A 141,097-nucleotide genomic window follows, 5' to 3' on the forward strand; every position below is an offset into this window, starting at 1 on the left:
CAATATGGGGTGGCTGGCCAGGGTAGGGAGTACCACTACTGTGGGACACGCAATCACCATCATGATCGTCATCATCATTGCTCATATTATTTCTCTTCCTTTTCTGTCCTATTAAACTGTCTTTATCTCAATCCAAGATGCATTTATTTATTTATTTATGTATTTTATCTTTTTTCCCCTCCTCATTCTCTTTTGCATCTGCTCGGGGTGTAGCAGGGTGTGTGTGTGAGGGAATGGCTGTGTGGTGCTGTGCTGCCTCCCGGGTCAAACCACACTCTTTTGGTGCCCAACATGGAGCACGAATTTTGAGCAAATGGCAGATCTGACCACAGCATGTTAAAAGAAAGCTATTATAAGCATTAGTTGATTTTAATAGTTGGTGATCACGAAGTTGATTTCCTTCCTTCCTTCCTTCCTTCCTTCCTTCCTTCCTTCCTTCCTTCCTTCCTTCCTTCCTTCCTTCCTTCCTTCCTTCCTTCCTTCCTTCCTTCCTTCCTCTCTCTTTCTCTCTTTCTTTCTCTCTTTCTTTCTCTCTTTCTCTCTTTCTCTCTTTTTCTTTTAAGCTCAGATCTGTTGTGCTCGATTTCAGAATTGTGTTGCATAGCACATTACTTACTGTATGTCTCCCCTGTCATGCTGTTTATCTTTTCTGATGGCTGCATCAAGTTTATTCTTTTGATGTGTTGTGTAACACTGGCTGATGATATGATAAAATTCCTGGTCTTGAGACTAATCTGGTACTTGTACACAGCACTGCCATTACCATGATACCTTGGAAGCCATCTCTCAGAAACTATTAAGAACTACACTCTGGACCATTTCTCCTCAGGAAACCAAGCCATGGGGAGACAAGGGGAGGACACTTTTCCCCACTTGTTCACTCTCCCTTTCTCTTTCACCTCACCCTTCTCCTCAAGAATATTTACACTGGCTCTTCAAAGTTTTGAATATCCTTGGGATGGTCAAACCAGCACGCTCCTATTGTTTTGTCTCCTGAATGTGTTTCAGGACTACTTAAGAATACCATTCAGATTTCTGTCTGGTGGCAGGAGAGTTTGGAGTGGCAGGGAGTGAGGGAGGATCTGGGCAGGCACATACAGCAGTCAGCACCTCCAGAACTTTAGAACTTCACCCTGAGCAAATGCAGAATCCTAAAAAAAAAAATGGTTAAATGCTTGAAAAGGAGGTGTAATCACCCTGGCATTTCCAAAGAGACACATGCCACTGCAGTCTGCTGGGTCTTGGCCTGTGCTTACAGAGCCACAATCAATGCCACTCCAGCCTCTGTGAAAAGCTCTGCAGTCACTCCAACCTCTCTGACATACCCTGCAGCTACTACAGCATCTGCAAAATGCCCTGCAGCAACTCCAGCTCTTTTTCTGGGCCCTGTGTCTGAGCCAGAAAACCAAGCTCTGTCTGTATCACTTGCTCCTCTATGCAAGAAAAAACAATGGATGTGAAAGTCAGTTAGTCAGAAGATGCAGGCTTCAGAAAAGCTGGGCCATCATATGAGTAGGAGGACGAAGAGGAAGAAGTCATAAGAGCATCAGTAATCACACAATCCCTATCCCTATGCTGCTCTGGTGCTGGGAGAAACAGCACCCCTCCCTGGAATTAGAGGGCAGGAAGGCAGATATGGTGGGTACACACTATGTGCCACCCTGTGGTTTTACCGGTGTGACCATGGAGAGCACATGAGAAAGTTGGATGGAAAATCTAGAGGCACGGGTATGTGAGTGGCAAGGAAAAACAGTCACTAAAAGTGGTTCTTAGAGAACTGCTGCTCCAATTTCCAACAGGCAGTCCTACAGACACAGTACTGAATACTATGAGCAGGACTAGAGGGGCTGTGCCTCCAGCCAGGGGGAGGAAGGGGACAGTCGGGTTTATTGGACTGTGTGGATTCCATGGCCTTGCACATCAGACCCACAGAAGTATCAGGAGCTAGTGGGCACCACTGCACAGTGAACCCTAATGCCATCAAGCTACAGAGGGTCGAACCCATTTGTATGTCTGCAGTGACAGGGGGATCCCAACACTGAACTGTACTGGAGGCTGAAGTGTGTCTAAGTGGGAAAGAGTGGCAAAAGCACCCCATTGGCACTAGCCCAGAGACTCTGTGCATCCTTGGAAGAGACTGCTTCAGGAGAGGATAGATATTTCAGGGACCCAAAAGGGTATCGGTGGGCTTTTGGCATAGCTGCCTTGGAGACAGAGGACATTATACTGTTGTCTGCCTTGCCTTGGTCTCTCACAGGACCCTTCTGTTGTGGGGTTGATGAGGGCTGAAGGACAGCTGGTGCCAATCCCTACTACAGCCATGCACCTGTGTCAGTATAGCAGCAACCGAGTGCACTAACAGAGGCCTATCGTGGCCTGAATGAAGTCCCGCAATGCTGAGTGCTGCCATGCCAGCAGCATGATTCAGACTGCCCTGGAAGAGGAGGAAGCTCCTGAGCACCTGCACTACATCGATGGCATTACTGGGTGGGGTGACAGATCAGAGGGAGTATTAGAGAAAGGGAAGAAAATACTCCAAATTCCTCCGAGAGCTGATTTTGCACGAAAAGAAATTAAGGTCAAGGGACATGCACAAGAGATCCTGATGCCGGCTGGCCAGGGTCAGTGGGACCAATGCTCAGAGACAGGTTGAACATCGGTGAGGGGTTTCTCAACAATTGCATGGTGCATCACTTGCCTTGTACATATTATTATTAATATTATTATAGTTATTGTTATTATTACTATTTTATCTTCATTTTCTGTCTTTTAAAATTTTAAATCATTCATTATTGTCTGCGCCCTTGTGCTTGGTGACACAAATCCAGTTTTCCTACACATCAGTGTCACCTTCACATTGCCTTTGTCTCCTTGTCCTCACTGCCTCCAGGGTTCTGCTTTAAGGAGCTCCAAGGGAGGCTGTGTCAGTGCTGGCCCTCAGGGGGACACTGCAGGAAACTTGCCTCTGACTTGGACTTCTGGAGAGCTGTCTTCAATTGTCTCTGAGTGCCTGAGGTTCGTGGGCTCATCAGCAAAGCCCCCAGAGGGGTGATTGCAGTGCCTTGGGCTGGTGCTGTGCTGCTGAGCTGGGCCGGGCTCATGGGACAGAGAGAGCTCATGGCAAGAGGGCCGTGGTGCAGAGAGACAGCTGTGGCCAGGAGCAGCTCCTCTGCACAGCGCAGCAGGGCTGGGGGCACTGCCTGCAGAGACAGAGTGCTTAAAGGCAGGCAGAAGTGGCAGGATGCACAGAGCTCACTGGGGGAGAACACTTCCCAGCCCTGAACACAGTAAGTCTCTGGCTGGAGGGCAATGCAGCTGCAGGTCCTGGAGGAAGGAGAAGCCGGGGGTGCAGACAGGGGTGTGCAGGTCTGTGGTGCAGAGCAGGGTCCCTGCACTCAGCCTGCCCGGGGAGCCCAGGGGCTTGGGCACGGGAAGGGCAGGGCAGGAGCTGCCTGCAAAGAGAAGGCACTTTCTGCACTCTCTGCCTGCCTCTTCCTTCTCTGATTGTGGGGTAGGCTCTATATTAACAGGGTAGTGGGGCAGCCTCTATGTTATCGGCGTAGTTGGATTTGCACTGGTGACTGAGCTTCCTATTGCATTGAACTGAGACATAAACAGTTTAGTGACAAACCTGCGAATATCCCTTCTCTCTGCTTACAGACTGCACTAGGGCTTTTCTGAGCTGTTCTTTAGGACCTGCAGACAAGGGGATGTGGTTTTTCAGCACAACCTCTGTCTGCATCCATCCCCCAGCTGAGTGCTGTAAGCAGCCAGCAGCTGGGCAGCGGGGTATGAACAGAGCAGCTCTCCTGGAAGTGACTTCTGGCTGAGGTTTTTGCCCATATCAACGACATTTACCACTGCTGTGGAGCTGTGTGGCTGTGTGCTGTGTACAGGACATTCAGGAAGCACAAAGCAGGGCTACAACCAGGGAGACACACAAAGGTCACGTTGAAAGAAAGATAATATGAAGGCTCTAATGAGAAAGGAAATGAATATTGTTCGGGGAAATTTCCCCTAACAGTCTGTATATTTCCTTTTTTTCAGTGTCCTTGATGAAGGGCAGGAAATGCCCAATGTCAGCTCTGTCAGCGAGTTCCTCCTGCTGGCATTCGCAGACACACGCGAGCTGCAGCTCCTGCACTTCGCGCTCTTCCTGGGCATCTACCTGGCTGCGCTCCTGGGCAACGGCCTCATCCTCAGCGCCGTAGCCTGCCACCACCGCCTCCACACCCCCATGTACTTCTTCCTCTTCAACCTCGCCCTCCTCGACGTGGGCTGCATCTCCACCACTCTGCCCAAAGCCATGGCCAATGCCCTCTGGGACACCAGGGCCATCTCCTATCAAGGCTGTGCTGCACAGGTCTTCTTTTTAGTCTTCCTTATTGGTGCAGAGTTTTTTCTTCTCACTGTCATGGCCTATGACCGCTACGTTGCCATCTGCAAGCCCCTGCACTACGGGAGCCTCGTGGGCAGCAGAGCTTGTGCCCAGATGGCAGCAGCTGCCTGGGGCAGTGGCTTTCTCACTGCTGTCCTGCACACGGCCAACACATTTTCCCTGCCCCTCTGCCAAGGCAATGCTGTGGACCAGTTCTTCTGTGAAATCCCCCACATCCTCAAGCTCTCCTGCTCAGGTACCTACCTCACAGAAGTCAAGTTTCTTCTGGTTAGTGCCTGTTTAGGTGTTGGTTGTTTTGTTTTTATTGTTTTTTCCTACATGCAGATCTTCAGGGCAGTGCTGAGGATGCCCTCTGAGCAGGGCCAGCACAAAGCCTTTTCCACGTGCCTCCCTCACCTGGCCGTGGTCTCCCTGTATCTCAGTACTGCCGTGTTTGCCTACCTGAAGCCCCCCTCCATCTCCTTTCCATTCCTGGATCTGGTGGTGGCCGTTTTGTATTCAGCGTTGCCTCCCGTAGTGAACCCCCTCATCTACAGCATGAGGAATAAAGAGCTCAAGGAGGCACTGAGGATGTTGTTGCTATATTCAGTATTTCGACAAAGAAGCCATCTTCTGCATGTGATTCCCTGAAGTATAGCTGGACAAGGCAGAAACGTCTTTGTTCCTATATTTCAAAATTAGTTCATCCTTTTCAATATTATTCCAATATGCTAAATATTATTTTTATCATTTTATTTTATAAATTTAAGTTATTTTTGTTCTTCTATCTCCTTCTACCTTTTCTTCTAACCCAAAGACCTCATGTAGAGGTGCTGCTAAGCTCTTTGTGACTAACTAAATAAAGGAACCAACAGGTAGGCAGTTTCTCTGGATCTCATTTCTCATGCACTCTTCTCAGGCACAGCAGTGGTTGTGGGATGAAGATCCCTGCTGCAACGTGCTGGAAAGCCCTGGTGTCCTCCTTTGGGGCTGCCCTTTACTGCCCTGGCAGGCACTCCCTCCCTGCAGCCTTTGAGGCAGGGTCACCGCTTTCTTGGACCCACGAATACTAACAGCAGCAGGACATGGTCGTTTTGGTGCTGGTCACCCTTCTCTTCCACACTGCTGTCTTGTAGCACCACTGAATCAGAACTGGCCTTCCAGCCAGTGCCCCTATGAGTATGGCTTTCAAAAGTGAGGTGGAGGAAGCACTGAGGAAGCAGCCTGATCTGATGTGAAAGTTCTCCCTGCTCAGAGCAGATCTTAGCACTGGAAACCTCCAGAGGTCCCTTCTGACTCTAATCCTGAAGAAAAGAAGTAGCAAGAGAGTGGAGGTAGGGGGAGGGAACACTGCTGTGGGCAGAGGTATTACTGGCATTTGTAATCCCTGCCAGGCATTGCAAAGTGACAGATTCACTGAGACTGGAGGGGACCTCCACAGCCCATCTAGCTACCCACACTAGCCATGCATGGACACCTCCACCAGGCAGCCCAGGCCCATTTCCAGTTGGGCTTTGGTATCTCCAGTGATGGGGATTCGCCCACTTTTGGAGAAACATGATCCAGTGCTTGGTATTGTTCAGAGTAAAAGTGTTTTCCTGTGGGGAATGTCATGTATTCCCATGTCTTGTCCTGTCACTGGGCACTGCTGAGATTGTCAGAGGAAAATACCTGAGAGCAAGTCCATGTCTCATAGGCACTTCATAGCAGCAGGCAGAGACGGGGTTGAAGGACTCAACGCTTTTTCTGTCTTAGTCTGTACCAAAAAGCTCCCCTAGGCCTCTATATTCAGTAAAAGAGATCAAGGATGAGAAGAGCATGTATTGATAGGAAGGCCATGAAAAGTCACCTGGACAAGGGCCATTTTCTGCCCCTGCATTGGACTGACCCTGGGCAAGGCCCAGCTTAGGAAGCAGCCGTGCTGAACGTTCATGGTGGGCAGGGAGCTGGGCAGGAGGCAGCCATGTGCCCTGGGAGCACAGGAGGGAAGGCTGAGGGGCACCTCACCACAACATGCCAAGAGCTGCAGGGATGTCAGGAAGAGCCCAGGGCCAGGCTGTGCCCCGGGGCCATGAGCCCTGCCTGCCCTCCTCCTGCCACGCTGAGTGCACTGGCTGCAGCAGAGGGGACCCTCAGCCAGCCTCTGCCATCCGCCTGGCCCCAGCCCTCTCCAGCGCCCTTCTTGCTGCTCTCTGATGCACGCCAGCACCTCCCCGTGCATGCCAGCCAGCACATCTGCTGAGGGCCAGGGCGGCTGCTGCAGGGGCAGGGAGCTCAGCATGGCCTTTGCAGCCCCCTGCCCTGGGCCTGCCTCTGCCCTTGGGCTCGGCCCCGGCCTTGGCTCTGTTGGCAGGAGCGCTCTTGGCATGCACTTCCTGGCCTCCCCTCGCCTGTGCACAGCTGCTGCCCACTCAGGCTGCTGCCACAAACGTGTCTTCACAAGAAGCACCACCCCTTGGGCTGGTTCTCCTGGCCTCCCCCACCCCACTGCCTTGACTCCTTGTCTCTGCTGGGCCCCACCTTCCACACCCAAATGCCTTCCTTCACTGTCATCTCCCTTCCCCTGCCCCGTGGGTTGACAGAGTCATGGGATATATGACCTTTAGGTGTTGTCATGCTTGTGCAACCAGATTGGTGATGGCAGAAAAAGACCGTTCCTTCACTAGTGATCAAAATCCTTCTTCATGTTAGGCCACAACTTAACATCCCTCACACTTCTTAGAGTGTTTGCTTTATCTCAGGGATGAACTGCATTAGGTCTCCTTGAATAGTCTGAGGCAAAACGCAATGCTTATTGCCTTCTGACACTCCAGCACAATACCTGTGAGTTTACCTTACTGTGTGCATTGACCTGACGGGGCATTTCACATTTTTTGCTTTCATATCCCAGACGGAAGGAGATGATTCCCAAACTGGGACATGCCGATGGGTTCTGCTTCAGCCATTTGAGGTGTCCTGTTCTTGAGTATTTCAGGATGACTTTTGCCACAAGTCCTGCACCGAAATGCATCCCTTGGCTGTCATCGCCCTGTCCCCTGTCCTGTGGGATGACTGTGCTGCGGTGGGACGTGTTTCCAGTGTTTCATCTACCAGACACTGTGATGAATACTATGAGCAGGACTAGAGGGGTCCTCCTTCCAGCCAGGGGGAGGCGGGAAGAAGGAACAATTGGGTTTACTGGACTGTATATTTAATGGCCGGGCACTTCAGATCCACAAATATATCAGGCTCTACTAGACACCGGTGCACAGAGTACCCTGATGCCATTAAGCTAGAAAGAGGTAGAACCCACCTGTATTTCTGGAGTGACAGGGGCATCCCAACAGTTAACTGTACTGGAGGCTGAAGTGAGTCTAACTGGGAAGGAATGGCAAAAGCACCCCATTGGGACTGGCCCAGAGGCTATGTGCATCCTCAGCATAGACTGCTTCAGGAGAGGGAACTTCAGAGTTCCAAGAGGACACCACCAGTGGGGCTTTGGCATACCTGCCTTGGAGACAAAGGACATGAAAGTGTTGTCTACTTTGCTTGGCCTTCCACAGAATCCTTCTGTTGGGGGTTTGCTGAGGGTTGAAGAACAGCAGGTGCCAATGGCTACCATGGTGGCGCACCTGAGGCAGCACCGCGCTAACCGAGACTCTCTGATTGCCATCCATGAGCTGGGTCATCGACTGGAGAGCCAAGGTGTAGATGTAGAGCTTGGGAGTGTGGTTTAGTGATGGCCTTTTCAGCACTAAGGTAAAGTTGCCTGACATGGGTGACACGTCCCAGAGTAGTGTCAGGCACAATGCAATTCTTTTTACCTTCTGCATCTATAGCACAGCAAGTAGGACTTTGCCCTACTCTATTGACTGGGCAGGTCTTTTCACTCTCCTCAATTTAGGTTTCTGTGTCTGGAAGGGGACAATCTCCACAAAGAGGCCATGCTCATGGGTACAGCTACAGCCAATAAAGATATATTTTCTTTATTTTTCACCTTGAGTTTTCCACAGAAGACCCAAGATAGTCCATGGATGTCCAGGTGTGTACTGAGGTTCAGGCTGAATTTCTCAGGATCCAATGGTCATTTCAATTTTATTTTATTTTTATTTTATATTATTTTATTTTATTTTATTTTATTTTATTTTATTTTATTTTACTTTATTTTATTTATTTTATTTTATCTGTAGGCACCCATGACCTATCTTAGAAAGGGTTTCATGCGTGGGCTGGGCTGCAGTTACAGGGACAATGACCACTGTTTGCAGTGGAGGTGTCAGACCAGCACACTCTGCTCTTCCTCTTGATGAAAGTCTCCAAAGAAGTCAATCTGGATGAATAGCAATAGGAGAATTATGCTGAAAACTGAAATGCAGCAAAATTCAGCCTTTGAAACTATAAAATGGTTTTATTAGTTGCTCTTTGAAATCTTCTTCCTTAATTGCATCTTGCAAGCTCTGCAATTAGATATAAAAGGCATGAAGGCTTGAAGAAACTATCAAAGAGATGTTAGGAGTTTCTGCATTTTAATGAGTTCCATGGTTTATTTTGGTGGTAAGTCTATGACGTTCAGGTACTGAGAGGAGAATGATGCAACTGTTAGAGAAATTAAAGTCAGGAGGAAAAGCTGAAGTGACTTGGAGTATTAATGGGCCCCACTGAGGGCTGTTACTAACAAAGCCTCCCCAGGGCCTTGTTAGGGCAGATAATTGCAAGGGTTGCAAGCAATCAGTGAGGCCTCATTGCAACGAGTATAACATCTCTCCTCATAAGCTCTAGCCAAGGAGACAAATATCTCAGGGTTGTTAGCAACTTCCCTTTTTACCAGCACCCTCTGCCTTCTCCTCTGCAGGTTTTCTAATGCTGTCCCACACATTGCCCTATTTCCTTGAAGTCTGCAGACACCCATCTCTGTTCAACACTTTGCTCTCATCCCTTGCTTTCTCCCATGTCTCGTCAACCCTCACCAGCTGTTCCTAGAAACACAAAGCCAGGGTCTGATGAGAGGGTGACCTCTGGCACTACAGCAAAACCCCTTGAGAGACATTTCTTCCTCCTTGTGGCCAGTTCCAACCTTCCAGGGCACACTTTGTGGCAAGTTTTTCCCTCCTGCTCTTTCCTACTACCACAGATAGCTCCATCAGGTTGGAAAACCTTCCTGAAGTAGGCATCCCAACCCAGCAGGCTCCTTGTGGTCAGTAAGCCAGCCAGACACAAGTCAGCTCAGCAGCAGCTTCCAAGCCAGGGGCCTGCTGCTGGCCTTGCAGCTTCTTGGCTACACACAGCCAAGCCTTGTGCCCGCTGCTTTCCAGTCCTGGACTCAAGCAGAAGGGACAGGACAACCCATCTGGGGGCCTTCTTTCTGTCTGGGTCCTCCTGGCTCTGGAGGCAGAGGGGATCCCCCAGTCAGCATGCCAAGCAGGTGCCTTGTGCTGGCCTAGCAGGGCCACTGCCAGATGTCAGCCCAAAAGTGCAGCTCCCAGGGAGAAGGCAAGGCTGACCTGCCACCTCCAGACACAAGTTACCTCCCAGTCCCTTTCTGTGACACGTTCCTGCTGCTGCCCTATCAAGTGCAGAGACAGAAGTGACCTCACAGTCCCTGCCACAGTCACATTCCTCCTGCTGGGGCAGGAGATCCTGAGGCAGAGCTGAGCTCCTCAGAGCATTCCCACCCATCTCCTCCTTTTGGCCCACAAGCTGATGTTCTTGTACCACCCCAAAAATTTTGTTTCCTGCCTCCAACTTTTAGATACGGAATGGCTTCTGTGCACCCAGGCTATCTTTTTCCAAACCCTCATGCAGTTTGTCCCAAGCGTCTTGGAGGCAGTGGCCCCCTCTGTGTCGAAAACTGAAAGCAGTCCTAAAGGATGACTTCAGGCAAAAGCTGACACCTCTGACATGACAACCCCTATCCAAGACCTCTTCCTCTATGGGGCCTACCAGGTACTTAGAAGGAGCCGATCTCAGAAACGACATGCACAGCAAGTGCCTTCTGCTGCCCTACCATGGACACTGGCAGATGTGAGCCTAAATGCACACGTCCCAGCCAGGAGTCAAGGGTGACCTGTCAGCTACTTCAGAAAGCAGTCACCTCACAGGCCATTTAACTGCCATTCGCTTCCTGCTGGACTTGGTGTTTCTGACGCACCACTGAGCTTATAATACCACACCTACAAAACACCCCCTTTTTGGGCCAGGACCTGCCCAGGTAGAAGTGATCTGGTGGTGATCCTCCAAGCTCATGACACACCTGCTGGGCTCCCAGCCTCTCTGACACACAGGAGCCAGTTCCATGCCAGTCCTGGGAGGTGCTAGGGCAGGAGGGACCTTGCAGGCAATGTTCCAGCCCCATGCCTGTTGGCGGTCTCTCAGCTCCTTGTGCACAGTGAAGATCACACTCAAGTCCAGAAGTCTGAAGCTGGGTTAGAAGACACTCATGTGAAGCATCCTTGAAGCCCCAGCCCCAGCTGGTGGTGTTGCTCTGCAGTGCGAGGGGGCTGTGGTGTCTGGGGCATGGGGGCACTCTGTAGGGCCATGCTGGGCAGGCTGGGAGGCAGACCCAGCTCATGGGGTCACTGCCATTGCCCCAGGGCTGCAAGGAATCACTCACCAGGCTCCTTTGGTGGGGCTTTTTTGAGCCGTGGGGCTGCAGAGCTCTCCTCTGCCTGCTCACACCAGATTGAGCACTTGAGCTCTGGTCAGTCCACCTTGGAGGAGATCCCCCCTTAGGAGGGAAGTGCTGCAGTGGAGGCCAGCTGTGCCACTGCCGTGCCCACTGCCTGTCCCTGCCTGCAGTCCCAGCACAGCCCCACAGCAGCACTGGCACCAAGCTGCAGGAGCAGCCGGGCCTGACCCCACCAGCAGGGCTCAGCAGGACAGGGCGGCAGTGGCAAGAGAGCAGCTCTGCATGCCCCAAGCGCTGGTGCTCCCTGGCCGTGCTGCTGGGATGGGACTCTTTTCCTCTGCACCCCTGCACACGGGCACTGCCCCTGCAGAGCCAGACCAGGTCTCAGAGGACAGATGTCAGACAAAATGGCAGTTGAATTTTAACTCCATTAAGGTTAAATTCACAGAGAGAATGGCTTCACATGCATAGAGTCTATAAGCTATATTCAACAGGTACATCCATATCATTTTAATGGGTGCTCATTAGCTGAATTAATGTAATAAGAATATGCACAAACACAACCACAACAAAAATAAATAGAAAGAAAGAAAGAAAGAAAGAAAGAAAGAAAGAAAGAAAGAAAGAAAGAAAGAAAGAAAGAAAGAAAGAAAGAAAGAAAGAAAGAAAGAAAGAAAGAAAGAAAGAAAAAGAAAGAAACACTAACAGGTATACTGGCTCTTCCTCCAATTATTGACATTGCAAGTCACGTGCAGAAGCAGATCAGAAATTTCTTGCATCCAAGAAACATCTAGTCATTAATTTCCACAAGGCATCCTTGAGCTCCTGGCTCCTCATTCTACAGATGAGGACGTGCTCTGCTGGAGGCACTACTGAGTACAGAACTGCCACCACCAGGTCCAGGGATGGGGAGGAGATGGAGGGAGCTTCAGGCAGGCAACCATGACAGGTCTGAGGGAGACGGACACCATGGCCAGGTGCGGGGGACATGTGGAAAAGGCTTTGTGCCAGCCCTGCTATAGAGACAACAGGACTGTCACCTAGATACACAAGGTCGAATCCAAATACAATAAGTGGCAGCTGGGCTCTTGGCCCCGAGCCACTCCTGGTTGCTGAGGCAGCTGCCCCAGCTCCAGAGGAGATGGGAAGAGAGGGATACTGAGAGCAATGAATTTCTGATGGTATCTTTATTGTCTTTATCTACCAAGGAAGCCTGGTTCTCTATGCGTGTTAGATGATATGGTCAAAGCAAACACAAAATATAACATTCAGAATGCTAAGAATTACATTATTAAAAACAAAATAAAATATTTTTAAAATACTAACAGAAAAAAAATATTTTTTAAAATATTGTATCATTTTCCCAAATAACATTTTATTTCTTTTATGATTATTATTAATGATAATGTTTTGATAGCACTAGTAATGATAAAAATGATATGATCTAATATGAATCAAAATTGCATATAATAAGAAATACATCTTCTGAACACATCACTGATGATTAAGAAACATGTATTGAAGAAGTTTCCTCACTGCATCCTTCACCTCTTGGTTCCTCATGCTGTAGATGAGGGGGTTCAATGCTGGAGGCACCACCGAGTACAGAAGTGCGACCACCAGGTCCAAGAATGGCGAGGAAATGGAGGGGGGCTTCAGGTAGGCAAATATGGCAGCGCTGACAAACAGAGAGACAACGGCCAGGTGAGGGAGGCACGTGGAAAAGGCTTTGTGCCGGCCCTGCTCAGAGGGCATCCTCAGCACTGTCCTGAAGATCTGCATGTAGGAGAAAACAATGAAAACAAAACAACCAAATGTTAAAGAAACACTAAACACAAGTGTCCCAACTTCCCTGAGGTAGGCATCTGAGCAGAAGAGCTTGAGGATGTGGGGGATTTCACAGAAGAACTGGTCCACAGCATTGCCTTGGCAGAGGGGCAGGGAAAATGTGTTGGCCGTGTGCAGGACAGCATTGAGAAAGCCACTGCCCCAGGCAGCTGCTGCCATGGTGGCACAAGCTCTGCTGCCCAGGAGGCTCCCGTAGTGCAGGGGCTTGCAGATGGCAACGTAGCGGTCATAGGCCATGACGGTGAGGAGATAATACTCTGAGCCAAACAAGAAGAATAAAAAGAAGACCTGAGCAACACATCCTTGATAGGAGATGGCCCTGTTGTCCCAGAGGGCATTGGCCATGGCTTTGGGCAGAGTGGTGGAGATGCAGCCCATGTCGAGGAGGGCGAGGTTGAGGAGGAAGAAGTACATGGGGGTGTGGAGGCGGTGGTCACAGGCTACGGCGCTGAGGATGAGGCCGTTGCCCAGGAGGGCAGCCAGGTAGATGCCCAGGAAGAGCGTGAAGTGCAGGAGCTGCAGCTCATGCGTGTCTGCGAATGCCAGCAGGAGGAACTCGCTCACAGAGCTGACGTTGGGCATTCTCTGACATTGAACACAGTTTTCTGTTAAAGAGGAAAATGCAGAAAAATGTTAAAACACTTTTCTCTGAGGAAAACCTATTGTTTGTCATAGAGGACCCCCAAACAGAGCCTCTTTTTTTCAGGAGAACCTTTCTGCATCTCTCTTGCTTGAGCTGCAGTTGGTGTTGGCTGAGAGGGGCACGGGGAGCAGGGGCTGCTGTAGCTCCATAGGAGTCCTTCCTGATGTGCAGCTGGAGAGAAACATGGGAGAAAATTACATTCCGTCTACTGGTCAGATCCGTGAGATCTGCAGTGTTGTTGCCAAAAACTCATCTTAATACAGAGGCAGAGCTGCAGGGATTTTGTTTCCTTTGTTTTGTTCCTATTATCCCAGTAACACTTAGGAGAGGTATTGGATGGTTGAGCTCCCTGACATTTCCTGTGCACTCCCAGAGAAACCCTGTGGGTGCCAGGAGGAAAACAGACTGTCCCTTGGTGAAGACTGAGCAGAGCAGCTCTGTTGATCAGACCAGTTCTCAACAGTCAATTTTCACCCCTCTGAGCTGCAGGACAATCGCTTTCAGGTGTTTCCCTGAGAAAAAATGTAGATGACTGCTAATCAAGGAGGGCCAAATCAAGCCAGAGTTTGAGAGCTTCTCCTCGTATGGGCTCTGCCTGTACTGCTGGCCATGCCTGCCCCACAGCCCATGGGCCGCAGGGGGAGAGGAGGCCAGGGAGGGGCTGCTCCAGGGGAAGGCGTCTGCACCGCAGGGCATGGCCACGAAGTGCCCAAATCCCCCCTGCCACTGCGTTTCTACCAACAGCTCCTTCTGGCCGCCTGCTCCTCTCTACACTGCCTGCAGCTGTCCCTGCTGGGAGCTGCTGCTCTGCGCCCACCTCTTCTTTCCCCCTGCCCGTGCTCACAGACCCCATCCCACGCGGCTGTGCTCAGCGCTCCCCTGCAGCACCCTGCCACCAACAGGGCCCTGCCAAGGGGCACCTCCATGGCTGCAGGAGCTACGGGGCAGCTGTCAGAGAGCCCGGCATGGCCAGCCAGAGCACGGTGTTCTGGGCTGACCGGGGACACCTGCCTTAGGGCACTCCAAGGTGCTTCTGCCAGAATTCCTCCCCTCACACTGCAACTCAACAGGACTCTCAAAGCCTACTGCATTGCCCACTGCCCTCCCAGAAACAACACCCAGCAGGAGGAGACCCTTCCAGGAGCTGCAGCTGCATGGCCCTGCAGCCAGACACTTACCTTGTCAAGGGCTGTGCATGTTTCTCCTGCATGCAGCTCCCAGCATCCTCCCACTGCCAACTGCATCCAAGCCCTCTCTCCTTCTCTCCTCTGTGTGTGCCAGCTGCGGTCAGAGCCCCCAGCCCTGCTGCGCTGTGCAGAGGAGCTGCTCCTGGCCACAGCTGTCTCTCTGCACCACGGCCCTCTTGCCACGACCTCTCTCTGTCCCATGAGCCTGGCCCAGCTCAGCAGTACAGCACCAGCCCAAGACACTGGAATCACCCCTCTGGGGGCTTTGCTGATGAGCCCATGAACCTCAGGCACTCAGAGACAATTGAAGACATCTCTCCAGAAGTCCAAGTCAGAGGCAAGTTTCCTGCAGTGTCCCCCTGAGGGCCAGCACTGACATAGCCTCCCGTGGAGCTCATTAGAGCAGAACCCTGGAGGCAGTGAGGACAAGGAGACAAAGGCAATGTGAAGGTGACACTGATGTGTAGGAAAACTGGATATGTGTCAGCAAGCACAAGGGCCAGGCCTTGACCCCCATCTCCTGGGAAGGGAGATCCTTTCCATTCACACCTTGCTCAGGGCTCTTTCTGGGGCAGTAGGAGATGTGGAGAAGTCTATGTCAAGGTTTCATAGATCAACATTCTTCTCCCTCCTTTCTTTTCTGGGCAGTAGTTCTTTTGCATTCGAATGAACCTGATTTTCACACCCATTGTTTTCTCCTGCAATTAGAGGCAACAGTTCCTGGCACAGGTTGGTTCTCTGGCCTAGCAAGAGCAGACCTGGGGGGTCTGGTCTAGTCCCCAGACTAGACCTGGGCCTGTCACAGGGTCTGGAGTGGCTGCAGGACATGTCAGAGGTGTTGGAGTAGCTGCAGGGCCTATGACAGCGGTTGGAGTGGAACTCACTGAGGCTCAGTAAGCACAGACCAAGTCCCAGCACATCCCAGTGACTTGTGTCCCTTTTTGAATTGCCAAGGTGATAACACATGCTGTTGAGGTTGTGATGAGGCAGGGGTCAGCCTCTTCTCTCAGATAACTAATGGTAGGACTCGAGGAAATGGCCACAAGTTGTACCTGGGAAGATTTAGATTAGATATTACGAAAAATTAGATTATATATCATGAAAAACTTTTTCTCTCAAAGAGTAGTCAGGTACTCTGGCACAGGTACTCTGATATAATGAAAGCCATCAGAAAGCTGATCCCGATTAGATGACTGTTATGGGGAGGTCAGGAGTAGCCTGGCCAGGAGAGATGTCAGATTAGGGGGAGGGAAGAAGAAGTGAAGAAGAGGTTGAAAGCTTATCTTTGTAGATGTAAGAGGGTAAGAGGTAATGTTGATGCTGCTGTAACACTGACTTCAGTCTTGTATGGCCCTTACACAATTTTCAAGAATAATATTAATCCCTCAACCAAAACATTAGTCGACCACCTTGACAGGAATCCACTATTGTAATGCAGAACTCAAAGTATCACCTGAAGAAAAACTCAGTGCAGATCACCATTCCCTTACCTTTCTCTTGCTGACCCTAATCTCTGCCCTTAACACTAACATTAAAATGCTCTATTTAACCCCAGAATTCTTGCCATACCTAAAAAAAACCACCCTAAACCATAATGCTTGCCCATACCCTAACCAGAGACCTGACACCACAAGCAGAACACCAAATCCTCCAACTAAAACTTTGCTTAATCTCTAATGCAGAAAAGTAAAATCTAGTCCCTAGGGGACTAGCTATGCCTCATCATCTCCTGCCCCAGCAGCAGGAATTTGACTGTGGCAGGGACTGTGAGGTCACTTCTGTCTCTGCACTTGATAGGGCAGCAGCAGGAACGTGTCACGCAAAGGAACTGTGAGGTCACTTGTGTCTGGAGGTGGCAGGTCACCCTTGACATAGACCTGGCATCTGCACTTTTGGGCTGACATCTGGCAGTGGCCCTGCTAGGCCAGCACAAGGCACCTGCTTGGCATGCTGACTGGGGGATCCCCTCTGCCTCCAGAGCCAGGAGGACCCAGGCAGAAAGAAGGCCCCAACATGGGTTGTCCTGTCCCTTCTGCTTGAGTCCATGACTGGGCAGCAGGAGGCACAAGGCTTGGCTATGTCTAGCGAAGAAGCTGCAAGGCCAGCGGCAAGCCCATGGCTTGGAAGCTGCTGCTGAGTTGACTTGTGTCTGCTTGGCCGACTGGATGCAAGAAGGCTGACGGGTTGGGATGCCTACTTCAGGAGTGGTTTCCTACCAGATAGAGCTTTCTGTGCTAGTAGAAAAGAACAGGAGAGAAAAAACTGCCACAAAGTGTTCCATGGAAGGTTGGCACTGGACACAAGGAGGGAGAAATGTCCCTCAGAGGGTGACTCTGTGGTCACCCTCTGATCAGACCCTGGCTTTGTGTTTCAAGGAACCACTGGTGAGGGCTGACGAGACATCGGTGAAAGCAAGGCATGAAAGCAAGATGGTGAACAGAGATGGATGTCTCAAGACTTCAAGAAAATAGGGCAATGTGTGGGACAGCAATGAAAAGCTTGCAAAGAAGAAGGCAAAGGGTGCTGGTAAAAAGCGAAGGCCCTAACAGCCGTGAAGGTTTTGTCCCCTTGGCTAGAGCTTAGGAGGAGAGATGTTATATTCATTGTAATGGGGCCTCATAGATTCCTTTCAACTGTGTGCAGCAGCTCAGAGGTTTCACACCACTGTTGTTCTCACAGCATCACACTGCCCACCACATCCTACAGACCCGAGCAAGAGCCTTGAGACAGATGTAGGGGTGCAGGATCTCCCCTCCCACTTCCAGGGGTCAGGCCTTGGCTCTTCTGCATCACCAAAACCAACCAAGACTTCCCTCAGCACAGTGCTTTGCCTGTCTGTAACCATGGCCTCCAATTATCTGCCCTAACAAGGCCTTGGGGAGGCTTTGTTAGTAACAGCCCTCAGTGGGGCCCATTAATACTGCAAGTCACTCCAGCTTTTCCTTCTGACTTTACTTTCTCTAGCAGTTGCATCGTTCTCCTCTCAGTACCTGAGCTTCATAGACTCAGCACCACAATACACCATGGAACTCTTTAAAATGCAGAAATTCCTAACATCTCCTCCATAGTTTTCTTCAAGCTTTCACGCCTTGTGCAGCTAATTGCAGAGTTTGCATGACGTAGTTAAGGGAAAAGATTTTACAAAGCACATAATAAATATATTTTCTTGTTTCAAAGGCTGAATGTTGTTGCATTTCAGTTTGGAGCATCATTCTCCTATTGCTATTCATCCAGGGGGACTTCTTTGGAGAACTCCATAGGGAGGAAGAGGAGAGTCTGGAGGTCTGACACCTCCACTGCCAGCAGTGGTCTTTGTCCCTGTAACTGCAGCCCAGCGTAGCACATGAAAACCTTTCTAAGACAAGTCAGGGTTTTTTTGGGAAACAATTAAATTAATAAATAAAAAAAAATAAAGTAAAATAAAATAAATAAAATTTGAAATGACCATTGGGATCTGAGAAATTGTAAATGAATCTTAGTAGACAACTGGACATCCATAGTCTCTATTGGGTCTTCAGTGGAATACTCAGGAAGAAAATTAAAGCAAATATATGTCCATTGGCTGTAGCTGTACCCATGAGCTTGGCCGCTTTTGGGAAATTGTCCCCTTCCAGCCACACAAACCTAAACTGAGTAATGTGAAAAGACCTGCCAGTCAATAGAGTAGGGCAAAATCCTACTTCTATGTCGATGTGCTATAGATGCAGAAGGCAAAAAGAATTGTACTGTGCCTGACACTACTCTGGGATGTGTAACCCAGGTCAGGCAACTTTACCTTAGTGCTGACAAGGCCATCACTAAACCACGCTCCCAAGCTCTACATCTACACTTGGGCTCTAAGGTAATAACATAGATATTATAATATAATAACATATAACATAACATAGAGGTAATAACATTCATGCAATGCCGGTAGTGCAGTAACACTGACTTAAAACAGTCATGTATATCCCTTCCCTTACTTGAAACAGTAATTTTAATGCTAAATAAACCTAAATGCTACTACAACAAACTGAAAGACATCAATTTTCTCTCTTGATAACCGCAATCCTTTCACTTAACACATACTTAAAATGCCTTATTTAACCCTAGACTACTTGACAGACGTAAAACACCCGTTAACCACAGAGCTTGTCCATACCTTAACCACAGACCTGACAGCACAAGCAGAACACCAAACAATCCCACTAAAACTTTGCTTAATCTCTAACCCAGAAAGTGAAAAAGAGATACCGAGGGGGCAAGAGAAAGCTCAGCTCTACCTCAGGATCTCACGGCCCAGCAGGAGGAATGTGACTGTGGCAGTGACTGTGAGGTCACTTCTGTCTCTGCACTTGATAGGGCAGCAGCAGGAATGTGTCACAGAAAGAGACTGTGAGGTCACTCCTCTCTGATGAGGATGACAGGTCAGCCTTGCCTTCTCCCTGGGATCTGCACTTTTGGGCTGACATCTGGCAGTGGCCCTGCTAGGCCAGCACAAGGCACCTGCTTGGCATGCTGACTGGGGGATCCCCTCTGCCTCCAGACCCAGGACGACCCAGACAGAAAGAAGGCCCCCAGATGGGTTGACCTGTCGCTTCTGCTTGAGTCCATGAGTGGGCAGCAGGAGGCCCAAGGCTTGGCTGTGTGTAGCCAAGAAGCTGCAAGGCCAGCAGCAGGCCCCTGGCTTGGAAGCTGCTGCTGAGGTAACCTGTGTCTGGTTTGCTGACAGGCTGCAAGGAGTCTGCTGGGTTGGGATGCCTACTTCAGGAGTGGTTTCCACCCTGATGGAACTTTCCTTTGCTAGTAGGAAAGAGCAGGGGAGAAGAAACTCAACAAAGTGCACCATGGAAGTTGCGCACTGTCCACAAGGAGGAAGAAATGTCCCTCAAAGGGTCATGCTGTGGTGCCAGAGGTAACCCTCTTATCAGACCATGGCTTCATGTTTCAAGGAACAGCTGGTGAGGGTTGACGAGACATCGGTGAAAGCAAGCGATGAGAGCAAGGTGGTGAACAGAGATTGGTGTCTGAAGACTTCAAGGAAATAGGACAAATTGTGGGACAGCGTAGGAAAAGCTACATAGGAGAAGGCAGAGGGTGCTAGCAAGAATGGAGGGCCCAACAGCCCTGAGGTTTTTGTCCTCTTGACTAGAGCTTAGGAGGAGAGATGTTATATTCATTGTGATGGGGTCTCATGGATTCCTTACAACCCTGTGCAGCAGCTCAGAGGTGTAGTACCACTGTTCTTCTCATGGCATCACACTGCCCACCATATCCCACAGACCCCAGCAAGAGCCCTGAGACGGACATAGGGGTGCAGGATCTCCTTTCCCAGTTCCAGGGGTCAGGCCTTGGCTCTTCTGCTTCACTAAAACCAACAAAGACATTTCTCAACACAGTGCTTTCCCTGTCTGCAATCATGGACTCCAATTATCTACCCTAACAAGGCCCTGGGGAGGCTTTGTTAGTAACAGCCCTCAGTGGGGCCCATTAATACTCCAAGTCACTTCAGCTTTTCCTTCTGACTTTACTTTCTCTAGCAGTTGCATCATTGTCCTCTCAGTACCTGAACTTCACAGACTCAGCACCAAAATGCACCATGGAACTCATTAAAATGCAGAAACTCCTAACATCTCTTTGATAGTTTTCTTCAAGCCTTCATTCCTTTTGCAGCTAATTGCAGAGCTGCAAGATGTAATTAAGGAAGATTTCAAAGAGCAACCAATAAAAAATTTTTCTTGTTTCAAAGGCTGAATTTTGCTGCATTTCAGTTTTGAACATCATTCTCCTATTGCTATTCATCCAGGGTGACTTCTTTGGAGACCTTCATTGGGAGGAAGAGCAGAGTGTGCTGGTCTGACAGCTCCACTGCCAGCAGTGGTCTTTGTCCCTGTCAGTGCAGCCCAGCCCAGCACATGAAACCCTTTCTAAGAGAAGTCAGGGGTGTGTTCAGAAAATAATAAAAGAAAATAAAAATATAAAATAAAATAAAATAAAATAAAATAAAATAAAATAAAATAAAATAAAATAAAATAAAATAAAATAAAATAAAATAAGATAAGATTCAAATGACCATTGGATCCTGAGAAATTCAGCCTGAATCTCAGTAGACACCTAGACATCCATGGACTATATTGGGTCATCTGTGGAAAACTCAGGGTGAAAAATAAAGAAAATACATCTTTATTGGCTGTAGCTGTACCCATGAGCCTGGCCTCATTGCGGAAATTGTTCCCTTCCAGACACAGAATCCTAAATAGAGTAAAGTGAAAAGAGCTGCCCAGTCAATAAAGTAGGGCAAAGTCCTTCTTCCTGTGCTATAGATGCAGAAGGCAAAAAGAATTGCATTGTGCCTGACACTACTCTGGGACGTGTCACCCAGGTCAGGCAACTTTACCTTAGTGCTGACAAGTCCATCACTAAAGCACACTCCCAAGCTCTACATCTACACCTTGGCTCTCCAGTCGATGACCCAGCTCATGGATGGCAATCAGGGAGTCTCAGTTAGCGTGACGCTGCCTCAGGTGTGTCACCATGGTAGCCATTGGCACCTGCTGTTTTTCAACCCTCAGCAAACCCACAACAGAAGGGTTCTGTGGGAGGCCAAGCAAGGTAGACAACAGTTTCATGTCCTTTATCTCCAAGGCAGCTCTGCCAAAGCCCCACCAGTGGTGCCCTCTTGGAATTCTGAATTCCCTCTCCTGAAGCAGTCTATGCCGAGGATGCACATAGCATCTGGGCCAGTCTCAATGGGGTGCTTTTGCCATTCCTTCCCAGTTAGACTCACTTCAGCCTCCAGTACAGTTAACTGTTGGGCTGCCCCTGTCACTCCAGAAGTACAGATGTGTTCTACCTCTTTCTAGCTTGATGGCATTAGGGTACACTGTGCACCGGTCTCCAGTAGAGCCTGATACATTTGTGGGTCTGATGTGCCAAACCATCAAATATACCGAGTCCAGTAAACCCGATTGTCCCTTTCTTCCCTGCCTCCCCCTGGCTGGAAGCAGGACACCACAAGTCCTGCTCATAGTGTTCATTTATGTTGCCGGTAGAGAGACCAAAGGAAACACGTCCCACCGTGGCACTGTCATCTAACAGGGCAGGGGATAGGGTGCTGACAGTCAAGGAAGGCATTTGGGTGTGGAAGGTGGGTCCCAGCAGAGAAAAGGAGTCAAGGCAGTGGGCTGGGGGAGGCCAGCAGAAGCAGCCCAAGGGGTGGTGCTGCTGGTGAGGACACGTTTGTGGCAGCAGCCGGAGTGGGCAGCTGTGAGCAGGCGAGGGGAGGCCAGGAAGTGCATGCCAAGAGCGCTCCTGCCAGCAGAGCCAAGGCCGGGGCCGAGCCCAAGGGCAGAGGCAGGCCCAGGGCAGGGGGCTGCAAGGGCCATGCTGAGCTCCCTGCCCCTGCAGCAGCTGCCCTGGCCCTCGGCCTCCTCTCCCCTGCCCCTGCAGCTCTGGGCTCCCTTCACACAGCCTTGGCTCTGCAGCACCAAGCCCTGCTGGAAGCCCTCCCCTGCATGCTGCCACCGCTCCCTGACGCTGCTGTTGCCCTCTGCCAGGCACTGCCCAGCCCAGCCCAGCCCCTGCCCACCTCTCCCCAGCTCCCTACCCTTACCTGCTCACCCTTTTGGCCCTTTCAACTGAAGGCCTCTGAGACCTTCGCACTGTGACCCAGCTGTGTGCCCTGACATTGCAGAGCTCCCATCAGTAAATCCATCCTTTGACTTAGCTTTACTGTGAAGATCCACTCACTGCCCACCCAACACAAGGCACACAGTGTCCCAGGATAACCCTTAGGATATTCTGGTGGCTCCCAATACATCCTTGATGCCACCAGTCCTGTCAAGTTTCAAACCCAGGAAGCTGCTTCTTGACTGGTCATGTTCTCCAGGGGCACTGGGCATCCACCAGTGATGACTCAGTCCAGCCCTGACTCCCTCACCCAAAACCTGGTTCCCCCATGCCCCTGTGTCCAGGTGGAACCCCAGTACAAGACCACGCCCTTCAGTCTGGTACTCCCTGATTATCTTCTGCAATCCAGTTTGGGAGCCCTGAGCACTGGGCAACTTCCTTTTACTATCAAGATACTACAACAAAGGCCAGGTGTCATTTAGGGATAAACACATTCAGAGATAGCCTCTGGCTCATGCAGAGAACTGGTTATCTGGAAAAGAGGAATGAAAGCACACATGTAACAGCAAGCAGAATTTTAAAGAATGCTCTACCCAAAGGTCAGAAATTGTCTGAGATTAACTTGAATAAAACTAGAAAAGTGAGATACCAATTTATTGCTAAATAAATATAATCAGTTTCTTCAGTGTGGCTTTCAGCTCCTGGTTCCTCATGTTGTAGATGAGGGGGTTCAGTGCTGGAGGCAGCACCGAGTACAGAAATGACACCACCAGGTCCAGGGATGGAGAGGAAATGGAGGGCGGCTTTAGGTAGGCAAACATGACAGTGCTGATAAACAGGGAGACCACAGCCAGGTGAGGGAGGCACGTGGAAAAGGCTTTGTGCCGGCCCTGCTCAGAGGGCATCCTCAGCACTGCCCTGAAGATCTGCACATAGGACACCACAATGAAAACAAAACAACCAAAGACTAAAGAAACAGTAAACACAAGTGTCCCAACTTCCCTGCGGTAGGCATCTGAGCAGGAGAGCTTGAGGATGTGGGGGATTTCACAGAAGAACTGGTCCACAGCATTGTCATGGCAGAGGGGCAGGGAAAATGTGTTGGATGTGTGCAGGACAGCATTGAGAAAGCCACTGCCCCAGGCAGCTGCTGCCATCTGGGCACAAGCTGTGCTGCCCACGAGGCTCCCGTAGTGCAGGGGCTTGCAGATGGCAACGTAGCGGTCGTAGGCCATGATGGTGAGAAGGGAATACTCTGATGACATCAAAAATACAAAGAGAAAGACCTGTGCAGCACATCCTTGATAGGAGATGGCCCTGGTGTCCCAGAGGGCATTGGCCATGGCTTTGGGCAGAGTGGTGGAGATGCAGCCCAGGTCGAGGAGGGCGAGGTTGAGGAGGAAGAAGTACATGGGGGTGTGGAGGCGGTGGTGGCAGGCTACGGCAGTGAGGATGAGGCCGTTGCCCAGGAGGGCAGCCAGGTAGATGCCCAGGAAGAGCGCAAAGTGCAGGAGCTGCAGCTCGCGCGTGTCTGTGAATGCCAGCAGCAGGAACTCACTCACTGAGCTATGTTGGGCATTTGCTTTGGACATAGAGACTGCAAAATGAGAAACAAATATACATATATAGAGTCTTATGATTAAAGTCTTTGACTAAAATTCAATAAATTCCCAGTTAAAGCCTTACATTCCCTGTTTCCAAGAGCACCTTTGTCTATCTCCCTGTCTGGAGCCCTGCTTTGTGTTTGCTGAGTGTCCTGTACACAGCAGCCACCTCTGCCCATCAGCCCCCAGTGGGACACATGCTCCACTGCACTGACAAATGTCATTGCTCTGGGGGCAAAGCTCAGCCAGAGGGCACATCCAGGAGGGCTGCTCTGTCCATCCCCTGGTGCCCAGCTGTTGGCTGCTTGCAGCACTCACCTGGGGGATGGATGAACACAGAGGCTGTGTTGAAAAAACACATCCCCTTGTCTGCAGGTCCTAAAGAGCAGCTCAGAAAAGCCCTAGTGCAGTCTGTAAGCAGAGAGAAAAGAAGGGATATTCTCATGTTCATCACTAAACTGTTTGTGTCTCAGTTCAATGCAATAGGAAGCTCAGTCACCAGTGCAAATCCAGCTACCCCATTAACATAGAACCTGCCCCACAATCAGAGCAGGAAGAGGCAGGCAGAGAGTGCAGAAAGTGCCTTCTCTTTTCAGGCAGCCCCTGCACTGCCCTTCCTTTGCCCAAGCCCCTGGGCTCCCAGTCCGGCTGAGTGCAGGGACCCTGCTCTGCACCACAGCCGTGAGAAGCCCTTCCTGCACCCCCAGCTTCTCCTTCCTCCAGGACCTGCAGCTGCATTGCCCTCCAGCCAGAGACTTACGGGGTTCAGGGCTGGGAAGTGTTCTCCCCCAGTGAGCTCTGTGCATCCTGCCACTTCTGCCTGCCTTTAAGCACTCTGTCTCTGCAGGCAGTGCCCCCAGCCCTGCTGCGCTGTGCAGAGGAGCTGCTCCTGGGCACAGCTGTCTCTCTGCACCACAGCCCTCTTGCCAGCAGCTCTCTCTGTCCCACGAGCCCGGCCCAGCTCAGCAGCACAACACCAGCCCAAGGCACTGCAATCACCCCTCTGGGGGCTTTGCTGATGAGCCCATGAACCTCAGGCACTCAGACACAATTGAAGACATCTCTCCAGAAGTCCAAGTCAGAGGCAAGTTTCCTGCAGTGTCCCCCTGAGGGTCAGCACTGACACAGCCTCCCTTGGAGCTCGTTAGAGCAGAACACTGGAGGCAGTGAGGACAAAGAGACAAAGGCTATGTGAAGGTGACACTGATGTGTAGGAAACATGGATGTGTTTCACCAAGCACAAGGGTCAGGCCTTGTCCCTTGGCCCATAGGAAATGAGATCCTTTCCCTTGACAGGTTGCTCAGGGCTCTTTGTTGGGCAGTAGGACATGGGGATGTGCATGGCCAAGTGAGGAGAATGGTACAACCCCTGCCTGCTACATGGGTTGGCGAGGAGTTAATTAGGCTCCGTTGCTTTGATTGTTAGCAGTCTCCTTATAAGGCTCAGTGGCAGAGACAACAGCCATAGCCATGAACACAAATATCTCATAAGGCAGCTCTGTAGGAAGCTGGCCTGGTTCCTGGTGAGCAGGCACCACTGCTCGTATGGCATCCCTCGTGGTGCCTAAGACCCTCCTCAACCTGCGCACTGCTCACTCAGCAGGGTCCCAGTCTGCCCCCTCGTGTGGGGTTCCTCTTCCTCTGCTGCATGACTGGGCTCTTCTTCTTGTAAATGTCAAGAGGTTTCTCAAGGCAAAATCCTTCAGTTTCTAAAGATTCCCCCACACTGATGCTCCATTCTGTCAGCCATTCATGGCTGCAAGCAGACAGTTCAACCTTTGTGTCATTGTGCTATCTCTGAGAAGACAGCAGCATCAGGAGCTGCAGGAAAGTTTGGATAACACAGGAGTAACCAGTTGAATGGAATTGCAGCACAGAGTCACAGAAGGGTAGGGGATGGAAGGCTGCCAGGTTCCACCTCTTCTGTGCTTCCTTGTCATGCAAGCTGTCAGTTTGTCTGGAGCTGTGTCCTGAATGTTATGGGACTGTGCAGGTGAAAATTAGAAGGGCCAAAGCCCAGCTGGAGCTCCATCTGTATATTTATGTCAAAGAAACAAAAACCATTTATATATAAACGCCAAATAAAGGAGGATTAAGGAGAATCATCATCCTTTATTGGATGTGGGGGGAAAGCTGGTGACAAGAAAGGAGGTAAAGGCTGAGGTACTTAATGCCTTCTTTGCCTCAGTCTCCAGCAGCAAGACCAGCTTTTTCCCCTGGATATTTCTTCCTCCTCATGGCCAGTGCCAAAGTTCCAGGGCATGCTTCAGGGCAGTTTTTTTCTCCTGCTCTTTCCTACTACCAAAGAAAGCTCCGTCAGGGTGGAAACCACTCCTGAAGTAGGCATCCCAACCCAGCAGGCTCCTTGCGGCCTCTCAGCCAAGCACACACAAGTCACCTCAGCAGCATCTTCCAAGCCAGGGGCCTGCTGCTGGCCTTGCAGCTTCTTGGCTACACACAGCCAAGCCTTGTGCCTGCTGCTGCCCACTCATGGACTCAAGCAGAAGGGACAGGACAACCCATGTTGGGGCCTTCTTTCTGTCTGGGTCCTCCTGGCTCTGGAGGCAGAGGGGATCCCCCAGTCAACATGCCAAACAGGTGCCTTGTGCTGGCCTAGCAGGGCCACTGCCAGATGTCAGCCCAAAAGTGCAGCTCCCAGGGAGAAGTCAAGGCTGACCTGCCACCTCCAGACACAAGTGACCTCACAGTCCCTTTGTGTGACACGTTCCTGGTGCTGCCCTATCAAGTGCAGAGACAGAAGTGACCTCACAGTCACTGCCACGGTCACATTGCTACTGCTGGGTCAGGAGTTCCTGAGGCAGAGCTGACCTCTCTCTAGTCCTTTAGGGACTAGGGCTCACCATTCTAGGTTAGAGGATAAAATCAGGTTTAATGGGAATCTTTGGTGTTCTTCTGTGGCTATCAGGTCTATCTCAAGGGTATGGGCAAGCCCTGTGGTTTAGTTTTTGTTTTTTTTTAGGCCTGCCAACAACTTCTCTAGGGCTAAATAGTGCATTTTAATGCTAGTGTTGAGGGAAGGGAATAGGGTAAGCAGGAGAGTAAAGGTAAGGGAAAGTGGCTGAGTTTTGCTTCAGTGGATACTTTGAGTTCAGGCATTGGAGTAGTGCATTCCTCTCAGAGTGGTGGAGTAACATTTAGGTTTAAAGATTGAAATTACCGGTTCAAATAAGGAAAGGGCAATACATGACTGTTTTAAGTCAGTGTTACTGTAGCATCTGCTTTAAATGACCCCTCTTACCTCTACAGAATCATTAATTTCTGCTGGCCATGCTCCTCTTCCCACCCCAAAATCTCACATCTCTCTTGTCCAGGCTGCTCCTGACCTCCCCATATCTTATTAGGATCAGCTTTCTGATGGCATTTAACATCTCAGTGTACCTGTCTCACCTCTGTTGGCTCCTCCATTCCTGAGAATGTAGTGGCGTTGTAGTCAGGAGGGAAAAGGGCACAAAGATCTTTAGGCACATCCTGTTCAATGTGCCCATCAGCTCTGCACCTCCACAAAATCATGCTTCCTACCTACAAGTTTTGTTTCCCAAGTGGCTTCTATGCATCCAGCGTTACTTTTCCCAAGCCCTCAAGCATGTTTCAGGTTTGGATGTGGATGGATGGGAAAAGGAAAGCAATGCATGGATGGAACTGATCTTGGCAAGGGATGAAAAGAATAACAGGAAGAGATTCTGTAGGTACCTTGCTCAGAAAAGGAAGGCCAAGGACATTGTACCCCCTGTGAAGATAGAAGGGTGAACTGGTAGTAACAGACATGGAAAAGACAGAGGGACTCAACAATTTCTTTTCTTCAGTCTTCCCTGACAGTCAGCCTTCCCAAGTCTTTTGTTTCCCTGAACCCATAGTTGATGGCTGTGGGTGCAAATTCCCACCTGCTGTAAGTGAAGAGCATGTTTGAGACCACCTGCAGAAACCCAACAAGTACAAGTCTATGGGGCTTGATGACATGCAACCCAGGGTCCTGAGGGAACTATTTGATGTAGTTGTCAAGCCTCTCTCCATCATATTTGAAGAGTCCTGGCAGTCAGGTGAACTCCCTGGTGACCTGAAAAGGAAAATATCACTCCCATTTTTAAAAAGGATAGAAATGAGAACCCATGGAACTATTGAATGCTGAGCCTCACCTCTGTGTCTGGCAAGATCATGGAAAAGATCCTCCTGGAATCAATGTCAAGGCACATGCAAGACAAAGAGGTGATCTCAGACAGCCAGCATGGCTTCACCAAAGAGTAAATCGTGCCTGACCAATGTGCTGGCTTTCTACAGTGGAGTGACCGCATCAGGCAACAAGAGAAGACAGACCTAAGTCATCTACTTGGACTTCTGTAAGACCATTGACACTGTCCCACATGACATCCTGATCTCAAATTAGAGAGGTACGCATTTGATGGGTGCACCATTCAGTGGATAAGGAGTTGGCCTAAAGATCACACCCAGAGTGTGGTGGTCAACGACTCTATGTCCAAGTGGAGGCTGGTGACAAGTGTTGTACCTCAGGGGTCTGTCCTCGGACCCATATTGTTTAATATTTTTATTAATGACATAGACAGTGGGGTCGAGTGCACCCTCAGCAAGCGTGCAGATGACACCAAGCTGAGAGGTGTAGTTGATGCAACAGAGGAAGGGATTCCTGTGCAAAGGGCCCTGGGCAACCTGATCTCCTGGGGGGCATCCCGGCTTATGGCCAGGGAGTTGGCAATAGGTGATTTTTAAAGTCCCTTCCAACAGGAGCCATTCTCTGATTCTATGGTCTCACGAGCTATACCTCAAGCATGACTCCCATCCCATCAGCCTTCCTGTGGTGTATTGCCTGACCAGAACAGAAGGTGACTCACCAACATCTTCAATGCTATGTGCATGCTTCTGGCTTTTATGATCCCTATCTGTGCCACATTCCTGCTTCAGGTCCATCAGCTCCAAAGACAGAAGTGACCTCTCAGCCTCTGTCACAGCTACATGCTTCCTGCAGGCCCAACAGATCCTGAGGCACACCTGATCCCATCACAGCATTCCCAGCCAGCTCCTCCTTGTGGCCTCGGATCTGATCACATACCTGTCACCTCACATGCCTCTTCCAATGCCATGGGACTGCTGCAGGACCTCACAGTCCCTGCCCTGCCCCAAGGAGACAAACAGCTGAAGTTAGGGATAGGAGTGGGGTTGAAGCTGAGATGTGCTGTGTGCATGGTGGAGGGCTTTGGGAGTTAGATGATCAGGTTAATGTTTAGGGATTAGAGGTCACCCTCCAGGGTTAAGGGAATGGCAAGGACATCGAGGGATGGATTGGTGTTCTGCTCAAGGTGCCTGCTCAAGGTTTAGGATAACGACAAGCTTTGAGGCTTTTAATTTAGATTTGATTTGAAGGCTAGATTTAAGGATGGCATTTTAATCCTTAGTTAGGCTTAATCAGCTTTCTGTTTAGCCTTCTTGTAGAAGATGCCTTTTACCTCTGCCTTTTCCAAATCCTGAGCAACGTCTCTCCTATATCTGGCTTTTCCAAGGTCTTTGAGATAGGTCTTATAACAATGTCTGCAGCTCCACCAGCACCTCTCTAACCCTTTCCACATCACCTCTAAGCAACCTGAAGAGTGACCAGGAGGATGATGTTTTCTTGGCAAAGGGTTTAGTTAAAATCTCTGAGGAGGGCTGTTATGGGCTTCACACAGACAGTGATGGTAGTATCACAGAAAACAGTGACACTTGTGTGGACAGAAGAGCAGGTGGATAAGGCTTTGGGCCTGCCAGCACAGGACGTACACACATGAGAATTGCATGAGAGGGAAGAGGAAGATTGGATCCAAAATGTAGATTATGAAAGGAAAGACCAAGAGTATCACCGTGGCACTGCAGGACAGCTCCAGCAATGGGGCAGAATCATAGAAGGTGTCTATGACACTGGGGCCACAGAACTGTAGCTGGGCGGAGGAGAAAGAATTCCTGCACATGAGAGAAATTCCCCTGGTTCAGGTACAGCTGCCTTCTGGAGTCAGAAATTCCACTTCCTAAATCTTGCAGAGAACAGGGGTGGCACAGAGCCCAGGGCTGACCGTAGGACATGGCCCCCAGCAGGAAGCACTGCGGTCATGCAGAAGGTGCAGCTGAGAGTGCTGCCACCTCTGTGAGCAAAGGGGGTGCTGTCCCCAGCCAGGAAGCTGGCCAGCATCTGGTGCACGGTGGTGGAGCTGTGCAAGGAGAACAACTCTCCCCAAGGAAGAAGGCCACGGGCATCTGCAGGTGTTTGTTGGCAGGCACCAGCACAGTGATGAGGGTGTTCCACATCCCAGTCACTGTGCTGGATATATGAAAGAGGAAGAGATTTGTGTATGAGTAGAGGTTCCTGCAGATGGACAGCTGGGAAAACTCAATGAACGGTGTCTTAGTGTCTCATTCCCTACATGGAAATATTTTTAGAGCATTCTGGTCCCCCCTCTCTTGTTAGGACACCAATGAGCAAGATGTTAGGACACCAATGAGCAAGTGGGTACATACCACGTGCAACCCTGTAGTTTTGATCGTTTGACCATGGAAAGACCATGAGAAAATGGGATGGAAAAATCTACTTCCACCCTAGAGGCATGGATACATGAAGCACAAGGAAAACCTTTCGCTAAAAGTGGTTCTTCTGAGAAAATTGCTGCTCCAGCAGGCAGTCCTCCAAACAGTGTAATGAATACTATGAGCAAGACGAGAGAGGCCCTGTCTCAATCCAGGGCGAGGGAGAGGAGAATCGAGTGTATTGGACTTTGAGGATTATTAGCCTGACAAATCAAACTCAAGAGTTAACTGTATTGGAGGCTGAAGTGAGTCTAGCTGGGAAGGAGTGGCAAATGCAACCCATTGGGACTTGCCTGGAGGCTCTGTGCAACCTTGGCATAGACTACTTCAGGAAAAGATACTTCAAAGATCCACAAGGGTATTGGTGGGCTTTGGCATAGCTGCCTTGGAGATGGAGGACATCAAACAGTTGTCTACCTTGCCCACTCTCTCACAGAACCCTTCTGCTGTGGAGGTGTTGATGGCCAATGAGCAGCAGGTGCCAATCGCTACCACAACAGTGCACCTGAGGCAGTATTGCACTGACAGAGACTCCCTGACTCCCCTGCATGAGCTGGTTCATTGACTGCAGAGCCAAGGAGTGAGAGCCAAGGCTCTCTCACCTTTTAATAGTCCCATATAGACAGTGCAAAATTCTAATGGTAAATGGAAGATAATGGTGGACTTCTGTGGCTTGAATGAAGTCCCACCACCACTGAGTGCTGCTGTGCTGTGCATGCTAGAACTTCATTCAGTATGAACTGGAGTCAAAGGCAGCCAAGCGCTATGCCACTATTAATATTGCTAATGCGTTTTTCTCCATGCCTTTGGCAGCAGTGTGAAGGCCACACTTTGCTTTCACAAGGAGGGTCGTCCTGTCCACCTAGAATCTGGTGCCCCAGGGCTGGAAACAGACCTAATATTTTCAATGGGCAGATCCAGACTGCCCTGGAACAGGTGGAGGCATCTGAACATCTCCAAAGCATTGATGTCGACATTACATGGGGCAACACAGATCAAGAGGTGTTTGAGAAAGGGAAGAAAATAGTTCTAATCCTTCTGAAAACTTGTATTGCCCTAAACCACAGTAAGGTCAAGGGACCTGAACAGGAGAACCTAGTCCAGGTTGGTCAGGTTCAGGGGGACATCTGGCTGGGGGAAAGTTGGGAATCAGTCAGAGGCTGATGAGCAATTGCATTGCGCATCACTTGCTTTATACATTTCATCATCGTAGTAATAAATTGCATTATATTGTATTGTTATTGTTACTGTTATTCTTATATCTTCATTTTCTGTCCTTTTACACTGTCTATATTTCAACAAATAAGCTTTTGAATGGTAGGTGTAAGCTAACAACTCTGTGATGTTTAGGTGCCCAACAGGTTAAAACATGATTGACAAACAAATTTTAATAGCACAAAGAACACTTCTAAAATGTGTCTCTCCCGTGTTCAGAGAGGAGCAGTCAGTGATGACATCAGTCTGCCTCAATCAGCACACCCCAGCAGAGACCCTGCTGCCTTCGGGAGCTGTCAGACTTGAGGCCTTGGGGACACCTCGAGGGAGCCCTAGGGCACAGAGTAAGCGATGCCATGGTCGGGTGCTGTGCTGCTGAGCTGGGCCGGGCTCATGGGCCCAAGGGCAGCTCCTGACAAGCGCTGCAGAGAGACAGCTGTGCCCAGGAGCAGCTCCTCTGCACAGCACAGCAGGACTGGGGGCTCTGACCGCAGCTGGCATGCGGAGAGGAGAGAAGGAGAGAGGGCTTGGAGGCACTGAGGAGCGCAACAACAGAGGGCAGCGTGTGGGAGGAAACATCTGCAGGCTCTTGACACCGTGAGGCTCTGGCAGCAGGGCCATGCAGGTGGGGTTGCCAGAGGGGTCTTCTACAGCTGGCACATCCAATGGCTGATAGCATCTATCAGGATGGGTCTCTCTGTTTCTCCAGTGAGGAGTGGAAGATGTTTTAGAGAATGGCATTTATACGGGGTCATTTCCAGAAGAAGATTGAGGCTTGGTTTATCTGAAGAACAAGGCTTTTTTTTGGTTCTGTGCTTTCCAATTCCTGCATTGTAGAGGAGGGAAGTTTGAGGGAAATGTATTCTCAGGATTATACAAGAGACTGAGACTCCCAGAGCATTGCACAGAGAGATGAGAATGGAAACAATGAGATTCTGACAGGTTCTCCTGTAAAGAGAGAAGATCGCCTGGGGTGTGTGCTAAGACAGGGAATAAGTTTTCCTCATTTAAGTCTGTTCTAACTTTGATCTGCATTCTCATCTTCAACAGGCAGCTGTGTTTAAAATCAGCAAATGCCCAACAGCAGCTCTGTGAGCGAATTCCTCCTGCTGGCATTCGCAGACACGCGTGAGCTGCAGCTCCTGCACTTCGCGCTCTTCCTGGGCATCTACCTGGCTGCCCTCCTGGGCAACAGCCTCATCCTCAGCGCCGTAGCCTGCAACCACCGCCTCCACACCCCCATGTACTTCTTCCTGCTCAACCTCGCCCTCCTCGACATGGGCTGCATCTCCACCACTCTGCCCAAAGCCATGGCCAATGCCCTCTGGGACACCAGGGCCATCTCCTATCAAGGCTGTGCTGCACAGGTCTTCTTTTTAGTCTTCTTCATTGGAGCAGAATATTCCCTTCTCACTGTCATGGCCTACGATCGCTACGTTGCCATCTGCAAGCCCCTGCACTACGGGAGCCTCGTGGGCAGCAGAGCTTGTGCCCAGATGGCAGCAGCTGCCTGGGGCAGTGGCTTTCTCAATGCTGTCCTGCACACGGCCAACACATTTTCCCTTCCCCTCTGCCAAGGCAATGCTGTAGACCAGTTCTTCTGTGAAATCCCCCAGATCCTCAAGCTCTCCTGCTCAGATGTCTACCTTAGGGGAGCTGGAGTAGTTATATTTAGTATTTCTGTGTTATTTGGTTGTTCTATTTTCATTGTTATTTCCTATATTCACATCCTCAGGGCAGTGCTGAGGATGCCCTCTGAGCAGGGCCGGCACAAAGCATTCTCCACGTGCCTTCCACACCTGGCTGTTGTCTCCCTGATGGTCAGCACTGGCATGTTTTCCTATCTGAAGCCTGCATCCATCTCCTTCCCAACCCTGGACCTGGTGATAGCAGTTCTCTACTCAGTTGTACCTCCAGCAGTGAACCCTCTCATCTACAGCATAAAGAACAAGGAACTAAGGAATTCAGTGAGGACAGTGCTAGAATGCACAATTCTTCAATATATTCACAGATAATATTATGCATAAAATCAAAATTCCCATATTTCCTCAAAAAAAGGAAGACTTATTTTCTTAATATATGTCTGTATTATTATATTCAGAAGATATTTTTTCTTATATAACTAATATATTTCTTATCCTCCTAGTTGTTAATAATTTAGTTGTTACTCATTTACAGGAAACATGGCAGTTTCCTGTATGGATACACCCAATAAGGAAGTCATACGTTTATTTCACTCAGGTCCCTTCTCTTCCCATCTCCTGTGCAGTTAGTCTCAGCAGCCCCACCATTCAGGAGGGACTCAGGGCCAAGAGCCCAGCTGACACATGCAGGAGAAGCCCTGGTGGCCCTCGGGGCTGCCCCTCACTGCCTGCTGGGCTCTGCCTCTCTGCTGCCTTTGGGTCGGGGCTGCTACTTCCCTGGAGCCATGGCCATGGCCAGCAGCAGGATGTGGCCCTTTCAGTGTTTCTTTCTTTTTGGTTCCTCATTTCTTTCTTGTGCCCTTGTATCTGTGTTAGTCTTGAGGTCTCATATGCCTCATTGACAGTCCTGTTGTTTCTACAGTGGCATCCCTGTGGCTGCAGGCAGCAGCAGGCAGTGTGCAGCCCTGGGTCACAGCTGCCTCCCTGCTAGCACCACAGTAACAAATGGGGCTGTTCAGGGCAAACCCAGAAGTCTGGACACCTTTTCCAAATGTGCTATCAGGAACATAGCCAAGGGGTTGCTCCCTGCTGTTTTGTTTTCTGGGGGTTCATCATGAAGTGAGGGACATAGGCTGAATATCCCAGGGTGGTCCCTGAGGAACCAAGGGCAGCACTAAAAGCTTCCATTATGGCAGAACTTGCCTAAGGAGATGATAAATGATTTTTAACTCATCTGCATGGAAGTGCACCCCCTGCAGTGGGATAGATGGCAGATTCCAGCCTGTAGAGGAATCTGGAGCTGCCAGGAGATGTCAGGGGATCTGCAGGGACAATGCTCAGTGGGCAGTAATTAGAACCTCATAAAATGTATGAGTATCTAAAGAAGGGTCTGGTAAAGGAAAAGGGGAATCTGATGAGTCCATGGGCTAAAGGGGGGCTCTGCAATGCCACAAGAGGTGGTGAAGAGCCAGCAGGCAAAGGCCCATAAGACTGCAGAGTAATTGAGGATAGGCATTTTGAAGTGCTGTGGGCGAGGTCTGGTGCAGCACTCGCCTGCCCTTTGTGCCCTCAGAGACACCCCATGGCCCTTCCCAGCACTGCCCTGTGCTGCTGAGCCATCAGGGCAGATGGAAAGGGGCTCAGCAGCAGAGATCCCCATGGAGATGGGTCTGCTGCCCACCCTGAGCAGCACGGGCAGGGCGAAGATGCCTGGGGTCCTGGGTCACCACAGCCCCTGGCTCTCACAGCAGCACCGCCAGCTTGGATCCCTGCAGGGAGCACAGGGAGGGAAGCAGCAACAGCCAGCCAGGCCAGCATGGACACATTGACCTGGGCCCTCTCTGGGAGCAGGGATGGCCCTGGGGAAGAGCAGGGCAGCATTGCTGGGCCTGCACTGATGGGGAAAGGGCAAAGGGAAAGCTCTTTGTGCAGGCCCCTGCTCAGGGCAGGCTGCTCTGTGGCTGGGCCAGGCCTCTTGTGCTGGCCTGGGGAGCGGGGCTGGTCCTGCGGGGCATAGGCACTGTGTGCTGGGGATCTCCCAGGCAGGAGATCAGGGCTCCTGCAGCTTCACAGACCTCCATTTCCTGGCACCATAGCCAGACTCCTCCTTGCTCACCCCAAGCAGACACTACACATGTATGAGCTGCCTGCTTCCTCCTCCTCTAGAGGGAGAAGGGGAAAACAAAACAAAACAAAACAAAACAAAACAAAACCATAAAAACTCAGAGAGATAGACACATAAGTAAGGGAAAGGAAAAGAAAAACGAAAGAAAAAGATATTCCAACCCCAAACATGAGGAATATTTAGTAACTTTTCAATTCCCACAAGCAGACCACTGTACTGCCAGTCTCTGAGAAACTGTAACCTTAACTTGGAAAGATGACGCCAATATTTACTGCTGAGCACCATGTTGTGCCTGAGGTGGACTGACCAGAGCTCAAGTGCTCAGTCTGGTGTGAGCAGGCAGAGGAGAGCTCAGCAGCCCCAGGGCACACAGCAGCCCCAGCAAAGGAGCCTGGCGAGTGATTCCTTGCAGCCGTCCGGGGATGGTGACTCCACCACTTCCCCGGGCAGCCCATTCCAATGCCTAACAACCCTTTCGGAAGAGAAGTTCTTCCTAACATCCAAACTAAACCTCGCCTGGCACAACTTTAGCCCATTCCCACCTCATCCAGTCATTGGGCACGTGGGAGGAGACCAACCCCCACCTCGCTACAGCCTCCTTTAAGGTATCTGTAGAGAGCGATAAGGTCGCCCCTGAGCCTCCTTTTCTCCAGGCTGAACAAGCCCAGCTCCCTCAGCCGCTCCTCGTAGGACTTGTTCTCCAGGCCCCTCGCCAGCTTCGTCGCCCTTCTCTGGACTCGCTCAAGCACCTCCATGTCCTTCTTGTAGAGATGTCGTTCGATGTCTTTCCTGTATTGAGGGGCCCAAAACTGAACACAGTACTCGAGGTGCGGCCTCACCAGAGCTGAGTACAGGAGGACAATCACCTCCCTAGCCCTGCTGGCCACACTGCTTCTGATACAAGCCAGGATGCCAGTGGCCTTCTTGGCCACCTGGGCACACTGCTGGATCATATTCAGCTGACCATCAACCAATACTCCCAGGTCCTCCTCTGCCTGGCAGCTTTCCAACCACTTATCTCCCAGCCTATAGCACTGCTTGTATATCACAAGTTCCTCACCTATTTTTACAGGCACATACTCTAGCACTAGATTATCTTATCCGTCTCCTCCATCCTGGGTTACAATTCTGTACGGCCTTACAGATAAGGTGTTAGTGACTAAGGTAGCATCAGACATAAAAGGTTTCTAGTCTTCCATCTAATTAAACATAGCAACGTATTTCAAATTTGGTTTTATTATTCTAATAGGGAGAGAACCAAATGTCCTTCTGAACTGATATCACCAGGGCCTGCAGGGATGTCAGGAAGGGCCCAGGGCCTGCCTCTGCTCTGTGGTGCACAGGGAGATGGTAAAGACACAAATCGTGGGGCAAAGCCGGAGCTCCTTGTCCTTCCGAGCAGGAAAACATTGTCCTCCAGATCAGGGCTCTTCCCCAGCAAGGTGGCCATGAACCCTGCCTGCCCTCCTCCTGCCATGCTGCATGTGCAGGCTGCAGCAGAGGGGACCACCAGCCAGCCCCTGCATGGGGCTCTGCCACCCGCCCGGCCCCGGCCCTCTCCAGCGCCCTCCTTGCTGCTCTCTGATGCACACCAGCACCTCCCTGTGCAGCCGGCCAGCACATCTGCTGAGGGCCAGGGTGACTGCTGCAGGGGCAGGGAGCTCAGCATGGCCTTTGCAGCCCCCTGCCCCGGGCCTGCCTCTGCCCTTGGGCTCGGCCCCAGCCTTGGCTCTGTTGGCAGGAGCGCTCTTGGCATGCGCTTCCTGGCCTCCCCTGGCCTGCGCACAGCTGCTGCCCACTCCGGCTGCTGCCACAAACGTGTCCTCACAAGCAGCACCACCCCTTGGGCTGCTTCTGCTGGCCTCCCCCACCACACTGCCTTGACTCCTTGTCTATCCTGCACCGAAACGCATCTCTTGGCTGTCAGTGCCCTCTCCCCTGCCATGGTGGGATGTGTTTCCAGTGGGCCATCGACTATACACGGTAATGAACACTATGAGAAGGACTAGAGGGATCCTCCTTCCAGCCAGGGGGAGGCAGGGAGGAAAGGGACAATCAGGTTTACTGGACTGGGTATATTTAATGGCCTGACACATCAGATCCACAAATGTATCAGGCTCTACTATGCACCGGTGCACAGAGTACCCTAATGCCATCAAGCCAGAAAGAGTTAGAACCCACCTGTATTGCTGGAGTGACAGGGGGATCCCAACTGTACTGGAGGCTGAAGTGAGTCTAACAGGGAAGGAATGGCAAAAGCACCCCATTGGGACTGGCCCAGAGGCTATGTGCATCCTCAGCATAGACTGCTTCAGGAGAAGGTACTTCAAAGTTCCAAGACGGCACCACTGGTGGGGCTTTGGCAGAGCTGCCTTGTGAAAAGAGCTGCCCAGTCAATAGCAACTCTATTGACTGGGCAGGCCTTTTCACATTACTCAATTTAGTTTTCCGTGGCTGGAAGGGGACAATTTCCCCAAAGAGGCCAAGCTCATGGGTACAGCTACAGCCACTTGGAGAAATATTTTCTTTAGTTTTCATTCTGAGTTTTCCACAGCAGAACCAAGAGAGACCGTGGATGTCGAGTTTTCTAGTAAGATTCAGGTTGTACTTCTCAGGTTCCAGTGGTCATTTTGAATTTATTTTATTTCAAATTTTTTTTATATTATATTTTATTTTCTATTATTTATTGATTTGATTTGATTTGATTTGATTTTAATTTTATTTATTTTATTTTATCTGAAGGCACCCCTGACCTATCTTAGAAAGGGTTTCATGTGCTGGGCTGGGCTGCATTTACAGGGACAAAGACCACTGCTGGCAGTGGAGGTGTCAGACCTCCAGACTCTGCTTTTCCTCCCTATGGAGGTCTCCAAAGAAGTCACCCTGGATCAATAGCAAGAGAAGAATGATGTTCAAAATTGAAATGCAGCAAAAATCAACCTTTAAAACTAGAAAAGGTTTCTTACTAGGTGCTTTTTGAAAACTTCTTCCTTAACTACAGCATGCAAGTTCTGCAATTAGGTGCAAAAGCTGTGAAGACTTGAAGAAAACTATGGAGGAGATGTTAGGAGTTTCTGCATTTTAATGAGTTCCATGGTGTATTTTGGTGCTCAGTCTATGAAGCTCAGGTACTGAGAGGAGAATGATGCAACCGCTTTAGCAAGTAAAGTCAGGAGGAAAAGCTGAAGTGACTTGGAGTATTAATGGGCCCCACTGAGGGCTGTTCCTAACAAAGCCTCCCCAGGGCCTTGTTAGGGCAGATAATTGGAGGCCATGGTTACAGACAGGCAAAGCACTGTGCTGAGAAAAGTCTTGGTTGGTTTTAGTGAAGCAGAAGAGCCAAGGCCTGACCCCTGGAACTGTGAGGGGAGATCCTGCACCCCTATGTCCATCTCAGGGCTCTTCCTGGGGTCTGTGGGATGTGGTGGGCAGTGTGATGCCATGAGAACAACACTGGTGTCACACCTCCGTGGTGCTGCACAGGGTTGCAAGGAATCGATGAGGCCTCATCACAATGAATATAACAATAACATATTTCCTCCTAAGCTCTAGCCAAGAGGACAGAAATTTCAGGGCTGTTGGACCTGCCATTTCTACCAGCACCCTCTGCCTTCCCCTCTACAGGCTTTCCTATCATGTGCCACAGTCTGAACTATTTCCTTGCAGTCTGCAGACACCCATCTCTGTTCACCACGTTGCTTTCATCCCTTGCTTTCACCCATGTCTAGTCAGACCTCACCAGATGTTCCTTGAAAGACAAAGCCAGGGTCTGATCAGAGGGTGACCTCTGGCACCACAGCACAACCCTTTGAGGGACATTTCTTCCTCCTTGTGGCCAATGTTTAACTTCCAAGGTGCACTGTGTAGAAGTTTTTTCTTCTGCTCTTTCCTACTGCCAAAGAAAGCTCCATGAGGGTGGAAAGCACTCCTGAAGTAGGCATCCCAACCCAGCAGGCTCCTTGCGGCCTCTCAGCCAACCACACACAAGTCACCTCAGCAGCAGCTTCCAAGCCAGGGGCCTGCTGCTGGCCTTGCAGCTTCTTCTGGAGACACAGCCAAGCCTTGTGCCTCCTGATGCCCACTCATGGACTCAAGCAGAAGGGACAGGACAACCCATGTTGGGGCCTTCTTTCTGCCTGGGTCCTCCTAGGTGTGTAGGCAGAGGGGATCCCCCAGTCAGCATGCCAAGCAGATGCCTTGTGCTGGCCATGCAGGGCCACTGCCAGATGTCAGCCCAAAAGTGCAGCTCCCAGGGAGAAGTCAAGGCTGACCTGCCACCTACAGACGGAAGTGACCTCCCAGTCCCTTTCCGTGACACGTTCCTGCTGCTGCCCTATCAAGTGCAGAGACAGAAGTGACCTCACTGTCACTGCCACAGTCACAATCCTCCTGCTGGGGCAGGAGATGCTGAGGCAGAGCTCACCTCTCTCTAGTCCCTTAGGGACTAGATTTTAATTTTCTGTGTTAGAGATTAAGCAAAGTTTTAGTTGGAGTGTTTTGTGTTCTGCTTGTGGTGTCAGGTCTCTGGTTAGGGTATGGGCAAGCATTATGGTTTAGGGTGTTTTTTTTTAGGTATGGCAAGAAGTCTGGGGTTAAATAGAGCATTTTAATGTTAGTGTTAAGGGCAGAGATTAGGGTGAGCAAGAGAGTAAAGGTAAGGGAATGGAGCTCTGTGCTGAGTTTTTCTTCAGGTGCTACCTTGAGTTCTGCATTACAATAGTGGATTCCTGTCAAGGTGGTTGACTAATGTCTTGGTTGAGGGATTAATGTTACTCTTGAAAATAGTGTAAGGGCCATACAAGACTGTTCGAAGTCAGTGTTACAGCAGCATCAACTTTACCTCTTACCTCTTACCCTCTTACAACTACAAAGGTAAGCTTTCGAGCTCTTCTTCACTTCTTCCCTCACCCCAATCTGACATCTCTCCTGGCCAGGCTACTCCTGACCTCCCCATAACAGTCATCTAACTGGGATCAGCTTTCTGATGGCTTTCATTATATCAGAGTACCTGTCTTAGAGTACCTGACTATTCTTTGGGAGAAAAAGTTTGTCATGATATATAATCTAATTTTTCGTAATATCTAATCTAAATCTCCCCTTGTGGCCATTTTCTTGAGTCCTATCATTAGTTATCTGAGAGAAGAGGCTGACCCCTTGTAATGGGTTTACGTGGCAAGGTTTTGGTAGCATGGAGCCATAGGGGTGGTTTCTGTGAGAAAGATCTAGAAGCTGCCCCATGTTTGGGAAGGGCCCCATTGTTTTCCAGATCTGAGCCAATAAGCGATGTTGTTTTGCGCCTCTGTGAGAGCATATTTAAGACAGGGAAAAAACGCTGCGCCACGCAGCAGCCGGGAGAGTCAAGGGAATGAGAGAACAGCCTTGCACCAAGGTCAGTGTAGAAGGAGGGGGAGAGGTGCTCCAGGCGCCGGAGCAGAAGTCCCCTGCGGCCTGTGGTGAGGACCATGGTGAAGCAGGATGTCCCCCTGCAGCCCATGGAGTACCGCGGTGGAGCAGGGTTCCACGCTGCAGCCCGTGGAGGAGACCACGGTGGAGCAGGTGGCCCTGCACTGATGGAGGCTGCCGCCTGTGGAAGACCCCTGCCGGAGCAGATTCCGGGCCGGACCTGTAGCCCGTGGAGAGGAGCCCACGCAGGAGCAGGTGATCTGGCAGGAGCTGCTGCCCGTAGGGGAGCCAGGTTGGAGCAGTTTTCTCCTGAGGGATGGACCCCGTGGTACGGACCCATATCTGGAGCAGTTCTGGAAGAGCTGCTGCCTGTGGGAAGCCCACGCCGGATCAGTTCATCAAGGACTGCATCCCGTGGGTGGGACCCCACAGCACAGGGGACGAGAGTGACCGAGAAGGAGCGGCAGAGAAGAAGTGCTGTAGACTGACCATAACCCCCATTCCCCGTTCCCCTGCGCCGCTCGGGGGGAGGAGGTGGAAGAGGGTGGATGGGGGGGGAAGGTGCTTTTGGTTTTTTTTTTTTCCTTTGTTTTCTCACTTCTCTCGCTTGTTAGTTGTAGGCAATAAATCTTACTATCTCCTTATGCCGAGTCTGTTTTGCCCGTTACAATAATTATTGCGTGATTTTCTCGTCCTTATCTCAATCCTTGAGCCCTTTTCACATATTTTCTCCCCATTCCTCTTTGAGGAGGGGGAGTGAGAGAGCGGCTGTGGTGGAGCTCGGCTGCCCACTCAAGCGGAACCACGACACCCCTGCCTCATCACAACCTCAACAGCATGTGTTCTCACCTCGGCAATTCCAAAGGGACATAAGTGACTGGAATGTGCTGGGACTTGGTCTGTGCTTACTGAGCCTCAGTGAGTGCCACTGACTGAGCAGGTGCAGATGGTTACCAGAATGTTCTACCAGCTGGGGACAGGCTGGACAACAGTCAGTAATGAGCAATTGCACTGTGTTTAACTTGCTTTGTACATAACAATAACAATAACAGCAACTCTTATTATTTCTCTTCCCTTTCAGTCCTTTAAACTGCCCTTATCTCAACACATAAGCATTTTGGGGGGGGAGAGGGCTGATGTGAGCCAACTGCTGTGTGGTGCTGAGCTGCCCACCAGGTTAAAGCACAACATGTTTGACAACCACAGTCCAACAGCACAAATCACCCTTGTAAAAGTCATCTCCCCTGTGTTCAGAGAAGTGCAGATGGTGACAAATTCAGTCTGATTCAAACAGCACACCCCAATAGAGACCCTGCTGCCTTCGGGAGCTGTCAGACCTGAGGGCTTGGGGACATCTCGAGGGAGCCCAAGGGCACAGAGCAAGCGATGCCATGGTCGGGTGCTGTGCTGCTGAGCTGGGCCGGGCTCCTGGGCACAAGGGGAGCTCCTGGCAAGCGCTGCAGAGAGACAGCTGTGGCCAGGAGCAGCTCCTCTGCACAGCGCAGCAGGACTGGGGGCTCTGACCGCAGCTGGCAGGCAGACAGGAGAGAAGGAGAGAGGGCTTGGAGGCACTGAGGAGCGCAACAACAGAGGGCAGCGTGTGGCAGGACACATCTGCAGGCTCTTGACACCGTGAGGCTCTGGCAGCAGGGCCATGCAGGTGGGGTTGCCAGAGGGGTCTCCTACATCTGGGACATCCAATAGCTGATAGCATCTGTCAGGGTCATTGTCTCTATTTCTACAAAAAGGAGTAGAAAATGCTGTATAGAATAACATTTATGATTGCATATTTCAAGAGGAAAAACAAGAGAGGGGCTACCTGAAAGGCAAGACTTTTTCTGTAGCCTATGTTTGCAGATTCCTGCAGTGGAGGGGAGGCAGATTTCATGGTAATGGATTGTCAGTATTGTAGTGGAGACTGAGACTCCAAGAGAATTGCAGTGAGAGATCAGTTTGTCAGCAATGAAGTTTATAAAGTCCCTTCACACACCTCAGCCCAGAAACTGCATCAACATCATTTTGTGGTCCTCTCAGGTTTTATCCTAGCTGATCTTTATGAGCTGCAAGCCCCCCGATGCCCAGTGCTGGGAGACATCCCTGTCTTTGGGAGGTCTCTGCCAGCTTGAAGTGAGCACAGATCATTTGCAAAGAGCAGGAGCTGTGTCCTCTGCAGGCAGAGCTGCAGCACAGGAGGGTCTGCTGAGTGTCCGTCTGTCCCTCCCTGGCCTTGCCTCCCCTGGCAGCAGCACGCTGGCATTCCTCCTGGCTTCTCCAGCTGGCCGTGCTGCTGCTGGTCTTGTTTGCAGGCTGGCTGGGGATGGGGGTTTCACATGCCCATGGGGTGAGCCCTCGGTGTGCTTGGGGGAAGGGGAGTACGGGGACAGGGTGAGGGGTGTGGAGATGGGCACTTTGTGCCTGGATTCCTCTACACTCAGCAGTGTTCAGGTTCTTCAGAGATCAGTCTCTGAGTACAACTTGCCTGCAACACTCACAGGGTGGGTGAGACCAGTATTGATAGACAGATTATCTGTCCTCACTAAAGGACACTGCACTATAGGGCCAGTCCCTTTTTCCCTTAGGATGCACAACATTTCCACTTATGTGCTGGAGAAATGCCTGGGATTTCTGTTTTAGAAAAACTCAGCAGGTGTGGTAGGTCAGTAACAACAAAAAGTCTAACCCTATAAAATAAAAATTTATATATATATATATATATATATATATATATATATATATATATATGTATCTGCTCTGAAGTTGGGTAACCTGAGAGCAACACTGGGGCAAGGTTCGTTGATATCAGCAGTGAAGAGAGTCTGAGATTACCTCATGTTCCTCCTTACCTCTGGCTTTTGGACATAACTGACTCTTCCGTTGCCCACAGAGGAGTCCCCTGCTCCCAGGGATACCCTCAGGCGTCAGGAAGAACTCATGAAAGGGACCTGCCAAATGTCTTCCTGGAAATGGACAATTTTCTGGAGATTCTAAATGAGAAATGGGATGAGTTTTTCTCTGGTAAGTCTGTTGTACATTATTACTGTTCTTTCTCTTCTTTGTTCAGGATCACATCCCCAAAAAAGCAGATGTCCAACAGCAGCTCCATCACTGAGTTCCTCCTGCTGGCATTCGCAGACACACGCGAGCTGCAGCTCCTGCACTTCGCGCTCTTCCTGGGCATCTACCTGGCTGCCCTCCTGGGCAACGGCCTCATCCTCAGCGCTGTAGCCTGCCACCACCGCCTGCACACCCCCATGTACTTCTTCCTCCTCAACCTCGCCCTCCTCGACATGGGCTGCATCTCCACCACTCTGCCCAAAGCCATGGCCAATGCCCTCTGGGACAACAGGGCCATCTCCTATCAAGGATGTGCTGCACAGGTCTTTTTCGTTGCTTTCTTGTTTGGAGCAGAGTTTTCCCTTCTCACTGTCATGTCGTATGACCGCTACATTGCCATCTGCAAGCCCTTGCACTACGGGAGCCTCGTGGGCAGCAGAGCTTGTGCCCAGATGGCAGCAGCTGCCTGGGGCAGTGGCTTTCTCACTGCTGTCCTGCACACGGCCAGCACATTTTCCCTGCCCCTCTGCCACGGCAATGCCCTGGACCAGTTCTTCTGTGAAATCCCCCACATCCTCAAGCTCTCCTGCTCAGATGCCTACCTCAGAGAAGTCGGGGCATTTGTGTTTACTGTTTCTTTAGTCTTTGGTTGTTTTGTTTTCATTGTAGTGTCCTATGTGCAGATCTTCAGGGCTGTGCTGAGGATGCCCTCTGAGCAGGGCAAGCACAAAGCCTTTTCCACGTGCCTCCCTCACCTGGCAGTGGTTTCCCTGTTTGTCAGCACTGCCATATTTGCCTACCTGAAGCCCGCTTCCATCTCTTCCCCATCTCTGGACTTGGTGGTGTCACTTATGTACTCAGTGGTACCTCCAGCAGTGAACCCCCTCATCTACAGCATGAGGAACCAGGAGCTCAAGGTTGCAGTGAAGAAGATGATTCTATATGTGCTTCTTAAGCATCAATGTTGTTAATATTATCGTGATTTGTATCATATCATTTTCATATTTTGTAGTATTATCATATTGTAATCATTAATAATAATCCTCTGAAGACTACCATTGTATTTGAGAAATTGACATGACAGATTTTTATATTATTTTTCTTTTTTATTTTTAAAATAATTTTTAATATTGATTTAATTTATTTAGTAATTTATTTACTTTGAATACATCTTCTAATCAACCAATTGAACTAGGCTTCCTCTGTAGGTATAGTCAATTAAGAAAAGAGCATAACTTCACTGGTCTCAGCTGCCATCTCTTCCCATCTCCTCTGGAGCTGGGGGAGCAGCTGCAGCACTCAGGAGGGGCTTGGGGCCAAGATCCAAGCTGACACATGCAGGAGCAGCCCTGGTGGCCCTCGGGGCTGCCCCTCACTGCCTGCTGGGCTCTGCCTCTCTGCTGCCTTTGGGTCGGGGCTGCTGCTTCCCTGGAGCCATGGCCATGACCAGCAGCAGGACGTGGCCTTTTCCCTGCTACTCTCTTTTGGTCTCCACATTGTTCTCTTGTGCTCTTGTACGTGGGTTAGCCATCAGATCTCATGCACCTTGGTGAGTTTCCTGATGCCCCTAGAGTGGCATCTCCTCCACATCTCTGTACACCTCTTCTAAAGCTGGTGTCAGAAATACACCCAAGGAGCTCCTCCCTGAACAGCCCTCTTGTTTTTCTGGGCTTCAGGATGGATCAGATTCCCATAGTGATCGCTGAAGGACAAAGGGCTGGACTGGAATCTGACTTCTTGGTAGCATATGGCCCAGCAAACAGTAATAATTGGCCTTGACTGGCCTGGGAGTGTCCACTGGTGCTGGGTTTGATGGCAAATGGCAACCTGGAGAGGAATGTGGAGCTGCTCTGTGGCTGGGCCAGGCCTCTTGTGCTGGCCTGGGGAGCGCGGCTGGCCCTGCAGGGCACAGGCACTGTGTGCTGGGGATCTCCCAGGAAGAGAGCAGGGCTCCTGCAGGTTCACGGACCTCCACCTCCTGAGCTGGGGCTGGCCCCAGCGCAGGGGCTGCTGGGGAGGCCCAAAGCCACCTTTGTGCCAGAAGCTGCAGTGCCTTTGAGGGGCTGGGGCTGTGGTGGCCATGCCCAGAGCCCTTCAGCAGCCTGCACTGGGCACTGCCCTGGGGCCAGCCCAGCCTGGGCTGCTGGGCTGGGCTGGGGAGAGGGCAGGGAGGTGGGGAGAGGTGGGCAGGGGCTGGGCTGGGCAGTGCCCGGCAGAGGGCAACAGTAGCGTCAGGGAGCGGTGGCAGCATGCAGGGGAGGGCTCCCAGCAGGGCTTGGTGCTGCAGAGCCAGGGCTGTGCAAAGGGAGCCCAGAGCTGCAGGGGCAGGGGAGAGGAGGCCGAGGGCCAGGGAGGATGCTGCAGGGGCAGGGAGCTCAGCATGGCCCTTGCAGCCCCCTGCCTCTGCCCTTGGGCTCGGCCCCGGCCTTGGCTCTGCTGGCAGGAGCGCTCTTGGCATGCACTTCCTGGCCTCCCCTGGCCTGCACACAGCTGCTGCCCAGTCCGGCTGCTGCCACAAACGTGTCCTCACCAGCAGCACCACCCCTTGGGCTGCTTCTGCTGGCCTCCCCCACCCCACTGCCTTGATTCCTTGTCTGCTGGGCCCCACCTTCCACACCCAAATGCATCCCTTTGCTATCAACACTCTCTCCACTGCACCATGGAATGACAGTGCCATGGTGGGACGTGTTTCCAGTGTGCTGTCTACCAGACACAGTAATAAATATGACGAGCAGGACTAGAGGGGTCCTCCTTCCAGCCAGGGGGAGGCAGGGAGGAAAGGGACAATGGGATTTACTGGAATGGATGTATTTAATGGCTGGGTACATCAGACCCACAAAATGTATCACGCTCTACTAGACACCGGTGCACAGAGTACCCTGATGTCATCAAGCTAAAAAGAGGTAGAACACACCTGTATTTCTGGAGTGATAGGGGAATCCCAAGAGATAACTGTACTGGAGGCTGAAGGGAGTCTAACTGGGAAGGAATGGCAAAAGCACCCCATTGGGACTCGTCCAGAGGCTATGTGCATCCTTGGCATAGACTGCTTCAGCAGTGGGAACTTCAAAGTTCCAAGAGGGCACCACGGGTGGGGCTTTGGCAGAGCTGCCTTGGAGACAAAGGACATGAAACTGTTGTCTACCTTGCTTGGCCTTCCGCAGAATCCTTCTGTTGGGGGTTTGCTGAGGGTTGAAGAACAGCAGGTGCCAATGGCTACCATGGTGGCGCACCTGAGGCAGCGTCACGCTAACCGAGACTCCCTGATTGCCATCCATGAGCTTCGTTCATCGACTGGAGAGCCAAGGTGTAGATGCAGAGCTTGGGAGCGTGCTTTAGTGATGGTCTTGTCAGCACTAAGGTAAAGTTGCCTGACTTGGGTTACACGTCCCAGAGTAGTGTCAGGCACAATGCAATTCTTTTTGCCTTCTGCATCTATAGCACAGGAAGAAGGACTTTGCCCTACTCTATTGACTGGGCAGGTCTTTTCACATTACTCAATTTAGGTTTCCGTGGCTGAAAGAGAACAATTTCCCAAAAGAGGCAAAGGTCATGGGTACATCTAAAGCCACTTGAAGATATATTTTTTTACTTCTCATCCTGAGTTTTTGACAGAAGACACAAGAGAACCATGTCCAGTTGTCTAATAAGATTTAACCAGAATTTCTCAAGTTCTGATGGTCATTTCAACTTTTTTATTATTTTATTTTATTTATTATTTTATTTTATTTTATTTTATTTTATTTTATTTTATTTTATTTTATTTTATTTTATTTTATTTTATTTTATTTTATTTTATTTTATTTTATTTTATTTTATTTTATTTATTATTTGCTTCATTATTTTACCCAAGGAATGCCTGACTTGTCTTTGAAAAGGTTTCATGCGCTGAGCTTGGCTGCAGTTACAGGGACAAAGACCACTGCTGGCAGTAGAGGTTTCAGACCTCCAGACTCTGCTTTTCTCTGCTCCCTACTGAAGTCTCCAAAGAAGTTTCCGTGGATCAATAGCAATAGAAGAATGATGCTGAAAACTCAAATGCAGCAAAATTTAGCCTTTAAAACAAGAAAAGATATGTACTAGGTGCTTTTTGAAATCTTCTTCCTTAAGAATATCACACAAGCTCTGTAATTAGCTGTACAAGTTTTGAAGTCATGAAGAAAAGTATTGAAGAGATCTTAGGAGTTTCTTCAATTTAATGAGTTCCATGGTGTATTTACATGCACAGTCAATGAAGCTCAGGTACTGAGCTTCATGGACTGTGCACCAAAATATACCATGGAACTCCTCAGAGAGGAGAGCGATGCAATTGCTTAAGAATGTAAAGTCAGAAGGAAAAGTCAAAGTGACTTGGAGTATTAATGGGCCCCACTGAGGGCTGTTAGTAAGACAACTTCCCCAGGGACTTGTTAGGGCACATAACTGGAAGCCATGATTGCTGACAGGCAAAGGCAGTGTGCTGAGAAAAGTCTTGGTTTCCTTTGACGAAGCAGAAGGGCCAAGGCCTGACCCCAGCTACTGGAGGCGAGATCCTGTACCCCATGTCTGGCTCAGGGCTTTTCCAGGGGATCTGTGGGATGTGGTGGGCAGTGTGATGCCTTGGGAAGAACAATGGTATAACACCTCCATTTGCACAGGTTTAAGGGAGGCAATGAGGCTCCAGTGCAATGACTACTCATGTCCTCATCAAAGGAACAAAAACCTCAGGGCTGTTGGGGCCTTCCCTTTTTACCAGCACCCTCTGCCTTATCCTCTGCAGGCATTCCTGTGCTATCCTACTTTTGCCCTATTTCCTTGAAGTCTGCAGACGCCCATCTCTGTTCACCACCTTGTTCTCATCCCAGCATTTCCATCATTTCACCCATGTCTCACAAACCCTCATTAGCTGTTCCTTGAAACAGAAAGCTAGGATCTGATCACACTCTTTAGTTGACTTCTGGCACCACAGCAATATACTTTGAGGGACATTTCTTCCTCCTTGTGGCCAGTGCATAACTTCCAAGGTGCACGTTGTGGCAGTTTTTTCTCTCCTGCTCTTTTCTACTACCACAGAAAGCTCCACCAGGGTGGAAACCACTCCTGAAGTAGGCATCCCAACCCAGCAGGCTCCTTGCAGCCTCTCAGCCAAGCACACACAAGTCACCTCAGCAGCAGCTTCCAAGCCATGGGCCTGCAGCTGGCCTTGCAGCTTCTTGGCTACACACAGCCAAGCCTTGTGCCTGCTGCTGCCCAGTCATGGACTCAAGCAGAAGGGACAGGACAACCCATATGGGGGCCTTCTTTCTGTCCATGTCCTCCTGGGTGTGTAGGCAGAGGGGATCCCACAGTCAGCAGAATTTCTGTTTCTTCTTTCTTTTCTGTTTCTTTTGTCCAGTCATGGACTCAACAGAATTTCTATTTCTTTATTGTCTGTATCTAAACAGGAAGCCTGGTTCTATATGTACATGAGAAAATAACATAATATATATATAAAAATAAATAAAATTAAATTAAAAGGTAGGAGGCTGGGAAAAAAAATTAATCAGAAGCACTATTATTAAGAAATAGAAATACAAAAAATATATGAGATTGTCATAAACACATTTTAAACTAAAAGTACAGTTAGGTCTATTGGAATATTACTGTAACAGTGTATCCAAAGATTTTCTTCACTGTATCCTTGAGCTCCTGGTTCCTCATGCTGTAGATGAGGGGGTTCAGTGCTGGAGGCACCACCGAGTACAGAACTGCCATTATCAGGTCCAGGGATGTGGAAGAGATGGAGGGGGGCTTCAGGTAGGCAAACATGGCAGTGCTGACAAAGAGGGAAACCACGGCCAGGTGAGGGAGGCACGTGGAAAAGGCTTTGTGCCGGCCCTGCTCAGAGGGCATCCTCAGCACTGCCCTGAGGATCTGCACATAGGACAGCACAATGAAAATGAAACAACCGAAGACTGAACAAAGAGTAAAGAAAAGTACCCTAGCTTCCCTGAGGTAGGCATCTGAGCAGGAGAGCTTGAGGATCTGGGGGATTTCACAGAAGAACTGGTCCACAGCATTGCCTCGAGAGAGGGGCAGGGAAAATGTGTTGGATGTGTGTAGAACAGCATTGAGAAAGCCACTGCCCCAGGCAGCTGCTGCCATCTGGGCACAAGCTCTGCTGCCCACGAGGCTCCCATAGTGCAGGGGCTTGCAGATGGCAACGTAGCGGTCATAGGCCATGACTGTGAGAAGAAAAAACTCTGAACCAAAGAAGAAGACAAAAAAGAAGAGTTGAGCAGCACATCCTTGATAGGAGATGGCCCTGGTGTCCCAGAGGGCATTGGCCATGGCTCTGGGCAGAGTGGTAGAGATGCAGCTCACGTCGAGGAGGGCGAGGTTGAGGAGGAAGAAGTACATGGGGGTGTGGAGGCGGTGGTGGCAGGCTACAGCGCTGAGGATGAGGCCGTTGCCCAGGAGGGCAGCCAGGTAGATGCCCAGGAAGAGCACGAAGTGCAGGAGCTGCAGCTCACGCGTGTCTGCGAATGCCAGCAGGAGGCTGGCATTCATCCTGCCTCACTGAGCTGATGTTGGACATTTTCTGACATTGGACACAGTTTTCTGTTGCAGAGGATAAGTCAGAACTTAGTTAGTACACATTTCTCTGGCGGATACTTCTTGCAAACCTTAGAGTACCCCCCAGCCTAGCCTCTTGCTTTGCAGGAGACCAGTTCTGAATCTCTCTTGTTTGAGCTGTGGCTGGTGCTGCCTTAGAGTGGCACTTGGAGCAGGAGCTGCTATGGGCTGCAGAGGAGTCCTTCCTTCTGTGCAGCAGGAGGGAGGCAGAAACATGGGGGACATGGAGTCCACCTGTCAGGATAATGAGATTTGCAGTACTGTTGCAAACAGCTCATCTGAATGCAGAGCAGATCTGCAGATGCCACTGCTGAACACCAGTGTTCTCAGCTGCCCTGTCACCTCTCTGAGAGCTGTAGGACCATCCCACTGTGGTGTTTCCCTGAGAAGAAACCGGAGACAGCTGAGAGCAGAGAAGTCCCAGTCCCAGTGCAGCTGGACAGAATCCTCACCTTGTCACCACGGGACTGAACAGGATCTCAGTTCTTCCCTCCTAACAAGGGGTGCAGAGGCCTCACTCCAGCTATGCACAGACTGCCCTCCAGCAGCACAGACATGGTCTTACCAAGGAGGTGTCCTTTTCTTCGTGGTCTTGGATAATACAAGGATGCCACAAGAGAACTGCATCCTGCTGGAGAGTAGCCTGCAATGCAGGAGAATGCCCCATAAACAGAGCTGGATATCCACAAGCTGGGGTGTCCCAGTATCCCAGCTGTACTCCCTACAGTGTCTGGTGGAGGCTTAGCCGATTGGCTCTTTTCTGACCAGGGGCAGCTGGGTTATGACACTCCAAGGGGCTTCTGCCAGACTTCCTCACCTCGCACTGCAACCCAGCAGGACTCTCAAAGCCTACTGCATTGCCCACTGCCCTCCCAGAAACAAGACCCAGCAGGAGACCCTTCCAGGACCTGCAGCTGCATGGCCCTGCAGCCAGACACTTACCTTGTCAAGGGCTGTGCAGGTTTCTCCTGCAGGCAGCTCTCAGAATCCCCCACTCCCAACTGCCTTCAGCCACTCTCTCCTTTTCTTCTCTCTGTGTCTGTGCCTCTGTGTCTCTTTCCTGCTGCGCTGTTTCCTGGCCACAGCTGTCTCTCTGCACCACGGCCCTCTTGCCACGAGCTCTCTCTGTCCCACGAGCCTGGCCCAGCTCAGCAGCACAGCACCAGCCCAAGGCACTGTAATCACCCCTCTGGGGGCTTTGCTGATGAGCCCACGAACCTCAGGCACTCAGAGACAATTGAAGACAGCTCTCCAGAAGTGCAAGTCAGAGGCAAGTTTCCTGCAGTGTCCCCCTGAGGGCCAGCACTCACACAGCCTCCCTTGGAGCTCATTAGAGCAGAACCCTGGAGGCAGTGAGGACAAGGAGACAAAGGCAATGTGAAGGTGACACTGATGTGTAGGAAAACTGGATGTGTGTCACCAAGCACAAGGGCCAGGCCTTGACCCCTGTCCTCTGGGAAGGGAGATCCTTTCCCTTGACAGGTTGCTCAGGGCTCTTTGTGGGGCAGTAGGAGATGGGGATGTGCATTGCCAAGTGCAGGAGAATGGCACGTGTCCTGCCTGCTTCATGGTTGGGGGTGAGGAGGCAATTGAGGCGCTGGTGCTTTAGCAATAAGCTTTCTCCTCGTGGGCCTCAGTGGCAGAGACAACAGCCATAGCCGTTGACACAAAGACCTGGGTCCTGTTGGGACTTTCAGCTTTGCCACAACCATTAGTCTTCTCCTCAACAGGCTGTCTGAGGGACTCCTGGACTTCCAAATCTTCCACTGCTTGATTCAGACACTTCTGTTGGTAGTTTCACATAGGATCTGAGCTGAGTCTGATAACTAGGATCTTCGTGGTGTTCCTGCTCCTCGTAAGGCAGCTCTGTAAGAAGCTGGCCTGGCTCCTGGTGAGCAGGCACCACTGCTCGTATGGCATCCCTCATGGTGCCCAGGCCCTCCTCCTCCTGGGCACTGCTCACTCAGCAGGGTCCCAGTCTGCCCTCATGTGTGGGGTTCCTCTTCCTCTGGTGCAGGATTGGGCTCTTCTCCTTGTAAATGTCAGGAGGTTTGTGTAGGCAAAATCCCACAGTTTCTCAAGGTTGCCCCACACTGATGCTCCATTCTGTCAGCTGTTAATGTCTGCAGGCAGGTGGCTCACCCTGACTATGCTGTTTCTTACAAGATAACAGTAGCAGGAGTTTGCAGGACAGTTTGGATAATACAGCAGGAACTAGTTGAATGGAATTTGAATCCGTGAAGGGTGGGGGATAGAAGGCTGCCAGATTCCACTTTTTCTGTTCTTCCTTCTCATGCATGCTGTTACTTTGTCTGGAACTGCATCCTATACACAAAACACAGCACTGTATCATCTAATAGGAAACAAATTAAGTGCATCCCAGACAACACATGGACAATATCCACCCTATATTCCATACCATTGTAGTGGGTTTACGTGGCAAGGTTTTGGTAGCAGGGAGCCATAGGGGTGGTTTCTGTGAGAAAGATCTAGAAGCTGCCCCATGTTTGGGAAGGGCCCCATTGTTTTCCAGATCCGAGCCAATAAGCGATGTTGTTTTGCGTCTCTGTGAGAGCATATTTAAGACAGGGAAAAAACGCTGCACCACACAGCAGCCGGGAGAGTCAAGGGAGTGAGAAAACAGCCTTGCAGGTGCCAAGGTCAGTGTAGAGGGAGGGGGAGAGGTGCTCCAGGCGCCGGAGCAGAAGTCCCCTGCAGCCTGTGGTGAGGACCATGGTGAAGCAGGATGTCCCCATGCAGCCCATGGAGTACCACGGTGGAGCAGGGTTCCACACTGCAGCCCGTGGAGGAGACCACGGTGGAGCAGATGGCCCTGCACCGACGGAGGCTGCCGCCTGTAGAAGACCCCTGCTGGAGCAGATTCCGGGCCGGACCTGTAGCCCGTGGAGAGGAGTCCACGCAGGAGCAGGTGACCCGGCAGGAGCTGCTGCCCGTGGGGGAGCCAGGTTGGAGCAGTTTTCTCTTGAGGGATGGACCCCGTGGTACGGACCCATATCTGGAGCAGTTCTGGAAGAGCTGCTGCCTGTGGGAAGCCCACGCCGGATCAGTTCATCAAGGACTGCATCCCGTGGGTGGGACCCCACAGCACAGGGGACGAGAGTGACAGAGAAGGAGCGGCAGAGAAGAAGTGCTGTAGACTGACCATAACCCCCATTCCCCCGTTCCCCTGCGCCGCTCGGGGGAAGGAGGTGGAAGAGGGTGGATGGGGGGGAAGGTGCTTTTGGCTTGCTTTTTCCTTTGTTTTCTCACTTCTCTCGCTTGTTAGTAATAGGCAATAAATCTTACTATCTCCTTATGCCGAGTCTGTTTCGCCCGTTACAATAATTATTGCGTGATTTTCTCGTCCTTATCTCAATCCTTGAGCCCTTTTCACATATTTTCTCCCCATTCCTCTTTGAGGAGGGGGAGTGAGAGAGCGGCTGTGGTGGAGCTCGGCTGCCCACTCGAGCGGAACCACGACAACCATCTGCACCTTGCTCCGCTTCAGTACTCTCCAATTAATCACCACCACCTTTTCACAGTTGATATATACACAGAGATATCATGCCCTTAGTCTGTGGGTGTCCTGGAGTTGGCTAGGATTGAGTTAATTTTCCTCCCAGTAGCTGGTATGAAGCTGTGTTTTGGCTTTAGCACTAGTATTCAGTACTAGGGCCAGTCCTCTTTAATATCTTTATTGATGATCTGGATGAGGGGATCAAGTGCACCCTCAGTAAGTTCACAGATGACACCAAGTTAGGTGCATTTGTTGATCTGCTCGAGGGTAGGAAAGGCTCTGCAGGAGCATCTGGATTGGCTGGACCGATGGGCTGAGGTCAACTGAAGTTCAACAAGGCCAAGTGCCGGGTCCTGCACCTGGGATGCAACAACAAACAGAGCTACAGGCTGGGAGAGGAGTGGTTGGAGAGCTGCCGGGCAAAGAAGGACCTGGGAGTGATGATGGATAATCGGCTGAATATGAGGCAGCAGTGTGCTCAGGTGGCCAAGAAGGCCAACAGCATCCTGGCTTGTATCAGAAGCAGTGTGACCAGCAGTGCTAGGGAAGTGATTGTCCCCCTGCACTTGGCTCTGGTGAGGCCACACCTCGAGTACTGTGTTCAGTTTTGGGGCCCTCACTACAAGAAGGACATCAAGGTGCTCCAGCAAGTCCAGAGAAAACACAAAGCTGGTGAGGGATCTGGAGTCCTACGAGGAGCGGCTGAGGGAGCTGGGCTTGTTCAGCCTGGAGAAAAGGAGGCTCAGGGGCGACCTTATTGCTCTCTACAGCTACCTCAAAGGAGGCTGTAGAGGGGTGGGGGTTGGTCTGTTCTTCCACATGCCCAGTGTCAGGATGAGGGGGAACAGGCTAAAGTTACACCAGGGGTATTTTTGGTTGGATCTTAGGAAGAACTTCTTTACCGAGAGGGTTGTGAGGCATTGGAATGGGCTGCCCAGGGAATTGGTGGAGTCACCATCCCTGGAGGTCTTTAAATATGTTTAGATGTTGAACTTAGCGATATGGTTTAGTGGAGGACTGGTTAGTGTTAGGTCAGAGGTTGGACTCAATGATCTTGAGGTCTCTTCCAACCTAGACAATTCTGTGATTCTGTGAATCTGTGGGAAGAAGAGCTTGGCCAGCAGCAACTTACGATTTCATAGAAGGAAGAGGGTTTATGTAAAGTGGATGCTGGAGTAACACTGACTTAAAACAGTCACATATGGCCCTTTCCTTACTTGAAACAGGAATTTCAATCCCTAAACCTAAATGCTACTATGGTACTCTGAAAGGAATCTTTTTTTTTTTTTTTTTTTTTTTTTTTTTCTCTTACTAACCCCAATGCCTTCCCTTAGCACTAACATGAAAATGCTCTATTTAACCCCAGACTCCTTGGCAGACCTAAAACCGCAGACCTTGTCTATGTCTTAACCAAAGACCTGACACCACTAGCAGGATAATACATGCTGCCATTAAAACTTTGCTTATTCTCTACCCCAGAAAGAGAAAAACAGGTACCTAGGGGGTGAGAGAGAAGTCATCTCTGCCTCAGGATCTCCTGCCCCAGCAGCAGGAATGTGACTGTGGCAGGGACTGTGAGGTCACTTCTGTCTCTGCACTTGATAGGGCAGCAGCAGGAACATGTCACGGAAAGGGACTGTGAGGTCACTTGTGTCTGGAGGTGGAAGGTCACCCTTGACATAGACCTGGGAGCTGCACTTTTGGGCTGACATCTGGCAGTGGCCCTGCTAGGCCAGCACAAGGCACCTGCTTGGCATGCTGACTGGGGGATCCCCTCTGCCTCCAGACCCAGGAGGACCCAGGCAGAAAGAAGGCCCCCAAATGGGTTGTCCTGTCCCTTCTGCTTGAGTCCAGGACTGGGCAGCAGCAGGCACAAGGCTTGGCTGTGTGTAGCCAAGAAGCTGCAAGGCCAGCAGCAGGTCCATGGCTTGGAAGCTGCTGCTGAGGTGACTTGTGTCTGGTTGGCTGAGAGGCTGCAAGGAGCCTGCTGGGTTGGGCTGCCTACTTCAGGAGAGGTTTCCACCCTGATGGAGCTTTCTTTGGTAGTAGGAAAGAGCAGGAGAGAAAAAACAGCCACAAAGTGAAACTTGAAGTGTAGCTCTGACCATGAGCTGGAAGAAATATCCAGGGGAACAACTGGTCTTGCTGGTAGAGACAGGAAAAGAAGGCATTATGTTCCTCAGGTTTTGTCATCAGGTTTTCCCACACACCCATTAAAGATGATCATTCTTCTAAATCCTCTGTTATAAAAGTATTTATATACACTTTTTTTTTTTTTTTTTTTTTTTTGTCTTTGACAGTAGTAGATGGATTGAGCTCCAGCTGGGCTTTGGACCTTCTATTTTTCACCTGCACAGCCCCATAACATTCAGGACAAAGCTCCAGACAAACTGACAGCATGCATGAGAAGGAAGTACAGAAGAGGTGGAACCTGGCAGCCTTCCATCCCCTACTCTCCTGTGATTCTATGCTGCACTTTTATTCAGCTTCTTACTCCTGTATTATCCAAACGATCCATGCAGCTCCTGATGCTGCTATCTTGTCAGAGACAGCACAGACACAGGACGGTTGAACTATCTGCCTGCAGACATGAACACCTGACAGAATGGAGCATCTGTCCAGTGCAATCTTGAGAAACTGCAGTAGTTTGCCTAAAGGAACAACTTGAACAATAAGTGCCTAGTCCTGTGCCAGAGGAAGAGGAACTACACATCAGGGCAGACTCTACTGAGGGAGCAGTGACCAGGAGGAGGAGGGCCTGGGCACCACAAGGGATGCCTTATGAGCTGTGGTGCCTGCTCACCAGGAAACAAGCCAGTTTCCTACAGAGCTGCCTTACGAGGAGCAGGACCTCCAAGAAAATCTGAGTTGTCATACTCAAGCTCAGATCCAGTGTGGCACCACACAGAAGAGGGTCTGCAGCCCTCAGAAGGTACAGGTCTGGGAGTCCCTAGGACAGCTTGGCGTGGAAAGGATCAAGGGCTCTATGAGGGCTCAAAGTCACAACACAGGTCTTTGTGTCCATGGCTATGCCTGTTGTCTTTGCCACTGAGGCCTATGAGGAGACAGCTTATTTCTAAAGCACCTGGGCCTCATTGCCTCCTCGCCCCCACCCATGAACCAGGCAGGGGTCGTACCATTCTCCTGCACTTGGCCATGCACATCCCCATTTCCTACTGCCCCACAAAGAGCCCTGAGAAAACTGTCAAGGGGAAGGATCTCGCCTGGTGCTTGGGGTCCCTTCCCTGGCCCTTGTGCTTCGTGACACACATCCAGTTTTCCTACACATCAGTGTCACCTTCACATTGCCTTTGTCTCCTTGTCCTCACTGCCTCCAGGGTTCTGCTCTAACGAGCTCCAAGGGAGGCTGTGTCAGTGCTGACCCTCAGGAGAACACTGCAGGAAACTTGCCTCTGACTTGCACTTCTGGAGAGATGTCTTCAATTGTCTCTGAGTGCCTGAGGTTTGTGGGCTCATCAGCAAAGCCCCCAGAGGGGTGATTGCAGTGCCTTGGGCTGGTGCTGCGCTGCTGAGCTGGGCCGGGCTCGTGGGACAGAGAGAGCTCGTGGCAAGAGGGCCGTGGTGCAGAGAGACAGCTGTGGCCAGGAGCAGCTCCTCTGCACAGCACAGCAGGAAAGAGACACAGAGGCACAGACAGAGAGAAGAAAAGGAGAGAGGGGCTGAAGGCAGTTGGCAGTGGAAGGATACTGAGAGCTGCCTGCAGGAGAAACCTGCACAGCCCTTGACAATGTAAGGGTCTGGCTGCAGGGCCATGCAGCTGCAGGTCCTGGAAGGGTTTCCTCCTGCTAGGTCTTGTTTCTGGGAGGGCAGTGGGCAATGCAGTAGGCTTTGAGAGTCCTGCTGGGTTGCCCTGCGAGGAGAGGAAGTCTGGCAGAAGCCTCTTGGAATGTCATAACCTAGCTACCCCTGGTCAGCCAGGAGTGTGGTGGCCAAGCCTCCTCCAGACACTGCAGGGGATGCAGTTTGAATATTGGGTTACCCCAGCTTTTGAATATCCAGAGCAGTCTGAGGGGTGTCCTCCTGGTCTGCATGATGCTCTCCAGCAGGATGCAGCTCTCTCGTGGCATCCTTGTGCCCTTGCAGCATCCAGGTACACGAAGGAGGAGACACCTCCGTGTTAAGGCCATGCCTGGATGTGCTGCTGGATGGCTGTCTCTGGGAAGCTGGAGTGAGGCTTCTGCAGCCCTGGTTAGGAGGGAAGAGCTGAGATCCTGCTAAGACCCCATGAGACAAGGTGAGAATTCTGTCCAGATGCACTTGGACTCAGGCTTTTCTGCTCTCAGTTTTCTTTTGTTTCTTCTCAGGGAAACATCTGAGTGGGATGGTCCTGCAGCTCAGAGAGGTGACACAGAGCAACTGAGAACAGGACCACTGGGCAGAGCTGCTCTGCTCAGTCTTCACCTAGGGACAGCCCTTTTGCCTCCTGGCAAACACAGGATTTCACCGTGAGTGTACAAGTAATGTCAGGGAGTGTCAAAATCCAATACCTCAACTAGGATAGGGCAACTAGAATAAAATAAAGTGAGGGAAATAGTTGCAGCTCTGCTTTGCATTCAGCTCAGTTTTTTGCAGCAATACTTCAAAGCTCATTGATCTGACACTTGTCTGAATATGAGTTAGCCAGCCTTTTGTTTTATTTCCAGTTTTCTTCATAGAAGTCTGTTCTAACTTTTTTCTGCCTTCTCCCCTTCAACAGACAAGCAAGTACAAAGTCAGAGAATGCCCAACAGCAGCTCTGTGAACGAGTTCCTCCTGCTGGCATTCGCAGACACGCGCGAGCTGCAGCTCCTGTACTTCGCGCTCTTCCTGGGCATCTACCTGGCTGCCCTCCTGGGCAACGGCCTCATCCTCACAGCCATAGCCTGCGACCACCGCCTCCACACCCCCATGTACTTCTTCCTCCTCAACCTCGCCCTCCTCGACGTGGGCTGCATCTCCACCACTCTGCCCAAAGCCATGGCCAATGCCCTCTGGGACACCAGGGCCATCTCCTATCAAGGATGTGCTGCTCAAGTTCTCTTTTTTGTCTTCTTCTTTGCTTCAGAGTATTCAATTCTAACTGTCATGGCCTACGATCGCTACGTTGCCATCTGCAAGCCCCTGCACTACGGGAGCCTCGTGGGCAGCAGAGCTTGTGCCCAGATGGCAGCAGCTGCCTGGGGCAGTGGCTTTCTCAATGCTGTCCTGCACACGGCCACTACATTTTCCCTGCCCCTCTGCCACGGCAATGCTGTGGACCAGTTCTTCTGTGAAATCCCCCACATCCTCAAGCTCTCCTGCTCAGATGCCTCTCTCAGGGAAGTTTGGGCACTTGTGTTTAGTATTTTTTTGGCCTTTGGTTGTTTTGTCTTCATAGTGGTGTCTTATGTGCAGATCTTCAGGGCAGTGCTGAGGATGCCCTCTGTGCAGGGCCAGCACAAAGCCTTTTCCACATGCCTCCCGCACCTAGCTGTCGTCTCCCTGATGGTCAGCACTGCCATGTTTGCCTACCTGAAGCCTCCCTCCATCTCGTCGCCATCCCTGGACTTGGTGGTGTCACTTCTGTACTCAATAGTACCTCCAGCAGCGAACCCTCTCATCTACAGTATGAGGAACTGGGAACTAAAGGATTCCATCAGGACTCTACTTGAATACACACATCTTCAGCAAATTCACCTATAATACTACGCCTAATATTAGAAATCCTAGTTTTTCTCAGAAATAAAATAATATCATGTCTTCTGTTATTTAATGTCTGTATTATTATTTTCTCTCAGTATTTCACTCGTGAATTAAATAATATTATTTTTAACCCCTCCTAGAATCAATTATTTTCCTATTGAAGACGGCTCCCTGTGTAGATAAACCCAATAATAAAGCCATTAGAACTTCACTGGTCTCAGCTGCCATCTCTTCCCATCTCTTCTGGAGCTGGGGGAGCAGCCCCAGCACGCAGGAGGGGCTCAGGGCCAAGAGCCCAGCTGCCACATGCAGGAGCAGCCCTGGTGGCCTCGGGGCTGCCCCTCACTGCCCGCTGGGCTCTGCCTCTCTGCTGCCTTCGGGTCGGGGCTGCTGCTTCCCCGGAGCCCTGGCCATGGCCAGCAGCAGGACGTGGCATTTTCATTATTGTTCTTTAGGCTTCCACATTGTTCTGGGTAAGCCCTCAGATCTCATGTACCTTGGTGACAGTCCTGTTCTCTCTGCAGTGGCATCCCTGTGGCTGCAGGCAGCAGCAGGCACTGTGCAACCCTGGGTCAAAGCTGCCTCCCTGCTAGCACCACAGTAACAAGAGGGGCTGCTGAGGGCAAACCCAGGACCCTGGACACCTCTTCCAAATGTGCTATCAGGAACACAGCCAAGGGGTTGCTCCCTTCTCTTCTCTATTCTGGGTGTTCATCATAGAGTGAAGGACACAGGCTGAAAGTGGTTCCTGAGGAACCAAGGGCAGGACCGAGAGCTCCCGTTATGGCAGAACTTGCCTAAGGCAAAGAACTTGCCTAAGACAACTGATCTTAAATTTATCTGCATGGGACTGCACCCCCTGCAGTGGGGCAGATGGCAAATTAAAGCCTGTAGAGGAATCTGAAGCTGCCAGGAGATGTAAGGAGATCTGCAGGGACAATGTGCTCAGTGGGTAGTGTTTAGAACGTCATAAAATGTGTGACCATCCAAAGAAGGGTCTGTTAAAGGAAAAGGTGAATCTGAGGAGTCCATGGGCTAAAGCAGGGCTCTGAAAGGCCACAAGAGGTGGTGAAGAGCCAGCAGGCAAAGGCCCATAAGACTGCAGAGTAATTGAGGATATACATTTTGAAGTGCTGTGGCGAGGTCTGGTACAGCACTTGCCTGTCCTTTGTGTCCTCAGAGACACCCCATGGCCCTGCCCAGCACTGCCCTGTGCTGCTGAGCCATCAGGGCAGATGGAAAGGGGCTCAGCAGCTGAGATCCCCATGGACGTATGTCTGCTGCCCACCCTGAGCAGCACGGGTACGGGGGAGATCCCCGGGGATCCCAGGGCACCACAGCCCCTGGCTCTCACAGCAGCACTGCAAGCTTGCGGCCCTGTGGGGAGCACAGGGATGGAAGAAGCAACGGCTGGCCAGGCCAGCACGGACACAGTGCCCTGGGTAAGGCTCTCTGGGAGAAGGGATGGCCCTGGGGAAGAGCAGGGCAGCATTGCTGGACCTGTATAAAAGCAGAAATGAGAAGGAGAAAGCTCTTTGTGCAGGCCCCTGCTCGGGGCAGGCTGCTCTGTGGCTGGGCCAGGCCTCTTGTGCTGGCCTGGGGAGCGGGGCTGGCCCTGCGGGGCACAGGCACCCTGTGCTGGGGATCTGCCAGGCAAGAGAGCAGGGCTCCTGCAGCTTCACGGACTTCCATTTCCTGGCACCGTGGACACCTCCTTGCTCAACGCATCCAGCAGATAAACACCTATTGGCCACCTGCTTTCTCTTCTTCTAGAGGAACTGGGGACAGAATAGCAAAACCAAATAAAACTCACAAATTGTGAGCCACAGAAGGCCCTGATGCTGTGCAAGAACTGCTCAAAAACAGCAACCACAACTGTGAGTGACCATCACTGGTCACACAACAAAAACACAGTACCACAAGGGGCTGCTTTGCAGAGAGTAACTCCGTCCCAGCCACAGCCAGTACAGGGCCCCTGATGGACAAGAAGACTCCCTCTGAGCTCTGGAAGGATCCAGGAAAGTGCTAATAAGCACCAGGACAATTGAGGAAGCCCAAAGGCCCTTCTGAAGGGTCACTGAGTGCCACCTGAGAGGCAGTTCTGGGCGGTGAGGAGGGCCAGGAGAAAGACTTGTGAGAAGGCTGTGAGAAACAAGGAAATCCATGGCTTTAGCAGATCCTTAAAGTCCTGCCTGAGTCCTCAGATGGAAAGCAGGGTATGTCTGTGGGTGGAGAAGTAGCCAAATCTTGGGACTGGGACAGGGTTGAAGGGTCCTGAGTGAATCTGGTCTGATGGAGAAGTGTCCACCTTGCATGTGTGCCTCAGCCTGGGAGCAGGGGCCTGCCCACGGTGTGGGATGGCTGGGCTGTGCTCAGCCATGCCCCAGGAGATGACCTTGCTCTCTTCCTCCCCACCACTCCCCACACGGGGCAGGCCCTCAGGAAACACCCCTGAGCCTGGAGATGCACCAACCTGCTGCGCTGAGGTGCCACTACTGCAGGGGAAGAGGGGAGGGTTGGAGAGACACATGGGGCCTGAGGGCAAGAGTGGTGTGGCCTGGGGAATGTAGTGCCTGGGAAAAGTTACCCTGGAGCCATAGGAGCCATTCTGGAAAGGAAACTTGTAGGCAGGAACCACATTTTTGTGATGGTGCCGAGCTGCTGGGCACATTGTGCAGGGTGCTCTGATGGACTTTTATGTCCTTTTCCATCATGAATCAAGTGCCACTTTTCTCAGGAATAGAGTAGCCAACAGAGGTGTGATGGATACTCTGAGAGCATGAAAGCCACTAGAAAGATGCCCCTAAGAATACGACTGATATAGGGAGGTCAGGAGAAGCCCTGGTCAGGAGAAATGTGAGATTTGGAGGAGGAAATAGGGATTATCCAGCAGAAACTAAAGATTTTGTAAAAGGTAAGAGGGTTCAGGCTATGTGGAAGCTGATGTAACCGTGACTTAAAACACTTATATGAGGCTATTCCCCAGCTTCAAAGAGCAAACTTAATTCCTACATTTAAATGTTACTCCACACCCAAACAGGAATCAACTACTCCTATGCCTGACATCTAAGTGTGCACTGAAGCCAAAACTCAGTCCATCGCCTCTTTCCCTTACCCTTACTCTCTTGCTTACCTTGATCCCTACCCTTAATGCTAGATTTAAATGCTCTATTTAGGCCTAGAATTATTGGAAAAAATAAACAAACCCTAAATCACTAAGCTTGTCCACACTTTAACCACAGACCTGATACGCAAAGCAGAACACCAGTCCCTCCCAAAAAATCTTTCTTTAAATTCAAACCCAGAAAGGTGAGCCCTAGTCCCCTGATGCATGAGCACCTAACAGCTGATTCCCCTGTTCCTGTGCATTGACTTCCTCACCTTCAGCCCCTCTCCTAACCCTTACCTTTAGGTACCATACTGGGTCTGGCCCTTAGTGCAGGCCAAGAACTGTGAGGTTATTCTGCAGTCACATGGCATGCAAAGATGGATGTGAGGGGTCATGGGTCTGATCAGCTTGTGGGTCACAAAGAGGAGATTGATGGGAGTGCTCTGAAGGGCTCAGCTCTGCCTCAGCATTTCCTGCCCCAGCACGAGGAAAGTGACTGTGGCAGGGACTGTGAGGTCACTTCTGTCTCTGCACTTGATAGGGCAGCAGCAGGAACGTGTCCCAGAAAGGGACTGGGAGGTCACTTGTGTCTGGAGGTGGCAGGTCACCCTTGACTTCTCCCTGGGAGCTGCACTTTTGGGCTGACATCTGGCAGTGGCCCTGCTAGGCCAGCAGAAGGCACCTGCTTGGCATGCTGACTGGGGGATCCCCTCTGCCTCCAGAGCCAGGAGGATCCAGGCAGAAAGAAGGCCCCATATGGGTTGTCCTGTCCCTTCTGCTTGAGTCCATGAGTGGGCAGCAGGAGGCACAAGGCTTGACTATGTGTAGCCAAGAAGCTGCAAGGCCAGCAGCAGGCCCCTGGCTTGGAAGGTGCTGCTGAGGTGGCTTGTGTCTGATCAGACCTGGGCTTTGTCTTTCAAGGAGTACCTGGTGAGAGTTGGCGAGACGTGGGTGAAACAAAGGATGAGAGCAAGGTTGTGGACAGAGATGGGTGTCTGTAGACTTGAAGGAAATAGGGCAAAGTGTGGGACAGCGTAGGAAAGCCTGCAGAGGAGAAGGCAGAGGGTGCTGGTAAAAAGGGAAGGCCCCAACAGCCCTGAGGTTTTTGTCCCCTTGGCTAGAGCTTGTTGGGAGATATGTTATATTAATTCTGATGAGGCTTCATTGATTTCTTTCAACTCTGAGCAGCAGCTCAGATGTGTCATACCACTGTTCTTCTCATGGCATCCCACTGCCCACCACATCCCACAGATCCCAGGAAGAGCCTTGAGCCAGACATGGGGATGCAGGATCTCCTCTCCCAGTGGCTGGGGTCAGGCCTTGGCTCTTCTGCTTCACTAAAATCAACCAAGAGTTTTCTCAGCACAGGACTTTGCCAGTCTGCAATCATGGCCTCTAATTATCTACCCTAACATATCCCTGAGGAGGCTTTCTTAGTAACAGCCCTCAGTCGGGCCCATTCATACTCCAAGTCGCTTCAACTTTTCCTCCTGACTTTACTTGCTCAAGCGGTTACATCACTCTCTTCTATAGTACCTGAGCGTCATAGCATCAGTGCCAAAATACACTATGGACCTCATTAAAATGCAGAAACTCCTGACTTCTCTTCCATAGTTTTATTAAGTTTTCACGGCTTGTGCAGCTAATTGCAGAGCTTGCATGATGTAGTTAAGGAAGGAGATTTCAAAAAGCAACTAATGAAAATATTTTCTGTTTATAAATCCTGAATTTTGCTACATTTCAGTTTTGAACATCTTTCTTCTTCTGCTATTTTTCTATGGTGTCTTCTTTGGAAACCTTCATTGGGAGGAAAATTAGAGTCTAGAGGTCTGATACATCTGCTGCCAGCAGTAGTCTTTGTCCCTGTAACTGCAGCCCAGCCCAGTACATGAAACCCTTTCTAAGAGAAGTCAGGAGTTCCTAGGGAAAAAAATGAAATAAAATAAAATAAAATAAAATAAAATAAAATAAAATAAAATAAAATAAAATAAAATAAAATAAAATAAAATAAAATAAAATAAAATAACAAAAAATTGAAATGACCATTGGAACCTGAGAAATTCTGCTAGATTCTTTGCAGACAACTGGACATCTATGCTCTCTCTTGGGTCTTCTGTCGAAAACTCAAGACGAAAACTAAAGAAAATATATCTTCGTTGGCTGTAGCTGTACCCATGAGATTGGCCTCTTTGGGGAAATTGTCCCCTTCCAGACACAGAATCCTAATTTGAGTAATGTGAAAATACCTGCCAGTCAATAGAGTAGGGCAAAGTCATACTTTCTGTGCTGTAGATGCAGAAGGCGAAAAGAATTCTGTTATGCCTGACACTACTCTGGGACGTGTCACCCAGATCAGGCAACTTTACCTTAGTGCTGACAAGTCCACCACTACGCCACACTCCCAAGCTCTGCATCTACACCTTGGCTCTCCAGTCAATGAACGAAGCTCATGGATGGCAATCAGGGAGTCTCGGTTAGCACAATGCTGTCTCAGGTGCGCCACCATGGTAGCCATTGGCACCTGCTGTTCTTCACCCCTCAGCAAACCCACAACAGAAGGATTCTGTGGAAGGCCAAGCAAGGTAGACAACTGTTTCATGTCCTTTGTTTCCAAGGCAGCTCTGCCAAAGCCCCACCAGTGGTGCCCTCTTGGAACTCTGAATTCCCTCTCCTGAAGCAGTTTATGCCGAGGATGCACATAGCCTCTGGGCCAGTCCCAGTGGGGTGCTTGTGCCATTCCTTCCCAGTTAGACTCACTTCAGCCTCCAGTACAGTTATGTATTGGGTTCCCCCTGTCACTCCAGAAATACAGGTGGGTTCTACCTCTTTCTAGCTTGATGGCATTAGGGCACCCAGTGTACCGGTGAGTACTGATGTGTCAGTAGAGCCTGATACATTTGTGGGTGTGATGTACCAGGCCATTAACTATACCCAGTCCAGTAAACCCGATTGTTCCTTTCTTTCCCGCCTCCCCATGGCTGGAAGCAGAACCCCTCTAGTCCTGCTCATAGTATTCTTTACGGTGTCTGGTAGACGAACCACTGGAAACACGTCCCACCACAGCACAGTCATCCCACAGTACAGGGGACAGGGCGATGCCAGACAAGGGATGCATTACAGAGCAGGAGTTGTGGCAAAACTCAGGCTGAAATACTCAAGAACAGGACACCTCAAATGGCTGAAGCAGAACCCATCTGCGTATCCTAGTTTGGGAATCATCCCCTTCCATCAGGGATATGAAAGTAAAAAATGTGAAATGCCCCATCAGGTCAATGTGGAAAAAATATTCAGAGGTTTTGTGCTGGAGTGGCAGAAGGGAAAAAGTATTGCATTGTGCCTCAGACTAATCAAGGAGACCTAATGCAGTTCATCGCTGAGATAAAGCAAACACTCTAAGAATTGTGAGGGATGTTCAGTTGTGGCCTAACATGAAGAAGAAAGTTGATCACTGGTGAAGGAACAGTCTTTTCCTGCCATCACCAATCTGGTTACACAAGCATCAGAAGAACGTCTCTGCAGTATTTCCAAACCAGCTGGACACCGGGTGCTCATGGTGCAGAGGATCTTTTGGGGATGAACTCATTCATGATGTAACCCTGAGGACAATGTGGAGCAAGGACTACATATGTCAGCAATACCTCAACCCACCACAGTATTTCCTCCCCCTATCTCCCTGTCCTGCCCTTCTTTCCTTCAGGATTAGAGCCAGAAGGGAGCTCTGGAGGTTTCCAGTGCTAAGATCTGCTCTGAGCAGGGAGAACTTTCACATCAGATCAGGCTGCTTCCTCAGTGCTTCTTCCACCTCACTTTTGAAAGCCATACTTCTAGGGGTGTTAGCTGGAAGGCCAGTTCTGATTCAGTGGTGCTACAAAACAGCAGTGTGGAAGAGAAGTGAGACCAGCACCAAAACGCCCATGTCCTGCTGCTGTCAGTGTTTGTGGGTCCAAGAAAGTGGCAACCCTGACTCAAAGGCTGCAGGCAAGGAGTGCCTGCCAGGGCAGAAAAGGGCAGCCCCAAACAACACCAGGGTTTTCCAACATGTTGCAGCAGGGATCTTCATCCCACAACCACTGCTGTACCTGAGAAGAGTGTATGAGAAATGAGATACACAGAAACTGATTACCTGCTGGTTCCTTTATTTAGTTTGTTACAAAGAGCTTAGCAGCACCTCTACATGAAGTCTTTGGCTTAGAAGAAAAGGTAGAAGGACACAGAAGAAGAAAAATCTATTAAATTTATAAAATAAAAGTATAAAGACATATTTAGCATATGGGAATAATATTGAAAAGAATGAACAGTTTTTGAAATATGTGAACAAAGGTGTTTCTGCCTTGTCCAGGTATACTTCAGGGAGTCACATGCAGAAGATCAGTTCCTCGTTGAAATACTGAATATTGCAATAACATCCTCAGTGCCTCCTTGAGCTCCTTATTCCTCATGCTGTAGATGAGGGGGTTCAGTGCTGGAGGTACCATGGAGTACAGAACAGCCACCACCAGATTTAGATGTGGGGAGGAGATGTAAGGGGGCTTCAGGTAGGCAAACATGCCAGTGCTGACCATCAGGGAGACAACAGCCAGGTGAGGGAGGCACGTGGAAAAGGCTTTGTGCCGGCCCTGAGAAGAGGGCATCCTCAGCACAGCCCTGAAGATCTGCACATAGGACAGCACAATGAAAGCAAAACAACCAAATGCTAAAGAAAAACTAAACACAAGTGCCCCAGCTTCCCTGAAGTAGGCATCTGAGCAGGAGAGCTTGAGGATCTGTGAGATTTCACAGAAGAACTGGTCCAAAACATTGCCGTGGCAGAGGGGCAGGGAAAATGTGTTGGCCGTGTGCAGGACAGCATTGAGAAAGCCACTGCCCCAGGCAGCTGCTGCCATCTGGGCACAAGCTCTGCTGCCCACGAGGCCCCCGTAGTGCAGGGGCTTGCAGATGGCAACATAGCGGTCGTAGGCCATGACAGTGAGAAGATAAAATTCTGATACAATCAAGAAGACAAAGAGAAAGACCTGAGCAGCACATCCTTGATAGGAGATGGCCCTGGTGTCCCAGAGGGCATTGGCCATGGCTTTGGGCAGAGTGGTGGAGATGCAGCCCACGTCGAGGAGGGCGAGGTTGAGGAGGAAGAAGTACATGGGGGTGTGGAGGCGGTGGTGGCAGGCTACGGCGCTGAGGATGAGGCCGTTGCCCAGGAGGGCAGCCAGGTAGATGCCCAGGAAGAGCGCAAAGTGCAGGAGCTGCAGCTCGCGCGTGTCTGCGAATGCCAGCAGGAGGAACTCGCTCACAGAGCTGATGTTGGGCATTTCCTGGTTCTGGCCATGGGATTCTCCCAAGGAGGTAAAAGGCAGTAAGAAAATACAACACAACTATCTGTTGATATCTGATTCAATATTGGCCTTTTAAGCAGACATTCGGCATGTCCATTTCATGAGCCCTGACGGATGCTGCCTAAAGTAGTCCGTGGGAACAGGGGACTCTTCTGTAGGCAGTGTAGTTAACAGTCCCTACCTATAAAAAAAAAAAAAAAAAAAGTAAAGAGGAGCATGGGGTATTGTCAGATCAGTTTAACTCTTCATATGAAGAAATTTTTACTCCCAAATCACCTAATGGCAGAGAAGGGCTGTGGCAATTTCTTTTTTCTATGCTGTCGTTCCTGCTGCACTACAAAAAAAGCCTTGTGGATCCTCAGAGTCATAGATACTATTCCTCTAGTGCAGTGTGTACTTCAGAGAGCACAGCCAGTCTGTCCATCCGTTCTGGTCTCAGCTGCCCTGTGCTGGTGGGAGAGAAGAGCAGCGATTGTCCCAGGGAGGTGCCTGAGCCCTCTCCCAAACAGCATTTCTGTCAGCAGCTCCCTCTCACTGCCTGCCTATAGCCCTGCTGGGAACTGGTTCTCTGTCCCCACATCTCTTCCCTGTCCATGCTAAGAGACCGCAGACCACAAGCTGCAGCCATGGAGGTGCCCCTTGGCAGGGCCCTGTTGGTGGCAGGGTGCTGCAGGGCAGCGCTGAGCACAGCCGCGTGGGATGGGGTCTGTGAGCACGGGCAGGGGGAAAGAAGAGGAGGGCGCAGAGCAGCAGCTCCCAGCAGGGACAGCTGCAGGCAGCAGAGAGAGGGGCAGGCGGCCAGAAGGAGTTGTTGCCAGAAACGCCGTGGCAGGGGGGATTCGGGCACCTTGCAGCCATGCCCTGCGGTGCAGACGCCTTCCCCTGGAGCAGCCCCTCCCTGGCCTCCTCTCCCACTGCAGCCCATAGGCTGTGGGGCAGGCAGGGGTAGAAGAGAAGGTAGAGCTCAAAGAGATGCTCCCAAGCTCTGTCTGTGTGAGAACTTCACCTCAGGTGAGGTTTCTGTCCAGCTGCACTTGGACTGGGCCTTCTCTGCTCTCAGTTCTCTACAGTTTCTTCTCAGGGAAACTCATGAGCTGGATGGTTCTGCGGCTCAGAGACAGGAAACACAGGGTATATTAGAACACGACATGTGGGCAGTGGCCTGCGTGACTCTGCATTCAGATGAGTTGTTTGAAATAACACTGAAAAGATCATTAATCTGACCAGAGAACTGAACTTGAGCTTCCCCCATGTTCCTGATTCCTTCCTGCTGTATAGCAGAGAGGACTCCTCTGCAGCCTACAGCAGCCCCTGCTCCCAGTGCCACTCTCAGCCAGCACCAGCTTTACCTCAAGTAAGAGAGCTGCAGAAAGGTTCTCCTGCAAAGAGAGATGCTCAGGCTGGAGGGCGCTCTAAGACTTGTAATAAGTCTCCCTCAAAGACGTGAACTAACATTGTTCTGTCTTCTCTTCAACAGACAACTGTGTTCAATGTCAGCAAATGCCCAACATCAGCTCTGTGAGCGAGTTCCTCCTGCTGGCATTCGCAGACACGCGCGAGCTGCAGCTCCTGCACTTCGCGCTCTTCCTGGGCATCTACCTGGCTGCCCTCCTGGGCAACGGCCTCATCCTCAGCGCCATAGCCTGCCACCACTGCCTCCACACCCCCATGTACTTCTTCCTCCTCAACCTCGCCCTCCTGGACCTGGGCTGCATCTCCACCACTCTGCCCAAAGCAATGGCCAATGCCCTCTGGGACACCAGGACCATTTCCTATCAAGGATGTGCTGCTCAGGTCTTATTTTTATTCTTCTTGTTTGGTTCAGAGTACTATCTCCTCACTGTCATGGCCTATGATCGCTATGTTGCCATCTGCAAGCCCCTGCACTACGAGAGCCTCCTGGACAGCAGAGCTTGTGCCCAGATGGCAGCAGCTGCCTGGGGCAGTGGCTTTCTTATTGCTGTCCTGCACACGGCCAACACATTTTCCCTGCCCTTCTGCCAAGGCATTGTTGTGGACCAGTTCTTCTGTGAAATCCCCCACATCCTCAAGCTCTCCTGCTCAGATGCCTACCTCAGGGAAGTTTGGGCACTTGTGTTTAGTTTTTCTTTAGCATTTGGTTGTTTTGTTTTCATTGTTTTCTCCTACATGCAGATCTTCAGGGCTGTGCTGAGGATGCCCTCTGAGCAGGCCCGGCACAAAGCCTTTTCCACGTGCCTCCCTCACCTGGTCGTGGTCTCCCTGTTTCTTAGCACTGCCATGTTTGCCTACCTGAGGCCCCCCTCCATCTCTTCCCCATCCCTGGACCTGGTGGTGGCTGTTTTGTACTCAGTGTTGCCTCCAGCAGTTAATCCCCTCATTTACAGCATGAGGAACCAGGAGCTCAAACATACAGTGAGGAAACTATTTTATACCTCTTTCTTCAGCATTAATAATGTGCATAAAATACTAATAGGATTTCTGCAAACAAACACTCTTAGTGCAAATTCTTGAAAGTAATTTTCTTTATTATTATTTCCTTTAACTTGTGGCATTGATTTAATGTTATTCTAAGCCTCCTAATTATTATTTTATTATTATTATTATGACGTTGATAATTTCAAATACCTTTACAATCAATATTCTTGTTTAAATAAAGAAACTGGGACAATTTCATTAGTCTCTACTGCAATCTCTTCCCATCACCAGTGCCTCCAGCAGTGAACACACATGAGGAACTTGGAACTAAGGGATGCAGTGAGGACACTGCTTGAATACATATGCTTCTGGTTCTTTGACTATAACAATAAGCTTATAATCAGAAACACCTATTTTTTCAGAAATCTTTAAGATACATTTTTTTTTTCTTTTTATTTGTCTGTGTTGTTATTTTCACTAGCTATTGTTTAAGATATAAATAATATTAATCTTAGCCTCCTACTTGTTAAAGATTTACCTACAGAACCAGGCTTCCTGTGTAGATAAACAATAAAGAATCCAGAAGAAATTCATTGGTCTGAGCTGCCATCTCTTCCGATCCCCTCAGGAGCTGGGGGAGCACTTGTTGGGGCACTTGTGTTTTAGTATTTCTTTAGCCTTTGGTTCTTTTGTTTTCATTGTGCTGTCCTATGTGCAAATCTTCAGGGCAATGCTGAGGATACCCTCTGAACAAGGCCGGCACAAAGCCTTTTCCACGTGCCTCCCTCACCTGGCCATGGTCTTCCTCTTTCTCAGCACTTCCACGTTTGCCTACCTGAAGCCCGCTTCCATCTCTTCCCCATCTCTGGACTTGGTGGTGTCACTTTTGTACTCAGTAGTACCTCCAGCAGTGAACCCCCTCATCTACAGCATGAGGAACCAGGAGCTCAAGGTTCCAGTGAGGAAACTGTTTCTATATGTGCTTCTTAAGCATCAGTGTTGTTAACATTATTGTGATTTGTATCATATCGTTTTTTGTACTTAGTATTATTATCATATTGTACTACTAATAATAATCCTCTAAATGCTACCATTCTATTTGAGAAGCTGACATGAGAGATTTTCATTTCATTTTTCATTTTGATTATTTTCATAACTTTTGATATTGGCTTAATTTTTTAAGTAATTTATTTACTTTAACTACGTCTTCTAATCAACCTATTGAACTAGATTTCCTCTGTAAGTATAGACAATAAAGAAGACAGCATAAATTCATTGGACTCAGTATCCCTCTCTTCCCATCCCCTCTGATTCTGAGGGAGCAGCCCCAGCACGCAGGAGAGGCTCAGGGCCAAGAGACTCACTGCCCACTGGGCTCTGCCTCTCTGCTGCCTTCGGGTTGGGGCTGCTGCTTCCCTGGAGCCATGGCCATGGCCAGCAGCAGGACATGGTCTTGTCACTGCTGCTCCCTTTGGCTTCCTCATTGTTCTCTTGTGCTTTCACATTCAACTAAGTCTTGAGATCTCATGTATCTTGCTGACAATCTTGTTGTCTGTACAGTGGCATCTCTTTCATTGCACAGCTCTTCCAAAGCTGGTGCTAGGAATATACCCAAGGAACTGCTGCATGAACGGGCTTCTTGCTTTTCGGGGCTTCACTGTGGATCAGAATCTCAGAGTGCTCAGTGTAGTGCTGGACTGGGAGCTCCGTTCTTGGCTGGCCATGGTTCAGCAAACAATAACTGGCCTTGACTGGCCTGGGACTGTCCCCGTGGTGCTTAGTCTGATGGCAAATGGCATCCTGGATCAGTATCTGGAGCTGCTCTGTGGCTGGGCCAGGCCTCTTGTGCTGGCCTGGAGAGCGGGGCTGGCCCTGCGGGGCACAGGCACTGTGTGCTGGGGATCTCCCAGGCAAGAGAGCAGGGCTCCTGCAGCTTCACGGACCTCCATCTCCTGAGCCGTGCCTGGCCCCAGTGCGGGGGCTGCTGGGGAGGCCCAGAGCCGCCTTTGTGCCAGCAGCTGCGGTGCCTTTGAGGGGCTGCGGCTGTGGTGGCCATGCCCTGAGCCCTGCAGCAGCCAGTGGTGGGCACTGCCCTGGGGCCAGACCAGCCTGGGCTGCTGGGCTGGGAAGAGGGCAGGGAGGAGGAGAGAGTTGGGCAGGGGCTGGGCTGGGCAGTGCCCGGCAGAGGGCAACAGCAGCGTCAGGGAGCAGTGGCAGCATGCAGGGGAGGGCTCCCAGCAGGGCTTGGTGCTGCAGAGCCAGGGCTGCGCCAAGGGAGCCCAGAGCTGCAGGGGCAGGGGAGAGGAGGCCGCTCTGGGCCCTTGCTGGCCTGGGCAGAGCAGGAAGGGGGCCCAGGGCATTCGTCCCTTCCCCGCAGCCTGCCAGGACCTGCAAGGCGCTCATGGAGTGTCCAGGGCCAGGCTGTACCCCATGGCCACGAGCCCTGCCTGCCCTCCTCCTGTTACACTGTGTGCACTGGCCGCAGCAGAGGGGACCACCAGCCAGCCCCTGCATGGAGCTCTGCCACCCGCCTGGCCCCGGCCCTCTCCAGCGCCCTCCTTACTGCTCTCTGATGCACGCCAGCCCCTCCCCGTGCGTGCCCGCCAGCACATGTGCTGAAGGCCAGGGTGACTGCTGCAGGGGCAGGGAGCTCAGCATGGCCCTTGCAGCCCCCTGCCCTGGGCCTGCCTCTGCCCTTGGCCTTGGCCTCGGCCCCGGCCTTGGCTCTGCTGGCAGGAGCGCTCTTGCCATGCACTTCCTGGCCTCCCCTCGCCTGCGCACAGCTGCTGCCCACTCCGGCTGCTGCCACAAATGTGTCCTCACCAGCAGCACCACCCCTTGGGCTGCTTCTGCTGGCCTCCCCCACCCCACTGCCTTGACTCCTTGTCTCTGCTGGGCCCCAGCTCCTCCACCGAAATGCATCCCTTGGCTGTCAATGCCCTCTCCCCTACCATGGTGGGATGTGTTTCCAGTGGGTCATTTACCATGCACCATAATGAACACTATGAGCAGTACTAGAGGGGTCCTGCTTCCAGCCAGGGGGAGGCAGGGAGGAAAGGGACAATCAGGTTTACTGGACTGGGTATATTTAATGGCCTGACACATCACACCCACAAATGTATCAGGCTCTACTGGACACCGGTGCACAGAGTACCCTAATGCCATCAAGCTAGAAAGAGGTAGAACCCACCTGTATTTCTGGAGTGACAGGGGGATCCCAACAGTTAACTGTACTTGAGGCTGAAGTGAGTCTAACTGGGAAAGAATGGCAAAAGCACCCCATTGGGACTCGCTCGGAGGCTATGTGCATGCTCGGCATAGACTGCTTCAGGAGAGGGAACTTCAAAGTTCCAAGAGGGCATCCCGGTGGGGATTTGGCAGAGCTGCCTTGTGAAAAGAGCTGCCCAGTCAATAGCAACTCTATTTGAGTAATGTGACTTTTCACATTACTCAATTTAGTTTTCCGTGGCTGGAAGGGAACAATGTCCCCAAAGAGGCCAAGCTCATGGGTACAGCTACAGCCACTTGAAGAAATATTTTCTTTAGTTTTCATTCTGAGTTTTCCACAGCAGAACCAAGAGAGACTGTGGATGTCCAGTTTTCTAGTAAGATTCAGGCTGTATTTCTCAGGTTCCAATGGTCATTTCAAATTTATTTTATTTCAAATTAATTTTATATTATATTTAATTTTATATTTTATTTTATATTATTTATTTTATTTTATTTTATTTTATTTTATTTTATTTTATTTTATTTATTTTAATTTTATTTTTTTTCCCAAGGAACCCCTGACTTGTCTTAGAAAGGGTTTCCCGTGCTGAACTGGGCTGCATTTACAGGGACAAAGACCACTGCTGGCAGTGGAGGTGTCAGACCTCCAGTCTCTGCTTTTCCTCCCTATGGAGGTCTCCAAAGAAGTCAACCTGGATCAATAGCAATAGGAGAATGATGCACAAAATTGAATTGCAGAAAAATCAACCTTTAAAACCAGAAAAGATTTTTATTAGGTGCTTTTTGAAAACTTCTTCCTTAACTACAGCATGCAGGTTCTGCAATTAGGTGCAAAAGCTGTGAAGACTTGAAGAAAACTATGGAGGAGATGTTAGGAGTTTCTTAATTTTAATGAGTTCCATGGTGTATTGTGGTGCTCAGTCTATGAAGCTCAGGTACTGAGAGGAGAATGATGCAACTGCTTTAGCAAGTAAAGTCAGGAGGAAAAGCTGAAGTGACTTGGAGTATTAATGGGCCCCACTGAGGGCTGTTACTAACAAAGCCTCCCCAGGGCCTTGTTAGGGCAGATAATTGGAGGCCATGGTTACAGACAGGCAAAGCACTGTGTTGAAAAATGTCTTTGTTGGTTTTACTGAAGCAGAAGAGCCAAGGCCTGACCCCTGGAACTGTGAGGGGAGATCCTGCACCCCTATGTCCATCTCAGGGCTCTTCCTGGGGTCTGTGGGATGTGGTGGGCAGTGTGATGCCATGAGAAGAACAGTGGTACTACACCTCTGAGCTGCTGCACAGGGTTGTAAGGAATCCATGAGACCCCATCACAATGAATATAACATCTCTCCTCCTAAGCTCTAGTCAAGAGGACAAAAACCTCAGGGCTGTTGGGCCCTCCATTCTTGCTAGCACCCTCTGCCTTCTCCTATGTAGCTTTTCCTACGCTGTCCCACAATTCGTCCTATTTCCTTGAAGTCTTCAGACACCCATCTCTGTTCATCATCTTGCTCTCATCCCTTGCTTTCACCGATGTCTCGTCAACCCTCACCAGCTGTTCCTTGAAACATGAAGCCATGGTCTGATAAGAGGGTTTCCTCTGGCACCACAGCATGACCCTTTGAGGGACATTTCTTCCTCCTTGTAGACAGTGCGTAACTTCCATGGTGCACTTTGTTGAGTTTCTTCTCCCCTGCTCTTTCCTACTAGCAAAGGAAAGTTCCATGAGGGTGGAAAGCACTCCTGAAGTAGGCATCCCAACCCAGCAGGCTCCTTGCAGCCTGTCAGCAAACCAGACACAGGTTACCTCAGCAGCAGCTTCCAAGCCAGGGGCCTGCTGCTGGCCTTGCAGCTTCTTGGCTAGACACAGCCAAGCCTTGTGCCTGCTGCTGCCCACTCATGGACTCCAGCAGAAGGGACAGGACAACCCATGTTGGGGCCTTCCTTCTGCCTGGGTCCTTCTGGGTCTGGAGGCAGAGGAGATCCCCCAGTCAGCATGCCAAGCAGGTGCCTTCTGCTGGCCTAGCAGGGCCACTGCCAGATGTCAGCCCAAAAGTGAAGATCCCAAGGAGAAGGCAAGGGTGACTTGCCTCCTCCAGACACAAGTGACCTCACAGTCCCTTTCCGTGACACGTTCTTGCTGCTGCCCTATCAAGTGCAGAGACAGAAGTGACCTCACAGTCACTGCCACAGTCACATTCCTGCTGCTGGGTCAGGAGATGCTGAGGCAGAGCTGAGCTCCTCAGAGCATTCCCACCCATCTCCTCTTTGTGACCCACAAGCTGATCAGATCCATGGCCCAACACATTCATTTGGAGTTAGGGTTTTGTTTAGATCTCTTAAGCAGTTTTCCAGTGTTAAATAGACCATTTTGATGCTAGTATTAAGGGCAGAGATCAGAGTGATTAAGAGAGTAAGAGCTAGGATGAGTCAGCTATGGGCTGAGTTTTGTCTTCTAGGGGTACGCTGAGGTCACTCATTAGAGTAGTGGATTCCTGTCAGGGTGCTGAGTAGCATTTAGTTTTAAGAATTAACTTTACAGGTTGAAGCCAGGGAATAGCCTTGTATGACTATTTTAAGTCACGGTTACAGCTGCATCAGCATAACCTGGACCCTCTTACCTCTACAAAATCCTTAATTTTAGCTGGCCAAGCCCCTATTCTCTCCTCTCAGTCTCACATTTCTCCTGGCCAGTCTTCTCCTGATTTCCCCATATCAATTATCTTTTTAGGGGCATGTTTATGATGCCTTTCATGATCTTAGACTATCTGTCAGTGCTCTGTTGGCTACTCTATTCCTGAGAAAAGTGGCACTTAAGACATGATGGAAAAGGACACAAATGTCCATCAGAGCACCCTGCACAATGTGCCCAGCAGCTCTGCAGTGCCACAAAAGTGTGGTTCCTCCCTACAAGTTTCCTTTCCAGAATGGCTCCTATGGCTCCAGGGTAACTTTTCCCAGGCACTCACTTCCCCAGGCCACACCACTCTTGCCCGCAGGCCCCACGTGTCTCTCCAACACTCCCCTCTTCCCCTGCAGTAGTGGCACCTCAGCGCAGCAGGTTGGTGCATCTCCAGGCTCAGGGGTGTTTCCTGAGGGCCTGCCCCGTGTGGGGAGTGGTGGGGAGGAAGAGAGCAAGGTCATCTCCTGGGGCATGGCTGAGCACAGCCCAGCCATCCCACACCATGGGCAGGCCCCTGCTCCCAGGCTGAGGCACACATACAAGGTGGACACTTCTCCATCAGCCCAGCTTCACGCAGGGACCTTCAGCCCTGTCCCAGTCCCAAGATTTGGCTACTTCTCCACCCACAGACATAGATTGCTTTCCATCTGGGGACTCAAGAAGGGCTTTAAGGACCTGCTAAAGCCCTGAGTGTCCTTGTTTCTCACAGCCTTCTCACAATTCTTTCTCCTGGCCCTCCCCACTGCCCAGCACTGCCTCTCAGGTGGCACTCAGTGACCCTTCAGAAGGGCCTTTGGGCTTCCTCAGTTGTCCTGGTGCTTATTAACACCTTCCTGGCTCCTTCCAGAGATCAGAGGGAGTCTTCTTTTTCCATCAGGGGCCCTGTACTTGCTGTGGCTGGGGTGGAGTTACTCTCTGCAAAGCAGCCCCTTGTGGTACTGTGTTTTGGTTGTGTGACCAGTGATGGTCACCCACAGTTGAGGTTGCTGTTTTTGAGCATTTCTTGCACAGCATCAGGGCCTTCTGTGGCTCACAATTTGTGAGTTTTACTTGGTTTTGCTATTCTGTCCCCAGTTCCTCTAGAAGAAGAGAAAGCAGGTGGCTGAGAGGTGTTTATCTGCTGGATGCATGAAGCATGAAGGTGTCCATGGTGCCAGGAAATGGAGGTCCGTGAAGCTGCAGGAGCCCTGCTCTCTTGACTGGCAGATCCCCTGCACACAGTGCCTGTGCTCCGCAGGGCCAGCCCCGCTCCCCTGGCCAGCACAAGAGGCCTGGCCCAGCCACAGAGCAGCCTGCCCCGAGCAGGGGCCTGCACAAAGAGCTTTCTCTTTGCCCTTTCCCCATCAGTGCAGGCCCAGCAATGCTGCCCTGCTCTTCCCCAGGGCCATCCCTGCTCCCAGAGAGCCTTACCCAGGGCACTGTGTCCATGCTGGCCTGGCCAGCCGTTGCTTCTTCCATCCCTGTGCTCCCCACAGGGCCGCAAGCTTGCAGTGCTGCTGTGAGAGCCAGGGGTTGTGGTGCCCTGGGACCCCCGGGGATCTCCCCCGTACCCGTGCTGCTCAGGGTGGGCAGCAGACCTACGTCCATGGGGATCTCACCTGCTGAGCCCCTTTCCATCTGCCCTGATTGCTCAGCAGCACAGGGCAGTGCTGGGCAGGGCCATGGGGTGTCTCTGAGGACACAAAGGACAGGCAAGTGCTGTACCAGACCTCGCCACAGCACTTCAAAATGTATATCCTCAATTACTCTGCAGTCTTATGGGCCTTTGCCTGCTGGGTCTTCAACACCTTTGCTGGCATTGCAGAGCCCTCCTTTAGCCCATGGACTCCTCAGATTCCCCTTTTCCTTTACCAGACCCTTCTTTGGATGGTCACACATTTTATGACGTTCTAAACACTACCCACTGAGCACATTGTCCCTGCAGATCTCCTGACATCTCCTGGCAGCTTCAGATTCCTCTACAGGCTTTAATTTGCCATCTGCCCCACTGCAGGGGGTGCAGTCCCATGCAGATAAATTTAAGATCAGTTGTCTTAGGCAAGTTCTTTGCCTTAGGCAAGTTCTGCCATAACGGGAGCTCTCGGTCCTGCCCTTGGTTCCTCAGGAACCACTTTCAGCCTGTGTCCTTCACTCTATGATGAACACCCAGAATAGAGAAGAGAAGGGAGCAACCCCTTGGCTGTGTTCCTGATAGCACATTTGGAAGAGGTGTCCAGGGTCCTGGGTTTGCCCTCAGCAGCCCCTCTTGTTACTGTGGTGCTAGCAGGGAGGCAGCTTTGACCCAGGTTTGCACAGTGCCTGCTGCTGCCTGCAGCCACAGGGATGCCACTGCAGAGAGAACAGGACTGTCACCAAGGTACATGAGATCTGAGGGCTTATCCAGAACAATGTGGAAGCCTAAAGAGCAATAGTGAAAATGCCACGTCCTGCTGCTGGCCATGGCCATGGCTCCAGGGAAGCAGCAGCAGAGAGGCAGAGCCCAGCGGGCAGTGAGGGGCAGCCCCGAGGCCACCAGGGCTGCTCCTGCATGTGGCAGCTGGGCTCTTGGCCCTGAGCCCCTCCTGCGTGCTGGGGCTGCTCCCCCAGCTCCAGAAGAGATGGGAAGAGATGGCAGCTGAGACCAGTGAAGTTCTAATGGCTTTATTATTGGGTTTATCTACACAGGGAGCCGTCTTCAATAGGAAAATAATTGATTCTAGGAGGGGTTAAAAATAATATTATTTAATTCAAAAGTGAAATACTTTGAAATATGAAATAATATGAAATAATAATACAGATATTTAATAATAGAAGACATGATATTATTTTATTTCTGAGAAAAACTAGGATTTCTAATATTAGGCATATTATTATAGGTGAATTTGCTGAAGATGTGTGTATTCAAGTACAGTCCTGATGGAATCCCTTAGTTCCCAGTTCCTCATACTGTAGATGAGTGGGTTCGCTGCTGGAGGTACTACTGAGTACAGAAGTGACACCACCAAGTCCAGGGATGGCAACGAGATGGAGGGAGGCTTCAGGTAGGCAAACATGGCAGTGCTGACCATCAGGGAGACGACAGCTAGGTGCGGGAGGCATGTGGAAAAGGCTTTGTGCTGGCCCTGCACAGAGGGCATCCTCAGCACTGCCCTGAATACCAGCACATAAGACACCACTATGAAGACAAAACAACCAAAGGCCAAAAAAATACTAAACACAAGTGCCCAAACTTCCCTGAGAGAGGCATCTGAGCAGGAGAGTTTGAGGATGTGGGGGATTTCACAGAAGAACTGGTCCACAGCATTGCTGTGGCAGAGGGGCAGGGAAACTGTAGTGGCCGTGTGCAGGACAGCATTGAGAAAGCCACTGCCCCAGGCAGCTGCTGCCATCTGGGCACAGGCTCTGCTGCCCAGGAGGCTCCCGTAGTGCAGAGGCTTGCAGATGGCAACGTAGTGATCGTAGGCCATGACAGTTAGAATTGAATACTCTGAACCAAAGAAGAAGACAAAAAAAGAGAACTTGAGCAGCACAGCCTTGATAGGAGATGGTCCTGGTGTCCCAGAGGGCATTGGCCATGGCTTTGGGCAGAGTGGTGGAGATGCAGCCCACGTCGAGGAGGGCGAGGTTGAGGAGGAAGAAGTACATAGGGGTGTGGAGGCGGTGGTGGCAGGCTACGGCGCTGAGGATGAGGCCGTTGCCCAGGAGGGCAGCCAGGTAGATGCCCAGGAAGAGCGCAAAGTGCAGGAGTTGCCGCTCACGCATGTCTGCAAATGCCAGCAGCAGGAACTCGCTCACAGAGCTGTTGTTGGGCATTTTCTGACATTGAACACGGCTGCCTATTTGAGAGAAAATGGTAGAAAAAGAAAAGATTTCTTTGAGGAAGAACTATTGCAAGCCTTAGAGTACACCCCAGACCAAGCTTCAGTATGTGAAGACATTTTCTGCAGCTCTCATGCTTGAGCTGTAGCTGGTGCTAGCTGGGAGTGGCACTGGAAGAATGGGTAATTGGGCATTCTCTGACTTTGTACTTGCTTGTCTGTTGAAGGGGAGAAGGCAGAAAAAAGTTAGAACAGACTTCTATGAAGAAAACTGGAAATAAAACAAAAGGCTGGCTAACTCATATTCAGACAAATGTCAGATCAATGAGCTTTGAAGCATTGCTTCAAAAGACTGAGCTGAATGCAAAGCAGAGCTGCAACTATTTCCCTCACTTTATTTTATTCTAGTTGCCCTATCCTAGTTGAGGTATTGGATTTTGAAACTCCCTGACATTACTTGCACACTCACGGTGAAATCCTGTGTTTGCCAGGAGGCAAAAGGGCTGTCCCTAGGTGAAGACTGAGCAGAGCAGCTGTTCCTGTTCTCAGTTGCTCTGTGTCACCTCTCTGAGCTGCAGGACCATCCCACTCAGATTTTTTCCTGAGAAGAAACAAAAGAAAACTGAGAGCAGAAAAGCCTGAGTCCAAGTGCATCAGGACAGAATCCTCACCTTGTCTCATGGGGTCTTAGCAGAATCTCAGCTCTTCCATCCTAACCAGGGCTGCAGAAGCCTCACTCCAGCTTCCCAGAGACAGCCATCCAGCAGCACATCCAGGCATGGCCTTAACACAGACGTGTCTCCTCCTTCGGGTACCTGGATGCTGCAAGGGCACAAGGATGCCACGAGAGAGCTGCATCCTGCTGGAGAGCATCGTGCAGACCAGGAGGACACCCCTCAGACTGAGCTGGATATTCACAAGCTGGGGTATCCCAATATTCAAACTGCATCCCCTGCAGTGTCTGGAGGAGGCTCGGCCACCACACTCCTGGCTGACCAGGGGTAGCTAGGTTATGATACTCCAAGGGGCTTCTGCCAGACTTCCTCACCTCGCACTGCAACCCAACAGGACTCTCAAAGCCTACTGCATTGCCCACTGCCCTCCCAGAAACAAGACCTAGCAGGAGGAAACCCTTCCAGGACCTGCAGCTGCATGGCCCTGCAGCCCGACCCTTACCTTGTCAAGGGCTGTGCAGGTTTCTCCTGCAGGCAGCTCTCAGCATCCTCCCACTGCCAACTGCCTTCAGCCCCTCTCTCCTTTTCTTCTCTCTGTCTGTGCCTCTGTGTCTCTTTCCTGCTGCGCTGTGCAGAGGAGCTGCTCCTGGCCACAGCTGTCTCTCTGCACCATGGCCCTCTTGCCACGAGCTCTCTCTGTCCCACGAGCCCGGCCCAGCTCAGCAGCACAGCACCAGCCCAAGGCACTGCAATCACCCCTCTGGGGGCTTTGCTGATGAGCCCACGAACCTCAGGCACTCAGAGACAATTGAAGACAGCTCTCCAGAAGTGCAAGTCAGAGGCAAGTTTCCTGCAGTGTCCCCCTGAGGGCCAGCACTCACACAGCCTCCCTTGGAGCTCGTTAGAGCAGAACCCTGGAGGCAGTGAGGACAAGGAGACAAAGGCAATGTGAAGGTGACACTGATGTGTAGGAAAACTGGATGTGTTTCACCAAGCACAAGGGCCAGGCCTTGACCCCAAGTGCTTCGGAAGGGAGATCCTTTCCTTTACAGGTTGCTCAGGGCTCTTTGTGGGGCAGTGGGAGATGGGGATGTGCATGGCCAAGTGCAGGAGAATGGTACAACCCCTGCCTGGTTCATGAGTGGGGGCGAGGAGGCAATGAGGCCCTGGTGTTTTAACGATAATCTGTCTCCTCATGGGCGTCAGTGGCAGAGACAACAGCCATACCCTTGGACACAAAGACCTGGGTCCTGTTGGGACTTTCAGCCTTTCCACAGCCCTCTACACTGTCTAAACCTGGGTCTTAAAAGGACTCCCATACCTGCACATCATTCACTGCTGGCTGCAGACCCTTGTCCGTGTGGTGTCACACCAAGTCTGAGCTGAGTCTGGGAACTCAGATCTTCTTGGTGGCCATGCCCCTCATAAGGCAGCTCTGTAAGAAGCTGGCCTGGTTCCTCGTGAGCAGGCACCACTGCTCGTATGGCATCCCTCATGGTTCCCAGGCCCTCCTCCTGCTGGACATTACTCACTCAGCAGGGTCCCAGTCTGCCCTGATGTGTGGGGTTTCTCTTCCTCTGGTACAGGACTGGGCTCTTCTCCATGTAAAAGTCAAAAATTTTCTGAAGTCAAAATCCTGCAGATTCTCAAGGTTCACCCACAGTGATGCTCCATTCTATCAGCTGTTAATGTCAGCAGGCAGACAGTTCAACCTTCATGTAATTGTGCTATCTCTGACCAGAGATACCTTGCAGCAGCAAGGGTTGCAGGGAAATTTGGATAATTCAGGAGTAACCATCTGAATGGAATTACAGCACAGTCACAGAAGGTAGGGGATGGAAGGCTGTCAGGTTCCACATTTGCTGTGCTTTCTTCTCATGAATGCTGTCAGTTTGTCTGAAGCTGTGTCCTGAATGTTATGGGGCTGTGCAGGTCAAAATTAGAAGGGCCAAAGCCCAGCTGGAGCTCAATCCATCTATTACTGTCAAAGACAATTAAAAAAATAAAATACGATAAGATAAAAATGATATAAATAGTTTAAATGAGGGAGGATTAGGGAGAATCATAATCCTTTATTGGATTCTGGGGGGAAAACCCAGTGACAAGGGATGAGGTAAAGTCTGAGGCACTTAATGCCTTCTTTGCCTCTGTTACTAGCAGCAAGACCAGTTTTTCCCCTGGACATTTCTTCCTCCTCATGGCCAGTGCCATCCTTCCATTGAAAACTTTGTGGCAGTTTTTTTTTCTCCTGCTCTTTCCTACTACCAAAGAAAGCTCCGTCAGGGTGGAAACCACTCCTGAAGTAGGCATCCCAACCCAGCAGCCTCCTTGTGGCCTCTCATCCAACCAGACACAAGTCACCTCAGCAGCACCTTCCAAGCCAGGGGCCTGCTGCTGGCCTTGCAGCTTCTTGGCTACACACAGCCAAGCCTTGTGCCTGCTGCTGTGCAGTCATGGACTCAAGCAGAAGGGACAGGACAACCCATGTTGGGGCCTTCTTTCTGCCTGGGTCCTCCTGGCTCTGGAGGCAGAGGGGATCCCCCGGTCAGCATGCCAAGCAGGTGCCTTCTGCTGGCCTAGCAGGGCCACTGCCACATGTCAGCCCAAAAGTGCAGCTCCCAGGGAGAAGTCAAGGCTGACCTGCCACCTCCAGACACAAGTGACCTCCCAGTCCCTTTCTGTGACATGTTCCTGCTGCTGCCCTATCAAGTGCAGAGACAGAAGTGACCTCACAGTCCCTGCCACAGTCACATTGCTCCTGCTGGGGCAGGAGATGCTGAGGCAGAGCTGAGCCCTTCAGAGCACTCCCATCCATCTCTTCTTTGTGGCCCACAAGCCGATCAGACCCATGACCCCTCACATCCATCTTTGCATGCCATGTGACTGCAGAGTAACCTCACAGTTCTTGGCCTGCACTAAGGGCCAGACCCAGTATGGTGCCTAAAGGTAAGGGTTAGGAGAGGGGTTAAAGGTGAGGAAGTCAATGCACAGGAACAGGGGAATCAGCTGTTAGGTGCTCATGCATCAGGGAACTAGGGCTCACCTTTCTGGGTTTGAATTTAAAGAAAGATTTATTGGGAGGGACTGGTGTTCTGCTTTGCGTATCAGGTCTGTGGTTAAGGTGTGGACAAGCTTAGTGATTTAGGGTTTGTTTAGTTTTTCCAATAATTCTAGGCCTAAATAGAGCATTTAAATCTAGCGTTAAGCGTAGGGATCAAGGTAAGCAAGAGAGTAAGGGTAAGGGAAAGAGGCTGTGGGCTGAGTTTTGGCTTCAGTGCACACTTAGAGGTCAGGCATAGGAGTAGTTGATTCCTGTCTGGGTGTGGAGTAACATTTAAATTTAGGAATTATGTTTGCTCTTTGAAGCTGGGGAATAGCCTCATATAAACGTTTTAAGTCACAGTTACAGCAGCTTCCGCATAGCCTGAACCAACTTACCTTTTACAAAATCTTTAGTTTCTGCTAGATAATCCCTATTCCCTCTTCCAATTCTCACATTTCTCCTGACCAGGGCTTCTCCTGACCTCACTATATCCGTCATATTCTTAGGGGCATCTTTCTAGTGGCTTTCATGATCTCAGAGTATCCATCACACCTCTGTTGGCTACTCTATTCCTGAGAAAAGTGGCACTTGATTCATGATGGAAAAGGACATAAAAGTCCATCAGAGCACCATGAACATGTGCCCAGCAGCTCTGCACCATCACAAAAGTGCAGATCCGGCCTACAAGTTTTCTTTCCAGAATGGCTCCTATGGCTCCAGGGTAACTTTTCCCAGGCACTCACTTCTCCTGGTCACACCACTCTTGCCCGCAGGCCCCACGTGTCTCTCCAAGCCTCCCCTCTGCCCCTGCAGTAGTGGCACCTCAGCGCAGCAGGTTGGTGCATCTCCAGGCTCAGGGGTGTTTCCTGAGGGCCTGCCCCGTGTGGGGAGTGGTGGGGAGGAAGAGAGCAAGGTCATCTCCTGGGGCATGGCTGAGCACAGCCCAGCCATCCCACACTGTGGGCAGGCCCCTGCTCCCAGGCTGAGGCACACATGCAAGGTACACATTTCTCCATCATCCCAGCTTCACGCAGGGACCTTCAGCCCTGTCCCAGTCCCAAGATTTGGCTACTTCTCCACCCACAGACATACCCTGCTTTCCATTTGGGGACTCAGGCAGGACTTTAAGGATCTGCTAAAGCCATGGATTTCCTTGTTTCTCACAGCCTTCACCCAAGTCTTTCTCCTGGCCCTCCCCACTGCCCAGCACTGCCTCTCAGGTGGTACTCAGTGACCCTTCAGAAGGGCCTTTGGGCTTCCTCAATTGTCCTAGTGCTTATTAGCAATTTCCTGGCTCTTTCCAGAGCTCGGAGGGAACCTTCTTGTTCATCAGGGGACCTGTACTGGCTCTGGCTGGGACAGAGTTACTCTCTGCAGAGCAGCCCATGAGGTGCTGTGTTTCGGATATGTGACCAGAGCAGTGCTGGTGACCCACAGTTCTGGTCGCTGTTTTTGAGCAGTGTTTGCAGAGCATCACGTCCTTCTGTGGCTCACAATTTCTGAGTTTTACTTGGTTTTTCTATTCTGTTCCCAGTTCCTCTAGAAGAAGAGAAAGCAGGTGGCCGATAGGCGTTTATCTGCTGGATGCAAGGAGCAAGGAGGTGTCCGTGGTGCCAGGAGATGGAGGTCCGTGAAGCTGCAGGAGCCCTGGTGTCTTGCCTGACAGATCCCCAGCACACAGTGCCTGTGCCCCGCAGGGCCAGCCCCACTCCCCAGGCCAGCACAAGAGGCCTGGCCCAGCCACAGAGCAGCCTGCCCCGAGCAGGGGCCTGCACAAAGAGCTTTCTACTTCTCATTTCTGCTTTTATATAGGCCCAGCAATGCTGCCCTGCTCTCCCCCAGGGCCATCCCTGCTCCCAGAGAGCCTTACCCAGGGCAATGTGTCTGTGCTGGCCTCGCCAGCCGTTGCTTCTTCCATCCCCGTGCTCCCCAAAGGGCCCCGAGCTGTCGGTGCTGCTGTGAGAGCCAGGGGCTGTGGTGCCCTGGGACCCCCCCGGGTCTCCCCCCTGCCCGTGCTGCTCAGGGTGGGCAGCACACCTACGTCCATGGGGATCTCTGCTGCTGAACCCCTTTCCATCTGCCCTGATGGCTCAGCAGCACAGGGCAGTGCTGGGAAGGGCCATGATGTGTCTCTAAGGGCACAAAAGGCAGGCGAGACCTGCACCAGACCTCGCCCATAGCACTTCAAAATGGTTATCCTCAATTACTCTTCAGTCTTATGGGCCTTCACCTGCTGGCTCTTCACCACCTCTTGTGGCATTGCAGAGCCCTCCTTTAGACCATGGACTCCTCAGATTCCCCTTTTCCTTTAACAGACCTTTTTTTGGATGGTCACTCATTTTATGAGGTTCTAATCACTTCATCTGAGGACCTTGTCCCTGCAGATTACCTGACATCTCCTGGAAGCTCCAGATTCCTCTCCAGGCTGGAATCTGCCGCCTGCCCCGCTGCAGGGGGTGCAGTCCCATGCAGATAAGTTTAAGATCAGTTGTCATCTCCTTAGGCAAGTTCTGTCATAATGGAAGCTCTTGGTGCTGCCCTTGGTTCCTCAGGGGCCACCCTGGAACTTTCATCCTGTGTCTTTCACTCCATGAAGAACCCCCAGAATACAGAAGAGCAGGGAACAGCCCCTTGGTTTCCAGGCTCCTGGGTTTGCCTTCAGCAGCCCCTTTTGTTACTGTGGTGCTAGCAGGGAAGCAGCTATGACCCAGGGCTGCACAGTGCCTGCTGCTGTCTGCAGGGATCGGGATGCCCTGCAGAGAAAACAGGACTGTCATCGAGGCATATGAGAGCTCAAGACTAACACAGATACAAGAGCACAAGAGAACAAGGTGGAAGCCAAAGCGAGCAGGAAGGAAAAGGCCATGTCCTGCTGCTGGCCATGGCCATGGCTCCAGGGAAGCAGCAGCCCTGACCCGAGGGCAGCAGAGAGGCAGAGCCCAGCGGGCAGTGAGGGGCAGCCCCGAGGGCCAGCAGGGCTGCTCCTGCATGTGGCAGCTGGGCTCTTGGTCCTGAGCCCCTCCTGCATGCTGGGGCTGCTCCCCCAGCTCCAGAGAAGATGGGAAGAGAGGGATACTGAGACCATTGAATTTATGCTCTCTTCTTTATTGTCTATACCTACAGAGGAAGCCTAGTTCAATAGTTTGAACGGAAGATGTAGTCAAAGTAAAAAAATTACTAAATAAATTAAAGCAATATCAAAAATTATGAAAATAACAAAAACAAAAAATGATATGAAAATCTCTCATGTCAGTTTCTCAAATAGAATGGTAGCGTTTAGAGGATTATTATTATTATTATAATATGATAATAATACTAAGTATAAAAATGGTATGATACAAATCACAATAATGTTAACAACACTGATGCTTAAGAAGCACATATAGAAACAATTTCCTCACTGCAACCTTGAGTTCCTGGTTCCTCATGCTGTAAATGAGGGGGTTCACTGCTGGAGGTACCACTGAGTACAAAAGTGACACCACCAAGTCCAGAGATGGGGAAGAGATGGAAGCGGGCTTCAGGTAGGCAAACATGGAAGTGCTGAGAAAGAGGAAGGCCATGGCCAGGTGAGGGAGGCACGTGGAAAAGGCTTTGTGCTGGCCCTGTTCAGAGGGTATCCTCAGCACTACCCTGAAGGTCTGAAAATAGGACAGCACAATGAAAACAAAACAAATAAATGCTAAAGAAACACTAAACACAAGGATGCCAATTTCCCTGAGATAGGAATCTGAACAGAAGAGCTTGAGGATGTGGGGGATTTCACAGAAGAACTGGTCCAGAACATTGCCTTGGCAGAGGGGCAGGGAAAACGTAGTGGCCGTGTGCAGGACAGCATTGAGAAAACCACTGCCCCAGGCAGCTGCTGCCATCTGGGCACAAGCTCTGCTGCCCACGAGGCTCCCGTAGTGCAGGGGCTTGCAGATGGCAATGTAGCGGTCATAGGCCATGACAGTGAGAAGGGAAAACTCTGCTTCAGCCAAGAAGACAAAAAAGAAGACCTGTGCAGCACATCCTTGATAGGAGATGGCCCTGGTGTTCCAGAGGGCATTGGCCATGGCTTTGGGCAGAGTGGTGGAGATGCAGCCCAGGTCAAGGAGGGCGAGGTTGAGGTGGAAGAAGTACATGGGGGTGTGGAGGCGGTGGTCGCAGGAGATGGGGATGTGCATGGCTAAGTGCAGGAGAATGGTACGACCCCTGCCTGCTTCATGGGTGGGGGCGAGGAGGCAATGAGGCCCTGGAGCTTTAACGATCAGCTGTCTCCTAATCAGTGGCAGTGGCAGAGACAACAGCCATAGCCATGGGCACAAAGACCTGGGTCCTGCTGGGACTTGGAACCTTGCCATAGCCCTTGCTTCTCTCCTAACCAGGATGGCCTAGAGAATCCCAGACCTGTACCTCTTTACTGGTTAGTTGTAGACACTTGTCCTTGTGGTGTCATACCGGATCTGAGCTGAGTCTGATAACTCAGATCTTTTTGGTGGCCATGCTCCTCGTAAGGCAGCTCTGTGTGAAGTTGGCCTGGTTCCTGCTGAGCAGGCACCACTGCTTGTATGGCATCCCTCATGGTGCCCAGGCCCTCCTTGTCCTGTGTACTCAGCAGTGTCCCAGTCTGCTCTGATGTGGCGTTACTCTCCCTCTCGTTCAGGACTGGGCTCCTCTCCTTGTAAATGTCTAGAGGTTTCTTTAGACAAAATCCTGTAGTTTCTCAAGCTCCCACCACACTGATGCTCCGTTCTGTCAGCTGTTCATGTCTGCAGGCAGACAAGACAGTTCAGCCTTCATGTGATTGTGCTGTCTCTGACAAGACAGCAGCATTGGGAGGTACAGGGGACACAGAATCACACACAGAATCACACAGAATTGTCTAGTTTGGAAGAGACCTCAAGATGATCGAGTCCAACCTCTGACCTAACACTAACAAGTCCTCCACTAAACCAACATTTGGATAATACAGGAGTAACCAGTTGAATGGAACTGCAACACAGTCACAGAAAGGTAATGGGTGGAAGGCTGCCAGATTCTACTTTTTCTGTTCTTCATTCTCATGCATGCTGTCAGTTTCTCGGGAGCTGTGTCCTAAATATTATGGGGTTGAGCAGGACAAAGTTAGAAAGGCCAAAGCCCAGCTGGAGCTTAATCAATCCATTCCTGTCAAAGACAATAAACACTGCTTATATAAATACTTTAAATTAAAGAGGATTAAGAATCATCATAAATTATTGGATGTGGGGGGAAACCTGGTGCCAAGAGATGAGGTAAAGGCTGAGGTACTTAATGCCTTCTTTGCCTCTGTTACTAGCAGCAGGACCAGTTGTTTCCCTGGGTTTTTCTTCCTCCTCATGGCCAGTGCCCAACTTTTAGGGTTGTTTGTGTTTTTTTTTTTTTTTTTTTTTTTCTCTCCTGCTCTTTCCTACTGCCAAAGCAGGCTCCATCAGGGTAGAAACCACTCCTGAAGTAGGCATCCCAACCCAGCAGGCTCCTTGCGGCCTCTCAGCCAAGCAGACACAAGTCACCTCAGCAGCAGCTCCCAAGCCATTGACCTGCTGCTGGCCTTGCAGCTTCTTGGCTACACACAGCCAAGCCTTGTGCCTGCTGCTGCCCACTCATGGACTCAAGCAGAAGGGACAGGACAACCCATATAGGGGCCTTCTTTCTGCCTGGGTCCTCCTGGCTCTGGAGGCAGAGGGGATCCCCCAGTCAGCATGCCAAGCAGGTGCCTTCTGCTGGCCTAGCAGGGCCACTGGCAGGTGTCAGCCCAAAAGTGCAGCTCCCAGGGAGAAGTCAAGGCTGACCTGCCACCTCCAGACAGAAGTGACCTCCCAGTCCCTTTCTGTGACACGTTGCTGCTGCTGCCCTATCAAGTGCAGAGACAGAAGTGACCTCACAGTCCCTGCCACCATCACATTCCTCCTGCTGAGCCATGAAATACTGAGGCAGAGCTGACCTCTCTCTCACTATCTAGGTACCTGATTTTCTCTTTTTGGGTTAGAGACTAAGCAAAGTTTTAGTGGGAGTGTGTGTTGTTCTGCTTGTGGTGTTGTGTCTGTGGTTAAGGTATGGACAAGCTCTACGGTTTAGGGTATTTTTAAGTCTGCCAAGGAGTCTAGGGTTAAACAGAGAGTTTTCATGTTACTGTTAAGGGAAGGCATTAGGTTTAGCAAGAGAAAAAAAAAAAAGAAAAAAAAAAATTCCTTTCTGAGTATTGTAGTAGCATTTAGGTTTAGGCATTAAAATTACTGGCTCATGTAAGGTAAGGGCTATATGTGACTAGTTTAAGTCAGTGCTACCACAGCATCCACATTACATAAACACTATTACTTCTATGAAATCATAAGTTTCTGCTGGCCAAGCTCTTCTTCCCACCCCAACATATCACATCTCTCTTGTCCAGGCTGCTCTTGACATCTCCATATCTTATTGGGATCAGCCTTCTGATGACATTCATGATCGCAGAGTATCTGTCTCACCTCTGTTGGCTCCTCCATTCCTGAGACACTATTGGCATGGTAGTTAGAAGAGAAAAGGACACAAAGATCTTTAGGCGCATCCTGCACAATGTGCCCATCAGTTCTGCACTGCCACAAAACTGCGCTTCCTACCTACAAATTTTGTTTCCAGAATGGCTTTTATTTTTTATTTTTTTTTTTTCTCATGCATGGTTCTGTTTTGGATATGCAGAGATGGAATAAGGAAAGTTAAGGAACAGATGGAACTGATCTTCTCAAGGCATGCAAGGAATAATAGGAAGGGATTCTACAGATACACTGCTCAGAAAAGGATGGCCAAGGAGAGTGTACGCCCTCTGATGGATGAGAAGGGTGCACTGGTAATGACAGACATGGAGAAGGCTGAGGGACTCAACAACGTCTTTTCTTCAATCTTCCCTGCTAGTGAGGCTTCCCAAGTCTTTCATTTCCCTGAACCTGTAGATGGAGGCTGGGGGTGCAAAGTCCAACCTGGTGGGAGTTAAGAGCAGGTCCAAGACCACCTGATGACACTAAACAGGTACATGTCTATGGGGCCTGATAGCATGCATCCCAGGGTCCTGAGGGAACTGGCTGATGTAGTTGCCAAACCTCTCTCCATCATACTTGGTGGCTGATCATTCTGCAGAAGAGAAGGCTCCAGGGTGACCTCTTTGTGGCCTTTCAGCACTCAAAGGAGACTTCTAGAAAAGATGGAGAGTGACTCTTTGCTCAGTCGTATGACAGGACAAGAGGGAAATGTTTTTAAAGTAAAAGACTAGAGATTTAGACTAGAGATTAGGAGGAAACTCTTCACCCAGAGGCTGTTGAAGCACTGGAACAGGTTGCTGAGAGACCTTAGGGATGCCCCATCCTTGGAACTGATCAAGAGCATGTGAGATGAGGCCCTGGGCTACCTGATCTCAAGGGGGGCATCCCTGCTTATGGCGTCCATGGACCGGGGCTTGGAACTAGATGCCTCTAAGGTCCCTTCCAACAGGAGCCATTCTCTCATTCTATGGTCTCACTAGCTATACCTCAAGCATGACTCCCATGCCATCAGCCTTCCTGTGGTCTCTCACCTGACCAGAACAGAAGGTGCCTCACCATCATCTTCAATGCCTTGTGCATGCTTCTGCCATTTACGGTCCCTATCTGTACCCCATTCCTCCTGCAGGTCCGTCAGCTCCACGGACAGAAGTGACCTCCCAGCCTCCTTCACAGCCATGGGCCTCCTGCAGGCCCAGCAGATCCTGAGGCACACCTGACCGCATCCCAGCATTCCCAGCCAGCTCCTCCTTGTGACTTCTGATCTGATCACATACCTGTCACCTCACATGCCTCTTTCAATGCCATGGGACTGCTGCAGGACCTCACAGTCCCTACCCTATCCCAAGGGGACAAGCAGCTGAAGTTAGGGATAGCAGTGGGGTTGAGGATGAGACGTGCTGTGTGCATGGTGGAGGGCTTTGGGGATTAGATGATCAGGTTAATGTTTAGAAAGTAGAGGTCACCCTCCAGGGTTAAGGGAATGGCAAAGGCTTCAAGTGAGGGACTAACGTTCTGTTCAAGGTGCCTTCTCAAGGTCTGGGATAAGGACAAGTTCTGAGGTTTTTAATTTAGGTTTGGTTAGAGAGCTAGGTTTAAGGCTGGCATTTTCATCAATCCTTAGTTAGTCTTAATCATCCTTCTCTTTACCCTTCTTGTAGAAGATACCTTTTACCTCTGCCTTTTCCAAATCCTGAGCAACGTCCCTCCTATATCTGGCTTTTCCATGGTCTTTGAGAGAGGTCTTATAACAACATCTGCAGTTCCACCAGCACCTCTCTCATCCTTACCACACCACCTCTAGGCAACCTGAGGAATGACCAGGACGATGATGTTTGCTTGGCAAAGGGTTTCATTAAAATCTCTGATGAGGGCTTTCATGGGCTTCACACAGACTGTGATGGCAGTATCATAGAAAACAGTGACACTTGTGTGGACAGAAGAGCAGGTGGATAAGGCTTTGGGCCTGCCAACACAGGACACACACACACCTGAAAACTGCATGAGAGGGAAGAGGAAGACTGGATCCAAAATGTAGATTATGAAATGAAAGACCATGAGTATCACTGTGGCACTGCAGGACAGCTCCAGCAATGGGGCAAAACAGTACAAGAGGTTTCTATGACACTGGGGCCACAGAACAGTAGCTGGGAGGAGGAGAAGGAATTAGTGTACATGAGAGAAATTCCCCTGGTTCAGGTACAGCTGCCTTCTGGAGTCAGACCTTCCACTTCCCGAGCCTTGCAGACAATGGGGATGGCATACAGCCCAGGGCTGACTGTAGGGCATGGTCCCCAGAAGGAAGCATGGCATCTGCAGGTGTTTGGTGGCAGGCACAAGCACAGTGTTGAGGGTGTTCCACGTCCCAGTCTCCATGTTGGTCATGTGAGAGAGGAAGAAGAGATTTGTGTATCAGTAGAGGATCTTCCATGTGGATTACTGGGAAATATCAACAAATGGTGTCTTAGTGTCCAATTTCCTTCTTGGAAAACCTTTTAGAGTATTCAGTTCCCCCCTCTCTTGTTAGGACACATTCAGAATGGTGAAATGATCCCTGTCAGTCGTGGCTGAGGTGTCCTGCCATGCAGTGGGAACAGAATAGGGGTTAAGGGAGGGAAACATTTGTACTCATATTTGACAACCACAGTCCAACAGCACAAATCACACTTTAAAAAATCAGTCTCTGACATCTACAGAGAGAAGCAGTAGATGATGCCTTCAGTCTGCTTCAACCACCACACCCCAGCAGAGACCCTGCTGCCTTCAGGAGCTGTCAGCCCTGAGGCCTTGGGGACAACTCGAGGGAGCCCAAGGGCACAGAGCAAGCAATGCCATGGTCGGGTGCTGTGCTGCTGAGCGGGGCCGGGCTCCTGGGCCCAAGGGCAGCTCCTGGCAAGCACTGCAGAGAGACAGCTGTGCCCAGGAGCAGCTCCTCTGCACAGCGCAGCAGGGCTGGGGGCTCTGACCGCAGCTGGCACGCAGAGAGGAGAGAAGGAGAGAGGGCTTGGAGGCACTGAGGAGCGCAACAACAGAGGGCAGCGTGTGGCAGGACACATCTGCAGGCTCTTGACACCGTTAGGCTCTGGCAGCAGGGCCATGCAGGTGGGGTTGCCAGAGGGGTCTTCTACAGCTGGCACATCCAATGGCTGATAGCATCTGTCAGGGTGGGTCTCTCTGTTTCTCCAGAAAGGAGTAGAAAATGCATTAGAGAATGGCATTTAAAATTGTTTTTTTCAAGAGAAAGACCAGGGCAGGGACTACCTGAAAAGCAAGACGTTTTTTTCAGTCAGTGTATTCATATTCCTGCAGTGGAGTGGACGAAGGTTTCATGGTAATGAATTTTCAGGGTTGTACAGGAGACTGAGACTCCTGGAGCATAGGAGAAATTGATATGTCAGTGATGAAATTTGTAAAGTACCTTCCCAAACCTCATCTCACGGACTGCACCAACATCATATTGTGGTACTCCCAGGTTTTATCCTCGCTGATTTTTTGGAGCTAGAACCCCCCTGATATCCTCTGTCTTTGAGAGGTGTTTGCAGGCCAAAGCAGAGCAAACAGCATTTGCAATGAGCAGGAGCTGCCTCTTCTGCAGGCAGAGCTGCAGCACAGGAGGGTCTGCTGAGTGTCCGTCTGTCCCTCCCTGGCCTTGCCTCCCCTGGCAGCAGCACGCTGGCATTCCTCCTGGCTTCTCCAGCTGGCCGTGCTGCTGCTGGTCTTGTTTGCAGGCTGGCTGGGGATGGGGGTTTCACATGCCCATGGCGTGAGCCCTCGGTGTGCTTGGGGGAAGGGGAGTACAGGGACAGGGTGAGGGGTCTGCAGATGGGCACTTTAAGCCTGGATTGCTCTGCTCTCAGCGGTATCCTGGTTTGTTTCAGGCAAACATAGGAGTGCAATTGTCCCGTAGGTCAAAGAGACACCAGCACAGGGCAGTTGACACTAGGACTAACACACAGACTTGATGTGCTCTCCAAGGACACTGCACTGAAGCCATCACCACGTTGATGACACACAAGGTTTTACTTTGAGTACAGTGGGGCTACTAGCACAAAAGAGACAAAATAAAAATCACTATATGATCTTTACCAGTAGCTTAGTGCAGGACTGACTCCCGCATTGCCCACAGCAAGTCCCATGCTCTCAGTGACACCCTCTAGCAGCACCAGCCAGAACTCATGAAAAGGACCTGTCAAAAGTCTGAATGGAAGTGGAGAATCATTTGGGAGGGATTAAATGAAAAATGGAATAAGTTTCCTCTGAAATGTGAAATTAAGTCATAAAAGAATTATTATTTTTTTTTATTTTTTTTGTAAGACAACTCTGTTAAGATAACTCTGATAAACTCTCAGTGTTTTTCTGTTCCTTGTACAGGACCTCATGACCAGAAGCAGGAAATGCCCAACATCAGCTCTGTCACTGAGTTCCTCCTGCTGGCATTCGCAGACACGCGCGAGCTGCAGCTCCTGCACTTCGTGCTCTTCCTGGGCATCTACCTGGCTGCCCTCCTGGGCAACGGCCTCATCCTCAGCGCCGTAGCCTGCCACCACCACCTCCACACCCCCATGTACTTCTTCCTCCTCAACCTCGCCCTCCTGGACCTGGGCTGCATCTCCACCACTCTGCCCAAAGCCATGGCCAATGCCCTCTGGGACACCAGGGCCATCTCCTATCAAGGATGTGCTGCACAGGTCTTTCTCTTCGTCTTCTTGATTGTATCAGAATTTTATTTTCTCACCTTCATGGCCTACGACCGCTACATTGCCATCTGCAAGCCCCTGCACTACGGGAGCCTCGTGGGCAGCAGAGCTTGTGCCCAGATGGCAGCAGCTGCCTGGGGCAGTGGCTTTCTCACTGCTGTCCTGCACACGGCCAACACATTTTCCCTGCCCTTTTGCAAAGGCAATGCTGTGGACCAGTTCTTCTGTGAGATCCCCCACATCCTCAAGCTCTCCTGCTCAGATGCCTACCTCAGGGAAGTTGAGGCACTAGTTTTTAGTGTTTCTTTAGCATTTTGTTGCTTTGTTTTCATCATGTTATCCTATGTGCAGATCCTCAGGGCAGTGCTGAGGATGCCCTCTGAGCAGGGCCGGCACAAAGCCTTTTCCACGTGCCTCCCTCACCTGGCCGTGGTCTCCCTGTTTGTCAGCACTGCCGTGTTTGCCTACCTGAAGCCCCCCTCCATTTCCTCTCCATCCCTGGACCTGGTGGTGTCATTACTGTACTCGGTGGTGCCTCCAGCAGTAAACCCCCTCATCTACAGCATGAGGAACCAGGAGTTCAAGGATGCAGTAAGGAAACTCTTTGGATACGTGTTTCTTTGCAAGCAATGTCTGTGAGTTCCCTGATTATTTCAGGAACTGTGAGGAAAATTTTTGTTACTATCTTTCTCTATAAATATTTTCTATAAATTATTTGTTCTGATTTAAATTATGTTATCGTTAACCTGCTACCTGATTTTCTTATTGTTACTTTTTCATTTACAATCGTCTACTCAGTCATCATACCCAGTCATCTAATTACTGAAAGAAGCAGGTTATGTAGAGAAACTCAATTAAAAATAAATAATAAAACACATCAGAACTACACTGTTATCAGCTGCCATCTCTTCCCATCCTCTCTGGAGCTGGGGTAGCAGCCCCAGCACACAGGACGGGCTCAGGGCCAAGAGCCCAGCTGCTACATGGAGTTTGGGTAGGGGCTGCTGCTTCTCTGGAGCCATGGCCATGGCCAGCAGCAGGACGTGGCCTTTTCACTGCTGCTCTCTTCTGGCTTCCAGTGTGTTCTCCCGTGCTCTTTTATTTGGACAAGCTTTCAGATCTCATGTACCTTGGTGACAGGCCTGTTTTCTCTGCAGTGGCATCCCTGTGACTGCAGGCAGCAGCAGGCACTGTGCAACCCTGGGTCACAGCTGCCTCCCTGCAAGCACAACAGTAACAGGAGGGTCTTGCTCTGGGCAAACCCAGAAGCCTGGACATCTCTCCAAAGCTGCTGCCAGGAACATAGCCAAGAGGTTGCTCCCTGCTCTTCTGTTTTCTGGGGTTCTAGTGCCGGGTTCCTCACCTGGGCCGCAATAACCCCAAGCAGAGCTACAGGCTGGGAGATGAGTGCTTGGAAATCTGCCTGGCAGAGAAGGACCTGGGAGTACTTGTTGATAGTTGGCTGAATATGAGCCAGCAGAGTGCTCAGGTGGCCAAGAAGACCAACGGCATCCTGGATTGCATGAGAAGCAGTGTGGCCAGCAGGTCCAGGGAAGTGATTGTCCCCCTGTAATCAGCTCAGGTATTTACAGGAGAGTGATGTAACTGCTTGAGAAGCTAAAGTCAGAAGGAAAACTTGAAGTGACTTGGAGTATTAATGGGTCCCATTGAGAGCTGTTACTAACAAAGCCTCCCCAGGGCCTTGTTAGGGCAGATATTTGGAGGCCATGGTTACAGACAGGCAAAGCACTGTGCTGAGAAAAATCTTGGTTGGTTTTAGTGAAGCAGAAGGGCCAAGGCCTGACCACGGCCACTGGGAGAGGAGACCCTGCACCCCCCTGTCTGGCTCAGGGCTAGTCTTGGGGTCTGTGGGATATGGTGGGCAGTGTGATGCTATTTGAAGAACTTCATTTTGACACCTCCGCAGCCCTGCACAGTGTTGCAAGGAAGCAATGCCAACTGTCAGCATGCCAAGCAGGTGCCTTCTGCTGGCCTAGCAGGGCCACTGCCAGATGTCAGCCCAAAAGTGGAGATCCCAGGGAGAAGGCAAGGCTGACCTGCCAGCTCCAGACACAAGTGACCTCACAGTCCCTTTCTGTGACACATTCCTGCTGCTCTCCTACAAACTGCAGAGACAGAAGTGACCTCACAGTCCCTTTCTGTGACACGTTCCTGCTGCTCTCCTACCAACTGCAGAGACAGAAGTGACCTCACAGTCACTGCCACAGTCACATTCCTCCTGCTGGGACAGGAGATGCTGAGGCAGAGCTTAGCTCCTCAGAGCATTCCCACCCATCTCCTCCTTGTGGCCCACAAGCTGATCAGATCAGGGTAAGCAAGAGAGTAAAGGTAAGGGAAAGGGGCTACAGGCTGTGTTTTGGCTTGAAGGGATACTTTGAGGTCAGGCATAAGAACAGTGGATTCCTGTCCGGGTGTAGAGTAGCATTGACGTTTGGGGATTAATATCACTTGTTAAAATAAGGGAAAGGCTTTACATGACTGTTTGAAGTCAGTGTTACAGCAGAATCAACATTGCCTGAATGTTCTAACCTCACAGAAATCAATAATTTCTGTTGACCTCTTCCCTCCCTCAAATCTCACATCTCTCCTGTCCAGGCTTCCCCATATCAGTCATTTTCTTAGGGGCAGCTTTCTGATGGTTTTCATGATCTCAGAGTATCTGTCTCATATCTGTTGGTTACTCCTTTCTTGAGACTGACATGGCACCCAAGTCAGGATGGAAAATATCCCAAAGGCTGTAGGTGAACCTTGCACAATGTTCCCAGCAGTTCTCGTACCACCCCAAAATTTGGTTTCCTGCCTCCAACTTTTAGATATGGAATGGCTTCTGTGCTCCCAGGCTATCTTCTTCCAAACCCTCATGCATGGTTCAGTTTGCCCCAAGCATCTTGGAGGCAGTGGCCCCCTCTGTGTCGAAAACTGAAAGCAGTCCTAAAGGATGACTTCAGGCAAAAGCTGACACCTCTGACATGAAAACCCCTACCCAAGACCTCTTCCTCTATGGGGCCTACCAGGCACTTAGAAAGAGCCGATCTCAGAAACTACATGCACAGCAAGTGCCTTCTGCTGCCCTACCATGGACACTGGCAGATGTGAGCCTAAAGGCACAGATCCCAGCCAGGAGTCAAGGGTGACCTGTCAGCTACTTCAAAAAGCAGTCACCTCACAGGCCATTTAACTGCCATTCGCTTCCTGCTGGACTTAGTGCTTCTGATACACCACTGAGCTTATAATGCCACACCTACAAAACACCCCCTTTTTGGTCCAGGACCTGCCCAGGTAGAATTGATCTGGTTGTGATCCTCCAAGCTCATGGCACACCTGCTGGGCTCCCAGCCTCTCTGACACTCAGGAGCTAGTTCCGTGCCAGTCCTGGGAGGTGCTAGGGCAGGAGGGACCTTGCAGACAATGTTCCAGCCTCGTGCCTGTTGGCGGTCTCTCAGCTCCTGGTGCACAGTGAAGATCACGCTCACATCCAGAAGCCTGAAGCTGGCCTAGCAGACACTCAGGGAAGCGCCCTCCAAGCCCCAGCCCCAGCCCGAACCCCAGCTGACAGTGCTGTTCTGCAGAGGAAGGGGTTTTGGTGTCCAGGGCATGGGGGCAGTCTGCAGGGGTGTGCTGGGCAGGCTGGGAGGCAGACCCAGCTCATGGGGTCACTGCCATTGCCCCAGGGCTGCAAGGAATCACTTGCCAGGCTACTTTGGTGGGACTTTTGTGTGCCCTGGAGCTGCAGAGCTCTCCTCTGTCTGCTCACACAAGATTGAGCACTTGAGCTCTGCTCAGTCCACCTCGGACAGGCTCATGCTCTGTGGGCTCCATTCACTGCTGTCTCCTGGGCTCAACCGAGGAGTCCAGTGAGTCCTGATGTGTTGGGATGCCTACTTCAGGAGTGGTTTCCACACGAATGGGGCTTTCTTTAGAATTAGGAAAGAGCAGGAGAGAAAACTTCCACAGAGTGTACTTTGGAATTTCGGCATTGGCCATGAGAAGGAAGAAATGTCTCTCAAAGGGTAGTGCTATGGTGCCAGAGGTCACCCAAAGAGTGTCTGTGATCAAACCATAGCTTTGTGTTTCAAGGAACAGCTAGTGAGGGTTGACGAGACATCGTTGAAATGATGTAATATCCAGGATGAAATCAAGGTGGTGAACAGACATAGGTATCTGCAGACTTCAGGGAAATAGGGAAAAGTGTGGGACAGCACAGCAAAGTCTGGAGAGGACAAAGAGGTGGGTGCTGGCAAAAAGGACATTTTTGTCCCCTTGTCTAGAGCTTATGAGGAGATGAAATACAGTCATTGCAATGGGGCCTCATGGCTTTCTTGTGACCCTGTGCAGAGGCTGGGAGTTGTCATACCATTGTTCTTCCCGTGGCATCACACTGCCCACCACATCCCACAGACCCCCAGGAAGAGTCCGGAGCTAGACTTGGGGGTGCAGGATCTTCTCTCCCAATAGCTGGGGTCAGGCCCTGGACCTTTTACTTCACCAAAACCAACAAAGACATTTCTCAGCACAGTGCCTTTGCCTGTCTGTAATCAAGGCCTCCAATTATCTGCCCTAACATGTCCCCGGAGAGGCTTTCATAGTAACAGCCCTCAGTGGGGCCCATTAATACTGCAAGTCACTTCAACTTTTCCTTCTGACTTTGCCGTCTTACATTGTTGCATCACTCTCCTCTCAGTACCTGAGCTCCATCGACTCAGCACCAGAATATACGACAGAACTCATTAACATGCAGAAACTCCTAAGAAGCCATATCTCTCCCATCATTTTCTTCAAGTCTTCAAGCATTGTACAGCTAATTGCAGAGCTTTCATTGTATAGTTAAGAAGAAAGATTTCAAAGAGTATCTATTAGATATATGTCTCATTTTGAAGGGTGAATTTTGTTGTGTTTCAATTCAGATTGTCATTCTCCAATTGATAGTGATCTAGGGCTGCTCCTAAGGAGCTATACATAGGGAGCAAAAGCAGACTCATGAGGTCTGACACTGCACGGACAACCTTGTTCCTCACCACCCCAGCCATGCCATTTCTCTCATTGTCCATCTACTCCTTGCATCACTTTTCCTTACATCAGACTTCTGCACTGAAGTCTGCAGCTGGATGTTACAGCTCCTTTGCACCAGCTCCCACCTGCTTTCCTTAGAGACCTGGCTGCACTCAGGTGCAGGAGGGTTTTCCTAATTCAAATCAAATCATGTTCCAATTTTCCAAAAAACGGAGTAAGCTCCTTCTCTTGTACGCCTCCTGTGAGATTGGCCTTTCCAAAAGGATGACTGCACAAGACCTATTTTATACTGACAGATAGGAAACTATAAATAATAGTGTTAGTATTAACCCATATCATATGAATTCAATGAGAAACGATGAGGTTCTAGCTAAGGAAATAATTAGACAGACAATTAAATAGATGGTCAAGCTGTGCTGCTTCTACCTGAAGCTCAAAGCAGCAACTGGGTTGGTGAGGGCGGTCTGAGTGACCTAGGAGTAAGGGGAGGACAAACCTGAGAACCATGGGGAGTGCATAGGTCCAGACTGGCAGCTGGAAAGGGGACATTCAGCATTGTCTGTTTAATCAAGACAGCTGGATGTACCTGGAAGATGAGGGAGCACACCATGATAGACAAAGCGACGACAAAGCAAGTAGAGGTGAACTTCAGAATTTCTTTTCCTTCAATGAATATACATCCTGAACATTCACATTTCTTCACGATAGAAATTACACTTCGTGTGTAATGTTTTATAGAAAGGATTGAAACATTTGAGGTGATGAGTAGTTGCTCTTTTACTTAAGTACTAAAGAAATTACTGGGTATTGAGTCAGAGCTTTGCTGTCAGACAATAAACAAGCAGGACATGCAAGAGACCAGAGCCCTTTGGAGGATTCATATGGAGCCAGGAGGAGATACCAGAGCACCTCCACTGCCAGCAGTGGTCTTTGTCCCAATAACTCCAGCCCAGCGCAACACATGAAACCCCTTCAAAGACAATAGCCTAGTTCAGGGCGTTCTTGGGATTCACCTAACTTTGAAATGGCCACTGGAAAACCCAAGACACTTTCCCTTATTCCTAGCTGAACATCCATTTACCATCATGGGTCATCTTTGGCAATCTCAGGCTGAAAGGCTCAAGAGCAGGGCACTTCAAATGGCTGAGGCAGAACCCATCAGCTTACCCCAGTTTGGGAATCATCCCCTTCCAACAGGGATATGAAAGTCAAAAATGTGAAATGACCTGTCAGTTCTGTCCTGGTTTCAGTTAGGACAAAGTTAATTTCCCTCCTTGTAGCTGGTAGGGTGCTATGTTTTGGCTTAGGATGAGAAGAGTGCTGATAACACCCCGATGTTTTAATTGTTGCAGAGCAGTGCTTACACCAAGGCAAGGACATTTCAGCTTCTCACTCTGTCCTGCCAGCGGGCAGGATGGGGGTGCAGCAAGAGCTGGGAGGGGACAGACCAAGGACAGCTGACCCAAACTGGCCAAAGCGGGTAATTCCCTACCATCTGATGTCATGCTAAACAATATATAGGGGTGGCTAGCCAGGGTGGGGAGGCCAGACTGCTCAGGGTTAGGCCGAGCATCAGTCAGCGAATGGTGAGCAATTGCATTGTGCATTACTTGTTTTGTCCACATTAGTAGTAGTATTACTATTATCATCATTATTGTTATTATTATTATTGTTATTATTATTTTTCTGTCTTAATAAACTGTCTTTATCTCAACTCACAGGCTTCATTTTCCCGTTTGTCTTCCCCATTCCAGAGAGGGAGAGGGGAGAGTGAGTGAATGGCTGTGTGGTGTTTAGCTGCTGGCTGGGTTAAACCACGACATGGGGTCAAATGATTAAATAGTGTATAAGGATTTGCCACTGCTGGGAATTTAGTCACTGTTCTTCGATTTACAGCTCTTAGATCTTGAACCAATTGGCATGTCCCATCAGCCTTTTTTTTTTTTTTTTTTTTTTTTTTTTTTTATGGGTAATGCAGGCGTCTTATGGGGGAACATACATGGTTCTAAAGTCCCTCCATGTAATAGCTGATCTATGACTGGTTTTAATCCCTTCCTTCTAATGGAATGGGATACTGTTTTACTCTTAGAGGTTTCTGGGATTCTGTTATTGGCTATTGAATCATACAAAATTGAATCATTCTCGCCTTATCCTTATGTTTAGTGCTTCTAATACTATCCCAATAACTTAACATTAGCCCTAAGGGACTATCCGGTGGAGTATCTGGTAATTTTCCCCCCTTTTTAAACCCCTCCTGGAATCCTTCCGCGTCTAAGGATCTGCTTTGTCCCTGACCCATTCCTGGAACTTCTTTTTATACAAATAAAGTTCCAAAACTCATGGTTGTGCCTGTATCTAAAGGTGTCTTTTGAGTGTTATCCCACCTACAAATACTTAGAACGATCACTTTGGTCCTTCACCAGCTGAGTCCCTCACGGGATATTGGAATCGCAGTTAGAAGACCTCCGCACTCGCTTCGGAACTGAGTTCCGTCTCAATCACACCGTTACAGTCACACAACCGAATCCACCAAGGAAGGGAGAGCTCTTTGTTCTTTACTTGCCTTTTATGTTCATAATCCTGCTGGGCTCTGTACTGCTCCTGGCAGAGGGCCACAACGAAACAAGGGTGGGAGTGCCTCCTTTAGCTGTTCACAACCTCGGGAAACAAGAGGATCACATCGGGGTCACCAAATTGTTATAAATTCTGAGTCAGTTTAGCATTATAAGATTTATTGAATATTTATTTAAGATTTATATAAGATTTATTTGTACTAGGCTTCGGAGGATAAGAGGGGGGTGAAGGAGAAAGGGAGAGTGAACGAGTAGGAAAAAATATCTTCCCCTTTCCCCTCCACAGATTGGCTCCCTAATGAAAAAAGGCAAGAGGTGCAATTGATAACAGTTTCCGAGATATGGTTTCCAAAGTATAGAGTCGATGACAGTGCTGAGTACAAATACCAGGTTAGGGTCATGACCAGAAATTTCATCGTCTTATAAGCCACTGTTACACCACACAGTACCATAACGATCTTAAAACAGGGCCTGGAAAGAATAAACAGCATGACAGAGAGCACATGTGGAAAGTAACGTGCTATAAAACTCAATTTGGAAAACAGGCACAGCAGACTTGAGATTAAAGCAATCAGCATTGTGACTAGCAACTGTTAAGAAGGTCTAATACTTATACCAATTTTATTTTAACACACTCTGGTCAGATATGTCGTTATTTGAACCCTTTGAGCCCCATGTTGGGCACCAAAAGGACTGCTGTAATTTAACCCAGCCGTCAGCTAAACACCACACAGCTGTTTGCTCACCCTCCCCTCTCCCTCTCTGGGATGGGGGAGAGAAATGGGAAAGTGAAGCCTGTGAGTTGAGATAAAGACAGTTTATTATGACAGGAAAATAATAATAACAATAATAATAACAATAATGATGATAATAGCACTACTACTACTAATCTGTACGAAACAAGTGATGCACAATGCAATTGCTCACCACCCACTGACCGATGTCCAGCCTAACCCTGATCACTCCCCTCCTCCAACCCTCTGCCAACCCCCCCCCCCCCCGCCCCAGCTAGCCACCTCTATCTGTTGTTTAGCATGACATCAGATGGTAGGGAATACACCTTTGGCCACTTTGGGTGAGCTATCCTGGGTCTGTACCCTCCCAGCTCTTGCTGCACCCCCATCCTGCCCGTTGGCAGGACAGAGTGAGAAACTGAACTGTCCTTGCCTTGGTGTAAGCACTGCTCTGCAACAATTAAAACTTCGGCATATTATCAGCATTCTTCTCATCCTAAGCCAAAACATAGCACTCTACCAGCTACTAGGAAGAAAATTAACTCTATCCAAGCTCAAACAAGGACAAATGCTATACCTAGAGGGCACAAATTGCCTGAGATTAACTTGAGTTAAACTAGAAAAGAGAGACAGTTCATTACTAAGCAAATACTAAAACTAGAATCAGTTTCTTCAGTGTCGCTTTGAGCTCCTGGTTCCTCATGCTGTAGATAAGGGGGTTCACTGCTGGAGGCACCACTGAGTACAGAACTGCCATCACCATGTCCAAGGATATGGAGGAAATAGAAGGGGGCTTCAGGTAGGCAAACAAGACAGTGCTGAGAAAGAGGGAGACCACGGCCAGGTGAGGGAGGCACGTGGAAAAGGCTTTGTGCTTGCCCTGCTCAGAGGGCATCCTCAGCACTGCCCTGAGGATCTGAACATAGGACACCAAAATGAAAACAAAACAACCAACACCAAAGCAACCACTAACTAGAAGAACACCAACTTCTCTGAGGTAGACATCTGAGCAGGAGAGCATGAGGATGTGGGGGATTTCACAGAAGAACTGGTCCACAGCATTGCCTCGACAGAGGGGCAGGGAAAATGTGTTGGCCGTGTGCAGGACAGCATTGAGAAAGCCACTGCCCCAGGCAGCTGCTGCCATCTGGGCACAAGCTCTGCTGCCCACGAGGCTCCTGTAGTGCAGGGGCTTGCAGATGGCAATATAGCGGTCGTAGGCCATGACAGAGAGAAGGGAAAACTCTGCTGACATCAAGAAGACAAAGAGAAAGACCTGTGCAGCACAGCCTTGATAGGAGATGGCCCTGGTGTCCCAGAGGGCATTGGCCATGGCTTTGGGCAGAGTGGTGGAGATGCAGCCCAGGTCCAGGAGGGCAAGGTTGAGGAGGAAGAAGTACATGGGGGTGTGGAGGCGGTGGTGGCAGGCTATGGCGCTGAGGATGAGGCCGTTGCCCAGGAGGGCAGCCAGGTAGATGCCCAGGAAGAGCGCGAAGTGCAGGAGCTGCAGCTCACGCGTGTCTGCGAATGCCAGCAGGAGGAATTCAGTGATGGTGCTTCTGTTGGACATCTGCTTTTTTTGAGATGTGGTCCTGAACAAAGAAGAGGATGAGAGTAATAAAGTACAAGAAATTTATCAGAAGGAAATTAATTCAATTTCTCATTTAAAATCATCACCTATATTGTGCACTTTCTGGCAGACATTTGGCAGATCCCTTTCATGCATCCTGATTCATTCTGCCTGACGGAGTCTGTTGGAACAGGGGCCTCTTCTACGGGCACTGCAGGAGTCAGCCCTGTCCTACAGCAAGAGGTGAAGAGGAACATGGGGAAATGTTGGTTTCACTTCCTTCCTGATCTGAAAATGTTTTGCCCCAGTGTTGCTCCCTGTCCACCAAACTACAGAGCAGAGCTGTGGAGGTGTTTTATATATATATTTATTTATTTGTTTTGTTTTGTTTCTTTCAGCTGTCCCACCACTCCTGAGGAATGTTTCCGAGCCACAGATCCTGGCTATTTCTGCTGGACTCAAAGGGAATCCTTGTAGATCATTATCAGAGAAAAAGGGACTCTCACTTTAGTGCACAGTGTTCTTCAGGGAGGACAGCCAGTCTGTCCATCAAGTACGATCTCAGCTGCCCTGTGAGAGCTGCACGAAAGTTGTACTCACGTTTGATTGAAAAGAACAAAGACCCTGCTGAGAGCAGAGGAATCCAGGTTTAAAGTGCCCATCTCCACACCCCTCACCCTGTCCCCGTACTCCCCTTCTCCCAAGCACACCGAGGGCTCACCCCATGGGCGTGTGAAACCCCCATCCCCAGCCAGCCTGGGAACAAGACCAGCAGCAGCACGGCCAGCTGGAGAAGCCAGGAGGAATGCCAGCGTGCTGCTGCCAGGGGAGGCAAGGCCAGGGAGGGACAGACGGACACTCAGCAGACCCTCCTGTGCTGCAGCTCTGCCTGCAGACGAGGCAGCTCCTGCTGGGGACCCTGGGGGCTTGAGGGCAGAGCCTGTGCTGGTGGGAGAGTAGAGCAGGGGGTGTCCCAGGGAAGGTGCCTGCCCTGCAGGGGATGGCAAAGAGGTGCCTGAGCCCTCCCTCACACAGCATTTCTGGTAGCAGCTCCCTCTCACTGCCTGCCCATGTCCCTGCTTGTATCTATGTCCCTACTGGGAGCTGGTTCTGTGTCCCCACATCCCCACCCTGTCCATGCTCACAGACCCCATCCCACAAGCTGTGTGCTTCCTGAGTACAGGACATCACAGGGGCTGCAGCTCCTGAAGACCTGATAAGCCCTGAGGAGACAACAAATGTTGTTGTTTCAGTCTTTAGGCTGAGATGCCTGAAGGGATTTGATCACATTAATTGCTGCCATATTGATCTCTCCCTGCAATACTCTTGCAGTCTCAGTCTCCTGTACAATCCAGACAATTCATTGTCATGAACCCTGCCTCCCCTCCACACCAAGAATCTGAAAGCACAGAATCCAAGCAAGTCTTCCATTTCAGATAAACCAAGCCTCGGTCTTCCTATTAAAATGCCCCCTCAAAAATACCATTCTCTAAAACATCTTCTGTGCCACATTACAGGTAGAATATGACCCATCCTGACAGATGCTATCAGCCATCAGATGTGCCAGCTGCAGAAGACCCCTCTGGCAACCCCACCTGCAGTGCCCTGCTGCCAGAGCCTCACGGTGTCAAGAGCCTGCAGATGTGTCCTGCCACACGCTGCCCTTTGTTATTGTGCTCCTCAGTGCCTCCAAGCCCTCTCTCCTTCTCTCCTGTCTGTGTGCCAGCTGCGGTCAGAGCCCCCAGCCCTGCTGCGCTGTGCAGAGGAGCTGCTCCTGGGCACAGCTGTCTCTCTGCTTCATGGGACTTTTTGAAATACGTTTTTTTTCATGTCCCACGAGCCTGGCCCAGCTCAGCAGCACAGCACCAGCCCAAGGCACTGCAATCCCCCCTCTGGGGGCTTTGCTGATGAGCCCACGAACCTCAGGCACTCAGAGACCATTGAAGACATGTCTCCAGAAGTCCAAGTCAGAGGCAAGTTTCCTGCAGTGTCCCCCTGAGGGCCAGCACTGACACAGCCTCCCTTGGAGCTTGTTAGAGCAGAACATCGAAGGCAGTGAGGACAAGGAGACAAAAGCAATGTGAAGGTGACACTGATGTGTAGGAAAATTGGATGTGTGTCACCAAGCACAAAGGCCAGGCCTTGACCCCAAGTGCTTCGGAAGGGAGATCCTTTCCTTTACAGGTTGCTCATGGCTCTTTGTGGGGCAGTAGGAGATGGGGATTTGCGTTGCCAAGTGTAGGAGAATGGTACGACCCCTGCCTGGTTCATAGGTGGGGGGTGAGGAGGCAATGAGACCCTGATGCTTTAATGATAAGCTGTCTCCTCATGGGCGTCAGCGGCAGAGATAACAGTCATAGATATGAACACAAAGACCTGGTCCTGCTGGGACTTTCAACCTTGTCACAGTCCTCTATCCTGTCTATACATGGCTTTCCTAGGGACTCCGAGACCTCCACATTTTTCCTTTTTGGCTGCAGACCCTTATCTCTGAGGTGTCACAGCAGATCTGAGCTGAGCGTGATAACTCAGATCTTCTTGGTGGCCATGCTCCTCAGAAGGCAGCTCTGTAGGAAGCTGGCCTGGTTCCTGCTGAGCAGGCACCACTGCTCTATGGCATCCCTCGTGGTGCCCAAGCCCTCCTCTTCCTGGGCACTACTCACTCAGCAGGGTCCCAGTCTGCCCTGATGTGTGTGGTTGCTCTTCCTCTGGTACAGGACTGGGCTCTTCTCCATGTTAAAGTCAAGTGTTTTCTGAAGTCAAAATCCTGCAGATTCTCAAGGTTCACCCACAGTGATGCTCCATTCTATCAGCTGTTAATGTCAGCAGGCAGAGAGTTCAACCTATGGGTAATTGTGCTATATCTGACTAGACAGCAGCACCAAGAGTTGCAGGGAAATTTGGATAATTCAGGAGTAACCGGCTAAATGGCATTGCAGCACAGTCACAGAAGGTAGGGGATGGAAGGCTGCCAGGTTCCACATTTGCTGTGCTTTCTTCTCATGCATGCTGTCAGTTTCTCTGTAGTCATGTCCTGAATGTTATGAGGCTGTGCAGGTCAAAACTGTACGGGCCAAAGCCCAACTGGAGCTCAATCCATCTACTACTGTCAAAGACAATAAAATAAAAATAAAAATGAAAATGAAAATGAAAATAAAAATAAAAATAAAAATAAAAATAAAAATAAAAATACTTTAAATGATGGAAGATTAGGGAGAATCATAATGCTTTATTGGATTTTGGGGGCAAAACCTGGTGACAAGGAATGAGACAAAGGCTGAGACACTTAATGCCTTCTTTGTCTCTGTTATTAGCAACAAAACCAATTGTTCCCCTGGATATTTCTTCCTCCTCATGGCCAGTGCCATCCTTCCAATGCACATTTTGTAGCAGTTTTTTTCTCTCCTGCTCTTTCCTACTACCAAAGAAAGCTCCGTCAGGGTGGAAACCACTCCTGAAGTAGGCATCCCAACCCAGCAGGCTCCTTGCGGCCTCTCAGCCAAGCAGACACAAGTCACCTCAGCAGCACCTTCCAAGCCATGGGCCTGCTGCTGGCCTTGCAGCTTCTTGGCTACACACAGACAAGCCTTGTGCCTGCTGCTGCCCACTCATGGACTCAAGCAGAAGGGACAGGACATCCCATGTTGGGGCCTTCTTTCTGCCTGGGTCCTCCTGGCTCTGGAGGCAGAGGGGATCCCCCAGTCAGCATGCCAAGCAGGTGCCTTGTGCTGGCCTAGCAGGGCCACTGCCAGATGTCAGCCCAAAAGTGCAGCTCCCAGGGAGAAGCCAAGCATGATCTGCCACCTCCAGACAGAAGTGACCTCACAGTCCCTGCCACAGTCACATTCCTCCTGCTGGGGCAGGAGATCCTGAAGCAGAGCTCACATATCCCTAGTCCCTTAGGGACTAGGACTCTCTTTTCTGGGTTAGAGAGTAAATAGAGTTTTTTTGGGAATGTTTGTTGTTGTTCTGTGGTTAGGGTATAGGCAAGCTCTGTAGTTTAGCATTTTATTTAGGTCTGCCAAAAAATCGAGGGATAAATAGAGCATTTTAATACTAGTGTCCACGGAAGGCAATTTGGTGAGTAAGCCTCATCTTGGCAAGGGATGCAAGGAATAATAAGAAGAGATTCTAGAGATACATCGCTCAGAAAATAAATGGGAAGGAGAGTGTACCCCCTGCGATGGATGAGAAGGGTGGACTGGTAATGGCAGACATGGAGAAGGCTGAGGGACACAACAACATCTTTGCCTCAGTCTTCTCTGCCAGTCAGGCTTCCCAAGTCTTTCATTTCCCTGAAGCCATAGATGGAGGCTGGGGGTGCAAAGTCCCACCCACTCTAAGTGAAGAGCAGGTTTGAGACCGCCTGATGGAACTCAACGAGTACAAGTCTATGGCATCTGATGACTTGCATCCCAGCATCCTGAGGGAACTGGCTGATGCAGTTGGCAAGCCTCTCTCCATCATATTTGAAGAGTCCTGTCAGTTGTGTGAAGTCCCTGGTGTCTGGAAAAAGGGAAATAGCACTCCCATTTTTAAAAAGAGTAGAAAGGATAACCCAGGGAACTACTGAATGGTGAGCCTCAGCTCTGTGCCTGACAAGATCATGGAAAAGATCCTCCTGGAATCAGTGTCAAGGCACAAAGAGGTGATCCGAGACAACAACAATGGCTTCACCAAAGGGTAAATGGTGCCTGGCCAATCTGGTGGCTTTCTACAATGGAGTGACCACATCAGACAACAAGGGAAGACTGACCGATGTCATCTACTTGGACTTCTGTAAGACCATTGCCATGGTCCCACATGACATCCTGGTCTCCAAATTAGAGAGATACGCATTTGATGGGTGAACCATTCAGTGGGTAAGGAGTTGGCCTGAAGGTCACACCCAGAGAGTGGTGCTCAATGGCTCTATGTCCAAGTGGAGGCTGGTGATGAGTCTTGTACCTCAGGGGTCTGTCTTCAGACCCGTACGGTTTAATATGTTTATTAGTGACATAGACAGTGGGGTCGAGTGCACCCTCAGCAAGTGTGCAGATGACACCAAGCTGAGAGGTGTAGTTGATTCAACAGAGGAAGGGATTCCTGTGCAAAGGGCCCTGGGCAACCTGATCTCGTAGGAGGCATCCCTGCTTACGGCCGGGGGGGTTGGAACTAGATGACCTTTAAGGTCCCTTCCAACAGGAGCCATTCTCTCATTCTATGGTCTCACAAACTATACCTCAAGCATGACTCCCATCCCATCAGCCTTCCTGTGGTCTCTCACCTGACTAGAACAGAAGGTGCCTCACCATCATCTTCAATGCCATGTGCATGCTTCTGGCCTTTATGGTTCCTATCTGTGCCACATTTCTGCAGCTGGTCCGTCAGCTGTACAGACAGAAGTGGCCTCCCAGCCTCCTTCACAGCCATGTGCCTCCTGCAGGCCCAGCACATCCTGAGGCACACCTGATCCCATCCCAGCATTCCCAGCCAGCTCCTCCTTGTGGACTGTGATCTGATCACATACCTTTCACCGCACATGCCTCTTCCAATGCCATGGGACTGCTTCAGGACCTCACAGTCCCTGCCCTACCCCAAGCATAAAAGCCACACAAGGTAGGGATAGGAGTGGGGTTGAAGCTGAGATGTGCTGTGTGCAGGGTGGAGGGCTTTGAGGGTTAGATGATCAGGTTAATGTTTAGGAATAAGAGGTCACATTCCAGGGTTAAAGGAATGGCAAGGGCTTCAAGGAATTGTTTGGTGTTGTGCCTAAGGAACCTGCTCAGGGTTTAGAATAAGGGCAAGCTTTGAGGACTTCAGTTTAGGTCTGCTTTGGGGCCTAAGGCTAAAGCTGGCACTTTTCTCCTTGGTTAGGCTTAATCATCCTTCTGCTTGCCCCTCTACTAGAAGATGGGTTTGACGTCTACCTTTTCCAAATCCTGAGGAAAGTCTTTGATCCATCTGTCCTTTCCAAGGTATTTGAGATAGGTCTTATGACAATGTCAGCATCTCCACTAGCACCTCTCTCACCCTTCCCACACCACCGCTAAGAAACCTGAGGATTCACCAGGGGATGATGAAGGTTTGGAAAGAGCTTGGTTAAGATCTGTGAGGTGGGCTGTTCTGTGCTTCACACAGAAAATGATGATTGTGCCATAGAAAAAAGTGACACTCATGAGGACAGAAGAGCAGGTGGATAAAGCTTTGGGCCTGCCAACACAGGGCACACACACATGAAATCTGCATGATTAGGAATTGGAAGATTGGATACAAATGCAAATTTTGAAAGCAAAACCAAGAGTATCACCGTGGCACTGCAGGACAGCTCCAGAAATGGAACAAAACCACAGAAGGTGTCTATGACACTGGGGCCGCAGAACTGTAGCTGGGAGGAAGAGAAAGAATTCCTGTACATGAGAGAAATTCCCCTGGTTCAGGTACAGCTGCCTTCTGGAGTCAGACCTTCCACTTCTTGAGCCTTGCAGAGAACAGGGGTGGCATACAGCCCAGGGCTGACCATAGGACATGGCCCCCAGCAGGAAGCACTGCGGTAATGCAGAAGGTGCAGCTGAGAGTGCTGCCACCTCTGTGAGCAAAGGGAATGCTGTCTCCAGCCAGGAAGCTGGCCAGCATCTGGGGCAGGGTGGTGGAGCCGTACAAGGTGTGCAAGGAGGACAACTCTCCCCCAGGAAGAAGGCCGCGGGCATCTGCAGGTGTTTGGTGTCAGGCACCAGCACGGCGATGAGGGTGTTCCACATTCAAGTCACCGTGCTGGTCAAGCAAGAGAGGAAGAAGAGATTTGTGTATGGGTAGAGGATCTCCCAGATAGGAAATTGATGAGCTGGTTCATCGACGGGAGAGCCGAGGTGTAGATGTAGAGCTTGGGAGCGTAGTTTAGTGATGTCCTTGTCAGCACTAAGGTAAAGTTGCCTGACCTGGGTGACACGTCCCAGAGTAGTGTCAGGCACAATGCAATTCTTTTTGCTTTCTGCATCTATTGCACAGGAAGTAGGACCTTGCCCTACTCTATTGACTGGGCAGGTCTTCTCACTTTACTCAATTTAATTTTCTCTGTCTGGAAGGGGCAATTTCCCAAAAGAGGCCAAGATCATGGGTACAGCTACAGAAAATTGAAGATATATTTTCTTCAGTTTTCCACGGAAGACCCAAGAGATACCATGGATGTCTAGGTGCCTACTGAGATTCAAGCTGAATTTCTCAGATTCCAAATATCATTTCAATTTTAATTTAATTTAATTTAATTTAATTTAATTTTATTTTAGATATTATTTTTTTCTCAAAGAACCCGAACTGTCTTAGAAAGGGTTTCATGTGCTGGGCTGGGCTACAGTTTCAGTGACAAAGACTACTGCTGGCAGTGGAGGTTTCAGACCTCCAGACTCTGATTTTTCTTCTGGTGAAGGTCTCCAAAGAAGTAACCCTGGATGAGTAGCAATAGGAGTATGATTCTCAAAACTGAAATGCAGCAAAATTCATCCTTTAAAAACAGAAGATATTTTTATTAGCTGCTTTTTGAAATCTTCTACCTAAAGTACGCCATGCAAGCTCTGCAATTAGCTGTAAAAGGCTTGAAGTCTTGAGGAGAACTATGGTGGAGATGTTAGGAGTTTCTTCATTTTAATGAGTTCCACGGTATGTTTTGGTGCTGAGCCTGTGACGCTCAGGTACTGAGAAGAGAGTGATGTAACTGCTTGAGCAATTAAAGTCAGAAGGAAAAGCTGAAGTGATTTGGAGTATTAATGGGCCCCTCTGAGGGCTGTTACTAACAAAGCCTCCCCGGGGCCTTGTTAGGGCAGATAATTGGAGGCCTTGATTAGAGACAGGCAAAGGCACTGTGCTGAGAAAAGTCTTGGTTGGTTTTAGTGAAGCAGAAGTGCCAAGGCCTGACCCCTGGAACTGTGAGAAGAGATCCTGCACCCCGAAGTCTGGCTGAGGGCTTTTCCTGGGGATCTGTGGGATAGGGTGGGCAGTGTGATGTCGTGAGAAGAACACTGGTATGACACCTCTGAGCTGCTGCACAGGGTTGCAAGGAATCAATGAGGCCTCATCACAAGGAATAAAATATATTTCCTCATAAACTCTAGCCAAGAGGACAGAAATTTCAGGGCTCTTGGGCCTCCCATTTCTACCAGCACCCTCTGCCTTCCCCTCTACAGGCTTTCCTATCATGTGCCACAGTCTAACCTATTTCCGTGAAGTCTGGAGACATCCATCTCTGTTCACCACCTTGCTTTCATCCCTTGCTTTCACCCATGTCTCGTCAGCCCTCACCAGATGTTCCTTGAAACACAAAGCTAGGGTCTGATCAGAGGGTGACCTCTGGCACCACAGCACGACCCTTTGAGGGACATTTCTTCCTCCTTGTAGACAATGCTTAACTTCCAAGGTGCACTGTGTAGAAGTTTTTTCTTCTGCTCTTTCCTACTACCAAAGAAAGCTCCATCAGGGTGGAAACCAGCAGGCTCCTTGCGGCCTCTCAGCCAACCAGACACAAGTCACCTCAGCAGCAGCTTCCAAGCCAGGGGCCTGCTGCTGGCCTTGCAGCTTCTTGGCTACACACAGCCAAGCCTTGTGCCTGCTGCTGTGCAGTCATGGACTCAAGCAGAAGGGACAGGACAACCCATCTGGGGGCCTTCTTTCTGCCTGGGTCGTCCTGGCTCTGGAGGCAGAGGGGATCCCCCAGTCAGCATGCCAAGCAGGTGCCTTCTGCTGGCCTAGCAGGGCCACTGCCAGATGTCAGCCCAAAAGTGCAGCTCCCAGGGAGAAGTCAAGGCTGACCTGCCACCTCCAGACACAAGTGACCTCACAGTCCCTTTCTGTGACACGTTCTTGCTGCTGCCCTATCAAGTGCAGAGACAGAAGTGACCTCAGAGTCCCTGCCACAGTCACATTCCTCATGCTGGGGCAGGAGATCTTGAGGCAGAGCTGAGCTCCTCAGAGCATTCCCACCCATCTCCTCCTTGTGGTCCACAAGCTGATCAGATCCATGGCCCCTGAAATTCATTTGGAGTTAGGGTTTTGTATAGGTCTCTTAAGCAGTTTTCTAATATTAAATACGCCATTTTAGTGCTAGTATTAAGGGCGGAGATCAGAGTGATTGAGAGAGTAAGAGCTAGGATGAATCAAATATGGGCTGAGTTTTGTCTTCTAGGGATACGTTGTGGTCAGTCATTAGAGTAGTGGATTCCTGTCAGGGTGCTGAGTAGCATTTAAGTTTAGGAAAAATGTTTACAGGTTGAAGCTGGGGAATAGCCTTGTATGTCTATTTTAAGTTACGGTTACAGCAGCATCAGCATAACCTGAACCCTCTTACCTCTACAAAATCCTTAATTTCGGCTGGCCAAGCCCCTATTCCCTCCTCCAAATCTCACATTTCTCCTTGCCAGGCTTCTCCTGATTTCTCCATATCACTTATCTTTTTAGGGGCATGTTTATGATGCCTTGCATGATCTTAGACTATCTGTCACTGCTATTTTGGCTACGTTATTCCTGAGAAAAGTGGCACTTAATACACAATGGAAAAGGACACAAATGTCCATTAGAGCACCCTGCACAATGTGCCCAGCAGCTCTGCAGTGCCACAAAAGTGCGGTTCCTCCGTACAAGTTTTCTTTCCAGAATGGCTCCAATGGCTCCAGGGTAACTTTTCCCAGGCACTCACTTCCCCAGGCCACACCACCCTTGCCCACCGGCCCCATGTGTCTCTCCAACCCTCCCCTCTTCCCCTACAGTAATGGCACCTCACCGCAGCAGGTTGGTGCATCTCCAGGCTCAGGGGTGTTTCCTGAGGGCCTGCCCCGTGTGGGGAGTGGTGGGGAGGAAGAGAGCAAGGTCATCTACTGGGGCATAGCTGAGCACAGCCCAGCCATCCCGCACCGCGGTTAGGCCCCTGCTCCCAGGCTGAGGAACACATGCAAGGTGGACACTTCTCCATCATCCCAGCTTCACGCAGGGACCTTCAGCCCTGTCCCAGTCCCAAGATGTGGCTACTTCTCCACCCACAGACATAGATTGCTTTCCATCTGGGGACTCAGGAAGGGCTTTAAGGACCTGCTAAAGCCCTGAGTGTCCTTGTTTCTCACAGCCTTCTCAAAATTCTTTCTCCTGGCCCTCCCCACTGCCCAGAACTGCCTCTCAGGTGGCACTCAGTGACCCTTCAGAAGGGCCTTTGGGCTTCCTCAATTTTCCTACTGCTTATTACCACTTTTCCTGGCTCCTAGCAGAGCTTCTCATCCATTGTGGGGACAAAGACTGGCTAGGACGCCATTTCTCTCTGCAGATCAGGCCCTGTGGTGCTGTGTTTTTGATATGTGACCAGAGCAGTGTTGGTCACCCATGGCTGTAGTCGCTGTTCCTGAGCAGTGCTGGCACAGCATCAAGGCCTTCTCTGCTTCTCACTCTACCCTGGGAGTCAGTTGGCTGCAGGTGGGCAAGAGGCTGGGAGGGGAACCTGCTGTGACAGCTGACCCAGTCTGAGCAGTCTGAGCAGCCCATGCACTCCTCAGATTCACCTTGTTTGTTACCTGAAACGACCTTGCACAGTCATTTTATGAGGTTCTACTCACTACCCACTGAGCACCCTGTCCCTGGAGATCCCTTGACGTCTCCTGGAAGCTCCAGATTCCTCTCAAAGGTTGGCATTGGCCATCAACCCTACTGCAGGGTGCAGTCTCATGCAGATGAGTCCAAGACCAGTTGTCATCTCCTTAGGCAAGTGCTGCCCCAACGGGAGTGCTTAGTCCTGCGCTTGGTCGCTCACAGACCACCCTGAGACTTTCATCCTGTGTCCTTTACTCCATGAAGAACCCCAGAAAACAGAAGAGCAGGGAGCAACCCCTTGGCTGTGTTCCTGATAGCACATTTGGAAGAGGTGTCCAGGCTTCTAGGTTTGCCGTGAGCAAGACCCTTTTGTTACTGTGGTGCTAGCAGGGAGGCAGCTGTGACCCAGGGCTGCACAGTGCCTGCTGCTGCCTGCAGGGACAGGGATGCCACTGCAGAGACAACAGGACTGTCACCAAGGTACATGAGATATCAGGGCTTACCCAGAAAAAAAGAAGCACAATGTGGAAGCCAAAAGAGAGCAGCAGGGAAAAGGCCACGTCCAGCTGCTGGCCATGGCCATGGCTCCAGGGAAGCAGCAGCCCCGACCCCAAGGCAGCAGAGAGGCAGAGCCCAGCGGGCAGTGAGGGGCAGCCCTGAGGGCTGCTGGGGATGCTTCTGCATGTGGCAGCTGGGCTTGGTCCTGAGCCCCTCCTGTGTGCTGGGGCTGCTCCCCCAGCTCCACAGAAGGGAAGAAAGAGAAGCTGAGACCTATGAAATTCACAAGGTAACTTCAGTAGCTTTATGTACACAGGAAGCCGGTTTCTATAGGTAAATAATTGACAAGTATGAGACTAAGAATAACATTATTTAATCAAAGGCAAAATAGTTAGATAAAATAATATTACAGGCGTTTAATAACAGAAATAATATTTTTCTGGAAAAGATGGAATTTCTAATTATAGCCATATTATTATAGGTGAATATGCTGAAGATGTGTCTATTCAAGTAGAGTCCTCACTGAATCCCTTAGTTCCTGGTTCCTCATGCTGTAGATGAGGGGGTTCACTGCTGGAGGCACCACCGAGTAAAGAAATGACACCTCCACATCCAGGGATGGGGAAGTGAAGTAGGGGGGCTTCAGGTAGGCAAACATGGCAGTGCTGACCATAAGGGAGACCACGGCCAGGTGAGGGAGGCATGTGGAAAAGGCTTTGTGCCTGCCCTGCTCAGAGGGAATCCTCAGCACTGCCCTGAAGATCTGAATATAAGAAATAACAATGAAAATAGAACAACTAAATAATATAGAAATACTTAGTACAAGTGCCCCAACTTCCCTGAGGTAGACACCTGAGCAGGAGAGCTTGAGGATCTGGGGGACTTCACAGAAGAACTGGTTCACAGCATTGCCATGGCAAAGGGGTAGAGAAAACGTAGTGGCCGTGTGCAGGACAGCATTGAGAAAGCCACTGCCCCAGGCAGCTGCTGCCATCTGGGCACAAGCTCTGCTGCCCACGAGGCTCCCGTAGTGCAGGGGCTTGCAGATGGCAATGTAGCGGTCGTAGGCCATGACGGTGAGAAGGAAATACTCTGCTCCAACCAAGAAGAAGAAAAAGAAGACCTGTGCAACACATCCTTGATAGGAGATGGCCCTTGTGTCCCAGAGGGCATTGGCCATGGCTTTGGGCAGAGTGGTGGAGATGCAGCCCAGGTCCAGGAGGGCAAGGTTGAGGAGGAAGAAGTACATGGGGGTGTGGAGGCGGTGGTTGCAGGCTACGGCGCTGAGGATGAGGCCGTTGCCCAGGAGGGCAGCCAGGTAGATGCCCAGGAAGAGCACAAAGTGCAGGAGCTGCAGCTCGCGCGTGTCTGCGAATGCCAGCAGCAGGAACTTGCTCACAGAGCTGCTGTTGGACATTTGCTTTGGACATGGAGACTGCAAAATGAGAAACAAATATACATACATAGAGTCTTATGAGTAAAGTCTCTGACTAAAATTCAATTCCGAGTGAAAGCCTTACATTCCCTGTTTTCAAGAGGACCTTTGTCTATCTCCCTGTCTGGAGCCCTGCTTTGTGCTTGCTGAGTATCCTGTACACAGCAGCCAATTCTGCCCATCAGCCCCCAGTGTGCCACTTATGCTCCACTGCACTGGCAAATGTCATTGCTGTGGGGGAAAGCCCAGCCAGAGGTCACATCCAGGAGGGCTGCTCTGTCCATTCCCTGGTGCCCAGCGGCTGGCTGCTTGCACCACTCACCTTGGGGATGGATGCACACAGAGGCTGTGCTGAAAAACCACATCTCCCTGTCTGCAGCTCCTAAAGAACAGCTCAGAAAAGCCCTGGTGCAGTCTGTAAGCAGACAGAAAAGAAGGGATACTCTCACGTTCATCACTAAACTGTTTGTGTCTCAGTTCAATGCAATAGGAAGCTCAGTCACCAGTGCAAATCCAACTACCGCATTAACATAGAGCCTGCCCCACAATCAGAGCAGGAAGAGGCAGGCAGAGAGTGCAGAAAGTGCCTTCTCTTTGAAGGCAGCCCCTGCACTACCCTTCCTCTGCCCAAGCCCCTGGGCACCCAGGCAGGCTGAGTGCAGGGACCCTGCTCTGCACCAAAGCCCTGCACACCCCTGTCTGCACCCCCGGCTTCTCCTTCCTCCAGGACCTGCAGCTGCATTGCCCTCCAGCCAGAGACTTACCGGGTTCAGGGCTGGGAAGTGTTCTCCCCCAGTGAGCTCTGTGCATCCTGCCACTTCTGCCTGCCTTTAAGCACTCTGTCTCTGCAGGCAGTGCCCCCAGCCCTGCTGCGCTGTGCAGAGGAGCTGCTCCTGGCCACAGCTGTCTCTCTGCACCACGGCCCTCTTGCCACGAGCTCTCTCTGTCCCACGAGCCCGGCCCAGCTCAGCAGCACAGCACCAGCCCAAGGCACTGCAATCACCCCTCTGGGGGCTTTGCTGATGAGCCCACGAACCTCAGGCACTCAGAGACAATTGAAGACAGCTCTCCAGAAGTCCAAGTCAGAGGCAAGTTTCCTGCAGTGTCCCCCTGAGGGCCACCACTGACACAGCCTCCCTTGGAGCTCGTTAGAGCAGAACCCTGGAGGCAGTGAGGACAAGGAGACAAAGGCAATGTGAAGGTGACACTGATGTGTAGGAAAAGTGGATGTGTGTCACCAAGCACAAGGGCCAGGCCTTGACTCCAAGTGCTTCGGAAGGGAGATCCTTTCCTTGACAGTGTGAGGAATGTTTTAACAATTCGTGTCCATAAAGAACAATTCTGTTTGAATCCTGTCTGCCTCTGGGCCCTGCACTGGCAATTCAATTCTTGAACCACAGATGCAGTGTGTCCCAGTCTCCCCTTCATTCCTCATTCTAGTCAATTTATCACTTCTTAAATTTATGAACCTGTTTGCTTTTGTTATTCCGGACTTCTATTTCTAACACTGCTATAGATGTGTCTGTGAATGGCTGGGGAAGAATGTTTTAATTACTCGTGTGTCTGGGAGTTTTAGAACAACTGATAAAAACTAGTGACGGTTATGGGATACTATGTGGATCTTTGGTATCTGGTTAGGGGGGGCCGAGAGATAAAGAGGAAGGAGAAAGAAGCTGAAGGACGGCTGGGAGACAAGATTTGAAGAAGGTGTTCTGTAAACTTGGGATGGTGCCCAGTAAGTACAAAGGGGGAGAGGAAGACTGCGAGCCTTCAGCATGGAAGACCCTTAGAGACCCCCAGAAGAGACCCCAGAGGAGACTGCGCATTCTCCAGTAGGAGGGACTGCACCCCGGAAGCTAATTTTAATAATCTATTTTTTTTAGAAGTAGTAATGAATATGTATTAGTCTAGGAGCATAAAAATCAGCTGCTTGATGTAACTGGTGTGCGTCCTGGTGGAGCGGAGACTCCCGGTGCACCCAGCGCTGTTTGCTTACCTCTATTCCTTTATATTCTTTCAATAAATCCTATTTTTTTATTTAATCCTAATTTGAATCCTGAGCCATTTATAACAACAGGTTGCTCAGGGCTCTTTGTGGGGCAGTAGGAGATGGGGATGTGCATTGTCAAGTGCAGGAGAATGGTACAACCCCTGCCTGGTTCTTAGGTGAGGGCAAAGAGGCAATAAGGCCATGATGCTGTAATGATCATCTGTCTCCTCGTAGGTCTCAGTGACAGAGAAAACAGACATAGCCATGGACACAAAGACCTGGTCCTCTTGGGACTTTCAGCCTTGTCACAGCCCTCTACCCTGTCTATACATGGCTTTGCTAGGGACTCCGAGACCTCCATATCTTTCCTTTTTGGCTGCAGGCCCTTATCTCTGTGCTGTCACAGCAGATCTGAGCTGAGCATGATAACTCAGATCTTCTTGGTGGCCATGCTCCTCGTAAGGCAGCTCTGTAGGAAGCTGGCCTGGTTCCTCGTGAGCAAGCACGACTGTTAGTATGGCATCCCTCATTGTACCCAGGGCCTCCTCCTCCTGGCCACTACTCACTCAGCAGGGTCCCAATGTGCAATGTCAGCAGGCAGGCAGTTCAACCTTAGTGTAATTCTGCTATCTCTAACCAGACAGCAGCAGTAGCAAGAGTTGCAGAGAAATTTGGATAATTCAGGAGTAACCAGTTGAATGGAATTGCAGCACAATCACAGAAGGGTAGGGGACGGAAGGCTGTCAGGTTCCACATTTGCTGCGCTTTCTTCTCATGCATGCTGTCAGTTTGTCTGGAGCTGTGTCCTGAATGTTATGGGGCTGTGCAGGTCAAAATTAGACGGGCCAAAGCCCATCTGGAGCTCAATCCATCTATAACTGTCAAAGACAATAAAAATAAATAAATAAATAAATAAAAATACTTTAAATGAAGGAAGATTAGGGAGAATCATAATGCTTTATTGGAATTTGGGGGAAAAACATGGTGACAAGGGATGAGACACTTAATGCATTCTTTGCCTCTGTTACTAGCAGCAAGACCAGTTGTTTCCCTGGATATTTCTTCCTCCTCATGGCTGGTGCCATACTTCCATTGCACACTTTCTGGCATTTTTTTCTCTCCTGCTCTTTCCTACGACCAAAGAAAGCTCTATCAGGGTGGAAACCACTCCTGAAGTAGGCATCCCAACCCAGCAGCCTCCTTGCGGCCTCTCAGCCAACCAGTCAGACACAAGTCACCTCAGCAGCAGCTTCCAAGCCAGGGGCCTGCTGCTGGCCTTGCAGCTTCTTGGCTACACACAGCCAAGCCTTGTGCCTGCTGCTGCCCACTCATGGACTCAAGCAGAAGGGACAGGACAACCCATCTGGGGGCCTTCTTTCTGCCTGGGTCGTCCTGGCTCTGGAGGCAGAGGGGATCCCCCAGTCAGCATGCCAAGCAGGTGCCTTCTGCTGGCCTAGCAGGGCCACTGCCAGATGTCAGCCCAAAAGTGCAGCTCCCAGGGAGAAGTCAAGGCTGACCTGCCACCTCCAGACACAAGTGACCTCACAGTCACTGCCACAGTCACATTCCTCCTGCAGGGCCATGAGATCCTGAGGTAGATCTGAGATTTCTCTAGCCCCTTCGGTATCTCTTTTTCACTTTCTGTGTTACAGATTCAGCCAAGTTTTAGTAGGAGTGTTTGGTGTTCTGCTTGTGCTGTCAGGTCTGTGGTTAAGGTATGGACAAGCTCTGTGGTTAATTGGTGTTTTTTGTCTATCAAGGAGTCTAGGGTTAAATAAGGCATTTTAATGTATGTGTTAAGTGAAAGGATTACGATTATCAAGAGAGAAAATTGATTTATTTCAGTTTATCGTAGTAGAATTTAGGTTTATTTAGCGTTAAAATTACTAGCTTAAGTAAAGTAAGGGCCATATATGACTGTTTTAAGCCAGTCTTAATGCACTACTGGCATTGCATGAATGCTCTTACCTCTATGAAATCATTAATTTCTGCTGGCCATGCTCCTCTTCCCACCCCATAATCTCACTGCTGCTCCTGACCTCCCCATATCTTACTGGGATCAGCTTTCTGATGACATTTAACATCTCAGTGTATCTGTCTCACCTCTGTTGGCTCCTCCATTCCTGAGAAGGAAGTGGCATTGTAGTCAGGAGGGAAAAGGACACAAAGATCTTTAGGCGCATCCTGAGCAATGTGCCCATCAGCTCTGCACCTCCACATAATCATGCTTCCAACCTACATGTTTTGTTTCCCAAATGGCTTCTGTGGATCCCAGTCTACTTTTCCCAGGCCCTCTCACATGCTTCAGTTTCAGATGTGCAGGGATGGGATAAGGAAAGCCAAGGCATGGATGGAACTCAGCTTATCTGGGGATGAAAAGCATAACAGGAAGAGATCCTATAGGTACTTTGCTCAGAAAAGAAAGGCCAAGGAGAGTGTACCACCTCTGATGGATGAGAAGGGTGAACTGATAATGACAGACATGGAGAAGCCTGAGGGACTCAACAACTTCTTTTCTTCAGTCTTCCCTGCCAGTCAGGCTTCCCAAGTCTTTCATTCTCTGAACCCATAGATAGATGCTGGGGGGTGCAAATTCCCACCTGTTGTAAGTGAAGAGAAGGTTTGAGGCCACCTGAAGAAGCTCAAGAAGTACAAGTCTATGGGACTTGATGACTTGCATTCCAGGGAGTGGAATGCTGTGGCTGAGTCTGTGGATATTCCATCCCTGGGGGTGTTCAAGGCCACGTTAGATGAGGCCCTGAGCAACCTGATCTAGGGGGTGGTGTCCCTGCCTATGGCAGGGGGGTTGGAACTAGATGATTGTCGAGGTGCTTTCCAACTCAACCGTTGTATGATTCTCTGATTCTGTGATTGTGCTTCAGAGGGAAAGTAATAATAATAATAATAATAATAATAATAACAACAACAACAACAACAACAACAACAACAACAACAACAACATGGTATTGGGCTTCAGAATACTCAGTGATCCTTTGTGATATGGTTTAGTGGAGGACTTGTTAGTGGTAGGTCAGAGGTTGGACTAGGTGATCTTGGAGGTCTCTTCCAGCCTAGATGATTCTGGGATTCTGTTCATCCATGAGACAAAACCCTGCAAGCAGCACAAAGGACACTGAAATGCGGCCTCACATGAAGGAGGCTCCATATCACTGGTGTAGAAACTGTATTTTTGTGCCATGACCAACGTGGTATATGCTGCAGGAAAAGGCCTACGTTTGAAGTAAAAGGCCTAGGCCAGCACTGGTGTGGCACAGGCTTGAGATTTGGGTGTATGTGAAACTTATGGAACCACAGGATCTTTAAGGTCCCTTCCAACATGAGCAGTTCTATGATTCTGTGCTTAGCAGCCCTGTACAGCCCCTGTAGGGCCTAGCCTCAGTTCATGCACCTCAGCTTGCGCTCCAAAAGTGCTCCCTCATGTCACTTGTCCCATCTGCGTTCCTTGGCTACCCCAGGGCATCCTGGAGGCAGTGGCCACCTCTGAATAGAGAATGGAAACCAGCCATGAAACTAGATCTAGGAAACAATGGGAACCTGTGCGTAAAAGGACTCTAAGTAACAGCTGAAAGAGTCTTTTATGGCAAAACCACCAGCTTTTTATTTTTCTATGAATTCTCTTGATTTAGTCTCATAGGTTTTTTATTATTATTATTTTATTTGTTTATTTATTTATTTTATTTATTATTGACAGCACTGTGGACAAGGATTATCTACAATTGTATGCTTTTTCTGTGAATAGTCTTATGCAAACATTTACCAAAAGATATTTCCCAACTTTTTTTTTTCTTTTTTCTTCTTCCTCCACCTCTTCTGTCTTCAAGCAGAACTCCAAGGGAAGAAGTCACTGAATTAAAGAATAACTCATGTTGATGAGATGATGACTTGGAAAAGTGCTCCATGCCATCATAAAGGGAGATAAAAAAGGGTCAAACGTGTTGGTCCAAGTGCCCATGACTGAAGGATGCTGCTGGTAACTGGCTGGCAGGAGGACTTTGTACCACTAATGTCCAGCCAACTTCTCCCCCCCCAACTTCATCCCCTTCTTCAGTGTGAATATCAGCAATGTGGCTAAAGGGAGACTCCAGGAGACTATGGCAAAGGCCTTGCCAAATCCAGGTTCACCACATTCCCTTCTCTGCCCTCCCCTACGGCTTCACCTGCGGCAGGACTTTCCCCATCACGTTCCCATGGGCAGAGGTGACAACTGCAAATCTCCCAGTCCTTTTTCTTGTCCTTCCTGAAGATGCCTTTGCTGTCTGCTTTTTCCAAGTCCCCAGAAATCTTTCTGATCCAAACGCTTGATGGCCTGGTCCAGAAAGGCAGGGTAGTGTGACATAGCAGAGAGGGGCATCTTCAATGAGCTTGTGAGGGGGTGGGGGGTTACAGAAACCTCACAGAGACACTGGGGGTTGGTTCTGGAGTCACACAGGGCAACGACAGTGTTCTGTGAGGTGTCCGCATCTGAGCTGGCCTCCCACGCTCCTTATACACACAGGGCTGTTGAGAGACACGAGTCTCTGCCTTGCACACCACGCACAGTGCACTGCAGTGTCTGCAGTGTCCCTCTGGCTCCTGCAGCCACTGCCATAGGCTGGGAGGCACCTCAGCACTGCAGTGCTTTGCCTTGTTCTGCCCTTCTCTGAGGTGCCCCAAAGCATGAGGAATGGTCACAGGGACCTTGCTTCAAGCAAGCACATCTCAGAGCTGGATAAAGGTGACTTCCCAAGGCATGTTAATTAACCTCGTGACACTGTCTGCCCCACTGGCCTTCATGAGACTTGTAGGAATGGCTGATGGCATTTGTGCTCACTCGTGTTCATGTCTCTATGTGTGTATCTGTGCAATGCATTCTGGGTCATATGCAGAAGAAAATGGGCTATTTTTTTGATTTTGTAACATCTCTAGTCATCAGTCTCCTCAAGGCATCCTTGAGATCCTGGTTCCTCATGCTGTAGATGAGGGGATTCACTGCTGGAGGCACCACTGAGTACAGAACTGCCACCAAAAGGTCCAGGGATGGGGAAGAGAGGGAGGGGGGCTTCAGGTAGGCAAACATGTCTGTACTGACAAACAGAGAGACCACGGCCAGGTGAGGAAGGCACGTGGAAAAGGCTTTGTGTCGGCCCTGCTCAGAGGGCATCCTCTGCACTGCCCTGAAGATCTGCACATAGGACAACACAATGAAAACAAAACAACCAAATACAAAAGAAAAACTGAACACAAGTAGCTCAACTTCCTTGAGGTAGGCATCTGAACAGGAGAGCTTCACGATTTGTGGAATTTGACAAAAGAATTGGTCAACAGAGTTGCCTTGGCAGAGGGGCAGGGAAAATGTGTTGGCCGTGTGCAGGACAGCATTGAGAAAGCCACTGCCCCAGGCAGCTGCTGCCATCTGGGCACAAGCTCTGCTGCTCAGGAGGCTCCCATAGTGCAGGGGCTTGCAGATGGCAATGTAGCGGTCGTAGGCCATGATAGTTAGAACTGAATACTCTGAACCAAAGAAGAAGACAAAAAAGAGAACTTGAGCAGCACATCCTTGATAGGAGATGGCCCTGGTGTCCCAGAGGGCATTGGCCATGGCTTTGGGCAGAGTGGTGGAGATGCAGCCCACGTCGAGGAGGGCGAGGTTGAGGAGGAAGAAGTACATGGGGGTGTGGAGGCGGTGGTCACAGGCTACAGTGGTGATAATGAGGCCATTGCCCAGGAGGGCAGCCAGGTAGATGCCCAGGAAGAGCGCGAAGTGCAGGAGCTGCAGCTCGCGTGTGTCTGCGAATGCCAGCAGGAGGAACTCGCTCACAGAGCTGATGTTGGGCATTTTCTGACATTGAACACGGCTGCCTATTTGAGAGAAAATGGTAGAAAAAGAAAAGATTTCTTTGAGGAAGAACTATTGCAAGCCTTAGAGTACACCCCAGACCAAGCTTCAGTATGTGAAGACATTTTCTGCAGCTCTCATGCTTGAGCTGTAGCTGGTGCTAGCTGGGAGTGGCACTGGAAGAATGGGTAATTGTGGGCTCCCTAGCATTCCTTCCTCCTATTCAGCAGGAGGGAAGCAGGAACATGAGGGAACCTCAAGTGCCTTCTACTTTTTAGTTGTTGCAAACAACTCGTCTGAGTGCAGAGCTGAGCTGTAGGGATTTTGTTTGCTTTATTCTATCCCAGTAGGCCCTGCAATGCCTAGGACAGGTATTGGGTTGCTGAACATCCTCACATTTCCTGTTCATTCCTCTTGATACCCTGTAGGAGTGTCCCTTGGTGAAGATCAAGCAGAGCAGCTCTGCCCAGCAGTCCTGTTCTTAGCTGCCCTGTGTCACCCCTATGTGAGTTGCAGGACCATCCCATTAGACTGTTTCCCTGAAAAACTGGAGAAGACACTGGAGAAGGCTGCTGAGGGAGGAGGGCCACAGAAAGCCAGACAGAGCTTGGGAGCTTGTCTTCTTTTCCATGGCTGCAAGAACTATGAGGCAGCTGACAGAGAGCCTGACATGGCCTGCTCGAGCAGGGTGTTCTGGGCAAACCAGGGAGACCTGGCCTATGGCCATACTTGAGGTTTCTGCCAGACTTCCTCACCTCGCACTGCAACCCAGCAGGACTCTCAAAGCCTACTGCATTGCCCACTGCCCTCCCAGAAACAAGACCCAGCAAGAGGAGACTCCTCCAGTACCTGCAGCTGCATGGCCCTGCAGCCAGGCACTTACCTTGTCAAGGGCTGTGCAGGTTTCTCCTGCAGGCAGCTCTCAGCATCATCCCACACCCAGCTGCCTCCAAGCCCTCTTTCCTCTCCTCTCCCCGTGCCAGCTGCGGTCAGAGCCCCCAGCCCTGCTGTGCTGTGCAGAGGAGCTGCTCCTGGGCACAGCTGTCTCTCTGCACCACGGCCCTCTTGCCACGAGCTCTCTCTGTCCCACAAGTCTGGCCCAGCTCAGCAGCACAGCACCAGCCTAAGGCACTGGAATCATCCCTCTGGGGGCTTTGCTGATGAGCCCACGAACCTCAGTCACTCAGAGACAATTGAAGACATTTCTCCAGAAGTCCAAGTCAGAGGCAAGTTTCCTGCAGTGTCCCCCTGAGGGCCAGCACTGACACAGTCTCCCTTGGAGCTCATTAGAGCAGAACTCTGGAGGCACTGAGGACAAGGAGACAAAGGCTGTGTGAAGATGACACTGAGGTACAAACAAACTGGATGTGTGTCAGCAATTACAAGGGCCAGGCCTTGACCATTGTCCTCTGGGAATGGAGATCCTTAGCCTTCACACCTTCCACAAGATGCTTCCTGGTCAGTAGGAGATGGGGATGTGCATTGCCAAGTGAGGAGAATGGTATGAGCCCTGCCTGGTTCATGGGTGGCGGCAAGGAGGCAATGAGGCCCTGGTGCTTTAATGAGAAGCTGTGTCCTCATAGGCCTGAGGAACAGAGACAACAGCCATAGCTGTCCCTTTGGCTAGAGCTTAGGAGGAGATATGTTATAATCATTGTGATGGGGCCTCATTGATTCATTTCAATGTTGTACAGAACCTCAGAAGTTTCATACCACTGCTCTTCTCATGGCATCACACTGCCCACCCCATCCCACAGACCCCAGGAAGAGCCCTGACACAGATGTCGGAGTGCAGGATCTCCTCTCCCACTTCCAGGGATGAGGCCTCTTCTCCTTCATTAGAAGAATACAAGACATTTTCAGCACAGTGCCTTTGCCTGTCTTTAACCATGGCCTCCAATTATCTGCCCTAACAAGGCCCTGGGGAGGCTTCATTAGTAACAGCCCTCCGTGGGGCCCATTAATACTCCAAGTCACTTCAGCTTTTCCTCCTGACTTCACTTTCTCTAGCAGTTGCATTATTCTCCTCTCAGTACCTGAGCGTCATAGCATCAGACCAAAATACACCATGGTACTCATTAAAATGCAGAAACTCCTGACATCTCTTCCATAGTTTTCTTCATGACTTCAAGACTTGTACAGCTAATGGCAGAGCTTGCATGAAGTAGTTAAGGAAGAAGATTTCAAAAAAGCAGCTAATACAAATATTTTTTTTTGTTTTAAAGGCTGAATTTTACTGTATTTCAGTTTTGAGCATCATTCTCCTATTGCTATTGATCCAGGGGGACTTCTTTGGAGACTTTCATTGGGAAGAAAAACAGAGTCTGGAGGTCTGACACCTCCACTGCCAGCAGTAGTCTTTGTTCCTGTAACTGTAGCACAGTTCAGCACATGAAAAGCTTTCTAAGATAATCAGGGAAAATATAAAAAATTAAAATAAAATAAAATAAAATAAAATAAAATAAAATAAAATAAAATAAAATAAAATAAAATAAAATAAAATAAAATAAAATAAAATAAAATAAAATAAAGAAAAGAAGAGAAGAGAAGAGAAAAGAAAAAAAGAAAAGAAAAGAAAAGAAAAGAAAAGAAAAGAAAAGAAAAGAAAAGAAAAGAAAAGAAAAGAAAAGAAAAGAAAAGAAAAGAAAAGAAAAGAAAAAAAAGAAAAGAAAAGAAAAGAAATTTGAAATGACCGTTTGATCCTGAGAAATTCTAAATGAATCTTAGTAGACAACTGGACATCCATGGTCTCTCTTTGGTCTTCTGTGGAAAACTCAGGGTGAAAAGTGAAAAAAAAAATCTTCCTGTGGCTGTAGCTGTACCCATGAGCTTGGCTTCTTTTGGGAAATTGTCCCCCTCCAGCCACACAAACCTAAACTGAGTAATGTGAAAAGAGCTGCCCAGTCAATAGAGCAGGGAAAAATCCTACTTCCTGTGCTGTAGATGCAGAAGGCAAAAAGAATTGCATTGTGCCTGACACTACTCTGGGACGTGTCACCCAGGTCAGGCAACTTTACCTTAGTGCTGACAAGTCCATCACTAAACCACGCTCCCAAGCTCTACATCTACACCTTGGCTCTCCAGTTGTCAGGGAGTCTCAGTTAGCATGACGCTGCCTCAGGTGCGCCACCATGGTAGCCATTGGCACCTGCTGTTCTTCACCCCTCAGCAAACCCCCAACAGAAGGGTTCTGTGGAAGGCCAAGCAAGGTAGACAACTGTTTCATGTCCTTTGTCTCCAAGACAGCTCTGCCAAAGCCCCACCTTGGAACTTTGAAATTCCCTCTCCTGAAGCAGCCTATGTCGAGGACGCACGTAGCCTCCAGGCCAGTCCCAGTGGGGTGCTTTGGCCATTCCTTCCCAGTTAGACTCACTTCAGCCTCCAGTACAGTTAATTGTTGGGATCCCCCTGTCACTCCAGACATACAGGTGGACCTCTTTCTAGCTTGATGGCATTAGGGTACACTGTGCACTGGTGTCTAGTAGAGCCTGATACATTTTGTGGGTCTGATGTGCCAGGCCATAATAATAATTATATCTCTGTCTATAATAATAATAATAATAATAATAATAATAATAATAATGATGATGGTGATGGTGATGATGATGAAATATATAATAACAATTTATTGCTATTGTTGTTGTTATTATTTCCTTTGTGTCCTATTAATCTGCTTTTATATCAACTCATAAACTTTTACTTTTTTTTTTTTTTTCTCCCTCTTCTCTCCTGCAGTCCATTGGATGAATATCTGTACAGTTCTGAGCTGCCTGCTGGGTCAAACCACAGCAAGGCTTTTTGGTGCCTAGCATGGAGCACAAAGGTTGAGATGACAGAGCTGACCACAGCGTTTTAAAAGTAAATTGTTATAAGCATTAGATCAGTTTAACAGTTGCTGATCACAGCATTGATATTTTTGATCTGGGGTCTGTGGTGCTTGTTTTCAGAATTGTGTTGTACAGCACATTACTAATTGTCATCCATGGCGTGCTCTTTATCAGTTCTGGGGGCTGGTTTAAGGTTATTGTTTTGCTGTATTGGATAATGCTGACTTATGACAGGATAAAATAATTGCTGCCTCCATACCTCAGGAACCATCTCTTCATCTCTTAGAAATTATTTAGAATTACACTCTTTTAAACTCTTTGCCTTTTCTCCTTGGGGAGTAAACCTATGCAGGGCGGGTGGAACTGGGATGGACAGTGGGGGATGCTTTTCACCACTTCTTCCCTCTCTCTTTCTCCTGCACCTCCCCCTTCTCCTCCATGACAGGCATATGGCCTGTCCAAAGTCACTCCAAACCCTGCAACAGGCCCTGCAGGCACTCCAGCTCCTGAGGTGGGCCCAAAGTTAAATTGACACTCGTGACAGGCCCTATAGCTACTCCCAAACCTGCGATAGGCACTGCAGCCACTCCAACACATCCAGAAGGCCCTGCAGCCAGAACAACTCCAGCGATGGGCCCTGCAGCCACTCCAGCACCTGCAATGGGCCCCATGGCTGGGCCAGAGAACCAGCCTGTGCCAGTATCAGATGCCTATTTATGCAAGAGAAAACAATGGGTGTAATAGTCAGTTTTTCTTTAGAAAGGAAAGAAACTCAGGCACCCAGACAAGAAAGGAGGAGGAAGTAGAAGAGGCAGGTTTCTCCTAAGTTGGGCCATCATGGAAGCAGGATGACCAAGAAGAAGAGGTCATATAAGCATCAAAAACCATGTGATCCCTATCCCAGTGTAAGCTACGAGACATGGGAAAATATTTTAGCCATCATCTCGGTGAGCACATTGTCAGCTGGCTGCTCCAGTGCTGAGAGAAGGGGGCTAACAGTCTGGATTTAGAGGGCAGGGAAGCCAAGCAGCTGGGATCCTCCTGTACGTGAGGGGTGATTGAGAAAGCCATTGGAAAAGGGCACAAGGAACTTAATCCTCTCAGGCCTGAAAGAAAGGTATCCCTTGAAGGAAGATCTTCTATGTCAACCAGGCAAGTGGACCACCATGCACAGGGGTATCGTGTACCTAAGGGAATTACCCATGCTGAAGGCGATTTGTAGAAACCTAGAAACTAACAGCTGTCCAAGGATCCAGATAAAGTCAAGTACACATGACCCATGTGACAGAAGTTTGTACAGAGCGCACCATAATCATATGCCAATTCGTTGGCAGTAATGACCAGGAAAGACCAAGAGGAACCCATGGTGGATGAATCGGCTAGCCAGCTATGGCATTACAAAGAAAGTCTCTCTTCTTCCCTACGAACCTGTGTCTCGTCTATGGAGAAACTGTCTGAGTAGGTCCAAGAACTACAAGAGAATACATCTTCCTCCCCACCTGTACGAACCAATACCTCAGCTCTCAGGTGCAAGTGTCCCTCTACTCAAGAAAGGTGATATCGTGGGTACATACCACGTGCAGCTCTGTGGTTTTAACTGTGTGATCGCGGAGAAGCCATGAGTAAATGGGATGGAAAATCTACCTCCATCCTAGAGGCATGGATACATGAAGCGCAAGGAAAAACATTCACAAAAAGGGGTTCTTCTGAGAAAATTGTTGCTCCTGTTTCTGGTGGGCAGTCCTCCAAACAGAGTAATGAATACTATGAGCGGGACTAGAGGGGTTCTACCTCCAACAGGGGGGAGGAAGGAGGCAACTGGGTGTATTGGACTTTGAGGATTACTCGCTTGGCACATCAGACCCAGAGCAGGTGTTAGGTTTTAAAGGACACCAATGCACAGTGTAGTGTAATGCCATCGAGCTAAAAGGGCCAGAACCCAATTGTATTTCTGGAATGATGGGAGAATCCCAGTAGTTAACTGTATTGGAGGCTGATGTGAGTCTAATGGGAGAGAGTGGCAAAAGCAACCCCTTGAGACTGGCCCAGAAGCTCTGTGCATCCTTAGTATAGAGTCCTTCAGGAAAGGGTACTCCAAAGATCCAAAGGCTTACCTTTAAACAGTTGTCTACCTTGCCCACTCTCTCACAGGACCCTTCTGCTGTGGACGTGCTGATGGTCAATGAGCAGCAGGTGCCAATCGCTACCACAACAGTGCACCTGAGGCAGTATTACACTAACAGAGACTCCCTGATTCCCCTGCATGACCTGGTTCATTGACTGGAGAGCCAAGGAGTGATCAGCAAGGCTCTCTCACCCTTTAATAGTCCCATATGGACAGTGCAAAATTCTAATGGGGAGTGGAAGATAATGGTGGACTTCTGTGGACTGAATGAAGTCCCACCACCGCTGATTTTGACATAAAACAAAGCAAGGTCAAAGGACCTACACAGGAGATCCTGAGGCAGGCTGGCCAGGTTCAGGGGGACCCCTGCTTGGGGATGGGCTGTGTATTGGTCAGTGTGTGGTGAGCAATTGCACTGTCATCGCATGATTTAATAAACTACATTATCATCATTATCAGCAGCAGCAGCAGCAACATCTCTTCCTTTCCTTTCCAATCAAACAATCCTTATCTCAACACATGAGCATTTCAGGGGTGAGGATGAGCTATGTGGTGCTGAGCTGTCTGCCAGGATAAAGCACAACATGCTTGACAACCACAGTACAACAGCACAAATGACACTTTCAAAAATCAGTCTCTGAAATCTACAGAGAGAAGCCTTCCTCTGAGACCAGGCCTGGCTCTGCAGGGGCAGTGTCTGTGTGCAGGGGTGCAGAGGAAAAGTCCCATCCCAGCAGCATGGCCAGGGAACACCAGCGCTTGGGGCATGCAGAGCTGCTCTCTTGCCACTGCCGCCCTGTCCTGCGGAGCCCTGCTGGTGGGGTCAGGCCTGGCTGCTCCTGCAGCTTGGTGCCAGTGCTGCTGTGGGGCCGAGCTGGGACTGCAGGCAGGGACAAGCAGTGGGCACGGCAGTGGCACAGCTGGCCTCCACTGCAGCACTTCCCTCCTAAGGGGGGATCTCCTCCGAGGTGGACTGAGCAGAGCTCAAGTGCTCAATCTGGCGTGAGCAAGCAGAGGAGGGATCTGCAGCCCCAGGGCACAGAGCAGCCCCAGCAAAGGAGCATGGTGAGTGATTCCTTGCAGCCCTGGGGCAATGGCAGTGACCCCATGAGCTGGGTCTGTCTCCCAGCCTGCCCAGCACAGCCCTGCAGAGTGCCCCCATGCTCTGGGCACCACAGCCCCCTCGCTCTGCAGAGCAGCACCACCAGCTGGGGCTGGGGCTGCAAGGATGTTTCCCGTGAGTGTCTTGTAAGCTGGCTTCAGGCACACGACTTCTGGATGTGAGCGTGATCTTCACTGTGCACAAGGAGCTGACAGACCGCCAACAGGCATGGGGCTGGAACATTGCCTACAAGATCCCTCCTGCCCTAGCACCTCACAGGACCGGCACGGAACTGGCTCCTGAGTGTCAGAGAGGCTGGGAGCCCAGCAGGTGTGCCATGAGCTTGGAGGATCACAACCAGATCACTTCTACCTGGGCAGGTCCTGGCCCAAAAAGGGGGTGTTTTGTAGGTGTGGCATTATAAGCTCAGTGGTGTATCAGAAGCACTAAGTCCAGCAGGAAGCTAATGGCTGTTAAATGGCCTGTGAGGTGACTGCTTTCTGAAGTAGCTGACAGGTCACCCTTGACTCCTGGCTGGGATCTGTGCCTTTAGGCTCACATCTGCCAGTGTCCATGGTAGGGCAGCAGAAGGCACTTGCTGTGCATGTAGTTTCTGAGATCGGCTCTTTCTAAGTACCTGCTAGGCCCCATAGAGGAAGAGGTCTTGGATAGGGGTTGTCATGTCAGAGGTGTCAGCTTTTGCCTGAAGTCATCCTTTAGGACTGCTTTCAGTTTTCTATACAGAGGGGGCCACTGCCTCCAAGACGCTTGTGGCAAACTGAACCGTGCATGTGGGTTTGGAAGAAGATAGCCTGGGTACACAGAAGCCATTCTGTATCCAAAAGTTGGAGGCAGGAAACAAAATTTTGGGGTAGTACAAGAACTGCTGGGCATATTGTGCAGGGTTCACCTACAGCCTTTGTGTTCTTCACCATCCTGACTTAGGTGCCATGTCAGTCTCTGGAAAGGAGTAGCCAACAGATATGAGACAGATACTCTGAGATCATGAAATCCATCAGCTTGTGGGCCACAAGGAGGAGATGGGTGGGGATGATCAGAGGAGCTCAGCTCTGCCTCAGGATCTCCTGCCCCAGCAGCAGGAATGTGACTGTGGCAGGGACTGTGAGGTCACTTGTGTCTGGAGGTGGCAGGTCACCCTTGCCTTCTCCCTGGGAGCTGCACTTTTGGGCTGACATCTGGCAGTGGCCCTGCTAGGCCAGCACAAGGCACCTGCTTGGCATGCTGACTGGGGGATCCCCTCTGCCTACACCCCCAGAGGACCCAGGCAGAAAGAAGGCCCCTATATGGGTTGTCCTGTCCCTTCTGCTTGAGTCCATGAGTGGGCAGCAGCAGGCACAAGGCTTGGCTGTGTCTAGCCAAGAAGCTGTAAGGCCAGCAGCAGGCCCATGGCTTGGAAGCTGCTGCTGAGGTGACTTGTGTCTGGTTGGCTGAGAGGCCGCAAGGAGCCTGCTGAGTTGGGATGCCTAATTCAGGAGTGGTTTCCACCCTGATGTAGCTTTCTTTGGTAGTAGGAAAGAGCAGGAGAAAAAAAAAAATGACACAGACTGCAGCATGGAAGTTACGCACTGGCCACGAGGAGGAAAAAATGTCCCTCAAAGGGTTGTGCTGTGGTGCCAGAGGTCAACCAAAGAGTGTCTGTGATCAGACCATGGCTTTGTGTTTCAAGGAACAGCTGGTGAGGGTTGATGAGACATTGGTGAAATGACTGAAATGCCAGGATGAGAGCAAGGGGGTGAACAGAGATGGGTGTCTGCAGATTTCAAGGAAAGAAAAAGAAATGTTGGATAGCATAGCAAAGCCTGCAGAGGAGAAGGCAGAGGGTGCTGGCAAGAATGCAGGGCCCCAAAAACCCTGACATTGTTGTCCCCTTGGCTAGAGCTTATGAGGAGAGATGTTTATTACGGTGGGGCCTCATCGATTCCTTGCAACCCTGTGCAGAGGCTGGCAGGTGTCATACCAGTGTTCTTCTCATGACATCACACTGCCCACCACATCCCACAGATCCCCAGGAAGAGCCCTGAGGCAGATGTAGGGGTGCAGGATCTCCCCTCCCACTTCCAGGGGTCAGGCCTTGGCCCCTGTGCTTCAAGAAAAGCAACCGAGAGTTTTCTCAGCACAGTGCTTTGCCTGTCTGTAATGATGACCTCCAGTTATCTACCCTAACATGTCCCTGGGGAGGCTTTGCAATTTTCAAAAAAACAAAGCTCAAGTTCTTTATTTTGTTGCCTCCAGTAATGTTTATATTCCCAAAAGGATGGCTAAGTACACGATGTATTTTAAAATGACTAAAAGGAAATTAAAAAAAATAGTGTTTATATAAATCCGTATCATATTCATTCAATGATAAATTATGAGGGTCTTGCTAAGGAAACCATTAGACAGACTGCTGAGAGATGGGTGAGCTTGAACTCACTGAAACTCAAAGCAGCAACTGGGTTGGTGAGAGAGGTCTGAATGATTAAAGAGTAAGGGGAAGGCAAACCAGGAGAACAATAGGAAGTGCATGGGTCCAGACTGGCAGCTGGTAAAAGGAGACATTCAGCATGTTCTGTGTAATCAAGATGAGTTTTGTGCCTGGAAGATGAAGGAGGGAGCACACCATGATAGAAAAGTGAGGACAATGCAAGTACAGGTGAACACCAGTATTTCTTCTCCTGCGATGAATATGCATCCTGAAAAATCACACTTCTTCATGATAGAAATTACACTTCATGTGAGACATTTTACGGAAGGGATAGAATCTTTTGAGCTGATGAGTTGTTGTTTTATTAATTAAGTACTAAATAAATTAATGGGTAATTACTGTGTGTCCTGGCACTGCAGAGCTCCCACCAGCCTATGCATCCTTTGGCTTAACTTTACCGTGACGATCCACTCACTGCCCACCCAACACAAGGCACACAGTGTCCCAGGAGAACCCTTAGGATATTCTGGTGGCTCGCAATACCTCCTTGATGCCACCAGTCCTGTCACTTGTCAATCCCAAGAAGCTGCTTCTTGACAGGTCAGGGTCTCCAGGGGCAATGGGCATCCACCAGTGACGACTCAGTCCTGACTCCCTCACCCAGCACCCCATGTCCTCATGCCCCTGTGTCCAGGTGGTACCCAAGTACAAGACCGAGGCCTTGAGCCTGGTATTCCCTGATTGTCTTCTTCACTCCAGATTGGGAAGAAGACCCCTGAGCACTGAGCAACTTCATTTTATAAACAAGATGCCACAACAGAGGCCAGGTGTCATTTAGGGATAAACACATTCAGAGAAAGCCTCTGGGTCACAGATGACGTGGTGAAAACTAACACAAAACGTAACATTCAGAATGCTAAGAATTGCATTATAAAAAAAAAATATTTAAAATATTAACAGAGAAAAATAATTTAAAAAAATATTATATCATCTTCCCAAATATCCTTTTATTTCTGTTAGGATTATTATCAATGATAGTGTTATGATAGCACTAGTAAAGATAAAAATGAAATAACATAATATGAATCAAAATTCCACATTATTAGAAATACATCTTCTGAACACATTACTGATGCTTAAGAAGCATGTATTGAAACAGTTTCCTCACTGCATCCTTCACCTCTTGGTTTCTCATGCTGTAGATGAGGGGGTTCAGTGCTGGAGGCACCACTGAGTACAGAAGTGCGACCACCAGATCCAAGGATGGTGAGGAAATGGAGGGTGGCTTCAGGTAGGCAAATATGGCAGTGCTAACAAAGAGGGAGACAACGGTCAGGTGAGGGAGGCACATGGAAAAGGCTTTGTGTCGTCCCTGCTCAGAGGGCATCCTCAGCACTGACCTGAAGATCTGCACATAGGACAGCACAATGAAAACAAAACATCCAAAAAATAAAGAAACAGTAAACACAAGTGCCCTAACTTCCCTGAGGTAGGCATCTGAGCAGGAGAGCTTGAGGATGTGGGGGATTTCACAGAAGAACTGGTCCACAGCATTGCCTTGGCAGAGGGGCAGGGAAAATGTGTTGGCCGTGTGCAGGAGAGCATTGAGAAAGCCACTGCCCCAGGCAGCTGCTGCCATCTGGGCACAAGCTCTGCTGCCCAGGAGGCTCCCGTAGTGCAGGGGCTTGCAGATGGCAACGTAGCGGTCGTAGGCCATGACGGTGAGAAGGGAATAATCTGCTCCAGCTAAGAAGACAAAAAAGAAGACCTGAGCAGCACAGCCTTGATAGGAGATGGCCCTGGTGTTCCAGAGGGCATTGGCCATGGCTTTGGGCAGAGTGGTGGAGATGGATCCGAGGTCAAGGAGGGCGAGGTTGAGGAGGAAGAAGTACATGGGGGTGTGGAGGTGGTGGTCGCAGGCTATGGCTGTGAGGATGAGGCCGTTGCCCAGGAGGGCAGCCAGGTAGATGCCCAGGAGGAGCACGAAGTGCAGGAGCTGCAGCTCACGCGTGTCTGCGAATGCCAGTAGGAGGAACTCACTCCCAGAGCTGAGGTTGGGCATATGCTTGTTCTGGGCATGGGGTCCTGCCGAAGGAACAGAAAGATGGTGATTATTAACATTAGAATTATCTAAGGAAAAGGATTTCAATTTCTCATTTAAGCCTCCCAACATGCTTGCTCACTTCCATGAAGATATTTGGCAGATCCCTTTCTTGCAGTTGGATTGATGCTGCCTTAGGCTGTGCTTTGGAGCAGAGGACTCTGCTTTAGGCAATGCAGGAGTCAATACTGTCCTACACCAATAGGTAAATAACATAGGAAGACTTGTATCTTTTCTTCTAGCTTAGCCATTACTCCTGTGGAGAATCTCTAAGGCAGAAATCCTGTACATTTCTTTCTTATTGCATGTGAAATACTGTGGATCCTGTGGATCCTCTCCATGGATTCAGTTGATCTGTGCTGCAGGAAAACTGAACTCAGAAGTTCACCTGAGAATAACTTGGACACTGCTGAGAGCAGAGCAATCCAAGCTCAAAGTGTCCATCTCCAGACCCCCCACTCTGTCCCCATACTCCCATACTCCCTTTCCCCCAAGCACACCGAGGGCTCACCCCACAGGCATGTGAAACCCCCATCCCCAGCCAGCCTGGGAACAAGAACAGCAGCAGCATGGCCAGCTGGAGAAGCCAGGAGGAATGCCAGCGTGCTGCTGCCAGGGGAGGCAAGGCCAGGGAGGGACAGATGGACACTCAGCTGACCCTCCTGTGCTGCAGCTCTGCCTGCAGAGGAGGCAGCTCCTGCTGGGGACACCAGGGCAGAGGTTGTGCTGGTGGGAGAGGAGAGCAGGGGGTGTCCCAGGGAAGGTGCCTGCCCTGCAGGGGATGGCAGGGAGGTGCCTGAGCCCTCCCTAACACAACATTTCTGGCAGCAGCTCCCTCTCACTGCCTGCCCATGTCCCTGCTACCTGCCCATATCCTTGCCAGGAGCCAGATTAGCGTCAGCTCAGTAAAAACCTGAGGAGTCCACAAACATGACATTGGTCCAATCTTTAACCTGAGGTGGCTGAAGGCACTTTATGAAGTTCATTTCTGACATATGGATCTCTCAGTGCAATGCTCCAGGAGTCTCAGTCTCCTACACAATGCTGACAACAAATTACCTTGAAACCTACCTGCACTCCACTGCCATAAGCTCAAAACACAGACTATAGAAAAAATCTTACCCTTCAGGTAACCCCAGTTTTAGCCTTCCTCTCTAAATGTCCAACCATAGATGCCATTCTCTAAAGCATCTTCCACTCCTTTCTGGAGAAACAGAGAGACCCACCCTGACAGATGCTATCAGCCATCAGATGTGCCAGCTGTAGAAGACCCCTCTGGCAACCCCACCTGCAGTGCCCTGCTGCCAGAGCCTCACGGTGTCAAGAGCCTGCAGATGTGTCCTGCCACACGCTGCCCTCTGTTGTTGTGCTCCTCAGTGCCTCCAAGCCCTCTCTCCTTCTCTCCTCTCTGCATGCCAGCTGCGGTCAGAGCCCCCAGCCCTGCTGCGCTGTGCAGAGGAGCTGCTCCTGGGCACAGCTGTCTCTGCACCACGGCCCTCTTGCCAGGAGCTCTCTCTGTCCCATGAGCCTGGCCCAGCTCAGCAGCACAGCACCAGCCCAAGGCACCGCAATCACCCCTCTGGGGGCTTTGCTGATGAGCCCATGAACCTCAGGCACTCAGAGACAATTGAAGACATGTCTCCAGAAGTCCAAGTCAGAGGCAAGTTTCCTGCAGTGTCCCCCTGAGGGCCAGCACTCACACAGCCTCCCTTGGAGCTCGTTAGAGCAGAACCCTGGAGGCAGTGAGGACAAGGAGACAAAGGCAATGTGAAGAGGACATTGATGTGTAGGAAAACTGGATGTGTGTCACCAAGTACAAGGGCCAGGCCTCGACTCCAAGTGCTTCAGAAGGGAGATCCTTTCCTTTACAGGTTGCTCAGGGCTCTTTGTGGGGCAGTAGGAGATGGGGATGTGCATGGCCAAGTGCAGGAGAACGGTACGACCCCTGCCTGCTTCATGGGTGGGGGCGAGGAGGTAATGAGGCCCTGGTGCTTTAAAGATCAACTGTCCCCTCAAAGGCCTCAGCGGCAGAGACAACAGCCATAGCCATGGGCACAAAGATCAGGGTTCTGCTGGGACTCTCAGTCTTGTCACAGCCCTTAATCCTTTCCACAGCAGCCTTTCCTAATCACAGAATTTCTAGGTTGGAAGAGACCTCAAGATCATCGAGTCCAACCTCTGACTTAACGCTAGCAGTCCCCACTAAACCATATCCCTAAGCTCTACATCTAAACGTCTTTTGAAGACTTCCAGGGATGGTGACTCCACCACTTCCCTGGGCAGCCTGTTCCAATGCCTAACAACCCTCTCAGTAAAGAAGTTCTTCCTAACATCTAACCTAAAACTCCCCTGGCTCAACTTAAGCCCATTCCCCCTCGTCCTGTCACCAGGCACGTGGGAGAACAGACCAACCCCCACCTCGCTACAGCCTCCTTTGAGGTACCTGTATAGAGCGATAAGGTCACCCCTGAGCCTCCTTTTCTCCAGGCTGAACAAGCCCAGCTCCCTCAGCCGCTCCTCGTAGGACTTGTTCTCCAGGCCCCTCACCAGCTTCGTCACCCTTCCCTGGACCCGCTCAAGCACCTCGATGTCCTTCTTGTAGTGAGGGGCCCAAAACTGAACACAGTACTCGAGGTACGGCCTCACCAGAGCTGGGTACAGGGGGACGATCACCTCCCTAGCCCTGCTGGTCACACTGTTTCTTATGCAAACCAGGATGCCGTTGGCCTTCTTGGCCACCTGAGCACACTGCTGGCCCATATTCAGCCGACTATCCACCATCACTCCCAGGTCCTTCTCTGCCTGGCAGCTCTCCAACCACTCATCTCCCAGCCTGTAGCTCTGCTTGGGGTTATTGCGCCCCAGGTGTAGGACCCGGCACTTGGCCTTGTTAAACTTCATGCAGTTGACCTCAGCCCATCGGTGCAGCCTATCCAGATCCTCCTGCAGAGCCTTCCTGCCCTCAAGCAGATCGACACACATCGAGCTTGGTGTCATCTGCAAACTTAGTGAGGGTGCACTCAATGCCCTTGTCCAGATCATCGATGAAGATATTAAAGAGGACCGGCCCCAGCACCGAGCCCTGGGGGACGCCACTAGTGACTGGCCTCCAACTGGACTTGACTCAATTTACCACGACTCTTTGGGCCTGGCTATCCAGCCAGTTTCTAACCCAAAGAAGCGTGTGCCAGTCCAAGTCAAGAGAGTCCAAGTCCAATACAAAACAAATAATTACATATCTAAACCTCCACACCTCTGCTCTGCAGTTGGGTGAACTAGGAGCAAATCGGGGGAAATCTCTTTGATATGAGCAGTAAAGTTAATCTGAGACTACCCCATTTTCCTACCATGTTCCTACCATGTTACTACCATGCTACTCCCTCTGGCTGTAGTACGGAAATGATTCTTCCATTGCCACAGAGGAGTCCCCTGCTCCCAAAGGCACTCTCAGGCAGAATCAATGAAAGAGAGCTTCAAAATATCTTCCTGGAAATGGAAAAACTTTTGTTGATTTTAAATGAGAATATGGAAAGGGTTTTCCTCAGTTATGTCTGTGGTACCCAATCACTGCCTTTCTCTTCCTTGTACAGGACCTCATGACCAGAAATAACAGATGTCCAAAGTCAGCTCCATTTCTGAGTTCCTCCTGCTGGCATTCGCAGACACGCGCGAGCTGCAGCTCCTGCACTTCACGCTCTTTCTGGGCATCTACCTGGCTGCCCTCCTGGGCAACGGCCTCATCCTCAGCGCCGTAGCCTGCCACCACCGCCTCCACACCCCCATGTACTTCTTCCTCCTCAACCTCGCCCTCCTCGATGTGGGATCCATCTCCACCACTCTACCCAAAGTAATGGCCAATGCCCTCTGGGACACCAGGGCCATCTCCTAACAAGGATGTGCTGCACAGATCTTTTTCTTTCTCTTCTTCATTTCAGTAAGGTATTATAACCTTACTATCATGGCCTACGACCGCTACATTGCCATCTGCAAGCCCCTGCACTACGGGAGCCTCCTGGGCAGCAGAGCTTGTGCCCAGATGGCAGCAGCTGCCTGGGGCAGTGGCTTTCTCAATGCTGTCCTGCTCACGGCCAACACATTTTCCCTGCCCTTCTGCCAAGGCATTGTTGTGGACCAGTTCTTCTGTGAAATCCCCC

At 50.2% G+C, this 141,097-nt stretch overlaps 10 protein-coding genes and 1 pseudogene across 11 annotated transcripts in view; 5 read left to right on the forward strand and 6 right to left on the reverse strand.

Moving 5' to 3' along the window:
* Window positions 1–12,476: 12,476 nt before the first annotated feature.
* On the reverse strand, window positions 12,477–13,412 carry LOC311428139 (olfactory receptor 14C36-like; the record flags this gene model as incomplete). Its single annotated transcript, XM_084539688.1, has 1 exon — window positions 12,477–13,412. The coding sequence occupies one exon, from the start codon at window positions 13,410–13,412 to the stop codon at window positions 12,477–12,479; it is 936 nt and encodes a 311-aa protein (XP_084395814.1).
* Window positions 13,413–22,927: 9,515 nt separating this feature from the next.
* LOC311428140 (olfactory receptor 14C36-like) lies at window positions 22,928–23,860 on the reverse strand (the record flags this gene model as incomplete). Its single annotated transcript, XM_084539689.1, has 1 exon — window positions 22,928–23,860. One exon carries the CDS (start codon window positions 23,858–23,860, stop codon window positions 22,928–22,930), a length of 933 nt encoding a protein of 310 aa, XP_084395815.1.
* Window positions 23,861–32,745: 8,885 nt separating this feature from the next.
* Window positions 32,746–43,778, forward strand: LOC311428141 (olfactory receptor 14C36-like; the record flags this gene model as incomplete). The annotated part of the gene is made up of 2 exons (XM_084539690.1): window positions 32,746–33,639; window positions 43,728–43,778. The coding sequence occupies 2 exons, from the start codon at window positions 32,746–32,748 to the stop codon at window positions 43,776–43,778; spliced, it is 945 nt and encodes a 314-aa protein (XP_084395816.1).
* A 148-nt stretch (window positions 43,779–43,926) lies between these two features.
* On the forward strand, window positions 43,927–44,868 carry LOC311428142 (olfactory receptor 14A16-like; the record flags this gene model as incomplete). Its single annotated transcript, XM_084539691.1, has 1 exon — window positions 43,927–44,868. One exon carries the CDS (start codon window positions 43,927–43,929, stop codon window positions 44,866–44,868), a length of 942 nt encoding a protein of 313 aa, XP_084395817.1.
* Window positions 44,869–49,504: 4,636 nt separating this feature from the next.
* Window positions 49,505–50,425, reverse strand: LOC311428143 (olfactory receptor 14C36-like; the record flags this gene model as incomplete). Its single annotated transcript, XM_084539692.1, has 1 exon — window positions 49,505–50,425. The coding sequence occupies one exon, from the start codon at window positions 50,423–50,425 to the stop codon at window positions 49,505–49,507; it is 921 nt and encodes a 306-aa protein (XP_084395818.1).
* Window positions 50,426–58,748: 8,323 nt separating this feature from the next.
* On the forward strand, window positions 58,749–59,690 carry LOC311428144 (olfactory receptor 14C36-like; the record flags this gene model as incomplete). The annotated part of the gene is made up of 1 exon (XM_084539693.1): window positions 58,749–59,690. One exon carries the CDS (start codon window positions 58,749–58,751, stop codon window positions 59,688–59,690), a length of 942 nt encoding a protein of 313 aa, XP_084395819.1.
* A 35,161-nt stretch (window positions 59,691–94,851) lies between these two features.
* LOC311428145 (olfactory receptor 14C36-like) lies at window positions 94,852–95,793 on the forward strand (the record flags this gene model as incomplete). The annotated part of the gene is made up of 1 exon (XM_084539694.1): window positions 94,852–95,793. One exon carries the CDS (start codon window positions 94,852–94,854, stop codon window positions 95,791–95,793), a length of 942 nt encoding a protein of 313 aa, XP_084395820.1.
* Window positions 95,794–104,132: 8,339 nt separating this feature from the next.
* On the reverse strand, window positions 104,133–105,062 carry LOC311428146 (olfactory receptor 14C36-like; the record flags this gene model as incomplete). Its single annotated transcript, XM_084539695.1, has 1 exon — window positions 104,133–105,062. One exon carries the CDS (start codon window positions 105,060–105,062, stop codon window positions 104,133–104,135), a length of 930 nt encoding a protein of 309 aa, XP_084395821.1.
* An 11,542-nt stretch (window positions 105,063–116,604) lies between these two features.
* On the reverse strand, window positions 116,605–117,519 carry LOC311428147 (olfactory receptor 14J1-like; the record flags this gene model as incomplete). Its single annotated transcript, XM_084539696.1, has 1 exon — window positions 116,605–117,519. The coding sequence occupies one exon, from the start codon at window positions 117,517–117,519 to the stop codon at window positions 116,605–116,607; it is 915 nt and encodes a 304-aa protein (XP_084395822.1).
* A 6,905-nt stretch (window positions 117,520–124,424) lies between these two features.
* LOC311428148 (uncharacterized protein) lies at window positions 124,425–136,904 on the reverse strand (the record flags this gene model as incomplete). The annotated part of the gene is made up of 3 exons (XM_084539697.1): window positions 124,425–125,366; window positions 131,305–131,410; window positions 135,973–136,904. 3 exons carry the CDS (start codon window positions 136,902–136,904, stop codon window positions 124,425–124,427), a joined length of 1,980 nt encoding a protein of 659 aa, XP_084395823.1.
* A 3,652-nt stretch (window positions 136,905–140,556) lies between these two features.
* Window positions 140,557–141,097, forward strand: part of LOC311428149 (olfactory receptor 14C36-like) — a 937-nt pseudogene continuing 396 nt past the window's right edge. The window contains exon 1 of the transcript in view: window positions 140,557–141,097. This exon is cut by the window's right edge and continues 396 nt beyond it. The product of the transcript in view is annotated as an olfactory receptor 14C36-like (transcript).

Source organism: Aythya ferina (assembly GCF_964211825.1).
Source record: "Aythya ferina genome assembly, contig: HAP1_SCAFFOLD_29, whole genome shotgun sequence".
Taxonomy (NCBI): domain Eukaryota; kingdom Metazoa; phylum Chordata; class Aves; order Anseriformes; family Anatidae; genus Aythya; species Aythya ferina.